Source organism: Ornithorhynchus anatinus, chromosome X1, assembly GCF_004115215.2.
Source record: "Ornithorhynchus anatinus isolate Pmale09 chromosome X1, mOrnAna1.pri.v4, whole genome shotgun sequence".
NCBI lineage: Eukaryota > Metazoa > Chordata > Mammalia > Monotremata > Ornithorhynchidae > Ornithorhynchus > Ornithorhynchus anatinus.
Window position 1 is genome coordinate 89984510 of NC_041749.1, and position 129532 is coordinate 90114041.

Here is a 129532-nt window from a genome sequence, read left to right on the forward strand (position 1 = left end):
TCTTGGGCAAGTCACTTCACTTCTCTGTGCCTCAGTTACCTCATCTGTAAAATGGAGATTAAGACTGTGAGCCCCATGTGAGTCAGGATCTGTGTCCGATCCGATTGGCTTGTATCCAACCCAGCGCTTGGTACAGTGCCTGGTACATGGTAAGTGCTTAACAAATACCACAATTATTACTATTATTACTGAGCACTGCAAACGAAGAAACAGAAGTGTTCATCGTGGAGAGTCGAGATACCCTGCCCCCAAATCTCCCTTCTGAGTGACAGATTCTAGGGTGGGATATTTCAAAGCCCCCACCAATAAGAGTTGCTGAAAAGGTCACTGGACTGATACCTCTCCGCAGCTAAACCCTCTTTTTCCCCTTTTCCCTCTGCTCCTCCACCTCTCCCTTCCCATCCCCACAGCACTGTACTCGTCCGCTCAACTGTATATATTTCCATTACCCTATTTATTTTGTTAATGAATTGTACATCGCCTTGATTCTATTTAGTTGCCATTGTTTTTACGAGATGTTCTTCCCCTTGACTCTATTTACTGCCATTGTTCTTGTCTGTCCGTCTCCCCCGATTAGACTGTAAGCCCGTCAAATGGCAGGGACTGTCTCTATCTGTTGCTGACTTGTTCATCCCAAGCGCTTAGTACAGTGCTCTGCACATAGTAAGCGCTCAATAAATACTATTGAATGAATGAATGAATGAATTAGACTCTAGAAAGCCTGCTGTCAATCACCGAGCCAGAAAGCGACATTGGAATCTGTCCCACTTGCAGAATCAGAGCTAAGTTATTTTCAGAACTGAGCTTTGCACACTGTTTCTTAGAGCAGGGTTGCTCCACCATAATTACAAACCACTGCACTACTCTGCTAAGAGAGACTTCTTTTCTCTTCCCAATTTTCTCTTTTCACCTCGAGGTTCAGCCGCCTTCCATTTCTCTACCTTATGCCTAGGGCCCCGACTCTGCCTCAGGGTTTCACTGTTTTGTCCTGTTTGGGTTTTCAGAAGATGTAAAACTGAGCAGTCACGTTGAAAGTTTCGCCCAAATCATTGGAGAGCAGATGAAGAGTTCATTCATTCATTCATTCATTCATTCATTCATTCGTATTTATGGAGCGCTTACTGTGTACAGAGCATTGTACTAAATGCTTGGAAAGTATAATTCAGCAATAGAGAGAGACAATTCCTGCCCATACTGCCTTAACATCTTGTGGTAAGTGTGGCCTAATGGATGGACTGCCACATGTCCACTGGGTGATCTTGGGCAAGTCACTTCATTTCTCTGGGCCTCGGTTACCTCGTCTGTAAAACGGGGATTAAGACTGCGAGCCCCATGCGGGACAGGGATGGTGTCCAACCTGATTTGCTTGCACCCACCCCTGCGCTTAGACCAGAGGTTGGCACACAGTAAGCGCTTAACAAACACCACTATTATTAATAGATGCTTTTTCATTCATTCATTCAATAGTATTTGAGCACTTACTATGTGCCGAGCACTGTACTAAGCGCTTGGAATGGACAATTCGGCAACAGATAGAGACCATCCCTTCCCAACGAAGGGCTCACAGTCTAATCGGGAGACGGACAGAAACAAGACAACATCATCACGATAAATAGAATCGAGGGGATGAACACCTCATTAACATAGGGTAATAAAACTCTATACAAAAGAGCATAGTGCTGAGGGGACGGGAAGGGAGACGATGGGGAGGAGCAGAGGGAAAGGGGGCTTAGCTGAGGGGCGGTGAAGGGGGGTAGGGGACTTTTGTTAGCCTATAGACTGAATCGCCAAAGGGGCAGAGGGGAGAGAAGTGGGAGGGTTTCTATGGAGATGGCCGATAGCTCATTCAAACTACTCGAGGAAATGTAACCTCCAGGCCGACTCGGGGGCCAACACACACCAGGGGAAGGGGGCCGAAGGGGGGCAGATGAGGATCACGGGGTAGAGATGTGCTTTTTCCTAAAAGGGAGGGCAGGGGGCTTTCTGGAGACCACACGGTGGCATCGGGGCGAGTGAGGTGACATCCCCCAAGGCTCTCCGGGTGGGCGAAGCCTCATGGATGCTTTTTTTTTTTTCCACGATGACTTGCAGTTGGCAGATGGTAAATTCCCGGATGTGGCCACGAGGGGGCAAGATGGCGGCTTCGTCTCCGCCCTGTCCGGCCACATCACCACAACGCACCGAGTCCGGAAAACTAGTGACCCGGAAGGGAAAAGAATTGCCGTACAAAATGGCTCAGGGGCCGCAGCCTTCCCTTACTCCCTGGGGGACGACATTTTCTAATAGCTAATCCCGCGCCCTTCGGCCTCCGAGGCCAGTCGTACCGTCCTTGGCACCAGGTCTATGGCGACTCCAAGGGGGGCGGGGGGACCCCAGACGAGGGAAGTTCTTGCCGCCCGAGGATAAAATGGCGGCTCCACAGCGGATCCGGGCTAGGTAACAGATTTCCCCCTTCGCCCACCGCCACGGCTCCTCTTTTCCCCCCGCCCCTTCGAAGCGGTGGGCCGCTAAGGGGAGAGTCTCCCCAGGGTCTGGTGCCCGGACCTTTGCTTTCAGATCTTAATCGAGTCGTCGCCGCCGCCCGCGGGGTAGTAGCCCGCTGGTAAATTAAATCAGTGTGCTGCCTCCCAAAATGACTGCCCAATTCGCTGGGGGGCCGTAGGGCGGGACTATTAAGAACAGCGCTTGGCACATAGTAAGCGCTTAACACGTACCGACATTATTACCTTCCTCTTAGTTTGGCACCTGGGCAGCATTAGCCTTGGCTTGGCCTGGAGCTAACGCCAGCGGTTTCTTGACTTGTAGAAACACCCGAATCAGAAGGTTACTGTCCGTGGCTTCAAGAAAACATGCCTCTTTTCTTAGAAAATCATCTCCGACTTAGAATTGAAATGAGCTCCCAGGGTGGGCATCGCGTCTAACCTAACAGGGCTTGATGCAGTCCCGTTGGGCCCCATGGATCATCAATAAAATGTCCATAAAGATCACAAGTGTGTAGATGGTCTATTTTCCTCATCCCAAGAACTCATGCAAGATATTTTTCTAAGCACTTCTTTCATTTGCAGGGACTCGATTTTCGGGTTTGAAAAACGAACACATTACTAAAGCCTCCATATTCTAAGAGATCGAGGTTGGGGGAAAGTAAAAAAAACAAAAAACACTTCCCCCGAATGACAGCTTAGAAATTTTTAAAAAAAAAGTCTGTTGTGGAGGATTGTTTCACATAAACAGTGAGTTCTTGATTTCGCTTTTATCTAAAAAGCAGGAATAGTGCATGTCATGAGAGATTCTGAAGTTGACAAAAATCTTTAGATAACTTAAAACATTTCCTGGCCATGTTTCCTTGCCATTCTTCTACTGTTGATGCATTTGATGGGGACAAACACCAGTAAACTGAAGGATTATAATATTTTTCATTTATATTAATACTATTACTGGTGTACAGCCCAACTCTATATTAATAATAATGGCATTTTGTTAAGCTCTTACTATGTGCGAAGCACTGTTCTAAGCGCTGGGGGGAGATGGTGATCGGGTTGTCCCACGTGGGGCTCACGGTCTTAATCCCCATTTTGCAGATGAGGTAACTGAGGCACAGAGAAGTGATTTGCCCAGAGTCATACAGCTGACAAGTGGTGGAGCGAAGATTAGAATCCATGACCTCTGACTCCAAAGCCCGTGCTCTTTCCACTGAGCCACGCTGCTTTATTTGTTGGCTTCATAGGCTCTGGGCTCCTAGCCCATCAGTGGGCTGGGATTGTCTCTATCTGTTGCCGAAGTGTACATTCCAAGTGCTTAGTTCAGTGCTCTGCACATAGTAAGCGCTCAATAAATACTATTGAAAGAATGAATGAAAGCCTATGATAATAAAATAGACACATGTTCATTAATAACAATGCAATGTATGTATGTGGAACTTTTCTTCCTAAAAATTCAATTTGCTTTGCAATACACTCTCTCAATCTGTAGGACCTTCAGTCTGGATTATCAAAACAGTTTTTAGGATTTGTTTTAAATTTGAGGCAACAACCACACAACGTTGCAACCTGACTATTGCAGCAGTCTCTTTAGACCTTTAGAAGCTCTTTAGACCACCTCTTTTTTTCCTTGTGATTTTAAAAATGTATCAATAATATCGAGAATTGTTCTCATCTCTGGTGCTTTCCACATTTCTGCAAATAGCTTCATGATTATTTCTAGTTAGAATTTCAGGAAGGTAGGTTAAGATTCTTCAGAGCCATCCTAAAATCTCTGGGTGTCCTGAGAAGACAACAAGCCAGTGGCTTGTAGATATTTTCTTGCTGTTAATTACGTTTTGAATGAACACACAACATAGTCCCGGCCTTCAGGGGGCTTACATTCCAAGGTAGCACAACACATTCAAAAATAGTACATAGATCATTACAGTTTTGCTTACCAGACAGATATCTTACTGGCCATAAAGGGAATAAGAGATTCTCTTAGGGTTGCCAAATCCATTAAGATGAGGAATGGGCCCAGTGGGAGAGGTGAAGCTATTAGCTTTCCACAGTTAGCTTGTTCTGTTGTTTGGAGCCACATGGGGGCTGAAAGTGGAACCAATGCCTCAATTTCATTTTTTGTCTTCTGCTGGCCAACCGTGGTTCCTTCCCCGACCTGGTCCTCACCCCCACCCGGCTCTGTAGCCCAGCAGTGGCTGGAGAAGGGACATACCTCATCTCCAGCCTGGCCAGGCAGACTGGAAGTTGATCTAGACATGTAACAGGTATCTGGGCTTGGGATCCGCTACACAGTTCACAGAGCCAAGTCCTCAGTCCAGAGCCAGGGCCGCTGCCCTTTGCCATCATCCAAACGGTAGTGTGGTCCAGGCTCAACTAGTCCATTCTGAGCTGGGCCCTGCAGCTGCTTCGCTTGGCTCGTATTGGTGGAAGCAGAAAACATCAGAGACAGCAGAGCAGCAGAGAGTGAGTACCTTCTCCTTTTTTTAATGGCATTTGTTAAGCACTTACTATTTGCTAGGCACTGTACTGAGTGCTGGGGTAGGTACAAGGTGATTAGGTTGGACACAGTCCCTGTTCCACTTAATAACAATAATAGTACTTGAGTGCTTTCTATGTGCCAGGCACTGTTCTAAGCACTGGGGTAGATTCTAGTTAGGTTGGACACAGTCCCTGTCCCACAGAGGGCTCACACTCTTAATCCCCATTTTAAAGATGAGGTAACTGAAGCCCAGAGAAGTGAAGTGACTTGCCCAAGGTCACACAGCAGACTTGTGGCAGAGCTGGGATTAGAACCCATGACCTCCTGACTCCCAGGACCGTGCTCTACCCACTAAGCCACACTGCTTCTCTGATAAGACTCACCGTCTTACTCTCCCTTTTACAGATGAGGTAACAGACACAGAGAGGTTAAGTGACTTGCCCAAGGTCATGCAACAGACAAGTGGCGGAGCCTGGATTGGAACCCAGATCCTTTGACTCCCGGGTCCGTGCTCTTTTCACTAGGCCACACATGCTTTCTTCCCAGTTTACCTCACTACCGTCTTCCTTTGTTCTTCTCTTCCCTTCTTTCCCTTTACTCTCTCCCTACTTCCCTGTTACCTTTTCCCCTTCTCTCTAGGTCACTTTCGGCTCTGGCCCATTCCACCTAAGGTGCCTAGGCAGTCCGATAGGTGTTTTGAGGGAAAGGCAGAAGTGTGTCTCATCCCTGGCCTGACCAAGCAGTCTAGCAGGTGGTCCAGGGGCAAGATGGAAGTTCCTCTTGCCCACAGCCCAGCCCCAGAGTCTGGCCAGAGCTCTGGCGATGAGCAGGGGGATTCCTCTCACCCCTACCAGGCTATGGAACCAGGTCAGATGCTCTCTTCCCTTCAATCCAACCCCCAAGCCCAGCTGACACTTCTCTGAGTTCCAGGATTCATTGTGGGGATTCCTTGTGTCCTCTGCACTCCACTGTTGCCAGGTCTTTTCTGCACCTCCACAGACTCTAGGGCCAGATGGGGGATAGCCAAGGACTTTTTGAGGCATCCCCCTTCCCCCTTCCCCCCCACCCCCCCCCCGCCACCTGGAAGATGGGGGGGGTGGGGAGGGGGATGGGCTCAAAACCACTATCCACGAACACCACAGCCTCTCAAAGCCCCACTCCCTCAAAGCTCCACCCCTCGTTCACCACTGCCTTCAAAATGAAAGTCCTCACCCCTGGACTCCCTCCATAGTTCCTGCTTTTTTCCCCTTCAGTCTCTGGCTCAGGGGAAAAGGGGCTTTGCTAAGAACTTCAAAAGCGGAGCAGCAAGGCCCTTGCCAGAAGACATCTCAAAGGAAGAGGATCTCAAAAGATCCTGCAAGCACCTCTCCCACTTTTTTCCCCAACATACCTCAACCATTTATTCCCTTCTAGTTGCTGTAACCATGCCCCATCCTCTAGTGCCTGTGATTGAAGGGAGTGAGGGTTTTTCTCTTCCCTGTGCAGGCTCACTTCCATCTAAGCAAGCATCCTGGTCTAAAGACCTCGTCTCCTAGGCTACTATATCAACCTCTTCGCTGATCTCCCCGCCTCCAGCCTCTCTCCTCATCAGCCTGTCCTACACTCTGCTGCCTGGATCACCTTCCTAAAAGGCGACTCAGAATGCATCACTCTCCTCCTCAAAAACCTCCAGTGACTACCCATTTCACGCTTCAAACAGAAACTCCTGACCACTGCATGCAAGGCTCTCCACCAGCTGTTTCCTTACTCTTTTGCTCTCTTCCCTTGCTACACTCCAACTAATGAAAATAATAATAATAACTGTGGTATTTGTTAAGCATCTGCTATGTGCCAGGCACTGTACTAAGCACTGGTGTAGATATAAGGTAATCGGTTGGACACAGTCCTTATCCCACATAGGGCTCGCGGTCTTTATCCCCCTTTAACCTCATCTGTAACTGAGGAGTTAAGTGCCTTGCCCAAGGTCACACAGCAAAGAAGTGGCAGAGCCCGGATTAGAACCCAGGTCCTTCTGGCTCCCAGGCCTGTGCTCTACCCACTAGGCCATTCTGCTTTCCAGCAGTGTGCTTCCAGCTCACTCTTTGCTCCTTCCAAGATAACTTCCTACCCCTACATCACTCTCAAACTCTCCCAATTCAGACCCATTATGCATGCCCTTCTCCCTGAATGAAATTCCACCCCCGCACTCCCCAGTAAATCTTCCAAACTGCGTAGTTCCCCAGTTTCAAGGCCCCTTTTTTTATGGTATTTGTTATGCGCTTACTATATGCCAGGCATTGTGCTAAGCACTGGAGTAGATACAAGCTAATCAGATTGGACACAGTCCCTGTCCCATGTGGGGCTCACAGTTCTTAGTCCCCATTTTACAGATGAGGAAAATGAGGTACAGAGAAGTTAAGTGACTTGCCCAAGATCACAGAGCAGACCAATGGTGGAGCTGGAAATAGAACACAGGTCCTTCTGGCTCCTACCTCTTCCGGGAGGCATTCCCTGACTAATCCCCATCTCCCTGTTCACTTAGATAATCTCCCACCCCCACAGCTCTTATAGTAATAATAATCATTATAGTATTTGTTAAGTGCTTACTATGTGCCAAGCATTGTTCTAAGCACTGGGGTAAATACAAGGTAATCAGATTGTCCTACGTGGGGCTCACAGTCTCAATCCCCATTTTACAGATGAAGAAAATGAAGCACAGAGAAGTGAAGTGACTTGCCCAAGGTCACACAGCAGACAAGTGGTGCGCTGCGGTTAGAGAAGCAGCGTGGCTCAGTGGAAAGAGTAAGGGCTTGGGAGTCAGAGGTCATGAGTTCGAATCCCGGCTCTGCCACTTGTCAGCTGTGTGACTGTGGGCAAGTCACTTAACTTCTCTGTGCCTCAGTTACCTCATCTGTAAAATGGGGATTAAGACTGTGAGCCTCACGTGGGACAACCTGATTACCCTGTATCTACCCCAGCGCTTAGAACAGTGCTCGGCACATAGTAAGCGCTTAACAAATACCAACATTATTAGAACCCAAGTCTTTCTGACTCCCAGGCCTGTGCTCTAACCACTATGCAATGCAGTTTCTCTGTAGTGAGCAGGAGTAATGGCAAGAGGAAGTGGTTCTGTGGGAATTTCTGGGTTTGGGGCTGCAAGCAGAACAGTTTGCAAGCCTTCCATGTGCTGGCTGGGGAAGATGCACTGTCATACAGCATTTCTTAACAACTGTCTTTCAGTTGAGAGAACATTTCTTCTCTGGTAGATTGGATATTTTGAAAGATAAAACTGAAGATGAATTTCCTTTGGGGGTGTTCTGTGTTACAAGCAGTATTTTTTCTTGCTTTCCTCATGCCCAAATTTCACTGATAGTTCATTAATGCGGCTATGTGGCCAGAAGGCATTACCTAAACATAAACATTCTCTCACCTCCTTGGCAGCGATGGTTACTTCGCTGAAGCTGAGAGATGGTAGTTCTAATCGACTCCATTTCAGTCTATTCAACTCCAGCGTCTATAGAAACAGGCCAGAAGTTAAACTCATGATCATCATCATCATCATCATTATCGTCAATTCTATTTATTGAGCACTATGTGCAGAACACTGTACTAAGCGCTTGGGGGACAGAGTTGGCAGACACGTTCCCTGCTTACAACAAGCTGATTTATTAAAATAATAACAATGATCTATTTTCACATTTATGGAAAATCAGTCTGAAGAGCTGAAAAGAAGGGTCTCTGGGATGCTCACGAGTAATGACAGACAAGGCTGGAACTCAACTGAGGAGAATTGGGAAAGGTTTGTTTGAGAAGTGAAAAGAGTCAGAAATTTGTGATTTTGTGCCTTTGACATGATCTTTAGGTTCAACAAAACATTATCACTTCATCAGATTTATCTGACTGACACTGAGAAATAGGCTAAGCCTACGAACTATATTCTGCATTGACACAGTTGAGAAATGCATCACACGTGGTGCCCAGGCACAGGAAGCAGAAGGACTGCTGGAGAATAAGTGATGGATGTTTGGAGAGAGGATGTCTCTCTAGCTACTCTCCCTAGATTAAGTCAAGGAGGACAGAGCCCCCAGTATCTGGTCAGACCTCAGGCTCTCTGAGACAAACAAGTACTGTATGCCTCAAGTTCTTCGGATGTTCTTCCCAGTTGTGTAGAAAGGGCAACAGAGGCCCAGAGAGAGGATGTGCCCTGACCGAAGTCACATGGCAAATTGGCAATAGAGCTCAAGTCCAGGGCTTTAATGCTCCTTTTTTCCCAGCTTATCATCAAACACATCTGGGAGATCTGGGGCCCCTCTGAGGTCCTGCTTACTCAAGTCCTACTAAGAACAAAACACAAGAGTCCTCCTGACTTCTAGGCCCTCCATTATTTTCCAGGATCCATTTGGCATATGACTACATTTCAGGGGCAGGCTTATTTTATATTTGCTCCACCTTCTTTCAATCCCCTCGACCAATGTCCACAAAACATCTAAGCCGGTCCATTTTGCTCTCTCCCTGTCTGCTTCTTTCCCCCCAGAATATGTCTTCCTTTTCCTGCTCCTTTTCCTCACACTCCACCCTGATTCTGGACGCCCTCCTCTCCCCGCCTCCCCCCTCCCCCAATCTCTGACAGCATTTTCCATCTCTGAAGACGCCTCAGTGAATGAGATGAGGAAAGTACCTCTCTGCCACCCCTTCCCATCCCCCTCAGGGTCCTTGAACAGCACCAGATTATCCTGGTTCTGTTCCAGTCCTCTTGGTCCTGGTTGTTCGGTGCTACTGACTCACCAGTCAGCCCCCACAGGTTCTTCCGCCTACTGCATTGTGCTGGGTGAGTCATATAGTATGTTATTTTTGGACTAAATCTCTGCCTGTGGCCTGTGGGGTATTTTTCAGGGTCCTGTTCTTATTCCAAATACAAAACCCCCAAACTGATCCCAAATTCTACTTTCTCTTCTGAGAGGGAAAGGAGCCTCATCGCAGAGACCCACTAGCAGCATATTGCGGTTCTCCAGCTATATTTGCCCCAGATCACTAGCAGACATCACTAAATTTCACCCCTTGCTTCCCAAGGAAAATCAGAACATTTCTCCTGTTTTGACATCAAGAGAAGCTGAGGTGCAGAGCAGGATGTAACAGGAAATGGCCAAGGCTATACAGTCAGGCTTGAGAATTCAAGAATACTGGTTTCCCCCTTCTCTGCTGTTCCCCAAGGTATGCCTCACCCAGAGGCATTGTTCTGACTGAGTTGTTGGATAATGAAGACAAAGGAGAAGAGGAAGTTGAGTGTCAGCTCTTTCGCTTCCCTAAGGATGTCCTTGATGAGGTTCCAAGAGTCAGTCTTCTGGGGCTGGTTTTGGCTCTCCAAAGCCCCTTTCTCCAGGGCTCTTCTGCTTCCCTGCTGTAATCATGGCGCTCCCTCTGAGGGGATGGCAGCATTTGAGCTCCTCGCTGATGCTGCACTTTGGCATTTACCCTGACCCCAGAAGGGTGTTCAGACACCTCATACCTGAATTGAGGCTCAACCTACCTGAGTCATGCCGTCGGTTAAGAAATCCACCTCCGGTCACAGGGAATCAGCTGGTCTGGAATGTAAAATGCCTCTGATGATTCTGTTTATTCCATTTGCAGAGGCAGGAGGTATCGACTCTCAGCCGGGAAGACTGGTTCCTGGTTCCGACCCTTCACCAGCCCAGCAGAGTTGTGGGATATGAGACCCGGCTGGAAGAGGGCTTCCAGAGTGAAAGATCTCCAGGTCACTGGAGGACTCCCCTCTGTCGCCTAGGCAGGAGCTTGCCTATGGATATTCTGCCTCTTGACTCAGCCCACTCAGACACCAAATGAATCTCAAGGACCTGTCTTGGAGGGGATGGTGCGATCCAGACTTGGCATCTTTACGTAGTTTTGGGGGTAGCTGGATGATCAAGGAGGCAGAAAGCCTGAATTTTGTTCCTGGCTCCGCCATTGCCTTATTATGTCTTCGTACAAATCTTCTCAACCCCGTGCCTCAATTTCCTCATCTATCGAATCATCCCACCAGCCCCCTTCTACTTCCTATTGACACAGTGAAGACCAATGAAGTAAGGGTTTCCTAGAAAGTTGCTATTTAAGTAATTACTATCGACATGGTTGGGGTGGCCTTTGGGAAAGCACGGGCCTGGGTGAGAAAGTGTCCGTCCATGGGACCTAGACTTGAGAGCATAAAGTGGGTGACTGAGGGCTAACAATGTCCCTTCCCATTGTTGCTGGTAAGCACCCACATTCAAATACCTGGGGCTTTCCTCCCTGTTTTGGGTCATCCAGCTTAACCCACCCACTTTCCTCCTGCTGGGAACTAGAGAGTAGGGTATAATTATGCCCATCATCACTGCCACAACTGGAGAGCTATGCTGTAAAAATAAACCAAACCCAAAACAAACTTCTTGGTCTTTAAATCTTTCTTCTCACTTGAGTAGCAGCAGTAATAGAAGTAGCAAGGCCCAGTGGATAAATCATGGGCCTGGGAGTCAGAAGGACCCAGGTTCTAATGCTGCCTCCGCCATGTGTCTGCTGTGTGACCTTGGGCAAGTCACTTCACTTCTCTGGGCCTCAGTTACCTCATCTGTAAAATGGGGATTAAGACTGCGAGCCCAGGTGGGATGTTGACTGTGTCTAACCTGATTAGTTGGTATCTACCCCAGTGCTTAGAACAGTGCCTGGTAAGCTCTTAACAAATACTATAAAAAAACCCGAGTCCAGATCTACAGTGGGCAGGGACACTGATTCTAGTTTAAAATTTGAACATTACTCAGCACATGTTAGAGCTTAATAACTATTAATAATAATAGTTGTGGTATTTGTTAAGTACTTACTATGCTCCAAGTACTTTGTAAGTGCTGGGCAGACACAGTCCCTCTCCCACATGGGGTTCACAATCTAAGGGGGAGGGAGAAACGGTATTGCATCCCCATTTTATAGATGAGGAAAGACTTGCCCATGGACCCACAGCAGACAAGTGGTGGGCCCAGGATTAGAACTGACGTTCTCTGACTCCCAGGTCTGCAGTCTTTCCACTTTGCCACACTGCTTCTCTATTATTTGACTAAATGGAGTAGAGGGTGGGCAAGAAGCCTGGGACCATGTGACACCCGACCCATCTCCCCATCACGACTCTGGGGGCCGGGGGGGGGGGGGGGGGGAGGAGGAGAGCCCTTCAGGAGCAGAAGGTGGGCAGGAAATATGAGGACCGTGGAGGAGGGTCTAAGCAGCCACATAGGGGGTGGTTCTGATTAGAACAGGGAGGAGCCCGTGGAGTGGGCTTATCCCATTCCAATCTCTACTATCCAAACAGGAAGAGATAAGTTAAATTTTATTTTGAATGGACTTCTGAATAGTTGAATTTTACCTCTCTAGCTTGAAGTTGGAGTTGCATTTTACCTGTCTATTCTTCCTTCTATGTCTGTTCTACCTTCTTTACATTGTGAGCCCAAGTAAATTAGTTACTTTAATTTATGGGACCCCTTCTTCTGAACCCTCGCATAAGCATTCATTCATTCAATCACATTTATTGAGTGCTTACTGTGTGCAGAGCACTGTACTAAGTGCTTGGAAAGTACAATTCGGCAACAGAGTCTATTGTGCGGGATGTGGCTAGAACTTGGAATGAGTCTGTAGGTGTAGGAGCAGAGAAGAAGGGATGGAGTCTTGAAATTTTATAGAGAGGGCAAGGGAGGATAATGGTGCTGCTTACAATGAAGGGAGAGTTATGAGTTATGAGTCTAAGAGGAAGAAGCATTCCGTTTTGACGTGTTTAAGGTGGTCATTTGGGATGTTCACTGAAGATGTCTGAATACAGAAGACATGGGACTGGAGAGAAGGTGAGAGGTCAGGGCTGGAGACTGGATTTGGGAAACAACAGCTGAGAAATGGTAATTGAACTGAGTGAGTATAGAGTGAATAGAGCAGAGGACCCAGATCTGAGCTCTGAGGGTGTTTGATAGCAAACAGGTGAAGGAAGAAAGGAGAGACAGCAGAAGTATGATCACAGAAGTAGGAGAAGCAGCAATTGGGTATGGAGTAGTTTAATCTCAAAATCGGAAGAAGTTTCAAGGAGGAGAGGCTGGCTGAAGGTATCAGAGACATCGGAGAATGTCCGAGGCAGAGGTTCAGACTATTAAGGGCCCAGATATTCATTGCACATTTTAGACACCATTCACAGCAAAACAAACTGAGTCCTTGTCCTTAAGGAGCTTAAATCTGCAAACAGGTAAGGATTTGATCTCTCAGAAAAGGGGAGATTTTGCCCATTTCCTCAGCTTTTTCTCTCTGACCAATTCGAGATTCTGGTTGAGGTCTGTCCCTCATCCTGGAAATTACTGTCCTTTTCCTTTTTCCTGCCCCTTCTTCCTTTCCTTTCTGGCATCGCACACAGTAAGCACTCAATAAATATGACTGAATGAATGAATGGGGATATGTTTAATTCAAATAAATCTCTTTAAGGTAGATACTGGTTTCAATTTTATGTAAAATACCAAGCATATCAGGTGCTCAGCAAATGTTAGATAACAATAAACACATCATCCACCAGGTATTGCTACATATCCTCAAATTACAGGTGGGGAAATGGAGGCAAGGGGAATGGAATTACAGGTCACCAGGTTACTCCGCAACTAAGGTGTGGATTTAGAAATAGGACTCGAGAGGAGTAGCCCACTATGTTGACTGTTGAGCCAGGAATAATAATAATGTTGGTATTTGTTAAGCACTTACTATGTGCAGAGCACTGTTCTAAGCGCTGGGGGAAATACAGGGTAATCAGGTTGTCCCACATGAGGCTCACAGTCTTAATCCCCATTTTACAGATGAGGTAACTGAGGCACAGAGAAGTGAAGTGACTTGCCCACAGTCACACAGCTGACAAGTGGCAGAGCCGGGAATCGAACCCATGACCTCTGACTCCCAAGCCTGTGCTCTTTCCACTGAACCACGCTCCTGGAGAGAAGGAGGGAGCTCAAAGGAGAAGACGCTGGTTGGAACCAAAAGAGAAGAGGAGACTCTTCCTTACCTGCCTCATGGATGCCCACAACAAAGAAGCAGGTCACGTAGTCAGTATCTGGATGGGGGTACAGGTGGGGTGCCAACCCCTATCCTAGGCATCCTGATGTGGGCAGGGTGGCTGGTCTTTCATTCAGCAAGAATCTCAGATTGTTAAGAAAGAAAAGGCTGAGGAACTGGGCAATGCCAGGACTAGAATGATGATATCCCAAATCCCAATTTAATATCCTTTTCCTCTGGCCTAGAACTTCCTTTAGACCAGTTGGGAAGCACACATGAGCACACCAGTACTAGCCACTCTCTCCCCAGAAGCCCTTGGGAGCAAGGTGATAAAGGTACTCATGATGCTCATCAACTGATCAACCAATCATTTTGAATGAGTGCTTACTGTGTGCAGCACACTGTACTAAGCGCTTGGTAGAGTACAATATACCAGGGTTGGTAGACGCGTTCCCTGCCCATGATGAATTTATAGTCTAGAGGGTGAGACAGACATTGATATTCATTCATTCACTCATTCAATCATATTTATTGAGTGCTTACTGTGTGCAGAGCACTGTACCAAGCGATTGGAAAGTACAATTTGGCAACAGATAGAGACAATCCCTGCCCAACAACGGGCTCACAGTCTAGAAGTGGGGAGACAGACAACAAAACAAAACAAAGCAAGTAAAAAGGCATCAGTAGCATCAATATAAATAGAATTATAGATACATACACATCATTAATCAAATAAATAGAAAAATAAATATGTACATATATACTCAAGTGCTAGGGAGTGGGGAGGGGCGGTAGAGCAGAGGGAAGGAGTCGGGGCAATGGGGAGGGGAGGCGGAGCAGAGAAAAAGGGGGGCTTAGTCTGGGAAGGCCTCCTAGAGGAGGTGAGCTTTCAGTAGGGCTTTGAAGTGGGGGAAGTGTGCTAGTTTGGCAGATGTGAGGAGGGAGGGCATTCCAGGCCAGAGGTAGGACATGGGCCAAGGGTCAACGGCGGGACAGGCGAGAAGGAGGTTCGGTGAGAAGGTTGGCAGCAGAGGAGCAGAGTATAAACTATGCGTATGTGCATTATTATCCATCATCAGTAGTATTTACTGAGCACTTAATGTGCAGAACACTGTACTAAGTGCTTGGGAGAATACAGTATGTGCTGTGGGGCTGCAGGTGGGGTGAATAAAGAGTACAAGGGTGACACAGAAGGGAGCGGGAGAAGAGGAAATATGAGGGCTTAGTGGGGGAAGGCCTCTTGTAGATGTAGTTTTAAGAAGGCTTTGAATGTGGGGAGAGTGGCGGTCTGTCAGATATAAAGGGGGAGGGCATTCCAGGCCAGAGGCGAGACGTGGACAAGTGGTCAGCAGTGAGATGGATGAGATCGAGATACAGTGAGTAGGTTGGCATTAGAGGAACGAAGTGCACGAGCTGTATGGTGGTCAAGTCTCTGGTTTGGGGTACCAGCTTCATTTATTTCATAATGTTTGCGCAGATGCACTTTCAGTTGTGGAAATGCATATGCACCTTGCAGTCAAATTCTCAAAGATGAGTGACAGTTGATGCTGCCGATCTTCCCCCTCAGCCACTGCCCCAGATGCTACTTTCACTCATCGTTACCCGGTGGTTTCCCTTGCTGTCAAATCTACATGCAAGACAGTCATGCTGGATGGAACAGCCCATGGCAGCTGTAGCCATGGTGGCATTGGCTGCCTTTCCCCACCTCTCTCCACTTTGCTGCTGCTCCGTACCTATCTGCTGTGTGACCTTGGGCAAACCACTTCACTTCTCTGGGCCTCAGTTAACTCATCTGGAAAATGGGGATTGAGACTGTAAACCCCACATGGGACAGAGACTGTGTCCAACCCGATCTGCTTGTTTCCGCCCCAGCTCTTAGTACAGTGCCTGATACATAGTAAGCGCTTAACAAATTTTACACTTATTACAAAAGATGCGGGGAGAGTGCTTCTCTTTATGCGCACATCTACTGCGAAGTGCTGAAGATCTCCCTGTGTGTATCTGCTGCTTATTTCCCCCAACTCACTCTCTCCTTCCCTCGTTCTGTGCCTGTCCTCTATTCAGTTTCCTTTTCTGCTTCTTCCCATTCTCGGGCCACTGACTCTGTCCCATGGAAGTGTTCTTCTCTCTCCTCTCCTCCCATCCTGCTTTGAGCTCCAGAAAATATGGTCCCTGGAGGAAGGAAGGACATCAGTGCAGGCCCAGCTAAACAAACTATTTAAATGTGCACCATCAAAATGGCAAATTGGTTCTAATCCACTGAATTGCTCAACTACAGATGTTGGTTTTTGGGTTTTTCATTTTTTTTTTTAACCAGTCCCTGGAAACTGAAATAAAATCACCTCTGGGTGTGTGGGGAACGGGGACGGGGGAGGAGATCAGTTTTCTGGGACATAGTATGTGCTTAATAAATACTATTATTACGCTTATCAAAAAGATGGACATTTGAGTTATCTCTGTGCTAATGCATCATCATAAAATGTGTTGAAATTGGGTTTTTCTTCTAATGAGAGACAGAGTTGGTATTTGTTAAGCGCTTACTATGTGCCGAGCACTGTTCTAAGCACTGGGGTAGACATAGGGGAATCAGGTTGTCCCACGTGGGGCTCACAGTCTTAATCCCCATTTTACAGATGAGGGAACTGAGGCACAGAGAAGTTAAGTGACTTGCCCACAGTCACACAGCCGACAAGTGGCAGAGCTGGGATTTGAACTCATGAGCCCTGACTCCAAAGCCCGTGCTCTTTCCACTGAGCCATGCTGAATGCATTTCCTGAATCTTCTTTTCACTTCTTGACTGCATTGTCTCGGCTGATTAGAGCCGTCAGCATCCCATGGCCTCGGTTAGTACACCAATGTATGTAACACTGAATAATTAAAACCAGCTGCTGCCAAGTCATCAGGCAGGAAGGGTCTGAATGAACAGGTCAGTTGCTGGGGCCAGAATTCTATCCCTAGATAATTCAGAGTTCCTTCTCTAGCCTTGTTTTTATCCCAAATGCCTCCATTTACTAATTCTTTATACTCTCTATACTTAGATTTCAAGTTCAAGCCTAGTTCTTCACGTTTCAGCTGATACCTTTCTTTCAAAAGCTTGGCATGTGTGTCTGTATGAGATGATGGTCAGAGCCCAGGGCTGGGGCTAGGGGTAGGGCCGTAGCCAGGGCCAGGTAAATGGGGTAGCTGTCCTTAGAAGACGGTAAACTAAGTGACCACCTGGGGCCCTATCCGTCAGAGGTCATGAACCAAGGAGAGAATTCAGTGTGGCAAACTCTTTACATCATCCACAAGTTCATAAAACTGGAGAAAGAACTTGAAATTGAAGCAAAATATGTTGAATTCACTGCATGGCCTAGTAGATAGAGCATGGCCCCGGGAGTCAGAAGGACCTGGGTTCTAATCCCGGTTCCACCATTTGTCTGCTGCATGATATGAGTATATATCTATAATTCTATTTATTTATATTGATGCCTGTTTACTTGTGTTGATGCCTGTCTCCCCCCTTCTAGACTGTGAGCCCGTTGTGGGCAGGGATTATCTCTATTTGTTGCTGAATTGTACTTTCCAAGTGCTTAGTACAGTAAGCGCTCAATAAATACGATTGAATGAATTGAATGAAGGAATGAATCTGGGCAAGTCACTTCTCTTGGTCTCTGTTCCCTCATCTGTAAAATGGAGATTAAGGCTGTGAGCCCCACGTGGGACATGGACTGTGTCCAACCTGATTACCTTGTATCTACCCAGTGCTTAGTACAATGCCCGGCACATAGTAAGCACTTAACAAATACCATTAAAAAAAAAAATAGGCCCCTAAGAGGCCCCAACTGACTCTCCTACGTGGAGACCAAACCATCCTAACACCCAACTGATTCCACCTCCCTAATTAATTCATTCATTCAATAGTATTTATTGAGTGCTTACTATGTGCAGAGCACTGTACTAAGCGCTTGGAATGTACAATTCGGCAACAGATAGAGACAATCCCTACCCAATGACGGCCTCACAGTCTAATCGGGGGAGACAGCAGAGCAAAACAGAACAAAACAAAAACAAGACAACATTATCCCGATAAATAGAGTCAAGGGGATATACACCTCATTAACAAAATAAATAGGGTAATAAATAATACATACAAATGAGCACAGTGCTACATGTCCCAGATACTTTGGTGTCCACAACTGAAAATGACATGAATTTTTTTTTCAAGAATATATACAGTTGTCCTCTGTATTCAAAGGTAACCCCACTGACAGTGACATTCACCTATGAGTGCACGTGTGGCTGAAAATATCACTGTGGGATACACAGCCCCAGCCACGGTGAGCATATGAAAAGGTTGTGTCCTGATGGGATGTTATATTTAAGACAAATTAATTCCATGGTCTAGCAAGATTCATTCAATAGTATTTATTGAGCGCTTACTATGTGCAGAGCACTGTACCAAGTGCATAAAATGTACAATTCGGCAACAGGTAGAGACAATCCCCGCCCAATGACGGGCTCACAGTCTAATCAAGATGTGTGCTGGTGGTGGAAGGATGAAGACTTCCTTCTGAGTTCACTTCTCCTGCTTTTTTTCATGGGAAGGATCCTTCTGAAACGGTTTCACATCCTCCCAGTACATTTCACAAAACAATAAACAATGTTGGGTGGTCCCTGGAGCCGGTACATTTGTAGAACACTCACATCACCTTAGAAGACAGAACAGTGTCAAGGAAACCTGATTCAAACAGTATTTTTCTGCAACAGTCTCACATTATCCCCCAGGGGAAATGTTTAAGGGTGAGGATTCAAGTTTCATGGCCCAGGAAGAGAGAGTTAGAGACTCTGGGTCCAGTTGGTAATGTACAGATTGAACTGTCCCCACTGTGGCATCCTGATGATAACTTCCCCTTTTTTGGCAGCCTTGACTGAGAAATGAGGGTGAGAAAGGGCCTTAGAAGCTGATTTTTCCTCTTACTGGTTAAGGAGGTGGTTCCCCTAGGCCCGAGCAAATTGTAAATATACAGAAAGTGTTGTTCAAATTGGAAGTACTGTGGAGCGATTTCCCCTCCTACATCTCCCTGGCTACCACTTCTCCTCCTCCCAGCTGACCAACTGCAGAAGTGCAGTGCCAGTGGTGGGGTTGGGAGAAGGAGGGGAGGAATTTTCACTGTTTATTTTTTAAATGGCATTTGTCACTTCAGAGGCAACTTGTGTTGTGCCTCTCCCTCCCACATAAGTACCTGCTTCCCCTTGGTTGGCGATAATGGTCCCAGCTGAACAGTGTTCGCAGTGCCTGGGGCTGGAAGGAGTGCTTGAGATCGGTCAACAGTAAGGGTGTAGTGTCTTATGGCAGTGTTACACTCTTGACATGGCTGTAGCCATCATCTCATCTCTACAAAGCAACGGTACATAATAATGATGGCATTTGTTGAGCACTTACTATATGCAAAGCACTGTTCTGATTGCTGGAGGGTTCCTGACCACTCTGGCAGAGCCAGTCTGCCCAACCTTTCCAAGGTTCTAAAAGTTCGGAAGGCAACTCGCCCTCCCTTACTGGCGTGAATTCACTCTGTGACGGCGGACAGGAGAAGGAGGTGCTGTCCCACAGGGAAGCAGCATGGCTTAGTGATTAGAGCACAGGCCTGGTAGTCAGAAGCACCTGGGTTCTGCCACTTGTCTGCTGTGTGACCTTGGGCAAGTCACTTCACTTCTCTGGGCCCCAGTTCCCACATCTGTAAAATGGGGATTAAGAACGTGAGCTCCATGGGGGACACAGACCGTGTCCAACCTGATTACCGCGTATCTACCCCAGTGCTTAGAACAGGGGCTGGAACATAGTAAGCACTTAACAAATACCATTTAAAAAAAACGTATCCCCAAGCCCCACTAGTGGGGAAGCTTCAGGCTGCACTGCTATCGCCCCAGGTCCACACCAAGCCGATTAACCCACTTCTGGGTCCTGAAGCCACTTGATGTGCCTCTTGTCTATACTGTACAGTCAAACCTTATAATTTGTAAAAGTTTCAGTCCATGCAATCAAGAAATTTGGGATGACTTCTTTAAATATTATTTGATGAAAAACCAAGTCAGTCTATAAATTGATTGACTGTCTTTGGATACTTGGACTCTTGGGTTGCTTCCCTTATTTGTGGGGATTTCATGTCTGGTTAAGTCTGTGAACCATAAAACCAGGGATCAGAGCGGTCATTAGAAATACCCAGATGTGGAGTCTTGCACAGACCAAACCCAGCTTGTGGAACCTGTGAACCTGGGGCCTGTTCAACAAATCAGACTTTCTACCGGGTTTGGATATTTTTCTGGAATTTCTGCTGCCCCCCTTTCGGGCAGGGAGGGATGTGGAAATGCCAAATGAGATCCTGCTGAACGAGAAGGAAGCTGGGGTGAACCTAGAAGTCATCTAGAGAAGTAGCGTGGCTCAATGGAAAGAGTAAGGGCTTGGGAGTCAGAGGTCATGGGCTCGAATCCCAGCTCTGCCACTTGTCAGCTGTGTGACTGTGGACAAGTCACTTAACTTCTCTGTGCCTCAGTTACCTCATCTGTAAAATGGGGATGAAGACTGTGAGCTTCACTTGGGACCACCTGATTACCCTGTATCTACCCCAGCGCTTAGAACAGTGCTCTGCACATAGTAAGCACTTAAATACCAACATTATTATTATTATCTAGTCCTCACTATGCTGCAGAGACTACAAATCCCAGCAAACCTCAAAGGCAGCCACATTTGTATAGTAGTGCTCCCCAGGCAACCATCCCCGTAAATGAGGTTGGAGCCCCTTCTGGGTTGGCCCCAGGCTCACCTTGGTTCATCCCAGACTTATTTCTAGTTCAGCTCAGATCCAAATGGGACTTGATTCTGGGGCTCTTCTAGGGCAGGAACTGACGGGCCAGGTAGGCCAGGTAAGGTCAGGCCACAGATTTCCAGCCCTCCCAGAACTTTACTTGCCCCTGGTAACTGAGGCCCAGAGAAGTGCAGTGACTTGCCCAAGGTCACACAGCAGACCTTGCCCAAGTGGCAGAGCCAGGATTAGAACCCAAGTCTTTCTGACTCCCAGACCCATGCTTTATCCACTAAGCCAAATCTCTTATGATTTGGCAGTTCGTGGCACTCTCTTGTAACACAATCCCCATGAATGGCAAGGTGTACTTACATAGTCAAAGTGAGTTTTTCCATTATCAAGTATGAAAATACTCCAAATAACCCATCTAGCCCATGTGAAGCTTCTTTGATCCAGAATTTTGGTTCTGGAGGCCCAATCGCTCCCACAAAACAAACCTGCTTAAAAATCCATTTTCTATTCCTGCTTGCAGTCATCAAGGGTTGAGTACTAAAACAAAATTGAAGTCAGTGCCAGAGAGCTCCGCGAGCAGGAGCCATGCCTTTTACTCTTATTGTACTCTCCCAAGGACCTAATTCAATGCTTTGCACATAATAGGCGCTCACAAAATACTAGTGAATTGAGAGCCAAGGAAGCTTGCTCTGTGGGCCGGGAATGTGTCTGTTTATTGTTGTATTATACTTTAAGCGCTTAATACAGTGCTCTGTACACAGTAAGCATTTAATAAATATGACAATGAATGAATGAATTCATTCATTTTGGGGTGTGGTCAGGATAGGACAGTGGGTCAGTACTTCCCTTCTCATCACTACTGGGATTACTTTTAGTTCTGGAAAAGTAGCCATGGAGGAGGAGGGAGATGGTGCCTTCAAGCCCAAAGTGGCTAGACTCCCTGTTGACTGGTGGGCTCCTCTGAGGCTTCTGGGCCCAGTTCTGCAGCCTAGTTAGTTCAATGGATAATCCAGCTCCCCTAGACATAACGACAGAAGTATCTCTGTGAGATACGAAAATGGTAGAAAGGGGTAGAAAGATACCCTGTTACAGAGCTGTTTGGTGGTGCTCTGGCTATCAATCAGTCAATCAATTGTATTTATTGAGTGCTTACTGTGTGCAGAGCACTGGACTAAGTGTTTGGGAAGGTAATAAATAATTAATAATAATTATGATATGTGTTAAGCTGTTAAGCGCTTATTATGCACCAGGCACTAAGTGCTGGGGTGTATACAAGCAAATCGGGCTGGACACAGTCCCCGTCCCGCATTCATTCATTCAATCATATTTACTGAGCGCTTACTGTGTGCAGAGCACTGTACTAAGCGCTCACAATGCACAATTCGGCAACAGATAGAGACAATCCCTGCCCAACAACGGGCTCACAGTCTAAAATGGGGAGACAACAACAAAACAAAACAAGTAGTCAGGCATCAATATCATCAAGATAAATAGAATCATAGCTCTATACACATCATTAATAAAATAAATAGAGTAATAAATAATATATACAAATATGCACAAGTGCTGTGGGGAAGGGAAGGGGGAAGAGCAGAGGGAGGGAGTAGGGGGAATGGGGAAGGGAGGAGAGGCAGAGGGAAAGGGAGGGCTCAGTCTGGGAAGGCCTCCTGGAGGAGGTGAGCTCTCAGGAAGGCTTTGGAGAAGGGAAGAGAGTTAGCTTGGCGGACATGAGGAGGGAGGGCATTCCAGGACAGTGGTAGGACGTGGGCCGGGGTCAACAGCGGGATGGGCGAGAACGAAGCACTGTGAGGAGGTGAGCGGCAGAGGAGCGGAGTGTACGGGGTGGGCTGTAGGAGGAAAGAAGGGAGGTGAGGTAGGAGGGGCAAGGGGATGGAGAGCTTTGAAGCCGAGAGTGAGTTTTTGTTTCATGCTAGACGGTTGATAAGCAACCCCTGGAGGTTTTTGAGGAGGGGAGTGACATGCCCAGACTGTTTCTGCAGAAAGATAATCTGGGCAGCGGAATGAAGTATAGACTGGAGAGGGGAGAGACAGGAGGAAGGGAGATCAGGGAGGAGGCTGATGCAATAATCCAGTTGGGATATTATGAGAGCTTGTACCAGCAAGGTAGCAGTTTGGATGGAAAGGAAAGGGCGGATATCTTGGTGATATTGTGAAGGTGAGACTGGTAGGTTTTGGTGACGGACTGGATGTGTGGGGTGAATGAGAGAGCAGAGTCAAGGATGATACCAAGGTTGCGGGCCTGTGAGACGAGAAGGATGGTCGTGCCATCCACGGTGACGGGGAAGTCAGGGAGAGGACAGGGTTTGGTAGGGAAGAGAAGGAGCTCAGTCTTGGACATGTTGCTCACAGTCTTAATCCCCATTTTATAGATGAGGTAACTGAGGCACAGAGAAGTGAAGTGAGTTGCCCAAGGCCACACAGCAGGCAAGGGGCAGAGCCAGGATTAGAACCCATGACTTTCTGACTCCCAGGCCTGTACTCTAGCCACTACGCCATGCTGCTTTCCCAACAACATAACAGCCTCTGTGCCCTTAACTGCAAAATGCCTGTTCTCCCTCCACTCAGACAGTGAACCCCATGTAGGACCTGATTATCTTATCTACCCCAACGCTTAGTACAGTAAGCACTTAACAAATACATCTATTATTATTATTATTATTATGTACTGGGGTAGACACAAGCAAATCAGGTTGAACACAGTCCCTGTCCTACATAGGGCTCTCAGTCTTACTCCTCATTTTACAGATCATTATTATTATTATTTCACTTCCCTGTTTTGGGCCTCAGTTTCCTCATGGGCAGGGAATATGTCTGCTTATTGTTTATTGTGCTCTCCCAGGCACTTAGTACAGTGCTCTGCACACAGTAAATGCTCAATAAATACGATTGAATGAATGAATAACAGAGTTAGTATTCATTCATTCAGTCAGTCATATTTATTGAGTGCTTACTGTGTGCAGAGCACTGTACTAAGCGCTTGGAGAGTAAAATTTGGCAACAAATAGAAACAATCCCTACCCAACAACGGGCTCACAGTCTAGAAGGGGGGAGACAGAAAAAAAACAAAACAAGGAGACAGGCATCAATAGCCTTCCCTGCCCACAATCTGTATATAGAGTTGCTTACTCTATTCATGTTGGGCTGGAGTTCCCGAAATGGAAAACTAGCAGTTTTCCAGTGTCAGATAGGCTGAGTGCAGTCACTGTGCTGAACTGAAACTATCTTCAACTCAGTTGTTCCAAATATTTTTATATCAAATACACGAATTTCAAAGTATCTACAGACCACAGTCAACCGACATAAATTCATCAACAGTCCAGAGAATAGCTTCAGAAAATATCAAAACATTTCAAGCAGAGCCATTTTCTTAAGGAAGCACAAGCCTTCATTTCATGGGCAAAAGAATGCATAAGAAAACTGAAGTCACGCTAGAAGTTCTCCCTGCCTAAAATAAGCCCCTTATTTATGAAGAAAAGAACTGAAGAAAATACACGGTAGTTCTGTGACATTAAATTAAACATTCAGAATAAAAGGCCAATTATTCAATGACTCAAGAGTGATTTAAAGCAAATTTCCATTTTGCTGCCAGGATCAACTATCTAGAGTCAATATAGCTTTAGGAACTATTTTCACCTCGTAAACAAAGAAGGCCCGGTGGGAGTAAAATGGGAAATTCAGGAATCCCAAAGGTAAGCTGAGATTTTTATTTCAAAATGGGCCAGACTGAAATAAATCTCCACCGACAGACCCTAAGGTAGAAAAAGAGATTGATTTAGAAGAGGGAAAAGGCCAACGGCATTCTGAAGAATGACAATTGTTACTAATTAAAAACAAAATTTGCAACATAACTGTTCAGGTTCGTTATGTTTTAAAATCTTAAAAACTTGAAAGTAATGTTTCTGAAAATGGTTATCTGGCTTATAATTGAGAAGCAGCATGGCCCAGTGGCAAGAGCATGATCTTGGGAGTCAGGGGACATGGGTTCTAATCCTGCTCTGCCACTTTTCTATTGTGTGGGCAAGTCACTTCACTTCTCTGTGCCTCAGTTACCTCATCTGGAAAATGGGGATTAAGACTGTGAGTGCCATGTGGGACACCCTGATTACCTTGTATCTACTCCAGCGCTTAGTACAGTGTTTGGCAAATACCATCATTATTATTATTAGTAGTATAAACAAATGTTAACCTTTTCTGTTACTCAGGTTGAATGTGAAACAAGTTTTTCTGTCAATTTCAGAATCAGGCTAAGCATATGCTCACTGAAAAAACACTTGAGTTTTATGACTTCTGATATAAATTACTGAATGCCTCAAGGCAAAAAGCAAAATTCAAATACTGCTCCCATCTAGACTATAAACTCCTTATAGGCAGGGAACATGTCTGCTAATTATGTTGTACTTTCCCAAGCGCTTAGTGCAGTGTTCTGCACATAGTAAGTGCTCAATAAATAATAATGATAATTGTGGTATTTGTTAAACACTTACTATGTGCCAGGCACTGTACTAAGCGCTAGGGTAGATACAAGCAAATCGGTTTGAACACAATCCCTGTCCCCCATGGGGCTCACAGTCTCAATCCCCATTTTACAGATGAAGGAACTGAGGCACAGAGAAATGAAGTGACTTACCCAAATCACAGCAGACAAGCGGTGGAGCCGGGATTTGAACTGAGCACCACCCCCTTTCCCTCTGCTCCTCCTCCCCTCCCCTCCCCCCTCCTGCTCTCTGCTCTTCCCCCTTCCCCTCAGCACCGTGCTTATTTGTATATATTAATTACCCTATTTATTTTGTTAATGAGGTGTATATCTCCATGATTCTATATATCTTGGTGATGTTGTTTTGATGATCTTGATGATGATGTTCCACTGCAGCGTGGCGCAGTGGAAAGAGCACGGGCTTTGGAGTCAGGGCTCATGAGTTTGAATCCCAGCTCTGCCACTTGTCAGCTGTGTGACTGTGGGCAAGTCACTTAACTTCTCTGTGCCTCAGTTCCCTCATCTGTAAAATGGGGATTAAGACTGTGAGCCCCACGTGGGACAACCTGATTCCCCTGTGTCTACCCCAGCGCTTAGAACAGTGCTCTGCACATAGTAAGCGCCTAATACCAACATTTTTTTGTTTTGTTTTGTTCTGTTTTGCTTTACTGTCTCCCCCGTTTAGACTGTGAGCCCGTTATTGGGCAGGGACTGTCTCTATCTGTTGCCGAATTGTCCATTCCAAGCGCTTAGTACAGTGCTCTGCACATAGTAAGCGCTCAATAAATACTATTGAATGAATGAATGACCTTCTGACTCTCAGACCTGTGCTCTATCCACTCCACCAAGCTGGTTGATCAAATACTGACAATAAATTGATATTTAGTTTTGTCTTGTCTCATAAGACTGTGAGCCTCACGTGGGACAACCTAATTACCCTGTATCTAACCCAGCACTTAGAACAGTGCTCTGCACATAGTAAACGCTTAACAAATACCAACATTATTATTCTATCAAGTCATCTCTGTGGGTATTAATGTTAATTACACTTACTAAAGAGACACATAGAAATGGTGTTCATTATGATCAGGACTATTTAACTGTAGAAATGTACATTTGACAATGTGTCAATTTCAGTGATAGTGAAATGTTATCCAGGAGTGTAAAAGTTATATAGCTCAGGTTTAATGTTAAATAAAAAGACGGTCTCAAAGTGAGTATGGGTAAGGATCCTAACCGTCCCCCTGGTATCTTTAATATTACAAAGTTAAACTAAGGTATGTCTTCCACAAAAGTAGAACTGAAAACTATTTTACAGTAACCTCTAACATCACTTTTTTAGGGTGGCAACAGTCACTTCTGTTGGCTAAGAGCTCTGCTAGCTACTCTCCCAAATAATTAAAAAGAAACAACTAGATTTATTTTTGGAAGTGGTCTTGGGAAATTTTCTATGAGCTTATTTAAGAACAAAAGAAGTATTTCAAATGGGAAGGTGGTGGGGGCGGCGGGGAAGGGCAGTAGAGTCCCCAAATCCACAGCCTTTCACTTTAAAAATATTGATGGTGCTGTGTTATAAAGGTGAACGGCTTGTTAAAAAGCTCCTTTAGATTTTCCACTCAATTTCCCGTTCTTTGATGTTCCACCTTCTCAACATTCTGTCCCATAAGTTCCAAAGAGATGGTCCGATCCTGACTGGGTCTCTGTAATTCCATATTTCTGTGTTGTAACACATGTGAATAGAAAGGAAGAAAAAAAATGACTTACCCTTTCCATGCAGGAATCCATGGAGCTCAAGTCTCTTTGGACAACACTCCTCCCTCTCCCTTATGCTAGAGGTAGATGGGACACAATGGAATAATTCAGCTCCACGATGTCATGATGGCAGCCTGACATACAACGAAGTTTTCATGTCACATCGATCTTGGCATGTGGCACAATTCCTCGATGCATTATTCATTCAATAGCGTCTCTTGAGCACTTACTATGTGCAGAACACTATGCCCACGACTTAGTGCTATAGTGTGGAGTTCAGTATGCCATACTGTAACTTGAGGATGAGGCCCAGAGATGCCACAGCACTAGTCGCAATCTCACTTCACCGTGGAAGAGATCGATAGATGTGGTGGCCTAGATCCCCAGAAATGAGTCCCTCCCTGTTGGAGGTTAAGGGGGCAGGGGGCATGTTGAAAACTGTCCATCTTTAATGAGTAGACGGGCAGCTCCTTGGGGAGTCCTTTAAAACAAAACCCTGGAACCCAAGAGAGGGCTTTATTTTATCCACGCTGGAGAAGCAGTGTGGCTCAGTGGAAAGAGCCCGGGCTTGGAAGTCAGAGGTCATGGGTTCAAATCCCAGTTCTGCCCCTTGTCAGCTGTGTTACTGTGGGCAAGTCACTTCACTTCTCTGTCCTCAGTGACCTCATCTGTCAAATGGGGATGAAGACTGGGAGCCTCACGTGGGACCTGATGACCATGTATCTACCCCAGCGCTTAGAACAGTGCTCTGCACATAGTAAGCACTTAACAAATACCAACATTATTATTATCATTTTAGAATCTGGGCTGCAGAAGGCTGAAACTTTGGACTTTCCCTTCATTGGATCCTGCGCTCCTTCTTCATTTCTCTTTCCCCCTCTCCCACTGGTGGGGGCTGCTCGGGTAGGCCTTCGAATTCCAATGAAAACGTGAAGTAGCAAAAGCGGCTTCGCTACTCCCGAGTAGGAGCGGCGGAAAGGATTCAACATGGCTCCGCCCTGCCGCCGGGAGGGCCTCCCAAGATGGCGGCAGCCGAAGAGGCCGCCATCGAAGGGCACGGGGCCGGCCACTGAGGGGGGAGGAAACCTGACGTGACGAGAGGCGAGGCCGGTCGTCAGGAGTCTCGTGACAGCTACTTCCGTTCGGGGCGGCGGCAGGGGCGGAAGTGAGAGCGAGCCCGACTGTTGGCCATAAAGCCTCAGGCGGCGGCGGGGGTGGTGGCGGTCACCACCATCATCATCGTCGTTGAGTCCAGCGCCGGGGGAGTCAGGATCCCTGCAGTGCTCGCCGGCGTCCTCGACTCGAGCGCAGCGCCCGAGAAGCTAGTGGCACCACCCGCGGTGAGCACCGGGCCCGATTACGGGCGGCGGCCGTGATGACGGCCGCCCTCCCTCCCTCCCTCCCTCCCTCTTTTCTCCGATCCTTCTTCCGCAGGGGCCTAGTGGCCGGTCCTGGCGCCGACGTTCCCGGTTCTCTGTCGAACTGGGAACCAGCCAAGGCAGGAGCGGGGGAAACGTGCCTCCGTTGGCCGTCTCCTTGTCGGCCGTCCTGCCGCTTTTTCCTCTTCCCCTCAGGCCGCAGCTGGTCAAGTCCGGCGGGAAGGGGGGTTTGGAGTGGGTGAATGGCCGGGCCAGTTGCCCTGCTTTGACCGCTGCCCCGAAGGGCGTTGAAGTGCCCCGGGGGGCGCAGTGGGAGCGTCCGGAGGCCTGGGAGTGGAGCCGTCTCGGGGAAAGGGCGGCTTGGTGGCAGCGCGTCGCTGCCAGTGCCGGCCCTCGGGTTGAAAGGGCGGCCTTCGGCCCGGTTCACTTGTCATCCCCCCCCCCCTTTCTGATTCAAGCCTTTTTGGCGAGTAGGGGGGGTTGGCGACGGCGGCTATCGGTGAAGGCGGTGTTCCAGCCTTCTAATAACTCGTTTAGAGTTGTTTAGGAATCTGTCGGAGACACCACCGTGGAGCCTGTGACTTCTGCCTGCGATCGGAAGGTATTTTCGGTAGACTCCGAGTGTAACAGATCGTATTAGCTCCTGCTTAGATGGACAAACAGGCCGAGGGTGGTAATTAGAATTCAGCTTTGGTGAGTTTCCCTGTGTCTTTCTATAGTTGGCGGGGACTCCGAACGTCAGTGTAATCCTATTAAAATCTTCCACACAAATAACTCGAGGCTGTTGCGTACAAGAGGTTCCCCATACCAACTGAGTCAAACTGAGTGAGTCAAATCACGTGCTCTGTGCTTTTCCTCAAAGCTGGGTCCATGTGAGGCATCTCAGTTCATGTAAAATTTAGGTGTTTCGATGTACATATGAATAAATCTCCGCGAAGGGGTATTGGGTGGAGGTCCAGTACCCTAATAATAATATTGGTATTCGTTAAGCGCTTACTATGTGCCGAGCACTGTTCTAAGTGCTGGGGTAGACACAGGGGAATCAGGTTGTCCCGCGGGGGGCTCACAGTCTTCATCCCCATTTTACAGATGAGGTAACTGAGGCACCGAGAAGTTAAGTGACTTGCCCAAAGTCACACTGCTGACAAGTGGCGGAGCCGGGATTCGAACCCATGACCTCTGACTCCAAAGCCCGGGCTCTTTCCACTAAGCCACGCTGCAGGCCATTCTCTTCAGGGGTTTAACTGTCTAGAGGGCCTAGTTCTATGACCTTTTAGAAGTTGACCAAACTGTAAATTCCTGTATTATTCTGTGCTAAACTCCCCTTCTCACTCCAAACTTCATGTTCTTATGTTTCATGGCCCCACTTAAAAAACCAAAAAACCCCACAAATTTAGTGTTTTTTTTTTTTTTTAAAAAAAAAAAAAGTCCTGTGGTATTCCAAGTTCAAGTTCAGCAGTTTCAAACTCTGCTGGATCCTACTTGCTTCAAACCTGTGGAAGATTTTTTTTAAGATTTTCATCCTTAATTACTTTATACGAGATCTAAGATTCTTTTTAAGCAATTTAAATCTATAAAATGCAGTTAGGATGCATATCCTGTGTTGTCTTCATTCTTAGCTAACATTGAAATAGGTGGAGTTATTAGTATCTTAAGTATTCCAAGTGTAAGCATCAGACCCTCTTTGGGGTCAGAAAGACAGAAAGCACTCTTTTTTTTTTCCCCTTGTGACTTCAGCAGCTGATTGAACACATGACTTGTTGCTTGTGGATTAATAATGTTTTTGTCTTGATGATCTGAATGTTATACTGTTAACTCCCAGGTTATTGGACAGCAACCTGTTCTGCCTGCCTTCAGAAGATTGCCTTGGGAATTTTCTGTTTCCTTTCATCAGAAGTAGGAATCAATTTTGCAGTATTGTTTCTAGCCAGGAGGCTGGGTAAAGCTGCAGGTGGATGAGGAAGATTAGTCCTTGAGTGAGAAGGCAGGGAGTAGTTCTGCAAATCAGAGGACAGTAGAAAGTGAAGTAATAATAGCTTTGGTATTTGTTAAGCACTTATGTGCCAAGCACTGTCTTAAGGGCTGGGGTGGATACAAGGTCATCAGGTTGGACGCAGTCCCTGTGCCACATGGGTCATACAGCCTTAATCCCCATTTTGCCGATGAGGTAACTGAGGCCCAGTGAAGTGACTTGTCCAAGGTCACATAGCAGACAAATGGTGGAGTGGGGATAAGAATGCAAGTTTTCTGACTCTCAAGTCTGATCTTGCCACTAAGCCATGCTGCTGGTTGGGAATGATCCCAAACCAAGGCTCAGTTGGAGCACATCCATCTCACCTTAATTTGTGTGACTAGGGAAGACCAGATACATTGGCATTAGTGTGTGCACAATGAACACCCATTTTTCCAAAGACTTGTGGTCAGAGAAGTACCAGATTCTTTCTTAAAAAACACATACAAGTCCTTTATATATACATCCTGGAGTGTATGCAGTAAGTTAGTGATACTCAAGTAAATACATCAGCTGAGAGGCATGTCTTTGGTAGGCCAAGCCACTCCCCAACCTTACCTTTACTAATAAATCTAAACAGGTAGGATACACCTGTGTAAATGCACCAGTGCATTTTGTGAGATTTGATTGTTTTGGGTGGGTGAGGTAATACAAATTTAGGATCCAATCTTATCCTTGAGAAAAATGTAGGGAGTGCAGCCAGTAATCTAGCTCTTGTGCCAAGTTACCCTGGGACTCCAGCTGTTTCTTGAAGCCTGGTTTATTTTGGAAATCTGATACTCAAGCTTCTCATTGCATAAATGGTGCTTTCTTTAAAATGAACTTACCTTATTGCTATTGATCTGTAACTGTCAAAAAGTGCACTTCTGAGTTAGCTAAATCAAAAGTGAGATGGGAATATTGGAATATTTCCCTAGCTGAGGTGACTTGAGGCAATTGCCTCCCCACAGCCCCCCCAAGAAAAATGCTACTTGTCCCACTTAAGCATCTTGGTTTGTTTTGACTTCATTTCTTAAATTAGCCTTAAATACTCAAACCCAACAGCAACAGCTCACAGCCCTTTTTCTGGTATTTAAGCACTTAGTAGATGCCAGGCACCCTAAGAGCTGGGTGGCTAGATAGAAGATAGTTGGGTTGGACACATTTCCTGTCCCACATAGGGGTCAGTCTTAATCCCCACTTCACAGTAGAGGTAACTGAGGCCCAGTGAAGTGACTTGCCCAAGGTCACATAGACAAGTGGCAGAGCTGGGATTAGAACCCAGGTCCTCTGACTCCCAGACCCATGCTCTTTTTGCTAGACCCTTCCTCATTCATTCATTCAATCGTATTTATTGAGCGCTTACTATGTGCAGAACACTGTACTAAGCACTTGGAATGTACAGTTTGGCAACAGTCCCTGCCCAACAGGCTCACGGTCTAAATTTTCCCTTTCCCCTTTCAATGCCTTAAGAATTGGGTAAGGTTTTACTAGCATGACTACTTGAGCAATGAACCAGAATACAACACTATTTCATCCATCCTACCCCTACTTATTCAGATCTGTGGCTTTTATCTGGACCGTTTTTGGCTCAGTGCACACTAACTTGCAATAAGTATGTCTACACCATTTCAGGTCAGCTTGCAGTTTGCTCAGAGATAGGAGATATCCCAAGGTGTCATAGCTGCCTGAATCAAATGTCAATTTTTTTTGATATTAGAACCCATTTAAGTACCTCTGTCATATAATCAAGATCTGGCTTTAAATGGTGTGGAGTATTGTAAACCTATCCTAATAAAAGGAATCTGCTGATAGTCTCTTCTTCCCCCACCCACCTTTCATCTGCGAATAGAGAGAGAGAGTGTGTGTGTGTAGGGTAGGACTTCTATCCTTGAGGGTAAATCACTTAGGTGTGGTCTAAGCTAGATGTTTTTCTGAATGGAGATGAGATTGTAAACTCCTTGAGGCCAAACATCGTATCTCATGATCACACGTCCCTAGTACAATGCTCTGCTCAAGAAATACTGTCGGTAATGTCAGGTGGTAATGTCAGGATTCCACCGTGACCTTAATTTATTGGATTGACACCTGAAAAACTATAGCCCTAAATTTTCTTCAGTATAATTTCTTTTTTTCCCTAATCTAAGATAGTATCAATTCCCCCAAATCCAAGAATTTATGCAACAGTAGAACTGTAACACTTAATGATAACCCACTACTGAACCCAGATCCACTCAAATGGGTTATCCTACTACTTGGCTTCTCTCAGTCTGCCTCCCCTTCCCCCCTACACCAGATCATTAATATTGCACACCTATTGTGTGCAGAACACCATACTAAGCTTGGGAGAGTATAAGAGAACTAGTAGACCTGATTTACAGTTTGGGGCGGGGGCAGGCACTAAAATTAAACAGCTTAGGAGGAAGCAATAGAGTATAAAGAGATGTACTGAAGTGGGGAGACCTCCTGGAGGTATCTTCAAAGGGGCTTTGAACATGTGGCCTGCCAGGGATGTGTAAGGGCAGGAAACATGTTCTACTCAGCAACTTTTAATACAGTATTTAACACTCAGTAGGTATTCAGTAAATACCATTAACTGTTTAATGGGAGCAAGGAGAAGATTCCTCCCTAATAAGGTACAACAGTAATTCCTTTACCCCACCCAAATCTCCAGAGCTAAACAAAATGCCCCCCTTCCTCAATGGATTTCAAAGCCAGTTATGTTTATTATCTCTTATGTAACTGCTGCTGAACGCCTAGATCCACTCTTGGGTTACTGAGTTACTGCCACTTTAATCTTTTTTTCTTTCAGTTGCAGTCTGCTGCAGTAACATTTTTGCATTGTGCTAATCTCCTCAAATACCAGCCCCCACATCTTGCTCTATTCTTGTCAGAATCTTTCTTCCCACTTCCAGTAGTGATCATAGGAAAAAGGCTGCATTGGACTGAAATCGAAGTAATGGTAGGCAGTTGTGTAAGCTCTGAATCCTAGCTAACGATTCGGCAGATGGATCTCAGTTTTCTACCCTGTAAACAATTCCTTAACCTGAAACCGGTTAACATTGTGAACTGACTTCACAGACAAATGGGACTAGGGATTTCTAAAACACCTTCCCTTTTGAGGCAGGGGTCGGAGGTGGCGGGGTGGAGGGGAGAGACTACAGGCCTTATTTGTGTTGAAAGGGCTGTGCTTATTGCAGGGGGGGAAAGGGAGGAGCTTCTGCCTGGAGTGCTGCTCTTTGCCTTGGTGATGACATCACTGCTGTAGAGATTAGTCTGCCTGATACTGCTTCCCATTTCCCCTAGTGCCAAGTATCACAAGTTCCATGGGCAAGCAGAAGCTTGGCAGCATTGCAGTAACGCAGTTAAGGGACTTGATTTGGCTCTAGGAACCCTCCAATTTAGAACTTTTCTCCAATGGTCTTGCTTGGATTAGTGTTGAGGAAAAATCTTTGGCTTGGGAAATGATGGTTTCCAAGCAACCTTCCTAGATTCCACTTGTCACTAAGTTGATTACTTGAGTGTTAACACTTGTATCTTTATCTTTTTCATTATGCAATTTAGAAGATTCTGAAAAGTTAAAGTTGGCCTAAGAACCTAGTCTAGTGCCTAGAAATCTCAAATACTTGTCCTTTCTCATCACCTGTTTTCCTCATTTATTTCACTGGGTTTTAGTATTCTCTAGACCCATTTTGCACGTTCTGTGTTCAAGAAGTGGGCACTTCAGTTTGGAGCTAACAATCCCTGCATTGTGTGATGGAGCTTCATGCCCAACCTAGCAGAGTTGCAGTGAGAATGGTTGGCTTTAAGTGTGGTGTTCATGAGCCCTGTTATTGGGTGAGCTTTTTTTGATCATTTAAGGGCCCTATCCCTGTTTAGACCAGTTGCTCTATGACTATTGGGCCCAAACCTTGGAGTTGGCTAAATTGAGAACAGCACCCGATTGATGAGTTGAGGGCCCAATGTCTAGACTCGTGTTCTGGCTGCTTATTGTAGCTTAGGCAATGTGCGGGTAGTCAAACCGGTGATGACTTTCAGCACTAATGTCAGTGAGTGTTGTTGAATCAGCCTGAAAAGAGATACGTGTACCAACTTGCACCAGAAAAACAACATATAACCAATTCTGTAGCAGCAACGGCAAATTAATCACTCCCTTTAACTTATATTTCTGGAACATAGAGCAGGTCTTAAGAAATAGACTGTTTTTAATACTCCTACCATGACAAGCTGTAATGTTTTAAGTTACCCAGAAATGGTTTCTGGACTTTGTTACATCCTTGAGCAGCACACCACGTTATGTAAGCCCTGCATCTCTCCCCTGAGGAGAGAATGATGATCAGACATTCTTCTGGCCAACCAAACTTACCGAGAGATATCGTTCGGACTCTATCATCAAAAGTTTGTAAACCTATCCTATGGCCTTTCCCATCCAAATGCTTCATTGCTGGAGTTAGCCACATTTCAGATGGCCCTCTTCCAAAGTAGCGTAATGGATCTGGTTAGTAATAAGTGGAATGGGATTGGTAAACAAAACAGTGAACTTGCCTGTTGCTTAGAGCTCACAGGGCTTATGTTTTTTGGTGGGTGTTTTTTTTTTTTTGTTAGGGTCATGCTGAACAGCCATCTAGGGATATCTCATATTAATCCCCTATTTTATGCAAGATAGCAACTTTCATAGATTGTGTAACTGGTTCACTTCTTGTCAACGGCTTAGGGCAGGATGAATGTGATATTAACCTCTTAAACTTTGATTATTTCTCTAGCTACAGTTACTCATCAGTGCTGTCTTTCTTTTTTTTTTTTTTCATATTCACTCCTGATCCCTGTACCAGAAAATTGCCCTTTACAGTAATTACAAATCAAATGGCAGAGGTGTGCCTATTAAACCCTGGTGGCAAATGGATCATGCTTTGCTCTATGAGTAGTCTGATCCAGTGACATGTGATTACTACCTCTTGTGGAATCTCTTTACTAAATAACATGATGCCTTCTGTCATTAGGTGACGAGACTTCTACAAGGGCCTCTCTGCCAATACAATTGGCAGGATGACTATGAAAAGCCAAAGGGAGTAAGCCATCTCTTTTTAAACTTGATTAGCTTTAAATGATTTCATTTTCCTTGAATTATCCAAATCGTTCATTCACTTGTATTTGAGTGTTTACTGTGTGCAGAGCACTGTACTGAGCACTTGGAAAGTACAATGCAGCTATAAGTGATATTCTCTGCCCACTTTGACATTATAATCTAGAGAGGAGGAGACAGACATCAATACAAATAAAATTACAGATATGTACCTAAGTGCTGTGGGGCTGGGAAGGGGTACGAGCAAAGGGAGCAAGTCAGGACGATGCAGAAGGGAATGGGAGATGAGGAAAAGTGAGGCTTAGTCCTCTCGAAGGCCTCTCGAAGATGTGCCTTCAATGAGGCTCTAAAGCGGGGGAGAGTCGTTGTGTCGGATTAGAGGGAGGGCGTTCCAGGCCAGAGGCAGGATGTGGGCTAAAGGTCGAATCTACATCTCCAGCCCTGTTCTCTCTCTCTCTCCCTCTCTCCAGTCTCATATCGCCTCCTGTCTTCAAGACATCTCTACTTGGATGTCCTCCTGTCACCTCAAACTTAAACATAGTCAAAACAGAGGTCCTTATCTTCCCACTCAAACCCTGTCCTCTCCCTGACTTCCCCTTCACTGTAGATGATACCACCATCCTTCCTGTCTTACAAGCCCATGACCTTGGCAATATCGACTCCACTCTGTCATTCGACCCACATATTCAGTCATCAAATCCTGTTGGTACCGCTGTCACAACATCGCTAAAATCCCTTTCCTCACCATCCAAACTGCTATCACATTAATACAATCACTCATCCTATCCCGCCTGGATTACTGCGTTAGTCTCCTTGTTGACCTCCCAGATTCCTATCATAATTATATTTAAGTGCTTACTGAGTGCCAAGCACTGTTCTCAACACTCGGGTAGGTACAAGGTAATCAGGTTGTCCCTTGTGGGGCTCAGTTTTAATCCCCATTTTACAGATGAGGTAACTGAGGCACCAAAAAGTTAAGTAGCTTGCCCAAGGTCACCCAGTAAACAAGTGGCGGAGATGGCGTTAGAACTCATGGCCTCCGACTCCCAAGACGGTGCATGCTCTTTCCACTAAGCCACGCAGATCCTGTCTCTTCCCCATTTCAGTCCATACTTAACTCAACTACCCAGATCACTTTTCTACAAAAATATTCAGGACATGTCACTCCCTCCCCCCCCCCCCCCCAAAACCCCAAGAAACTCCAGTGGTTGCTCATCCTCCTGTATCAAACTCCTCACCATTGGAATGCTTTAAAACCATCACCTTGCCCCCTCCTACCTCACCTTACTTCTCTCCTTCTACAAGCTACCCGGCACACTTTGCTCCTCTAGTGCTAACTTCACTGTGCCTCCATCTCTCCTGCCTCACTGCCGACCCCTAATCCATGTCCTGCCTCTGGCTTGGAATGCCTTCCCTCCTCTAATCCGACAAACACTCTCCCCTGCTTCAGAGCCTTATTGAAGGCACATCTCCAAGAGGCCTTTCCAGACTAAGCCCCACATTTCCTCATCTCTCACTCCCTTTTGCTCCCTTTGTTCTCCCCCCTCACAGCACTTATGTACTTATGTAATTTTATTTATTTTTATTGATGCCTGTCTCCTCTCTCTTCTCTTCCCTGCCCTCGGCTGTAAACTCATTGTGGGCAGGGAATGTCACTGGTTATTGTTGTACTTTCCCAAGCATTTTCGTACAATGCCCTGCACACAGTAAACGCTCAAGATTGAGACAGGTGAGATCGAGGCACAGTGAGGTTAGCATTCATTCAGTTATATTTGAGTGCTTACTGTGTGCAGAGCACTGTACTAAGTGCTTGGAGAGTACAATTTGGCAACAGAGAGACAGTCCCTACCCAACAATGGGTTCATAGTCTAGAAGGTGGAGACAGACAACAAAACAAGTAGACAGGCATCAATACCATCAAAATAGAGCCATAGATAAATGCACATCATTAATAAAATAGAGCAATAAATATGTACAAATACATACAAGTGCTGTGGGGAGGGGAAGGGGGTAGAGCAGAGGGAGGGAGTGGGAGCAATGGGGAGGGGAGGAGGGGCAGAGGGAAAGGGAAGGCTCAGTCTGGGAAGGCCTCCTGGAGGAGGTGAGCTCTCAGTAGGGCTTTGAAGAGAGGAAGAGAGTTAGTTTGAATGTGAGGAGAGAGACATTCCAGGTAGGACGGATGTGGGCCAGGGGTCGACAGCGGGACAGGCGAGAATGAGGCACAATGAGGAGGTTAGTGGCAGAAGAGCGGAGTGTGGGCTGGGCTGTAGGAGGAGAGAAGGGAGGTGAGGTAGGAGGGGGCAAGGTGATGGAGAGCTCTGAAGCCAATAGTGAGGAGTTTTTGCTTCATGTGAAGGTTGATAGGCAACCACTGGAGGTTTTTGAACAGGGGAGTGACATGCCCAGAGCGTTTCTGCAGAAAGATAATCCGGGCAGCAGAGTGAAGTATAGACTGAAGCGGGGAGAGAAGAGGACAGGAAATCAGAAAGGCTGATGCAGTAGTCCATTTGGGATATTTTGAGAGATTGTACCAGCAATGTAGCAGTTTGGATGGAGAGGAAAGGGCGGATCTTGGCGATATTGTGAAGGTGAGACCGGCAGGTTTTGGTGTTGGATTTGATGTGTGGGGTGAATGAGAGACCAGAGTCAAGGATGACACAGAGGTTGTGGGCTTGTGAGATGGGAAGGGTGGTAGTGCCGTCTACGGTGATGAGAAAGGGAGAGGACAGGATTTGGGAGGGAAAATAAGGAGCTCAGTCTTGGACATGTTGAGTTTTAGTTGGTGGGCAGACATCCAGGTGGAGATGTCCCTAGATGAGCAAAGTGTGTGGACTGGATTGTAAGAGAGAAGTGAGTTGAAGTAGGAGGGGGCAAGATGATGGAGTGCTTTAAAACCAATGGTGAGGAGTTTTTGTTTGATACAGAGGTGGATGGGCAACCACTGGAGTCTCAGAGGAGGGTGTCATATCCTGAAGGTTTTTGTAGAAAAATGATCTGGGCAGCAGAGTGCATTATGGACTAGAATGGGAGAGAGACAGGAGGCTGTCCTTGCCTTTGCTTGGCGTCCCATCTTAGCATCACTTCTGGTGTGCCTTTTTCAGACCTCCTCACTTCATATTAAGCTTTGCCAATTAAAATTGGCCAACACTAGTTGGAATCAGAGGAAAGCAGTGCACTCTTGGCTTAAGGTAGTATCTTACCTTGTTTGTCAGCTCTGCTGGCTGGTGTCCGACTTCTTCTTGTTATCTATGGAAACTCTCCTTTAAGCTCTGTGTGGACGAGTGGCTTTTTGGAAGTGGATTTGAGCTCTCCCTCTGGAGTTTCAGGGGATTTGAGGAGGTCACAGCCTGATGACTTGCTCTTCAACTTGTAGTACTATAAAGCACCTGGAACAGATATTAAGCTAGTGACTTACAGTCCCTTATCTCCTTTATATTGTCTTTCTGTTAAATGTGGGCCTTATGGTAGAGCCTCAGTGCTTGGCACATAAGAGCTCAATTGTAGTTGGCTAGAACACTCCTAGGCATGTGAAGATATATAGGGCACTTGTGTAACTGCCTGCCATTTCTCTTTCTTGTCCCTATTTAGTGAGGCCTGAGCCAAGCTCCTGTAGCTGTCTCGAACTGAAGACATAAGTCCTTGTAGGGCACCGAAACACACTCGATATACAGCAATGAAAAGCATTTTTCTCTTGCATACTTTTCACTAGGCTGGTCCAACACTTTAAAGCTTAATTAAAAAAATATATATATCTAGGGAGATACCTCAGCTCCTGAAGAAATTCTGAAGTACCAAATTTTGAGAAAAAAATCTAGCATTGAGTGGGGGGGGGGGGGGATTTTTGTCATCTGTAGCTTGAAGGGGTAAGAAAACTGGAGCACTATCTGAAGTCTCTTTACTAATTAAGCCTCACTTCTACAACTGATTTTCCCTAAATGTGCACATATGCACACAAACTGCCGGTGATTTTGTCCTTCAGCTCAGTGTTGTAAATCCTTCTCCATGCCTTTAGCTTCTGTTCTACTAGGTCTTGTAAGTTGTTATATATGAGGCTTATGATCTCAATTCTCTAGGTAATTCCAACAAAGCCCAAATTCTCTTGCCTAACAGAATTGCTAGTAGCAATCTGGGCTGATTTTCTTTTTTTTTTTTTAAATGGGCTTGATTTTATTTTTTTTTTTTAATCATATCACTAAAACTGGTATGGGCCATGGAGAATCTTTAAGCAATGTCTCTAGGTGTTGACATAAGCAATCTATGATGTAGGAACTGCTTTTTGAAAGGCTGTGTATCTGACTGCCCGATCAGAAATCCAATCTCTCTCCAGAATAGCGTAAAAACAATTTGACTAACAGGAGCTGCTTTTGCAGTCAGCTCCAGACAGCTCCAGATTTTACCATCTTTCATGAGCTGCTAGCAGGTAATAAAATTAACTGGTTCTATTAGCTCACTTATTTTTTCCAGTCCACCACTTGGTGGAGGCAAAATGTATTTTGAAGCAAGCAACCATTGGGCGGTGTGGGGGGTAATTGGGGGGTAATTGGAAAGTCATCCACTTAAGAGTTGATCTCTCCAGTACTTGGTGACGGTGAGCCCCGTCTAAGCAAAGCATGCTACATTTTGCCACAAACTGCTGTTTTATGTAGAATGAGGAATTGAGGAATGTTCTTCTGAAAACATAGAACTGTTTTGTGTTCACAGTATCAGAATGGGCTCCTGAACAGGTTTTTCCATAGTGTGCGGTTATGCAAGAATGTAACATTGAGTTGTAAGAATTCAGTGTATTAAGCAGTTGGTAATATCATCAATGGTATTTGAGTGCTTACTGTGTGCAGAGCACTATACTAAGCACTTAAGAGAGTACAGTACAACAGAGTTGGTAAATATGCCCTTGCCCACATTGAATTTACAGTCTAGAAGAAAAGACAAAAAGTCTGATCCCGGCCCTTGAGGAGCTTGCAATCTATTGGAACTAGTTCTGACAGTGTCTTTTGAGCCACTTGGCAGTTTAAAATCTTGCTAGTCACCATTTTAGTGGCTGAGCATTTTACTGGAACTTCCAACCTGTAACATAGTTGAATAAAGACCTGGAAGAATCAAGGGAGACTAATGGGGAGACAAAGAGAGGGATGTTAGCAATTAAGAGGTATGGGCAAGGAATTTGTAATATTTCCTGACTAGAAAACCACCTACCTATACCATTATTTCTCTAAAAGTGAAACAAGAGCAGGACATCACCCCCCACAGGAAAGGGTGTAAGGGCATCTTTGTATGTCCCCTAAAACTCCTGAGCTTTCCAGTGAAATGGGGGTGGGGGGGGCCTGACCCTGGCCCTTGATTTAGTGGTGATCCAGGGACATTTTAGCCTGTGTAGCCCTGGTACTGTGGCACCTCTGGACTTGCTCCATAGCAGCTAGAAGAGTTGGCTTCTTGCCCTTGGGGATATGTTGTGGGGTTGGAGACTACCCTTCCCACCCACTAGCTTTAGGCAGAAGGAATAGGGGAAGGGAAAATGAGGTGAAGGATCCGGCAAACTACAGTGGGCCACAGCTTCCCGCCATCTTCCTCCCTAGCAATCTCACCTCCATTATAACTTGAACTCTGCTGTTTAATCATGGCCTTGTCTTTCCCTGTCTCCTTGCCTCTTAATTGCTAACATCCCTCTCTTTCTGTCTCCCCATAGTCTCCCTCATTCTTCCAGATTACTGCCCATCTCACCCCAACTCCTTCTGCATCACTTCTCCCCACCCCGAGATCATATAAAGCATTTTGAGGTTACCTCCCTCACTGCCTCATTCTTGGGTTTTCCACTCCAGCCTTTTTGCTTACTCCTTTCACTTACAAACCTACCAACCCGCGCCCCCCCCCCCCCCCCAAGCTGCATGGCACAGTGGAAAGAGCACAGGCTTTGGAGTCAGGGCTCATGAGTTCGAATCCCAGCTCTGCAACTTGTCAGCTGTGTGACTGTGGGCAAGTCATTTAACTTCTCTGTGCCTCAGTTCCCTCATCTGTAAAATGGGGATTAAGACTGTGAGCCCCACGTGGGACAACCTGATTCCCCTGTGTTTACCCCAGTGCTTAGAACAGTGCTCTGCACATAGTAAGCGCTTAACAAATGCCAACATTATTATTAGTAAATACCCTCTGAGTGGCTTTTCCTAATTAATTTCTCTTCTCCTCAGGTTATGTACCCTTCTAACCACCAACTTGTTTATTTGTAGCCACCTGAAACACTTCTGGACATATCGTCTTACCCTGTTACTTAAGTGCTGGTCTATATATCCACTCTTCCTTCTTCCCTGTATCTGCAAATTATTTTTGTCTCCCCTCTAGATTGTAAGTTTCTGGCGGGCAGAGGATCATGCCTCATCTCTATTGCATACTCTCCCAAGAGCCTAATACAGGGCTCTGTACAGCAGCAGGTACCGAACAAATACTGATTGATACCCCTAGACCAAACCCACTCTCTTTCCATTATCACTTCAGCCCAATATTACAACAATATTTTAATTCAAAGACATAAACCTTATCTACAAAGGTAAATGGGTTTTAGTGGATATATAACTTTCTTAATCCAGAGCAACAAGGGACAAATCTGCAAGATTAGCCCCCACACAGAAAAAGGGAAACAGACGTATCACCAGTGTTTGTTTTCCCTCTCATTCATTCATTCAATTGTATTTATTGAGCACTTACTGTGTGCAGAGCACTGTACTAAGTGCTTGGAAAGTACAATTCTGCAACGGAGACAATCCCTACCCAACAATGGGCTCAGTCTAGAAGCAGGGAGACAGAAAAAACAAGTAAACAAGCATCAAGAGCAACAATATAAATAGAATTATATATATATTCACACCATTAATAAAATATGCACATATGTATCCAAGTGTTGTGGGGCGGGGAGGTGGGGTAGAGCAGAGGGAGGGAGTCGGGGTGATGGGGAGGAGGAGCAGAGGAAAAGGGGGACTTAATCTGGGATTCAGTCTTCCATTCAGCCTGGACAGATGGTCACTTGATCTGCCCTGAGTCATATCTGCACCTAGTCTTGCTGACCTGATTCAAGGGTGCTTTTCTGCTCTCTCCTTTTCTCCCCGACTCTTTCCTCTTCTGTTTCAACACTAGTGGATGTAAAGGTGGGAAGAATTCCAGGAAGAAACTGGGACAAGTGTTCAGGTCCTCAGGACAGAAATGCATGGAATGCCTCCGGAGAAGTTCTCTAATAAAGTAGTAATCCACTCTCCTGTTCTGGTTGCATAACTTAATGACTTACAAAGCTTCAAGGTCTTTCTGGGTCCAGCTCCTCAGTGCGACAAGTTAGAAATAGGAATGTAGAAATTGCAAAATTCATTTTGCAACACATTTCTCTTAGAAAAGGAAGGGGGGTGGGAGGAAGTCTGGAAAAGGAAGCGTCAATCCAGATGACCAGGGTTAGCCCCTCCAGAACAGAAGACAATTCTGCAGGGTCTAGCCGTGACTGAAAACAGAGCTGTCGTAGAGGGGTTGCAGGCATGGACAGGGATGTCGAGATGCCAGTCTGGTATGTTCACCCTTTCAGTGTTCCCCCTCTTCCCTTCGCTAGATTGTAAACCCCTTGTGGGCTGTAACTATCTCCAATTTGTCACTTTGTGTATTTCCAAATGCCTGGTGGGGGGGGGGGGTATCTATTATCTAGGTAATGGGTCACTTGAAAGGGGCACCTTATTAATATTGAGTTCCTAGTCTACAACTAGATACTCAGTATTGGTAAGGTGCCTCTCTTTCAAGTGAACTGACTTTGCCTTGGTAAACTCAGCTAAAATTGGCATTTCTAGCAGGAAATACTCCTGTCCTAAAGCAACTATCTGCTGGAAGTCTTTACCGCAACTAAATTCAAAACATTTGGTATTTGTCATTGAAATGTCACTTTAAAAGGCTAATCTTTAGCATTTCTCAAGCTGTAAGTAGCTAGATGTTGCAGCATTTCCCTCAGTGCCAAGGGGTGACTACTTCCAGCTAGATCTTTCCTATCAAAAACTAAAATGGGGGGGGAAATCAGTTATCTCAACTCATTTGGATCCCTGGTCTTCCTAAAGTCACCTCCTCGAGGAGCCATTCCCTGATGAAATTCTCACCGGTTGTGTATTTGGAGGCCTTTCAGGCTGTCCAGTAAACCACCCCTCCACCACCCCCATCGATTTGGCTTACAGTGTAGCAGGGGGTGGGAACAAGGGTCAGCAAGTAGGCTGACATTTAGAAGAGCAAAGCATGTGAGGTGAGCTCTAGTGGGAAGAGTTTGGTGACAGTGCAGGTTGGAGTGTCCAGTCTTACCCTTACACCTTCCATAGCACCTAATCAAAGGCAGCTTCAGTGGAGAGGGGTTTTTAGTTGTCCTGAAAAATCCTGCCCCCTCCCAAAAAAGGGGAGGCCATAACTTTCTTTCCTTCCCCCCTCATTGGAGAGCAGAAGAGGGCAACCAGGTTCAGAGTCAGGGGAATCCCTTCAGACAAACTTTTGAGAAGGAGGGATGTGGTCTGACAGAAGTCATCTTTCTGAAGTAGCAGTGTAGGAGATGCCATCGGCTGAGACTAGGCAGGCTCTTTAAAGCAACACCGATTGATTCCAGGGATGTGTCAGAAAGCTAAAGGGTCAGCAGAATTTGGGGATAAACAGTGTGCCTTGCTGTATGTGGGATAAAGGGAGGATGATGGCGGTAACAGGAAAGCTACAGACAAGATACCTAGAAGACATTTGGCCTCCTGGAGTCAGTCAGTGCACACTGACTAGTGAGGTAATGTCTAGATATGACCCTACCTCATCCAATGTGTTGATAATTATCAATGGTATTGAGCACTTACTCTGCAGAACACTGTACTAAGTGCTTGAGAGAATATAATAGCAGTTGGTAGACATATGTTCCCTGCCCATAACCTTACAGTCTAGAGGGGGAGACAGACACTTAGAGATATGGAACCTAAACTCTTTCAGTGGCATACCTCTGTTTATCCATGATCAAAATCCTGTTTAAAGACTCTTTCCACTTAACTTAATGGGTGAAAGCCCCCTTGATGCCATCTAAAGGATTATCATTTAATCAACATGACTGAACTTTCTGAAACCAACTAAACCCTTCTTGGAAAAATACAACGGGTGGATAAACTGATCTGGAGATATGGTGGCTTGACTCCATTTCAGGTCTGGAAGTGTCCTGCCAAAACCCAGGACCAGTTAAAGGTGCCTTGCCACCCTAGGGAGGCAGAAGCTAACGTGCCTGATAGAGCACACATCTTTCCTGGAGACTCCATCACAAATGTCAGATTTTTTTAAAATCAAATTCCATGGTATAATCTATGCCAGGATTTCCAAGGTTGAGAGCCTAAGAATTTAAGTATATGACTTATTCAAGAGAAGCAGCATGGCTGAGTGGATAAAGCACAGGACTGGGAGTCAAAAGAACCTGGGTTCTAATCCCAGCTCTGCCATGTCTGCTGTGTGACCTTGGGTAAGTTACTTAACTTCTCTGTGCCTGTTTCCGCACCTGTAAAATGTGAAAGAGTGTGAGTCCTGTGTGGGACAGGGATTGGGTCCAAGCTGACTAACCTGTATCTACCTTAGCGCTTAGAACTGTGCTCGATACATAATAGGGGCTTAACAAGTACCATTTTTTAATTATTATTCATAAAGGCCCGTGGTATTGGACATTTCATGAATTTGAAGGAGTTGGCTGCTTTCTCCTCCCTCTTCTTCCTGCCCCCACACCCAACTTACTCAGCCACTAACAAACTCAGAGAAGTGATTGCTAGATTTTTCCAAGTATCCCTGCCTTAATCTAAACATGGTTACTGGAGCCAGAGTCTGCTGACTAGTATATGCCCCACCTGCAGTGTATCACTGGTCTCCGGCTTACTGATGTAATAATAATCGCTTACGATGCGCAGGGTACTGGGGTGAATACAAGCAAATCAACTTGGACAGAGTCCCTGTCCCATATGGGGCTCACACTCTTCATCCCTATTTTACAAATGAGGTGACTGAGGCACAGGGCAGTGACTTGCCCAGGGTCACACAGCAGACAAGTGGTAGAGCTGGGGTTAGAACCCAGGAACTTCTAACTCCCAGGGCTGTGCTCTATCCACTGGGACACGCTGCTTCTCTAGGAAGAGATCTAGGAGTCAGTGGAAAAATGGGCTGGGCCACCCCATCCTCAACCGATGTTCTTTGGCCTTTTGAAGATAAAGGCCCTTGACAAGTACAATAGCACTATTGGGCATGTACTTGTGGTAAACTCAACACCATGTACTTCCAGTGGCACTACTGGAAAGAAGCAAAAATTTGCAGGCCCAAGAGGCAAGCATGCATGCTGTGCTTCACTTGACCATAATCAAGTGAAGCAAGTGCTTCCAGGGAGGTGTGGTTAATCTGAAAGTGTCTGCTCAGAAGGAGAACCTGTAGCAGTGGGGACCTGGAAGGGGTATGCAGTGATTCAGGAGTACCCCCACACCCCCAAGACACAGGTTTAGGGGTTTGAGCAGACTTCCATATGGTGCTGCATAATGTTGATATTTGTTAAGCGCTTACTATGTGCCGAGCACTGTTCTAAGCGCTGGGGTAGACACGGGAATCAGGTTGTCCCACGTGGGGCTCACAGTCTTCATCCCCATTTTACAGATGAGGTAACTGAGGCACCGAGAAGTTAAGTGACTTGCCCAAAGTCACACAGCTGATAAGTGACTGAGCTGGGATTCGAACCCATGACCTGACTCCAAAGCCCATGCTCTTTCCACTGAGCCACGCTGCTTCTCATATGCTGCATGCGTATAGAATGGGAGGATGCAGCTAAACCAAAGGTTGGATATGGTTTCCCATTCACTGGGTGGAGGGCTCTACCGATCCTCTGAAGCTTCTAGAGCTGGGCTTGGAGTTTCCTCTTCTGCCCCCTCCAAGCCCAGCTTGATTGTGGAGATCAGGTTAATAATAGTCCCGAGGAAGCTAAGAAACTGGGTTGGGCCTACAGGAAGCACTAGAGGAACCTGATAGCAACTCACTGAGCTGTAATTTAAGATTGTAAACAGTCTCAATCTTGGCCCTTGGACGATCTCACCCATCAGTAGGCCTCCTTCGCTACCTCCAGGCCCAACTCCTGCTTCACGTCCACGTTGTTGAGCTTCCTTTTTGGAGCTTAGCTTTAGCAGCAAGTTGGGGCTCGTCTTGAAAGTGGTGACTTGGAACATGTGCAAAATGCATGACTCTCCTCTCCATACCTACAGCCAAATTCAGGGGTTCGATTGCCAGCTTCAGCATTATTTTAGAAGGTGCCATGGGATGTCAGTCAGATCCTTCAAGGCAGACATCATATCTAACACTTTTTTTTTTGTACTCCCCTGAATGCTTAATACACTGGCTCTATACCCAATGAATTGACTTGCTGTAAAGTCAAGGACATCAACTTTGAGGGGAAGGGGGAAGTAACAGGCAAGTGAAGACTGACACTTTCCTTGGCTGTAATGTCACAGCGACCTAATTGTATTGAGCGCTTACTGTGTGCAGAGCACTGTACTGAGAATATAATAATGTTAATAATGTTGGTATTTAAGCGCTTACTATGTGCAGAGCACTGTTCTAAGCGCTGGGGGAGACACAGGGGAATCAGGTTGTCCCACATGAGGCTCACAGTCTTAATCCCCATTTTACAGATGAGGTAACTGAGGCCCAGAGAAGTTAAGTGACTTGCCCACAGTCACACAGCTGACAAGTGGCAGAGCTGGGATTCAAACTCATGACCTCTGACTCCAAAGCCCATGCTCTTTCCACTGAGCCACGCTGCTCCCTGCCCACAATGAGCTTACAATCTAGAGTCTACAGTGTCTGCCCCATCCAACACTCCTGGCTCGTCAAAATTCTGGTATCGTTTACTATTCTCAAGCATGAATCTCTTGTGCTCTTCTAATACCTCCACACCCCATAAGCACAATGTTAACCTCCATCATCAATGGTATTTGAGTGCTTACTGTGTGCAGAGCACTGTCCTTAGCATTAAGTACCATACAACAGTTGGCAGGCGCATTCCCTACCCTCAGTGAGCTTACAGTCTATGGGATCTAACTCTGTTTCCTGAACAAAATAGAGTTAGATCCCATAGACTGTAAGCTCTGTTTTGTTCACGATAATTGAATTGGGCCCAATCTCTCTAACCCTTGGAAAGCTTGCAGCTGTGTCCAAAGAACTCTTGCTACCAAATCTGATCACATCCAATTACACTTCCCATTGTAGTAGACTTTGGAAAGGCCATTTCGGTAGACTTCACGTAGGCATTTGATAATTTCATACTCCTCTTTACAAGCACAGAGGTTAAGGTTTGCTTAGTTGAGCTTTGAAAACAAACCTCTTCATTCTTCAGTCTTCTTTGTTTCATCCTATTGTCAACCTTTCTCTCTGTGAAGAGGGTTTAAAGGTGCAGTCCACCATTTTGATTTCATCTCCGCATTACCATTTGTTAGCTCTGATCATAAACTGTTTTAATTGCTTTTTCTGGGTGCATAGTCCCAGGTGTGGGAAGCAAAGTAATCATATGCACAGGCAGGCTTCTAACTTAGGGGGTCCAACCTACTTCTGATTCATTGGCTGTAAAATGCATTTGTGCTATTGCTAATAAAGCGTTTATGTTGTAGAGCTGAAACATGTAAATTTGACTGCCTGTTTATTGTTCAGGAAGGGAAATCATTTAGGTGTGTAGTTAGTGGCCTAATCAAGTAACTGCCCCAAATTCTGATGACATAATTTTTTTTCCTATCTGGTAGCATGAAAGCTGAGGGATGTTTTTCCGTGTTTTTTGTTTTTCTTCAGTCTTTAAGTGTTGCTATGACAGTGGGGCCTACCAGGAGTGTGTATCCGTGCAGATGCATTTTTACAAGGCAGGGCCATTGTTTTCCTAATGAGGAGCTACTCAGACCTAATGAAGCCTAATTAATCTGCCACAGGCAGGCCCTAATAAACCCTTAATCAGAATGCAATTGGCAATTTTAGAACAACTTAACTCTCTCATGCCCAGTTTCTTAAAAGTTTTTATAAGTGTGGCCTCTTATACAGCCGGAGTGGTCCTTTTTGGGCAGCTCCCATACCTAAATGCCTGCTGTCATCTCCACGCTAGAGGCCCTATGGTAAAACTGTGGGTGTGATGACCACAGTGTGGGTTAGGTCTGCGTACCCGAAGAGGATCTCGGGGCTTAAAGGAGGGTGGCATACCATGTATTCATTCATTCAATAGTATTTATTGAGCGCTTACTATGTGCAGAGCACTGTACTAAGTGCTTGGAATGAACAAGTCGGCAACAGAGACAGTCCCTGCCATTTGACGGGCTTACAGTCTAATCGGGGGAGATGGACAGACAAGAACAATGGCAATAAATAGAGTCAAGGGGAAGAACATCTCGTAAAAACAATGGCAACTAAATAGAATCAAGGCGATGTACAATTCATTAACAAAATAAATAGGGTAATGGAAATATATACAGTTGAGCGGACGAGTACAGTGCTGTGGGGATGGGAAGGGAGAGGTGGAGGAGCAGAGGGAAAAGGGGAAAAAGAGGGTTTAGCTGCGGAGAGGTAAAAGGGGGGGGTGGCAGAGGGAGTAGAGGGAGAAAAGGAGCTCAGTCTGGGAACGCCTCTTGGAGGAGGTGATTTTTAAGTAGGGTTTTGAAGAGGGGAAGAGAATCAGTTTGGCGGAGGTGAGGAGGGAGGGCGTTCCGGGACCGCGGGAGGACGTGACCCGGGGGTCGACGGCGGGATAGGGGAGACCGAGGGACGGCGAGGAGGTGGGCGGCGGAGGAGCGGAGCGTGCGGGGTGGGCGGTAGAAAGAGAGAAGGGAGGAGAGGTAGGAAGGGGTGAGGTGATGGAGAGCCTCGAAGCCTAGAGTGAGGAGTTTTTGTTTGGAGCGGAGGTCGATAGGCAACCACTGGAGTTGTTTAAGAAGGGGAGTGACATGCCCAGATCGTTTCTGCAAGAAGATGAGCCGGGCAGCGGAGTGAAGAATAGACTGGAGCGGGGCGAGAGAGGAGGAAGGGAGGTCAGAGAGAAGGCTGACACAGTAGTCTAGCCGGGATATAACGAGAGCCCGTAGCAGTAAGGTAGCCGTTTGGGTGGAGAGGAAAGGGCGGATCTTGGCGATATTGTAGAGGTGAAACTGGCAGGTCTTGGTAATAGGATGTGTGGGGTGAACGAGAGAGACGAGTCAAGGATGACACCGAGGCTGCGGGCCTGAGAGACGGGAAGGATGGTCGTGCCATCCACGGTGATAGAGAAGTCTGGGAGAGGACCGGGTACTAGCGGAAGGAACGGCGCTCAGGGTACACAAAGATATGGCAGTACTGCAGTGTGCCCAACCTACATGTACCAATGTGATGAATAGGTCTGTCACTTCCCCACCACCCCCTTAGTCCTTGTGGGTGTGGGAGGATGGTCTTTAAGATGAGTCCAAAATATTGTACTGGTGCAGGCCTACTCCACAGACGGTAAGCTCCCTGTGAACAGGGAATGTAATAATAATAGTGGTGGTAAGCACTTGCTGTGTCCCAGGCATTATATTGAGCACTGAGTGGGCATATAAGCAAATCAGGTTGGACATAGTCCCTGGCCCACATGAGGTTCATAGTCTTAATCCCCATTTTACAGATGAGGTAACTGAGGCACAGTGAAGTGACTTGCCCAGGGTCACACAGCAGACCCCAACTCTGTTTTACTCCCAAATTTTTTGTATAAGTAAATTTCACTCATAGGAACCTGTTAGTGCTTTTGGCTTTTTTTTTTTTAAATTTGATTTCTCTGAAGCAGATATCCTCTAAGATGGTACCTGTCATCTTCAGTCTAAGCTTTCTGCACATAATTTGGGTTTAAGGGGATTCTCTATACCCCAAATTCCACTGTTAAAGAATATGTTGGGCATAGCCTGTGAGTGCAGGCTTCAAGAAACTCAGTGGAGCCATGACATAGAGGCTGTTCATGGCCAGGAGAACCGAAGACTGGCGTCAGAGCAGACTTGTTCCTTGTAGAACCCTGCGTAGGCAACAGCAGGTCACTTGAAACTGGGCCACAGTCTGATGTGGAACTTGGTAACGTTGGTAACCTGCATCTGTTTAATATTCTGTCCAAGAGGATTACACTTTCCAGCAGTGTTTCCGTGCACAATGAACTACTAAGTATGCATGAAGGTACCTCTAAAAGCATGCAAAGTGAGTACAGGGTCAGACCGAACCAAGCAGAAGAAAACCAGGTGTTGATTTTGGCTTTGGCTGTACTGGGTCAGATGGGGCTAGGTCCTGGCATCTGGGTTCAAGCAGGGAGCTATTCAGTTCACTGCCTATTACCCCTTCAAAACTCAAGCAATGGCTGAACAGACCACATGTGCCTGACTCTCCTGTCCTGAGAGCCAAGACAACTGAATCTGTTAAACCCCTGGCCCTTAAAGGAAGGAAAGAATCTCAACCCTAGGAAAGCTCTCCTACAACTGAAAATCAACACTACTGGTGGTGAGATTGTGTATCAAACCATTACTGAGGGACGCTTACACCCTGTGGCCAAGGGCATAATAGACTACTTCATCTGGCCCCTAGCCATTAGGGGTGGGTATTGCTCCTGAAGCTCTGAAAGAGATCAGGCTAGATTAGCAGTTTCCAGGGATTCTAGAGTTGGGAGAAGTGGGAAGTAGAACCTCCTATCAATGGATGTACTTTCTTGCAGTAGTGCAGAGTGGCTTCTATTGAGCCACCCTCACACTTCTGTGTCTGTCTTCCTCCCTCCCTGACCATTCCCAGCAAAATACATTACAAGAAGTCTAGTAAGGATAGTGGGTTCAGCCTGTACTCACAGAACAATATCTTTTTGAGCAGTCTGTCTCTCTGTCTGTCAGTCTTTTTTTCCAAAAAGCAGTGGATACCTCTCTACTGTAAGCCATCATTGAGTATGGCACACAGTGTCTTGTACCTCTGGACAATTAGGAGCCAGAAAATGCCAGGCAATATACCTGGCTTATCAGGAGTGAGTGCAGTGTCCCCAGAGGCTCACTTCTACCTTAGGGTAGATATGGAAAGCTCAATATCAGCAGTGGTGTAACTGATCCACCATGAAGGCAGGGATGATGTCTATTTAGGTCATACTGTCCCAAATGCTTAGTCCTCTGCACAGAGTAAACACTCATTGCTGTGACCTCTATACACCTGGCCAGCCTGCATGGTCCAAGTGCCATCCTTTCTGCATGACTGTTCCCCCTCAGAGTGCAACATGGACATTCTAGTTGTCGCTAGAAAAGGAGGGAGGGAAGAGCAAAATGCAGAGACCACACAAATCTGCTTCATGTTAGCCAGAATGCTAGGGTCAGGGAAGTCCCACTTCCTCAGGAGTCTCCCCCCCCCCCCCCCCCTCCAGTAGAGGGACATGGTAGTTGGAGGTTTAGAAACAATCCAACAGATAGAGATTGCTTGTCCTGCTCTCTGTCTCACTTGAACTAACCCCATGTAATCACCCCAGTGCATAAAGCCTCCACAGTGTACTGTGCTTCTAATAACTTTCTCTTTAGTTGGCCTTAGTATTTTTGAAGAGGACGTTGCTTGGCGGAAGCCTACTCATGGGTGAGTGGTTGAAAAGGCTGATGTGAGATGAAAAGTTCCACCCCCCCCCCCCATATCAGCACAACAGCAGACAGTTTTTGTGGCCTTGTTTTGTGTTGTACAGTGCTTTGTGCATAGTAAGTACTTGATAAATAGCATTTGACAGGACACTTTTTTTTGAAGCCAACTGAAGATACTCCACATCTGACTTCCTTAGTCCAAGTATGGATAACCAAAGAGGCAAGAGATTCCTCTCTTGGGCTCAGATTAAGATAGTTCACTTTAAGGAGCATTTGGTCTAGCAGAATTAGTTAACTAGTTAAATTTTTCATTGCTTCGTGCTGAAATCTCCCATTCAAATGTGTGGAACAAATTTTCCATACTCTGTTTAGAAAAACCCTTCTAATGAGGGCAAAGAAAATCCTTAATCTTAAACCCCAGTTATTGCTTTCTTAAATGTTGCAGGCTAATGTGACCTGTCAAGTCAGTGCAATCTTAAAGACTTTTTCTTAGATAAGCATTATGTTGGTATAAGTTTCTTAATGCTCTTTAATTTGGATAACAGCAATATTTCACTGGTGTTTGAGCAGCCTAGGACTCTGTGCATTTGGAAAGACAAATCTGGTTCTGTAGCAGATCTTTCCCAGCAGCCCCCTTGTTCAGAAAAAAGTGTCATGTCAAGAGCAACAATATTGATTGAGCACCTGCCATGTGTGGAGCACAGTGTTGATCCTGCCATCCCTGGAGGTGCTTGGTCAAATGAAGGAAGATAATAATAATAATAATGGCATTTGTGTTTACTAGGTGCATACAAGGTAATCAGATTGTCCTATGTGGGGCTCAGTCTTAATCCCCATTTTACAGATGAGGGAATTTGAGGCACAGAGAAGTTGAGTTACTTGCCCAAGGTCACATAGACAAGAGCTGGAGCCTGGATTAGAACCCACGTCCTCTGACTCCCAAGCCCGTGCTCTTTCCACTAAGCCATGCTGCTTCTTTAACGCAACACAAATGGAATCTGCAGTCATTAAGAGTAGATATGAATAATGAACGATGTTAAGGAGTGTTGAGATGGCATGGCCAGGGAAGTTGGCTGGAAAGAGGATTAATCAGGTAATGCCTTTGGAGGAGGTGACCCTTTTTAGGAAGTGAGGGATGTGGCTTGAACACCTTCATCAGGATGTAGGGTAGGTTTGAGCAGTGGACTGGAGGTGGAGTGAAGGAACCATTAAGTAGTAAGAGAAGACAGCAAAAGGGCGGGCCCATTGGAGGGCCTTGAAGCCAATTGGAGTCTCTGTCCTCCTGAGGGAATCTGCAGATTAGTGCCGTGTTGAGATGCTAGCTTTTATTTGCCTTTGGCTTACAACATTCTTGCTGCTACCAAACTATGCAAATTTGAAACCCAAGTAAGGCTAGTTCCACTTAGCTGTAGCCTAAATCCTTTTCATAAGAAAGCATACAAAATCCTGGCAGCAGTATACCAAAAGCGGAATTAATAAAAGCTCTCAATGACCCTCAGGCATTCAGAGCAAGCTTCCTACTTTATATATTTTTTTAAAAACAAAAAACACTGCCTCTGGGTTTGTCTTCAGTCTTAGATATATAAGCTCCTTCAGGTTCGTGACTAATGAAGCAAACAAGTCACCAGGACCAGATGGCATCTCCCTCTGGCTTCCTATGAAACTCAGGAAGTTGCCAAACTCCTGGGAACAGTGCTACTGGCAGATTACCAATAGATAACTACCATCTTTAAGAGAGGTCCAAGAGCAGGTCCTGGGGATTGTAGACCAGGGAGGCTTCACTGTTATACCAGATAAATCAGTTTTATCTCTAATCAAGCGTAGGACTGTCGTGCTTAAAACACAACCTTTTGGGGAAATCATGCTTCCCTAATCAGGGATTCTTTTGAAGGGGCCAATAAGCATGTGGATAGAAGGACAGCAGTGACTGGCATATACTGCTGTTGCCCTCCTGCCCCCCAACCCTCCCAAGACATGATGATGATGATATTTAAGCACTTACTATGTGCCAAGCGCTGTTCTAAGTACTGGGGGAGAAAAAAGGTAATCAAGTTGTCTCACATGGGGCTCACAGTCTTAATCCCCATTTTACAGATGAGGTACCTGAGGCACAGAGAAGTGGCTTGTCCAGAGTCACACAGCCGACAAGTGGCAGATCTAGGATTAGAACCCATGACCTCTGACTCCCAAGCCCATGCTCTTTCTACAAAGTCATGCTGCTGCTTGCAGACACCTGACAAGGGTCCCCAAGGTTGGGGGGCGGGGCGGGGTTGGCATATATACACCTCCATATATAAATAAAACAAGCAGCATAGAGAACATGGACTTGGCTTCTAATCCTGGCTCTGACCTTGGGCAAGTCATTTAACTTCTTAATGCTTCCTCAGTCTGTAAAATGGGGATTAAATCTTATTTCTTTCAAACTGCGAGCTCCATGTGGGACAGGGACTGTCAAACCCGATTATCTTGGATCCACTCCAGTGCTCAGTACAGTGCTTGGCACACAGTAAGTGCTTAAGTATTATAATTTTGGGATTGGGGTAATGAGTTGCAACCTGGCTAAAAGAAAACCAAAGATGGGGTAAATGGTCCTTTCTCTAGGAAGGAAGTATGAAAACTCATGGACAGGGAATGTCTGCTGTTTTCTCCCAAGAGCTTATTGGCAGTAGGCAGCAACTTGAGTTCATCAGGACTCCAAACCTGTCTTGTAGGACTAATGCAGGCAGTCAACTTCCCAGAGGTTTGGGCACACTGTGTACCTGGGAGTAGAACTTATTATTTCAACTGTCAATTGTTGAGGATAGACCTGCCTGGTACACTGCCACTAAAAGGAAGGCAAAAGCTTCAAATGGGAAGAGACAAAAGAAACAGTGCTAAGCACAGTAAATACTAGGCACAACACAGGGGCCAGAATTTGTGCAGAACGTGGCTGCGCTAGTGAGTCCTGGCTTGGTCTTCTCACCCATACGCATGCTTATAGGTGAACACGATCAGTGGTGCCTTCAAATACAAGTGTACACATGCATTCTAGATAGCTTGCTAGCATTCCACTACTAGGAGCAAGCATTGTAATAATGATGATGGTATTTGTTAAAAGCACTTACTTGGAGAGATTTTCACGAGCCTGCAAAACATCCCCGAGCCCCCCCCTCTCGTGTCATAGCTGATGTACCCTCCGGCATGGCATTCTTATTCAGTTACTTGACTTAAAATAACCTACTTGTCAGTGTTGTGGGCTCATAATAATCTTCATTGGCAGTATAATTGCATGTCAACCTCCATCCCGTGCCATGTAGATTAAGCTCGTGGGCAGGGAACATGTCTAACAATTTTATGTTGTACTTTCCCGTGCACTTATGCTCTGCACATAGAAAGCACACAATAAATATGATTGAGCTCTGTCCAGCCAGTTAGGTCAGGAAGAAGGGAAACGGCCTGTTTATTGGTGGAGCACTGTGTTGCCTAAGGGCAGGAAAGAGAAACACTGGACAGGAAAATTCCAGCCACCATTTTAAGCAGAGGATTCCAGGGTCTCCTGCTGAAAAACCTAGGAGATGTGAGATGCTTGCCTTTTCAGATAGGATGCTTCCCTGTTGGGGCAGTAGCCCTCCCCTGTCCTTTCCTTAAAGACCCATGGGTCATGTGTTCTGGCCTGTAGAGGGTCTGTGTGAATAGTGGACTAATTCAGGACTTGTTGCCCAATTTCAGTATTACCATTGTGCAAAGATTCAGAGCAATTCAAATTGCTCTGAACAACCCTCTAGACAATAAGATCGTTATTAGCAGGGATCGAGTTTGCAAATTCTGCTGCGTTATGCCCTCACAAGTGCTTAGTACAATGCCCTGCTCATAGTAAGCACTCAAATACCATTTATTTAAAGATACCAAATCTCACATCTATAAGTGTGGTTGGCAGGAAAGGGGAGAGTAATTAACAAGTCTTAATCCATTGCATCAGTGTCTAGCCTTGGGCATGGGCAAACTTTTATTGTCTTCTATCAAGATGGGTGGAAAAAAACAGGAAGTCCATCAGTGTAAGCCACATTTTGGTGTAGCTCTTTCTATAGTACAGCTGTGAAAAGTGAAGTGCTCTCTTGCCCAGCAGACACCTAAAAATTCCTTACCTTTGTTGGCTTTACTCCCAGGAAGTGTTTTAGAGGAAGAATGAAGTGGTGCTTTCCCCTTAAGTGGGAGAGGGAAGCAGTTTGGATGTAAATGCCTGCCTCTAATCTCCTTCAGTAATTCTCGAGTGTCTACTAAGTGCAGGCCACTAAGTGCTTGGGAGAGTGCAATAGGGAACATGATCCCTTCCCAACAAGGTGCTTACAGTCTTGTTCTAAAACAGAGCTATGTTCCCAGTGCCAAGGCCTGCTCACCAAATCTAACCCTGCTGCTCCCAGATCTGGTGAAATTATGCTTTCAAGCCACCCAAATGAAGAGCCCAACATTCTTTCAAAAGGCCAAGGCTTTCTCTCTTCTCTCCACCCCCCAGTCCACTCTGCTGCTGCTTAGTTGTAGGGATTTTTGCATTCCCCCCCAACCCCCTGCTTCCTCTTCATCCCCTTTGCTAAAGGACTCACAACCTCCTATAGACCTCTTGCATATATCCTACCCTATTAAGTACTGATTTGTGTATGTACTCTGTCTTCCCCTCTCCTCTTAATTGTCACCCCTGAGCGTGCGCACACACACCAGGTCATAAACTCCTTAAAAGTAGGAATCATACCTACTGATGGTGGTCTTTTCTTCCAAGCAGATGATACAATATTTTGTCCACAGGTGGTCAAATGATCAGGCCTGGTGGATTCAGTGGTTGGGACTCAGGAGTTCTAATTAAGATCTCTCCTTGCATGAGACCACACACAGAACTGCAAACCCTGGTGACCAGGCATGAGAACTATGTGGAATTTGTGCTTACTTGATGAAAGAGACGTCAGAGCAATATCCTAGGCAGCTTGACGTCTTCTGTACTTGTAAAACTGTAGAAGGATCACCGATGTTGCAAGTTAAACTGTAAAAAAAATCTTTGAAGCCAGAACCAGATCTTTAACTCTGCAATCAATCAATGGTATTTGAGCACTTACCATGGGCAGAGCACTCTACTAAGCACTTGGGAAAGCACAACAGAGTTGTTAGATGCATTCACTGTCCATAAAGAGCTGACAGTCTACAGTTTGCGGTCTTTAAAAATCACAAACTGTTACCTCCTCTTCCCCTCCTTCCCCCAAAAAGCTTTTGGATGCTGGGAAAACTCAGGAACACTAGGTAAACCGACAGACAAGAATTTGTAGGGATCCTCAAGTGTTTTGCCGCTCCAGCAATGACCTTTATGCTGCTTCTCCTCCTCTCTTCTTCCCCCAGCTTCATTAGCTCTACTCAGTTTGCTAGGGGTTGTCTTATCTTATGCCGTCAAGTCGTCTTCGACCCATAGCGACGCCATGGACACCTCTCCCAGAATGCCCCACTTCCATCTGCAGTCCTTCTGGTAGTATATCCGTAGTGTTTTCTTGGTAAAAAGAAGTGGTTTACCATTGCCTCCTTCCGTGCAGTCAACACATCTCCACCCTCTACTCTCTCCCATGCCGCTGCTGCTCAGCACAGGTGAGTTTTGACTTGTAGCAGATTGCCTTCCACTCACAAGCCACTGGTCAAGCTAGGAATGGAATGGGTATGCCTCTACTTGACTCTCCCTCCTGGAGTCGAGACTGGTAGAGTACTGGAAACTCTCCAGGTGTGATCCTGAGAAGGGGTGGCTAGGGGTTATATCTGCTCAATCAGTGTTCACCCTACTGCCCGCCGGCGGGGAGGGGGGGGATATGAGATAAGGTCCTATTAAAAACAGAACGTAGGTGTGCAATGGCTCTTTAAGGGTTTTATCTGACTTCTGCCCTTGAACTTCTTCAGTAAGCTCTTCCTAACTGCTATGGTTGATTTGCTGTAGACTTCACCCAACTTATCAAGACCTTCACTGTCTCTAAACTTTAGAATAATAGCTAGGTGTAGTTATTTCTAAATGCAATAAATTTGTATTTTTCTGTGGGGACTTCTGGAGTGTGGAGAAGGAACTTGGCACTTCCTCAAATAACTGGCACCCATGGTCACTTTCTGCCTACCTTCTTGTCATCTGTCTCCTCACATCATAGAGCTTGCCGGTCCAAAACTTAATATCCAGATCTTGGAGTCAGAAATGTGAGCAGGGTGCCTTAATGTATATGCCAAAAGTAACTGAAGTATTGAATGTTCTTTTAATCATCTGTGGACACTAGAGTAATATTAGTGAAGAAATACTACTCATTGGTATTTGTGTGCTTGAGATTGTACAATATAACAGAGGTGGTAGACACGTTCCCTGCCCCCAACAAGCTTATAGTCTAGAGGATCTTGGATAAAGTATAACTCTCAACTGCTTTCAACCCCAACTTAAACATTTATCTCATTCTTTCTACCTCCATTCCCCCCTGCCCCCAAAACTTCTTAAAAACCTGAACTCTGCAAATAAAGATGTTGCTGCTTTCTAATCCCCTGAAATGCCCAAAAAGCAGATAATTAAAGCTTCAAAACTTTCCAGTGTCCATCTCCGGTACCAAAACTCATAGAAACCCAAATCTCTGGCAGTGGTTAACTATCTTGCAGTCTCTCCCAGCTGATAATGTGAGCTGTTGCTTATGCTGAGTAACCTCTTCAAAAGTGGGGTAAGGCAAGAAGGGGCTTTTTTCCAGTCATAGCCAACCCTTACACTTAATGTTTACCACGCTTTACTGAGTAAAGAAAACAGTTTGAGTACACCATTACAAGTACAGCCTTCAGCTTGGGCAAGTCCTTGACTTTTGGGGGGGGGGTGTGGAAGCTAATGCAGTAAACTTGTGCCTTCAACCCCCTCACCATGCAGTAAGTGGAATTCCTCAAGGGCAAGTGAGTAGAAAAGTACTGATTCAAGCTTTAAATGGATCATTTTACAGAGTTGTGACCTGAAGCAGAGGGCTGTGAAGTAGCCTAACTGGAATGGCTTGATTACTGTCTGGAGACTGAAAATGGAGTGTAGGACTGGTGTAACTCTCTGCTCTGGATGTAGAATGGGTGGTTTTTTGGGTTGTTTTAAGCCTTTTAATCACAAAACCCCAAACACCTGTAGAAATACACAATTCTAGCTGTTTTTACTAACTTAACCCTGACTGCTCATAGCATCTTATTCCTTGACCAGGCTTTCTGTTCAGCTTCAAGAAGAGCCTTGCCTCCTAAACAATGACCAAGAATCAAATTTCAGTAACCCATTAACCTAGGCTTTTCAGAAATATTACATTAGTGGGGGAATTCTTGCTTCAGATGCTACTGATGAAGTGAATATGGTCTCACTTAAAACAAGGTTTTAGCAAGTTTTTATTGTAGATAATCTCACTGTTCTGTGACATCCTCTCTGTAGATGTGTCTTGCAGGAACTGAACTACCTTTTTGGAAGGTTTCAGGTTAATATTGGTTTTGGGGACACTTACTGGGATTCTTAAATTGCTGTTCATCTCTGCTGCTGAGGGATTAAAAAAGCAAGAGCTACAAGTTGTCACTGGTGTATGCACACCATTTTCTTCTGACTCTTTTACCCATAGAGAGCACAGTGCAATAAGGACTTTCTTTATGTCTGCCATTGTGTTCTAGCGAACATGGGTTATGATCTGACTCTACGGATCTTGTAGTTTGCTGAGTCAAGGAGGAAGATTTGTCCTGACCAACCATATTCTAACTCTGTTGTGGCCCCCAAAAGCCTTAACTTTTGCGATTTCACTCTACCACCTCACTGCAATCTTATTTTGCCTGCTAGTACTCAAGCACTTTTTAAAAGGTACCATGATCTGAATGAGGGAAGTTGTGATCCATCACCTTAATGGAGTGGTCAATTACTGATTAATGGCATTCCTTGTGAGCATTGTAACTAGGTTTTTAAATTCAGTCTAAGTGATTTATGTCCCAAATAGCTAACCTCAAATTGGCTTCTTGAAGGATCAGAACTGGGTGATCTTAGGCTCGCTGTCAATTTGGACTTTGTCCAAGTCCTGACCACCTCCCACCTACCTACTATAGCATTCATGTACAGTCTGTCTACACCCTGTTCTCCCTCTAGGCACAACTGGCCTGTTCCTGATCATAGACTTTACACTCTCAGTCTATCCTCCCTAAGAGCTACATATTTGACAGGATAGCTGTCACTCTTCCACATCTGCATTCCTCCTAGACCCTCAATACTTGGTCAGTAGTGAACACTCCCTACCCCCCTCTTTTCCTCTAGTTGTTGTCTTATGCTGTCGAGTCATGTCCAACCCGTAGCGATGCCATGGACACTTCTCTCCCAGAACGCCCCACCTCCATCTGCAGTCGTTCTGGTAGTGAATCCATAGTATTTTCTTGGTAAAAATATGGAACTGGTTTACCACTGCCTCCCTCTGTGCAGTAAACTCGAGTCTCCACCCTCAACTCTCTCCCATGCTGCTGCTGCCCAGCACAGGTGAGTTTTGACTTGTAGCAGATTGCCTTCCACTTGCTAGCCACAGCCCAAGCTAGGAATGGAATGGGTATGCCTCTGCTTGACTCTCCCTCCTGTAGTCTAGACTAGAGTACTAGAAACTCTCCAGGTGTGACCCTGAGAGGTTTCCTCTAGTACCTAGTTTAAACCCCACTTCCAATATGAAATTGGACAGGGTCCCTCCAATGGTTACCCATTCTTCATCGAACTGAAATCCCTTATATTTGGCTTTAAGGATCTCTGTCACCTTTCTCCCTCCTACTTATCTAATCTCTCCCATTACATCTTGGTTCTTCAAGCTAATTTACTTTGCCTTCTACCACTTAAGTGCTACAGGATGGGAGGTGAGAGTAATCTTATACTTTGTTACAAAGAGGAGATACACTCTAATAGTAATAATGTAAGCTCCCTGAGAGAAAGGATCGTGTGTATTAATGCTAATGTGCCCAAATACTATTGCTTGATTCCAAGTGAACACTTCTCAACTTTCCTGAGCCCAGAATATTTGGCCAAAAACTCTGAAGCAGAGTTTAATTGGGGCCTCTTCCAGGTATAACAAACAAGGTTTTGGGGGACGGGGGGAGAACGGGATGGGTAAAGTAACGAATTTAAGCCCCAGACCAGCTTGAGGCATGAGTACAAGGAGCTTAAATCCTCCTAGAGCTTAATATGGTGCACCCTGTACATAATCAGTAAATAAGCTGTGATCCTTCTATTCAATTCTGCCAGAACTATGGGCATCTGTCTGACAAGCCTGCCAGGATCTAGGATGCCAAGGTGTCAAAATGGCTTGTGCATGCCATACTAACTTCTTAATAGTCACCATGTTTAACACAGGAGTAGTCCTGCAGCATAAGATAACTCACTGTATGGTGATCCAAAGTGTGTGGGAGGCGGGAGAGTGTTCTTGGCAATCACATTGATTTTAATAGGTTGGAAAATGGTCAAAAATGATTGAATTTGCTACAAATTCCAAAGCTGTGATTTTGCTTCTCGCTAGCCAAATGCTTTACACCCTTGTCACTCATGGTTTTTACTGTTAAATTGAGGAGTTGCCAAAAGAGTCCCCTATGGTACCATAAGTGAGGCAGGGAAGCTTAGCCATATCAAGCCTTGACCTACACCACATACATGCACACAACATTCTTCCCTCACAGTCTACTTGTGGATGGTATTAAACCAGAACCCTCCTTGATTCTCTGTTTCCGAACTGTAATGAACATGGGGTTAGCAGATGTGGGTGCGCTTAAATTCTCTCAGACCTTTTTTCCTGTACTCTGGCCAGAACCTAGCTTAGATTCCAACTTTTGATCACTGGCCTGTACCCAAGCCATAGAGCCTCTCCTTTTATGGGTAGAGAGACTGTCTCAAAGGTATTAAGGATCGCTTAGGTGAAGCGACTGCAGTGACACTAAAATCAAGCCTACGCTCACATTTGCATCTTCCTGTATCAGAACTCTCACCAGTTTGCTGTTGCTGCTTTAGGTCTTTCCTAACACCTACTACTGTCAAGCAACTGATATGACATTTAGGTTAGAACTGTAAGTCTCAGTCCTGATTGCTCCATCTCTATTTCCTGGTCACGGGTGTTTGGCATCTTCCTCTCCATACTGTTTATACAACAGATCATGAACACAGCTGGTTCTAGGTTCTCCTTATTCAATTGTATTCATTGAGTGCTTACTGTGTGCAGAGCACTGTACTAAACGCTTGGAATATACAATATGGCAACAGATAATCCCTGCCCACCAACGGGCTCACTCCTGAGTCACGGCACAGAGCATTAAATCTCTCCCAAAAAACAAAGATCGTAGCCATATACTAAACTGTTCTGGCCACAGACCGTACCTGATTATTTATGTATTTTTTGAAAATTTCCTACCACTTATCCAGCAGTGTTCCAGTGGGCAAATGGGAACCAAGAGTGTAAAGAGTCTGGTGCAAAAACTCAAGCACATATTCTGTTGGCAATAAATAGGCCATAACTTTCCCATCTTAATTTCTGGTACCTGAGCAATTCTTAAGTAAATGGCAAGGGGCCAGACAAGGTGCATTAGTGTCCATATCCTAAAGTGGGCTAGTGTGGCACTCATGTACCCACATGAGATGCAGTGCCCCCTGAACCAAAGAACAACTTGGCCACTAATGACGAGCAAGTCCCAGACCTAGTCTCTGCACTGTGATAACGACATCTCTCCACTACCATATATACACACATATGTATGCCTCCTCCCCAGCTTTGGCATCAGTTGAATGAGCAGGTAATCTTGCTTAATCTTGTCACTCTGTGGTTCCCGCTGAAATGGAACCTTTTTGCCAAGGTGGCATGACCTCACCTGTACAAGACTCAATGTAACTGTCCTCTTTTAGGCAAGTTGTGCATCTTGCTATCCTAGTAATGTAACCAGAGTCCTAAGTTGCATAAATAGCCAAACTCTAACCAGTAGACCATGGGTTCTTCCTGGGAATTGTTTTCTTAAAACATGAGGTGGTAGTTCACTGGAACCCAATCATCCATCCAAAAGACTTTAAGTCCTAACGGCTGATGCTTCCAACACTTCTAAGTTAACACCCTGTTCTGGCTGAGTGGCATTAGCCTCTTTTTGTATAACCCAAATTCCACTTATTGCCTACAGAAGAACAATGCTTCATCCAAGGTAAAATAGTAATGTTAGGCCTCCCTGGTAACTCCACCTGGCAATCAAGTGTGCAGCTCTCCTCATGCACCCTTTCCCCCCCGTATATTTGTGGTTTTTTGTTGGATTTTTTTTCTTTTATTTGTAAACTGTACATGGCAGTGGTCTCCTTCCAGACCTCCTCTCTGCCCTCCCATCCTAGTCCTGTCAAGGGGAAGCTGTAGCCAGAGAAGAAGCTGTCCTTGGCTACATACTAGGATACTTAAACTTAGAAAAGCACTGTTGGGCAGTGGGGAGGAACGTGTGTGTGTTGTGGGTAGGAAGGGGGAGATAGGCAAACAAGACATAGGTCAGGGAGTTTAAAAGAGAAATCCCCATTCCCCCCAAAGCAGGCTCATGGGTTGGGGGGAAAAGGGGTTTAAAACTTTTTAGGAAGAGATAATAATACACATTGTACTAGACTAATGCCAATATCATTACTGCTTTCAGTCAATAGTCTTTATTGAGCACCTCTGTAAAGCACTAAGTTCTAGGTGCTTGGAGAATAGTTACTGGACACAATCTCTGCCCTCAATGAACTTCATTGAGTAGACTAATTGAAAATGATTAATTTAGCTATTACTCATCTGATTAGAGTGGCCTGAGTAACTTGAGTAAAAATAGGCACCTGACCATGGGTCATATGCCATTCTTATGAGACAGTTGGTTCCTACAAACTGCATCTTTAAGTCAAAGTGTAAGTCTGAGGATTGCCTGTAGTAGAAATGAAGATCTAGGGAGTGTGGTTTTTGGTTTTTTTTTCTTCTGTGGTGACAGGATCCTGGTTTTTGAGTTGGCTGTGAAAACTTCAGCTTGAGTTGGCTGTGAAAGCTTGCTATACTTTGTGCTGTAGCTAATGTAGGTACTCTGCTGTTGGGCCCTGTGGCCCAAATTGGACATTTTGATTCCTTGCCAGTTAAGTGTTCACTTAATGCTATATTGCTGACTCTTAGAAATTATTTCTTACTAAACATTGCATGGGGAAAGCTAGACAAACTATAGTGTGTAGGTAGCTTTGCTGGCAGAAACTTCATCTGTAAACAGACCAAACTTAATGGCAGGTCAACTTCAGCCTCTTCAGGTCCCTTTTTTTGGTACTAAGTGCCTGGCACATAGTAAGCACTGAACAAATATTAAAAAAAAAAAAAAAAAAGCACTGGGGTAGATTCAAGCTAATCAGGTTGGACAGTCGGGTCCCAAAGGGAACTCACGGTCTTAATCCCTGCTTTACAGGTGAGGTAACTGAGGTCCAGAGAATTGAAGCGACTTGCCCAGGGTCGCAAAGCAGGCTTGTGCTCTATCCGTTAAGCCCCACTGCTTGTCTACCTGGCTTCTCCCCTCCGACCACTGTATATACCTTCACCAGGGCACAAAGATGATGGCAACTGGGGTAACAAAGGAAGAGACACTAGTACCACTTACATGGGTTCCTTTAGCTGCCTCTATAGCCTACTGCTTGTCAGGATGTAATTCAGCATTTCAGTTTTGTTCAGGAGTATCTAGGGTATTAAGGCTCTTTGTGTGTTTCCTCCCTGTTGGCACTGCTGTCTGAGGGTGGGAAGAGGAAACAGACAAAAGCCAAATTGGTCAACCTTGCAAGAAGAGGTGTGAATAAGAGGACAGTTGGGGGATGCTATAAGGAATAGCAGAAATCACTCTTGGGTAATCTAGGAGTTTAAATTCTCCATGCTGTCTCCTGTTACCATAGATAATTGAGTTAGCTGCCTTCAAAACATTTCTGCTTCACAGTTCAGGGGTAGAATTGGCCAGCTTCTAAATAAGAAATCCTAAAGGCTTCTAAAGATGAAGTCCAAATGGAATGAAACATGTACCCTACTTGCCAAATTGGTAAAGTATATGAACACAGCTTGCAGGTAGTGTTGATCACATTTATTTGGCACTTACTGTATGCAGAGTACTGTACTAAGCACCTGAGAGTAAAACAGAGTTGGTAGACACAGTCCCTGCCCACAACGAGCTTACAGTCTAGAGAGGGGGAGACAGACATTAAATTATGGATATGTATGAAAGTGCTGTGGGGCTGGTGAATAAAGAGAGCAAATCAGGGTGATGTAGAAGGGAGTGGAAGAAAAGGAAATGAGAGCTTAGGTAAGGCCTCTTGGAATTGTGCAATAGGGGCTTTGAAGGTGGGGAGAGTAATTGTTGGATATGAGGATATGAAGTGGGAGGAGTTTTTCAGGCAAGAGGCAGGACGTAGGTGAGCAGTCCATGATGAGGTAATATGTAGAAGTATGCTATTCACTTTTATATCCTGTCACACATATCTTAGCTTACACTTCAAGCCATGATCAGAAACTTAAATTCAGTAGGAGGAGAAGTTCACCGCTTCCTAAATTAAGTCTTTAAAGTTGCAATTAGTTGACCATCAGGTCAAGGGTTTATTCCTCCATTCTATTTTAAATTCTTCAGGCTTCCCTCCAGTTTTGACTTGTTTGCAGTACTACAGGAATAGTATTTTAAACAGAACATCATCCTGCCCAAATCTCATCTGTTTACAAGATCTGAGACCATCACTGAGGTGATGGAAGAATTGTCTGTCAAGAGCTCTCTTTCTAGGGGGGAAAAGAGGGGAGGGGGAAACCCTTAACTCTCTGGGCAAGAACCACCTTTGATAATGTTGAGAGACTGTAGTAATTGTGCCCCCCTCTTTTAAAAAGCAATTCAGAGTACTAATAAGTGCCCTAGCTCATCCAGTGGGGAATGCTGACTTTGTGATCATTTTTCTGTACCGTCCTAACTCTAATCTGGCTCCTCTTTCATATGTTACTCCTGAGACCCTGTACCAGTGTTGGCTTTGAATTCAGCAACATCAATCCTTGTCTCTAAGACTCATAGAAACTGGAACAGTTGCCCAAGGTGGAAGGGCAAGCCGACTTGACTTTTCAGCCATATATACCAGGGACACAAGTGTAAATGAAGGCCCGGTGAGCTGTGACTTGGCTGAAAGACGGTCAGCTTTAGAAATTCACTGCATTAGGCTCTGACAGTTCCATTAAAATGCAGTCACCTTAACTGTCCACCATAAAATTGTGTATGGCTCATAACTTACCAAGTAAAACTAAGGCCAGATACATGGACTCTAAGTCAACAGTGTTGACAATTCAGCACTTGAACCATAAAGAGTGGTTTACTAATGCCACCTTGAATATGAATCGCATGGCTTTCTCATTGATCTCCTTTTGTTATCCTCACCTCTGTGGGGTAGGAAGAAACCAAAATTATTCTCCCCCCCCTTTTTTTTCCTTAGATCTAACCACACAGTGGTGTGTGAAGTGCCTTGTCCAAGATGACAGAGCCAAGATTCCCAAGCCAGTACCACTTGCACCAGACTACACCACCACCCACAATTAGTTATTCCGTGACTCAAGCTTGCATCAGATATTTAAAGCTAAACTAGGCTGTTTTGATCTTGTTGAGGGTGCTGCCTGATGCATAATCAGAAACTGCTTGCATTCTTTCCACTTGGAAGCAGTCTTTGTAGGAGTTCTGCTCTGTCAAATGGTTCTAACAACCAAAACTGTTTACAGATTAAAATGGTCTGGGGGGGAAAAAGAGATGTTCTCAAAACAGTAGACCTCCCAAAAGATGGAGCACAGAACAACTTTCTGCAGAATTGTCTCACCCAATGCAAAGGAGAACTCTAATTCCAGAGTCAACTCTCCACATAGTGTTTATAGAGGAGTTTGGATTTCCAACTTCTGCTTTGGCTTACTCTCTGACTTCCCTGCCTCCTGTCTCTCTCCTTCCAAGTGCTTGGCTCTGCTGCCTGGATAATTTTTTCTTCTTTCTGGGAAACTCTTCAGTCCCTATCTCTCCACTCAGAATCACTGCTCATTCACCTCCTCATCAAGCAGAACCTCTTTGTCATTGACTTTAAGGGCACTTGATCACTTCTCTCCCTCCTACCTTTGCTGATCTCCTGCAGCCCAGCCCACACACTTCACTCTTCTAATGCCAGCCTACTCAACCTCAATCCCTCACCCACATCCTCCTCCTGGCCTGAAACTCCCTCCACCTCCATTTCTACCAGACCACCACTCTTCCCATACGTCTTCCTAAAGTCACTCTTCAAGAGATTTTTTTCCCCTAAACCTCATTTCGCCTACCCCTCCACCTCCCTTGTCATCTAGCATTTGGGTGTGTACTCTCTAAGGCATATGATATTTGCCCCGCAGCACTGTCATTGAAACATGCCAAGAAAGCAGCCTGAGGTAGCAGTTCCCCCTGCGACCTCATCAGAAGCTTCCAGACTGAGTGCTCCACTCTTTTTGGGCCCAGTAGTCCTCTGGCCGCTGGGGTTGCCCACAGGAGACTTGCCCTGGGACTCTTGGCCAGGCTGTTCCACTCACCCTTGATATAAACTATCACTTTCAGTGGCCAGGGGCAGCTAAAGTGTTATTAGATCTATGGTAACTCAGTCTGCAATAAAAAACCAATCTCCATTAAAACTTTAACAGATAACTCAGTGGGTTCCTTAAGGTTGAAATGAGCACTCACCTGCCTAATTTACTTGTACATGTTCCCCTGAAGCAGGCCTCTTGTCTCCCACACTCTCCCCACCTATATGTGTGGGAGGAACCTTTGATCCCAGGAAATTCCACATTTGAGAGGGAAGGGTGCAACTCCTTGCCGCCGCCCCCCCCCCCCCCCCCCCCCGTCTTCCCCGTCTTCCCCGTCTTCCCCGTCTTCCCCGTCTTCCCCGTCTTCCCCGTCTTCCCCGTCTTCCCCGTCTTCCCCGTCTTCCCCGTCTTCCCCGTCTTCCCCGTCTTCCCCGTCTTCCCCGTCTTCCCCGTCTTCCCCGTCTTCCCCGTCCCTCCATCTGGGTGCATGCAAGACTGTCAGGAGCTGCCCTGAGGAGCCTGCTTTGTATTCTCCTGTGCAGTATCATTTGTTTGGAGAAGTATTTAAAGAAAGGGCTCTGGGAGCATGAATCAGTTGAGAGCCAGAGCTGATTATTCCAGTCCTGAGACCTTGTATTGGCCACAGGCTTAAGTGACTTTCTCCTTGTCCACTTTGTGATGTACTCAAACAGTTCTGTGTGGTGCCACGCAATCAGTGAGAGACCCCCTAGTGCTTGGAGAATGTTGGGCTTATGGTCATGATATCTGCCTCTACTGTGTTACCCACCTGTTCAGGAGCATTGTGCTTCAGTGGTGTCTAAGCCCACAAGTTTAGCTTTTTGTTTTTTGTTGGGGGGGCAGAGGGGAAAGAGAGGAGGGGCTGGACTTCTATCTGAAAAATGTTGTGCAAATCAGTGAACCAAGTCCTAAATAGAAGGAAAAATGCAGATTGTGTTTGGAACTACTCTCCTACCCCCTTCCTGTTTTATGGAAAACTGGGTTTGCACCTCCAGATCAGTGGCAGGGCCAAACTAACCAGCACATGGTGTCCTGTGGTGAGTACAGACAAGTGCTTTGAATTTGGTGCTGCCCAATACAAAAGGGAAAACAAATGAGGAGCAAGGAAACAAAAACAAGAAAAATCCACCTTTCTCTGACAGTCCTTTTGCCGGTCCACTCCCCATATCTAGTTTAGCAGGAACAAAAGCATTGTATTTTTAGACCCCCAAAGGGTCAGTACAGTTTGTTCTCGTAATGCCAGAATTCTGTTCTTGCGAAACCCCTCTGGCATTTACCACAAACGGTTCCTCCCAGCACCATGGCACATCATCCAAAAAGCCTCATGTAGTTGGGAGAAATATCGCCTAACAATGTTTTGGCTGAACCATGTAGCAAAAATGTGTTGTTGGTAGAACTGGGGATACTAGATTGCATCAAGAAGCAGCATGGCCTAGTGGAAAGAGCACAGGCTTGGGAGTAAGAGAACCTACCTCCTAATTCAAATTCTGTCTCTAAACTGTAAGTTCATTGTGGGCAGGGAATGTCTGTTACATTGTACTCTTCCCAAGCGCTTAATACAGTGCTCTGCACACCACACTCAGATATGATTGTTTGCTAAACTTCTGTGCTTCAGTTGTTCAGTTCTCCCTCCTACTTAGATTGTGAGCCCCATGTGGGAGAGGAACTATGTCCAACCTAATTTTCTTGTACCTACCCCAGCACTTAAAACAGTGTTTGACACAAGCACTTAAACAGTATTTTTTTTTTAAAAGAAAAACTTCCAGAACACCAGTGTGTATCTGCACCATTCCCTGGGCTTTGTGAATTTTGGTTCATGGATTCATCTGTTGCTGAGACTCAAATCTACCTCTCCAGCCCTCACCTCCTGCATCCCCACATCTCCTCCTCCTCCAGGACCATTCCATTTGGAAGTGCTGCCAGAACTACTACTCCTTTTCACCATAAAGGCCTCCTCCTCCTCCCTCAGGTCCTCCATTCGGTTATCCTCAGCACCCCACTCTCTCGACTCTCATATTCAATCTTTAATAAATCCTGCCAGTTCTGCTACCACCTCAGTCTAAACTTCTCCTATGGCAGCTAAACTCTTATCAACCTCTTCACTGGTCTTCCTGTCCCCAGCCTCCACCCTCTAAGATGTGCTTCATCTTCTTGAAGCATTGCATATCTCCACCCATCTCAAAATATTCCTGTGCCTGTGTCTTTCCTGTTCCCCTCCAAGCAAAATCTCCCTGCGAGTCTCTCCTTTGGCCAACTTTCCCCATTTTGCTTGTCTGCTGTCTTTCCCCTCTACTCCCCCCTCATTCTCCATCCCTTTTTAGCTGTACCTTTCTGTAATGGTATTTAAACATTTAATATGTGCCAGGCACTGTTCTAAGTGCTGGAGTAGATACAAGCTCATCAGGTTGGACACAGTCCATGACCGACCCACACAGGGCTCCCAGTCTTTATTTTCACTTTACAGCTGAGGGAACTGAGGCACAAAAGTTAGGTGAGTTGCCCAAGGTCATACAGCAGACGAGTGGTGGAGCCAGGTCCCTCTGACTCCCGGGTTCTTGCTCTATCCATTCAGCCATGCTGAATCTGTTCCCTTGCTTAATATATTCCCTTGGGCTGCAACACAACCCACCCACCTGACAGATCAAAGATCTAAATTCTCACCTTCTCTGTTGTCCACATCAGCCCCACTAACACTACATTTATACCCTCCCCCAAGCACTTAAGTATAGATTTATAATCAATTGCACAGTCAGTTATTCAGATTACTCTCTTCATAGGTATTTCTGACCATCATCCCCCTTAAGATATAAGCTCCTTGTGGGCAGGAAACAAGTCAATTCCATGTTTCTGTTGCAATTTCCAAAATACTTGGTGTAGTGCATTGGACTTGGCAGACTCTGAAATACCACCATTACTAAGTCCGAAACCACCCTGTAAAACTAAGGAAACTGTGCCCATTCCCAGCCGGCTTCGTCTATTGCATAGCCTTAATCTGTTCTGTGCCCTGCACCTCACATCATCTCATTTGTCTCTGACATAAGGTAGACCTTTGTGACGGTGTAGGGAAGCTCCGTTTGACTTGCATCTGTCCCAGTGTCTGTTGGGGTGGAACTGGGCTAGCAGTGATGAATGCTGCCTGTCGTGGTGGGATGACAACTAATCAAAGAGAATCGTTTGAATTGCCTCCCTTTGGAAATACTTTATTACATGTCAGGGAGGAGGCAAGAGGAACAGGAGCACGGTCAGAAGGAAATGGGGAAAGAGACACTGAGCATTGCTCAAAAGATTAAAGCTGTCATTCTCTAGGGAGTATCAGAAACAGAAGGCAAACTGTTTAAATGGGATCTCATAGGTAATTTGCTCTTAAGTGTGGCAAGTGAATGGAGGGCCCGGATCAAAGCAGCATGGTCTGACTGCAGCTATTGCCAGAAGCTTATGCGCCCTTGAATCCTTTTGGCTTTTGTGGGGATGGGCAGGGGAGGAGCAAATACCAGTTCATATTTGCTATTGGAGCCTTATTTCCACCTCACTCCCCAAAGGGAGAGCCACAGCAAACAGGTAGGCAGCCCCAGCAAAACTTGTTTGTGGCTTTGAGAAAGTGTAAAGAGGTTTGTGCCATAAGCATCTCTTCCTGGAGCTATGGCTGTGCCACCCTCTTGCCCCCCCTCCCCCCCCCCAAAAAAACACCCACAAAATCCCATAGCTGTGGCAAAGTTTTGGATCTCAGGATCATCTCCCTGTCTCAGCTGTGAGGTTACTCTTGTTACACCTAGGGAGCAGACACAACCCTTCCAGCTAATGCCCAGTCTCTCTGCCTAGAATCCAGCTTAGGCTCAGTGGCAGTACCAAGCTCAGAACTGCCTGTGTGCCCCTACCCCAGGCCACCTCAAACAGTTATGGTGGCTGCTAAGGCTAGCCCCTGCAGCACCCCCACACAAGTGTGTAAATGCCACACACAGTGAGGCAGCATGGGCTAATGGAAAGAGCATAAGATGAAATTGTGATTTGGGTTCCAGTCGTGGCTCCACCACTGCCCTGTTGCTAAGTGCTCAACTTTTTTTTCCTGTTTCCTCATCTGTGAAATTGGGGATAAGATGCTTTCCCTCCCTCCTTCCCTCCCTCCCTCTTAAACTGTGAGTCCTGTGTGGGACAGGGACTGTCGGATCTGATCTGATGCTTGGCACATGGCACTTAATAAATTATGAAATGCACAGAGTTCCCCTCTGTTCACTGGGACAACAGGCCCAGATCGCTCCACCCTGGAACTAAGTCAAACCTGGCTGAGGCTTTCAGGCTGAGTGTGGCTCCCTCATTGTGGCCCTGGCCTAAGGCTCCTGTCTCCTCCTTCGTTTGTTCTCTCTCCAGTGCTTAGCCTCCCTCCTAGCAGATCAGAGGCGATCCTGTGCTCAAACCTACCGCTCCGCCATTTGGAAGTAATCAGCACCTGTTCTTACGATGACTGTTCTACAGATCACCAAAGGATAGAGCAGGGGGGAGAGTAGAGAAGTGATCTGGCCCTATCCCATGATGGCAGCTATCCCTTCCTAGTGACCAAGATGTTCACTTAGCTGAAACGTTCAACATCTAGAAGAACTTCAACAAAACTGAAGACTTAAAGTATCCTTTATTAGATCTTGAATGTGGCATAAGTGTGTCATACCCAAGGGAGCTGTCCCTGCAAAAAAAGAAAAAAAAGCAGCATGATGCAGTGGATAGAGCACAGGCCTGGGAGTCAAAAGGTCATGGGTTCTAATCCCGGCTCTGCCACTTGTCTGCTGTGCAACCTTGGGCAAGTCACTTCCCTGGGCCTCCGTTACCTCATCTGTAAAATGGGGTTTGAGACGGTGAGCCCCACATGGGACAACCCGATTTGCCTGTACCCACCCTGGCGCTTAGAACAGTGCCTGGCACATAGTAAGCACTTAACAAATACTGTCAGAAGTAGTGTTTTTGGTTTTTTTTAAGCTGTGGATCTTGGCACTAGATAAGATCATGTTAGTTTATGGTAATAAGGTGAAAATTGCCCACAGGACTTGGAGAGTGAGGCTGTGGGGGACCTGATTTGGATTGAGAGCTGAAGAAAGGGAAGTTCCTAAAAAAAAAAACCTGTAGAGCACAACCCTGGGAGTCTAAGGGACTTTGGTTCTAATCCTCGTTCTGCCAATTGCTTTGCTGTGTATTTTTGGGCAAGCATTGAGCCTCCATTTCCTCAACTTTAAAATGAAGATGGCTGTTCTCCAACCTGTGTAGACTGAGCACCCCATGTGGAACAGGGGCTGTCTCTCTTACTTCACTTGGACCTACCCCAGTGCTTAGAATAGGGTTTGACACATAGTAAGTGGCTAACAAATAGCATACGTGTTTTCCTGTCGGGGTTATCTGAACTCTGGCAGCTCAAGTGAGGGTATGCTGGGCTCTTGCAGAGGCACTGCCCAAGCCAGAATTCGGATATCCAGAAAGATCAGGCAGGGCTGACTGGGTGACTGTTTAGGATCTTAGGAAAGACTCCATATAGCTTGATGTTGACCTCTGGGGAAACTGGGATAAAAGGAACCAGGGCTTTTGGGGCATCCTCTTAGTGGTATTTATTGGGCATTTATGCTTGGAGAAAGTACAGTATAGTAGAGTTGGTGGACATGATCCCTGCCCACAGGGAACTTACAGGCTGCAGGGCGGGAGGTGGACATTAAAATAAATTACAGGTAAGGGAAATAGAGTATAAGGATTATGGGCATAAGTGCTGGGGGATGGGGTGAATATCAAAGTGCTTAAGGGGTACATAGGCAATGTAGAGGAGGGCAATTGAGAGCTTAAATCAGGGAAGACCTCCCAAAGATATGACCTTTTTACTAAGGTTTTTAAGGGGGGGAGTGTGGTGGCCTTTGACATAAAGCGAGAGGGAATTCCAGGTTAGAGGAAGGAGACTGGCAAGGGGTTGGCAGTGGAATAGATGAAGCTGAGGTACAGAGAGTAGGCTGGTGTTTAATAAAAGTAGTGAAGTGTGCAGGTTGGGCTGCAATAGATCAGTGAGGCAAGCTATTGATTGTCATATTTATTGAGTGCTTACTGTGTGCAGAGCACTACTAAAGTGCTTGTGAGTCCAATACAATGGTAAATAGCAGACACATTCCCTGTCCACAATGAGCTTATAGTCTAGAAGGAGAGATCTGATTGAGCACCTTAAAGCTGATGTCAGGGAGCTTCCACCCTATGTGGAGGGGAATGAGCAACCATTGGAGGTGTTCGGGAGTGGGGAGATGTGGACTGGCTTATCAAAAAAAATCTAGACAGCAGAGTAAAGTATGGACTGGAGAAGGGAGAGACAGAAGCCGATGCAGGAAATAAGTGGTTGGATCAGCATGGTAGCGGTTTGGATGGAGAGGAAAGGGCGGTAACTGACTCTAAAGTTAGCTAGGTAGATCTTTCCTGTAGGATTATTCCTATCTTGTTTCTCTTTCTCTCCCCCTGCACCCCCTAGCTATATGTTGTAGCAGAAATACCCCACTATAAGAGAAGCAGCAATTTTGATTCTATTTTTACCACCTTTTTGCTGGGCTCCTACAGAAGGCAGCTCCAGGGAACCAATCAAAGAGGAGTATGAGTTAAAATTGCTATCCCTGTCGTCCCCCCCACCCCCCTCCCCCACCCCAATCACAACCAGAATTATCTTCCCAGGACAAGCAAGGGAGGGTGCCTGCACTCTGCACCCTGAGGCAAACCAGAAAGACTGAGCCTAGTAGAACATTTATTTAGAGAGATTCTGTCTAGAGATAGAGGTTTCCTCAGTCTTTAGGCAGCCAACCGGAGGCTGGATTCTACTTTTTACAGCAAAACAAAGGGATCTGGGAGAGGGGCCAAAGATGTTAACCCTCCCTTCCCAGGCATTTGTCAATCATATTTGAGTGTTTACTATGTGCAGAGCATTGTACTAAGCGCTTGGGAGAGTACAATGTAACAGGCACATTCCCACCCACATGAGCTTACAATCTAGAGGACTCTTGTTGTCTGTTGCAAACAAAGATGTTACTAGTCTTATCACTTTGGGTTAGTGATACTAAAACCATGATATTCTAATGTAAATTTAAGCCACTCAATCTCCTATCTTCACTCCTCTACAGTCCAGCCTACTTACTTCACTCCTCTATTGGTAACCAATTTGCTCTGCCTCACTCATCTCTCAAACTCTTGCTCACTCCCTCCTCCTTCACACCCAGCAAACTACTACTATGGTTATCTTCATGACCCTTTTGAAATCTCATCTGTGGGAGGCCTTCCCTGATTTTTCATTTTTTTGCTCACCCCCGCCCCCATTCAGTGATACATAATGTTTTGTTTTCCCTCTACTGAATCTGTCTTCCCTCCCCACTTCCCAGACTGTAAGAGCCGTAGTCAGCAATTGTGTGTGAAATATTGTACTCTCCCAAGCACTTAGTAGTGCTCTGCTCAAATTCTGTGATTGATTTGTAGGTATAAAGCCATATTTACCATTATTCCTAGGTATGACACAACTCTAAACACAAGGTTAAGAACCATCTTGTAAATGGCTTATTAGTTAAAAACTTCCTCCTCAATGTTGGGCTTTTCTAGTAAGCATTCTCAGGATCTCTCTCCTTCCCCACCTTCTGCTGGCTCTCTGAGCAAAGAGTGGTAAGCTCATTCTGTGGGTCCCCTTCATATGTTGAATATGAGGTTGATGGTTGAACAACTCTCTCTGTGTTCTAGTTTGAAAGATGACCTCCAGAAAGAAAGTTTTGCTGAAAGTTATCATCCTGGGAGATTCTGGGTAAGTGATGGATGATCTCAGGTAGCTTTGGTGAACTGTAACAGCCAGCTTTCATGGTCAAAGTTCTCTTCCAGCCAGCTAGTTTAACTTTAGGGGGTAATGGGTCAGACACTGGATCAGTTATGCTCCTTCTTTGGGGTCTATCATGCTCTGCCCTGATTGATCATATGATCTACACTGCAAGTAGGTGGCCCCCTAGTTTTCCTGCGAAACATAAGGGAGGCACAGCTACTCCTAAGGAGTCTGGAAGGTCCCTAGCCTTGATGTTGCTCCTAGTTAGATTAGAGCACTGTTAAGGGACATAAAGTGACTCAAGGCCAGGCCTGGCCATCAGGATGTCAGCTCTATAAGTGTCCATCTCTTTAGAGCTTGCAGGGGTTGAAGGGGCAGTTGTAGACCTGTTGGAAATGATCATTTTGAATATCTTTTCCATAGAGCATCAGGCCCCATGAACAAATGTACAAGTATTCTCCGTCCTTGACAGACTTGTAAACTAGTCCTTAGCTTTTCCCCATCTTTTGGTCACTTGACTCATTAGCCCTTCCGCTGGGCAGAGTAAACAGGAAGAGAACTCAAATCTGACAGTCTTACAGCTCTGCTATAAAAGGTTTGAAGGGAAAAAGACAAGCTACTGACTAAAACAAAGTGCTTGGGGTTCTCTGTATACTTCATTTAGTAGTGAGCCTTCTCAAGCTGTAGAAATAAACCATGATCAGTTAGGAAGGGGTACATCTCTGAGGCTGGCAAGTAGCTCACTCTGTGCTGTAGATGCCTCCTGGATTCTCTGGGGTTATAGTGATTACTTTATTAAGTTTAAAAGATTATCTATGATGGCAGCAATGATTACTATCCTAGTGTAAGGTTAAGTCGTCACTAAATAGAGGGAAGTGAGGACTTAATCTGTTAAAAAAAAAAAAAATCCTATCAAGTAGATGCCAACAACAATTCTTCTTACAGGACAAATGTGGTGTCAAGACTTCATCCTCCAGATTTGAAGCTGGCTCAACCCCTATGAAAAGTACTTTTTATGCTTAGAAAGTATGCATTTCTTTGCCTAGTGAATTGACCAGCTCAAGGAAGGAAAGATTCCACCAAATGGCAACAGGGATCCCCTTGGACCCGATTATTAGATTACCACCTGGCTTTGGTGGTAAGTAGGGACCAGAGCTGGCTTCAAGGGAATGGCTAGTGAGGTGAGATGCTCACCTGGGTGAGCAACTGCCCGAGTCTCCTGTCACAACTTGACAAGGAAATAGCACATCCCAGCTCTGGGTTAAAAGTGATCAGTCCTGGAAAACAAGTAGCTTCTTGCATGCAATGGTTTAATCTCTTGGCTCCTCACTTATCGTTTTCCTCCACCAAACAGGGTGGGGAAGACATCACTCATGAACCAGTATGTGAACAAGAAATTCAGTAACCAATACAAGGCCACAATAGGAGCAGACTTCCTGACGAAGGAGGTGATGGTGGATGACAGACTAGTTACGATGCAGGTAAGGAGGCCTCATGCCCTGCTGATAATGCAGTTCTGAAATGCACTTGTTGTACCAGTTACTCATGAGTGGGGAAATCAGAATCCTATCTGGGGGGAACGGGGCCAATTGGTGTGTCTCTCTTTGGGGGGTTTGGAATTGGAGAGAGAGTGGAAGGAGTAAGTAGGCCTCTCTTCCTGCCTCAGGTTGAGCTAGCCCAGGGTCTTGACATGTTTGGCAATAATAATAATTATATTGCTGCACTTACCATGGGCAGAGTACTGGAGTAGATCTAAGGCTAAAATATTTCTTGTCCCAATGGGGCTCCCAGTGTAGTCTCCCCATTTTGCATACTGGGGGAAAAGGGAGACTTGAAGAGGCTAATTGACATGTCCAAGGTCACCTGGTAGGCCAATGGTGGAGTTGGAACTAGATCCTGTGTCTCCTGCCTTCAAGCTCCATCACCTCTCCTGATATACCTTAGGGCAGTCCTAGGGGTTTGAATCAAGCCTGGGCCATCCTCAGGGAACCTCTGTTCCTGGCCCAGAGAAAGGTTGGGGAGAAGGGAGAGTGGGACAGCTGGCCCTAGAAGGCAGAAATTCTCTGGAGCCAACTGGCAGCAGGTCTTGCCAAGCTCTGGTAAAAACTAAACTTGCTTACTGTTTGGGTGGTCTTCTGATTGGTGTATTCCAGACCTCCATATTAGCCATGTAGCACAGTCCCATGCTTATTAGGTCAGAAGCATAATCTTAATACCCCACTTCTCCCTAGTAGCCAAGCCAATTATTTGGCATTTTATGTCAGCTGTTAAAGCCACCACCTGAAGGGGTGCTTTCCCCCTCTTTGGTGGGTGCAGGGAGTTGCCGTTAATCTTGCTCTTGAGTTGTGCTATCACTCTGTAAAATAGGTCTTGTGGCCTGAAAACTGAACAAATGGGGGCGGGGTCTGACTGGCAGAAGGAGCAGGCCCAGCAGCTGGGAGAGAATCCTGCGGGGGCTGGTAGCCTACTTGTAGGGTGAATGGGCCACAGGAGGATAGAGCAAAGAAGAGCTGCTTGCCTCTAACAGCAGTAGTCCAAAACAGGCAGGCAGCATTTTAGACAATGTGGTGGGAGTGGTGCTCCTCCCTTCTACCTGATCATTTTACTCACCAGGCCTGCCTCTGAGTCAGAAGAGAGCAGACAGTGCTTAGGCAAGCGTTGCTCTTGGCAATGAAGGAGCATCCCTGTGTATATCCATCTCTTTCTAAAATATCCCGCTAAAATTCCAGGATTGACCCTGTGTGGGGAGTAGCCTAAAGGATAGTGTGTACCAAACTGTTCCATTGCAAAACCTATTTGATGATTAGACTAGGGACTTGGATGGTGAGGGGTGTTTGGGAGGGGGGTATGTGTGGGTTTGGAGGGGGTAGAGGGTTGGGAGTGATTAGGTCTACTTGCTAAGTTTTTCACCAAGTGCTTTCCCTGGCCAGTTACAGCAATCCCTTCTGCTCATCTGAGACTACTTGTAAATTAAGTGAAAAGGTCATTCTCATCAATAAAACAATGACTGTAAACAGCATAACTGCTGCTTCCCTACCCAGCTGTGCATGATGGCTTCTTCAAATAAAACTTTCCTACCCCTTGCTGACTGCTGCTCTATCCCGTCCTACTACTGGCTGTCTCTCCCATTCTGAACTACTTAAAGGTTCTGAACTAATGTTCATTTTCTCTTCCTTCCTCTCCTCTCTCTTCCTTCCATTTTAGCAGGAGTGGCTCAAAATGAGCCCCTCTATTTCTTGGTCCTGAAGTCCTGACTCCCAGGAGTCACACCAACTTCTTGTCTGGTCAAGAACTGAAGCTGGAAGCAGGACACCGGTACTCCCTCTAGACCTCTTGCATGATGCAACTAATCTTTTTCCCACAGATCTGGGACACAGCAGGGCAGGAACGGTTTCAGTCCCTTGGTGTGGCCTTCTACAGAGGAGCAGATTGCTGCGTTCTGGTCTTTGATGTGACTGCCCCCAACACATTCAAAACCCTGGACAGCTGGAGGGATGAATTTCTCATTCAAGCCAGTCCCAGGGATCCTGAAAACTTTCCCTTCGTCGTGCTGGGAAACAAGATTGACCTAGAAAACAGACAAGTAAGTTTTCTGCCAGGGGCAGCCCCTCCACTGACACCTGGCAAAATCCCAGGTCTTTCCAATCTTCCAGAACCCACTGTATGAGGCTCCGTATGCCAACCAGAGTTTGGTGCTTGCCATCAGGGCAGAGCTATCTGAGGGTCTTAAGTCTGGTTTAAGCAGGCCGCCAGCAGTTCATCAACTGCAGCTTGCTTTACCTTAGACTTGGCAAAAGTCGCCTTCTCTGGTCAAGGACCTCTAAAGGTATAAATACCAGGTTCTGCAGTGTTTTAGGTGACCTGGTCTCAAGGAAACGTAGGGGGAATGGGTACAGTGCTTATGTCCTCTGGATTATATAGCGGTCTAGTTTTACCCAACTGCAGGGCTTTTAGCATGGGCCTCCAGGGAAGAATGTGCCTTTGTTTTAACCTGAGGATGAAAGGCCTTTTTTTTTTTTTTCCTCTTCCTCTTTACAAAACTTTACCTATGTAAATCTAGAGAGACCAACTTGCCTGGTGGTAAGGTGTCAACTCCTCATGCAAAACACCTTTGCTAAAATTAGACCTTGTCATGTCCTTTCTCCTTCTGCAGCCTACCTTTTGGGGTTAGACTTAAGGTGATGAATGAATACAATTAGTGGTAGGCTCCAAACTTTTCCTGCCTTTACTCGATCACTGACTTGAGTGTACTCTTTCCTGTCTCTCCTAACTTGGCAGCCACCAATGTTGCAGGACTCCTTTCTGAGGTACTGTGACCTCAGAAGAAAGGGATAGAAAAGGGAGATGTCCAGAGGCTTCCCTTTCCTGCTGGAGGGTGGGGCTGAAAGTAGCCAGGTAGTCTGCAGAGCCAAAAGCCCAGACTACTTTAACCTGGGAATGGAGTGTGCACTATGCTCTGCCAACAGGATAGTGCTTAGAGCTGGAAACTTGCACCCCGCGTGTAGCTGTAGAAACTGCCAGGTTAATGGCTGACAACTGACTTTCTGTAGTCCGTGGAGCGGAGGGTTAGTCTAGAAAAGCAGTAGCTTAGAGGGCACTGTCTGGTTATTTGGTAATGGATGGGGACGTGGGTTGGGGATCTGGGGCGCTCGGCATCAGATGCTTAAAGTCTCTGGAAAGGTGGCTGTATATTGGGGAAGCCTTCCACTGAAGAGCTCCATAATAATAATGCTGGTATTTGTTAAGTGCTTACTATGTGCAGAGCACTGTTCTAAGCGCTGGGGGGGATATAGGGTCATCAGGTTGTCCCACGTGAGGCTTCACAGTTAATCCCCATTTTACAGATGAGGGAACTGAGGCACAGAGAAGTGAAGTGCCTTGCCCACAGTCACACAGCTGCCAAATGGCAGAGCTGGGATTCAAACTCATGACTTCTGACTCCCAAGCCCGGGCTCTTTCCACTGGACACACTGCCCCAGCCGCTAGCAGGAGCTGACCGTTTAGGGCTGCACGCTTGCTCTGTGAGTTCCGATCACCAGTTTTTCGATCCTGACCCCTCTTCTCCCCCCCCCCCCCCCCCACCTCCTCCATCTTCAGGTTGCCACAAAACGAGCACAGGCCTGGTGCTACAGCAAAAATAACATCCCCTACTTTGAGACCAGTGCCAAGGAAGCCATCAATGTGGAACAGGCTTTCCAGACAATTGCACGAAATGCACTTAAACAGGTAGGTTTGGGGGGGCTGTCTGGCTCCCTCTACTGGCTGCCGGTCGAAGTCCCGCCTGCGGCCTGTCATGCCACTTAACTCCGGGCTTCTGTCCGGACAGGAAACCCTGGCTCTCTGTTTATCTGAGGAGACTGCTTCTGTCCTCCAATCTCTTTCTCTGCCAGAGCTTCACACCTCTTGATTTGTTAACAGTCCAGATCCCCACTCCTGCTTCTGCTGGAGCAGTCGGCCTGGGTGATTAAGGGCCCTCAGCTTTCAGAGAAAGTACAAGCAGCCATGACATTTGGGGGCTTCTCTTTGGGGGAAACGACCATCTGCTCTACGTCAGACTAGTCCTCTAGACCGTGAGCTCGTTGTGGGCAGGAATGTTCCTGTTGTTATATCGTACTCCCCCAAGCGCTTAGTACGGTGCTCTGCACACAGTCAGCGCTCGAATACGATTGACTGAATAAGGGGGTTCCTAGGTGAGAATGATCTGTTTCTCACCTAAATGACAACCTAAGGCTCCCCATTAGAGAGAAGCTGCTTTTTTATTGTGAAAATAAGAATTGAAGCTTCTAGTCATGTGATTGAAGACTTCAGTAACAGGCAAAGCCTCCAGCATTCACTTTCCTGTTGCTGGTTACCTAGCTGTTCACAGAAAACTCTTTCTCTCCGTATCTGTCCGATTCGGGAGTATAGCAGCCGTGAACGGGGGAAGCTGGGTTCACCCACAGTAACGGGGGTGCCGTAGATACTGCCTGAAAGATGCCAACTATCAGGCAGGGGAAAGCAGATCTGAAAGCATCGACAGAGGAGTAGTGCTCAGGGTTATGGGTGTAGGCAAGAAGAGTGTCGGGTGCAAGAAATCTTCCTAGTGCCTCCACCAAGGCTCTAGTCCCTGTGGATGTTGGCCCTAGCCCAAGTTCTCAAGTGCCCGCCTGAGTAGAGGAAAGACTTCCATGCTCCCAAAGGAGCCACCTACTTTCTAAACCTGGAGTTAACATCTCTCTCTTTCTCCCACCTAGGAAACAGAGGTGGAGCTGTACAACGAATTCCCTGAACCCATCAAACTAGACAAGAACGACCGAGCAAAGGCCTCTGCAGAGAGCTGCAGCTGCTGAAGGGACTGGTGGGGTAGAGCACGAGTCCTTCACAAACCAATATCACACTTAGGCCTTCAAACACAAGCCCTCCCCTCTCCCCTTTTCAAAACAAAAGTAATCAATTGTCCCATTTCCAGCTGCCAAAACACCTTTCTCCTCCTCCCATCCCCCCACCCCTCCCCCTGCCCCAACCCCTCCCCTACCAAGTCTGCCACGAGCAAAGAAGCCCATTCTTGTAACACAGCTCCATCAGTGTCCTGTCCCAATCATCGTCACATCAAACCTTTTTGTGTGGTAGCAGGACTGTTTGAAAACAGTTCTGAAGTAGATTTGGCATTGGAAGCTAATTTCACTTGTCCAGTGGAGAGAAACTCTTTACAGTTAATCTGTAACTAGTTATCTGGTTTGGGTTTTTTTTTTGTTTTTTTAAAACTGTCTTGTGGCTTTTTTCTATCCCTTGTGAAGGCTTCAACTGGGAAGGCTGGCTACCCATAGTTCATTGCAAGCTCACACCCAGTCCAACTAGGTTGAGTTTTGTATGTATCTGTTAATGCTTATTACTTTTAACTAATCAGATCTTTTTACAGTATCCATTTATTATGTAATGCTTCTTAGGAAAGAATCTTATAGTACATGTTAATATATGCAACCAATTAAAATGTATAAATTAGTGTAAGAAATTCTTGGATTACATGTGTAAAGTCCTGAAACGCAGGTGTTTAGAATGAGGGGAGACCCCTGTTCTGGGTTGCAGCGTGCTAAGCCACACAGAATTCTGCAATCCAGTTAGAGGCAGTATTCTGTACAGTAGGAATGACTTATGTAAGCCTTTTTACTGAAGAGTTGAGAGCCAAAAAGCTTTCTTCATCTCCTGGAAAAATCAAGTTCCCATCTGTACCTAAATAATCAGATGATTTGCATAATATATTGATGTGTGCAATGGATTATTGGAGGCTATTTGCAGATATTAAAATTAACATTCCCTCCTCTTCCAACCCTTAAACTTCCAACTGTTAAATCAGCATTCTACAAAGAACCAAAAGGAAAATCTACAGATGTTTTAGTGATTTCTTTTTTTTTCTTTTTTTTTTTTTTAAACCTTTGTTCTAGAAGGCGCTCCTTTACCTTCCGGGTTGTGATATTTTCTTAGGCTAGAACTCTTCCTCTTCCCACTCCATCCCCTAATATCCCAATATTAGCAACCATGAATCTGTTTCTTCAACATGAAAACCTAGCTGTCTTACTCCCCTCCCTAGTATCTGTCCCTGCGTTGTAGCTTGCTTAAATGGAGCACTTCTCCCTATTTTCCAGAGGCCTGTGGGCTGAGTTCTTCTGTAAAGAGATGAACATGATGCCAATAAAATTTAACAAGAACAAAGATCATCCTGTTTCTCCCTGTCTCTTCTTTTAGTCTTCCCCCTCCCCCACACCCTTCTACCCTGAAACATTTCAGCTAACTTGTTCAAGTCAACTGGCAAACAGATTAACCAGGGGTGTGTGCCTGGAGTTGGACCTGTTGCTTTGAGGCAGAGTCTCTTCACTACCACCCTGTGCCTCCCACCCACCAGGAAAACCTCAGTTGCTAATGTGTAGCATGTGTGGTGATGGAGCCTCCCATCAAATGATGGATGAGCCCATCGTGGGAGCAAGCACAAAGGAACTGGTTAGTGAGTGGTTTGCACAGCACCACTCACACACTCTTCCCTGCCAGTATGGTTCCTCCTGGGGCACTGATGGCAACCAGTGAGTAGGCGGGCAGGGGCACAGCACTCTGCAAAGGGCACATAAAGGTCTCTTTAAGTGCAGGACCCACTTATGGGCAAACAGCTGCCTCGTGCTGATGCCGTGCTGCAGTCTGTGACCCACCAGGCCGTTGCCACGGTAGCGGCTGCAGTCTTTGCTGCTCGTGTTGGCCAGCTATCTCTGCTGTGCTTGTCCACCTCGTGGAATTTCCTAGGTGGTCCTCTGGTCAGAAACCTTCACCACTGATGCAGTTCTGGTGCTCTTTCCACTGGACCAACAAATGATACTGACCAGCTGTCAGTAATCCAAGATGGAGCAGGTGCCTTGCCTAATCTCTCTCTCTCACTCTTTCACTCACACACACACACACACACGCACACACAGCATTGGTGGGTTTTCTAGCCTGTTAATGCTGATGGTGGGATCTGTCTTCCATCTGAGAGGAAGACCACCTCAATGCAAGCAAGGCCATCTGGCATAGATTGGGTCCATTTGGCATAGGATTCTGCCAAGCAGCAAGATGTTTAGGGGAGCCATGTGACGGTTGCTGTCCTTGACATCCCTCCTTATTAGGGATTGGCCACCTAACATCCTGAATTCTCTTCCTCTAACTCAGGGACTATATATTTACATGAATTTAGCCAAACTCCTCTTTAAACCTGCTGTTGTTTTGGGGCTGCATAATTCCTGTAGTAATGTTTCTTAAGTTTACCACCCATTCTGTAAAGAAGTATCAACTCACCTTCAAGCCTTAATGGGTGGTGCGCCCTCATCCCCCCCTCAAGCTGGAATACGACCTTTTCACAACCTTCATGACTACAGATTTGTACCCCTTTCAGCCTGTATCTTTCTGGAGTCATAAATCTCAAGTGTCTGTTCATCACAAATCTATTCCATTTCCTTGGTCAACAGGGCTGGACCTTCTGGACCTTCTCCAGCTCCATGTCTTTTCTGAGCTATATGCAACAGTCCAGATGGTGTGACTTCACTTTTAAGTAGTGACCATACTGGGCCTTGTATCATGGCCAGCACTTGCATGGTTTCTTAAGCCATGGCTGCCCAGGTGCTGGCTTTTTTTTTGTCTTTTTTTTTTTTATAAAAGCACAGTGATATTTTTCTAAACTGAGTGGATTTTTTTTCCCTCCCCACCACCAGGTGCAGGTGCAAACATGCTTCTTTTTCAGGTCTTTCACTCAACTTTATGATGGCTTCTTGAAGGTTTTTCCCATCTCCATCGGCACTTAACCACCCAAAGGAGCTTAGTATCACCAGTGCCATCTCTCCACTCCCTCCGTTCCCTTGGAGAATTGCATCTCTACCTCAGGGGGATCAGAGTGCTGTCTTTCATCCTGAAATGGTGACAGCAAGGGTCCATCCATCCTCCGCAAAACACACTGTAGACAGCTGGAGTGTGAGGACCACTTTGCATCCAGCTGCAACTCATTTCTCCTGCGGTTCTCACTGAACCTGGGTCATTCCTTGACCAGCAGCGTGGCTCTTGGTACTCAAATGGTAACTGCCAGCTAGTTGAAAGATGCCTGGAGTAAGCTCAAAACTGAGTGAAAGTTCTGCTCTTTTAAATCAAGTTCTTCAGAGTATTCTTAAGCCTGCTGCTGAAATAAAGCTCTAACATTTTGTTCCTTCTCCCAAAGCGGTGAAGGCAAAGAAAAGGCACTGCTTAACTGTGCTTATAGCTGAAGGTGGGCTCTAAGCTGCTGTTGGTTTTTGTCATATTGAGAGTGGTTTGGGGTAAGTCCGTTGGCATGGACCCCAATGAGCTCTTTTTCCCCTCTTATTCTGCTAGCTCAGGCATTTGCTTCCTTTTGGGGTGGTCTGCAGGGTTGTGGGGTCGGGGGAGCGAATTCTGGAAAGGGCAGGGATTGTGTGCCAGGGCAATCCCTAGGGAAGGGCAGAGCTGGGAGCAACTCTCCAAATGTAGAATAGGTGGCAGGGAGAGGTGTTATAGCGGAACTATACTGATGCCATAATTCCACCATGAAATGACTTGTTGCCCCGAAAACCGGTAGCTCCCACATCATGTTATGCAGCAGGAGGGCTTATAAGAGGTAACAGCCCCATGCACCCGCTCCTCCCCCCCCCAACACTGGACCCCTTCTGCATCAGGGCCAACAGGTTTTTAGCTCCTTGTGTGCCCTGGTCAACCATGTTATTTTCTCCATCTCCCTATATAACCACAGCTGGCCCCAGCCCACTTGCTCACCAGTGGAGTCAGACCCCAAGGCAATTGCCTTTAATAGCCCCATCCTAGGGAAGACATGGGTGCTACACTCCTAAACAGAAGCACAGTTGCTATTTGAGTTGGAACTGTCCATCTCATTCCCTCTGCCCCCACCTTTTTCCATGCCAACCCTGCTGTCTTGAGCAGAGGCAGGGCAGACAGGAGGATAGCAGAGGAGGAGAAAGGGGAAGCCTGTCCCATGGGTCCTAGGAGTAGCTGTTTTTTAAAAAAATAAAACACAGCATGGCATCAATATTCATTCATTCATTCAATAGTATTTATTGAGCGCTTACTATGTGCAGAGCACTGTACTAAGCGCTTGGGATGAACAAGTCGGCAACAGATAGAGACAGTCCCTGCCGTTTGACGGGCTTACGGTCTAATCGGGGGAGATGGACAGACAAGAACAATGGCAATAAATAGAGTCAAGGGGAAGAACATCTCGTAAAAACAATGGCAACTAAATAGAATCAAGGTGATGTACAATTCATTAACAAAATAAATAGGGTAATGGAAATATATACAGTTGAGCGGACGAGTACAGTGCTGTGGGGATGGGAAGGGAGAGGTGGAGGAGCAGAGGGAAAAGGGGAAAAACATCAATACAAGTGCCATGTTCACACTTGTGTCTTCTTAAAATGAATACCTGCCAGGGGTTTGGTGATGCTTGTTCTAACTCATCTGTTGACTTCTTCAAACAGATAATGCTGCTTATGATGGTGAGAAGGGGGTGAGGTGTTGATTCTGGCATGAAGCAGCCTTTCTTCCCTCTTCTACCGCACTGATATTCCAGTCCCCAATTGGAGAGCAGGTGAAATTGTGTAAAACTGTGCCAAACTGTCCTCTCCCCTTCTCCTGCCTTGGATGGCATTGTATTGCTAGCTGCTTCAGAGATCGTCTCTGCTCCTGTTTGAGGTCTTAAGTGATAAGAGTAGGTCCGTGGGTGGGGATGGGTAGGTAAGGGTAGGATGGTAATAGGTATGTCAAACCCTGCTTACTCAAGTTCTCTGGCTAGCGAGTCATGGAAGTGTCTTCCCCGGCTCCAGCAAATTACCTGTGGGGATGTTGGGGGAGGTGGCAGAGCTGGCTTTGAACATCCGGCTGCTCCCTGCCCTGTCCCATGTGACATCACTCTATCTCGTGCAAGCAGGTGACAAGGACAGCATTTTGCAAGAGAGTATTTCTCGGTTGCTGCCGCCCGCTGCCTGCCACTGGCCGCCCCTTAACCGAGCACCCCAGACGGTTCAGATCTGAGACCCTTGATTTCCACTCCACTGATGGATCTCTTCTATCCTGCTGCCGTGTTTGTGAAGGGCAGTGGAACCTCCATCTTAGAGTGGTCCAGCTTTAGACTCCTAGATTCTGACCTGCCAAACATTCTGTGCATCCCCATTAGAGTGCTCTTGTTCCAGGGGAGGTCCCTGTCCCTGCTCCCTCACCAGCCAGACTTCAGCCGGCTCCCCTCATGCCGCCTGCCTTCCCTGCTCTCCCAGGGTCTTCTTTCTTGCTGCTATTTCTCCTCCTTTCCTCTCCCTCCTCCCCACATTGCTACGGCTCCTACCCTAGCCTCTGCCCCTCCAACCAATCCTGCCCGGGAAACATCTTCTGCTCTAGATGGTGTTGATTTTCCAAGGCCCGTTTTCAGGTTAGATTGAAGGGTGATAATGATCCCCTTCCAACTCTTCCAAAATTACCCTTGTTACCTCTTAGTAGCTGCCCTTTCCCCTCGTCCTAGCAAGCCCGGGAGAAACTTCTGCTGTGTTTGTACTTTTTCATTAAATATATCTCTTCCCTCTGGGCAGGATGGGATGCTTATTATTTCAGGCCAGTCTCTCTACCTTTTGTCTCACCAGGCCACATACAATCTCTTAGTGGTTGCTAAGGGCTGCAGGTAGTAATGCATTTGCAAAATGCTAAAGGACGGCAGGGAGTTGTTTTGGCAGCTATTGTGGGAGAATAGCTTAAGGGAATGGATGGTGGGTGACTCGAGTTCCATTCCCAGCTATCCTATCTGTAATTTAGACAGCCCCTGCATCTCCGCCTGGTTTTCCTAACCTATCCAGTGAGGGCCCAGGATAACCAACTCCATATCTGCGAAGTTATTTGTGCTCTTTGGCTTAGGGGTTGGAATGTGCTAGGGGTGGTGGTGGTGTGCAGTGGATTTTAAAGGCATGCAGTAGAAACAGCATGACCCAACATGTCGCATGGTGACGTCACCCCTCCCCCTAACAAAAACTCCAAATCTAGCCTACAAGAGACGTTTTCCCGGATTCTCTGTGGCACCCATTAGAAGGGAACAAAAATAGGACATCGGAAGCTTTAAAGGCCATTATCTTTGTGGCTGATCAGTAGATGATGGGCAGCCGCTGCTGGTGTTCTATTTTCATTCTCTACTAATTTTCCCCCCATTGTCTCCACTTTTCCCCTATTTCCCCCTAACCCCGTTGCAGCTCTGCAGTGGCCTTGAGGCTGCAGTGTACCTGGTTCCCCTTGCCCCCGGGCATCAACCCCTTACCCTGGGTCCCTGCTCATGCACAAAACTGTGTTAACCCAGCATGACTTGGAGCTGTATTTCTAAGCCGTGACTTGAACATCGCGCACGACAAGATAGCGTTAGAGCCATCATAAAGGCTCATATAGTGCGGCACGAGATTCAGCGGCATACGTGCCCCGCCTCATTCCAAAGAAAGTAAGCACAGTGAACGCACGTTATAATAAAATCGATGGGCATTTGATTTTATGGTGTTAGTGGCACCTTTTTAAGATTTCCGGTTGGTCATCCACTCTGTGACCTGCCTACCCTGATCGGATGCTTCAGCCTGGGTGGCCCTGGAGATTGGTGGCTTAGTGGATAGAGCACGGGCCTGGGAGTCAGAAGGACCTGGGTTCTACTCCCGGCTCCGCCACGGGTCTGCTGGGTGTCTTTGGGCAAGTCACAACTTCTCTGGGCCTCTGTTACCTCATCTTTAAAATGGGGATTAAGAGTGTGAGCCCCATGTTGGACAGAGATTGTGTCCAATCTGATTAACTTGTATCTACTCTGGCACTTAGAACAGTGCTTGGCACATAGTAAGTGCTTAACAAATATTATTATTATTATTTGAACCCTGGGGCTGGTTACAAATTTTTTTGTTCATCGCGTCAACTAATTGAGCCTCCAAGAAACAGCCTCTGGGCAGCCACCTGCTCCACACGAACTGTGGCCTAGGTAAAGGAGCCTAGTCCTTTAAAAGGAGGCCCGTCTCACCAGCACAATGTCTTTTGTCTGACCTCGGGCAGGGGTGACCTGCCTTTTGGTAAACTCTGCCTAAGTCACCCCACTGCCAGTTGAAGGTCACTTTTGTAACATTGGCTGAGGGGACAACCAACCAAGTGGTCCCTCTAGTGCTGGGTCACTATACCCCCACCGCTCTTCTGGGCAGTCAGGGGAGTGCTGGTGGGGAGGGGATGGGAGCCGGGAAACTCCAGATCCAATCCGTTCCCCGATCCTGACCCAATCTGTCAGTCAGTGGTATTGATTGAGTGTTTACTGTGGGTAGGGCACTGTACTAAGCAGTTCGGGGAGTACAATAGAGTTGGTAGACAAGATCTCTGCCCTCAGGAAGCTTTCAGTCTAAGAGAGGAGACAAATGTAAAACTTATTACAGGAGGGAGAAAGCAATAGAATGTAAATATAGGTACATAGTTGCTGCATAGTTTGTAGGGGCACGACCTAGTGGAAAGAGCTTGGGCCTTGGGAGTCCCGGCTCTGCCACTCACCTGCTGTTGGACCTTGGACGAGCTGGTTAACTTCCCTGGGCCTCAGTTTCCTCATCCGTAAAATGAGGATTCGCTTTCTGTTCTCCCCGCGAGACTGTGAGCCTCATTTGGGACAGAGACGGTCTGATCTCATCGTATTATATCTTACCCAAAGGTTAGCGTGGTGCTTGGCACATAGAAAGCGCTTAAACAAATGCCACGATTAAGGGCTTACGGGATGGGGAAGTACTGACGTGGCAGTTAATAATAATAATAATGTTGGTATTTGTTAAGCGCATACTATGTGCCGACCACTGTTCTAAGCGCTGGGGTAGACATAGGGGAATCAGGTTGTCCCACGTGGGGCTCACAGTCTTAATCCCCATTTTACAGATGAGGGAACTGAGGCACAGAGAAGTTAAGTGACTTGCCCACAGTCACACAGCCGACAAGTGGCAGAGTGGGATTCGAACTCATGAGCCCTGACTCCAAAGCCCGTGCTCTTGCAGGGGGAAGATAAAGGGTGGGGAGTGGAGAGAGAAATCAGGGAAAGCTACCTGGAGGAGATGTGATTTCACAAGGGACTTGAAGATAGAAGGGGAGCACAATAATAATGGTATTTATTAAGCATTTACTATGTGCCAGGCAGTGATCTGCTGGATGTGAAGGGGTCGGGGAGGAAGATACTGAGTAACAACAGTTGAAGGCTACTCTAGGTGTTGGGGCACTAGATTTGGGAGTCGGAGGTCGTGGGTTCTAATCCCGGCTCTGCCACTTGTCAGCTGGGTGCCTTTGGGCAAGTCACTTCACTTCTCTGTGCCTCAGTTCCCTCATCTGTAAAATGGGGATGAAGACTGTGAGCCTCATGTGGGATATCCTGATGACCTTGTATCTACCCAGTGCTTAGAACAGTGGTCGGCACATAGTAAGCGCTTAACAAATACCCAAATTATCATTATTATTTGACCTCCGCACAAGGAGTCCCCGCCTCTGCTCCTGCTCTGGAGGCTTTGGGATGGAGAACAGGGAACCAAAGGTCGAGGAGGGTGGGAGTTCAGAGGGACGCTGGGGGAAACTGACCCAGCTCTGTGCTCCTCCTGCTCCGGGAGCAAAAGAGTCCAGAGGGGAAGCCGACCCCATGACTTTTTCGGCCCCTTTGGACAAAGTGACCCTCACCTTGTTGCAGTCCCTCTATTTTGCAGTCCCTTCTAAAGATGGCTTGCGGCTTCTGCAGATCCACTTGTTTCGTGGATCCTGTTTTCCTGTTTTCATTGTTTGGACAGGGAGGGGAAGGCAGTTCAGTTGGAGAAGCCTTGGTTTTGGAAATGTGCGGTCTTTGTGTGCGCCCGCAGGTGTACTGTCAGAGAGGGTCACAGGAGGCCACATGGCTGAGAGCCTGGGCTTTTCTTGGTCAGGGTCATAGTCTGCTCAATTGAGCATGGGAGAAAAGTTCCCAGGAAGAGTGGTTGAATGGAATATGCAAAATCCAAGAATCCCAGAACTGGTCCAAGCCTCCTGCTTCCAGGTTCTTATTCTCAAATTGGGAGCCCCTTGAGGGCCAGGGACCGTGTCGAATTTTCACATGTGTATTTTTTTCCCAGCGCTTAGTACAGCGCACTAAACACAGAAAGTGCTTAATAAATACCACTACTACTCTTACGATTAGGTGCATGTATGCCTAAATGTATGCCTTTTCTTTTTTTTTTTTTTTTAAAGCTCTCCAGGGATGAGGATTCCTCAAGCTCAGAAACCAAATCCAGTTTGTGACCACCCTATCAGTTAAAAGTCCCACTCTAACCCAGCTCTCGCTGAAATTTCGGTCCATTGCCTTCTGGCAGGAGGCGGGGAAAAACACTCGGGCTTCCAAACATCAGCTTTTGTCGCGCCCCCATCCTGACTAGAGATATCCCGAGTTGCTTTCAGACCCAAAGGAAACTGGATATAGGGTTGAAGAGGACACAAGAAAGTTTGGAGGGGAAAGAGCCCGCTGAGCGAGAACATTAATGAATCATTAAATACTGGGGATGTGTTTATTTCCCAAAGTTCCCAAGTTGAGAGCAGAGATGCTTAGCATAAACTTTGTTGGATGATTTAGGACCAGGATCACAAGCCAGTTTGTCCCAGTTGTCAGTGGCCAGTCATCACCAACAGTATTTACTGGGTGCCTATTATGTGCAAGAATACTGCAATAGGCACTTAAAGACTGTTGGGGAGATGCGATCCCTGACCTTGAGTAACTCTCAGTCTAGTAAGACAAGCAGCATGGCCTAGTAAGAAGCTGCTGGGCCTACTGGAAAGAGCACGGGCCAGGGAGTCAGAGGACCTGGGTTCTAATCTGACCTCCGCCACTTGCCTGCTGCATGGCTTTGGGCCAGTCACTTCACTTCTCTGGGGCTCAGTTTTGTCATCTGTAAAATGGGAATTCGTTGTCTGTTCCCCCCCGCCCCCAGTTTAGGCTGTGAACCTCATGTGGGGCAGGGACTGTGACCAACCTGATTATTTTGTATCCACCCCAATGCCCAGTACAGTGCTTGGCCCACAGTTAGGTCCTTAATGAATTCTGTTATTATTATTGTTATTATTATCATTGTTATTGAGAACACTTAAAATAATGAACATGCATTAATGAGAGTGAAAATAGTTAACTGTTTTTTTATCCACTTGTGTTTATTTTCAAGTACCAAAAGGCGATACAGGCGGTCCTCGACTTACAACATTTTGAGTCACGACGAATGGCACTTACAAGACGTTTCTAAATTTACCCCCTGTTTCAGCTTTACCACACGTCGGTTTCGACTTTACAACACTAGCCTCCTTTCTGGCACTAGCTCCGCCTACAGTACAGTTCTTTATCCGAGGTAAGATGAACGCGTCGGCCCTCCCTGGTGACTCCCAACTCGCGATCGGCTAACCCGCCCCCTTTACCCTCCCCTCCATTCCTCTTTAAACAATTTTCTCCTTCCCTTAATTGTTTTCCTGTGACCCTGTGGCTCTCATGTTCCTCCCCATACCCCCAAATCTGCCAACTCCATCCCGGCGGTCCCCTTTCACTCCTGTGGCTCCTGTGCGAACACTTCCCCACCCCCCGACCTCCATATCCCCAAATCTGCCATTCTCATACTGGCAGCTCCTGAGTGGCTTCCCCTTTCCCTGCCCAGTGCTGCTTTTTGCAAAATAATAATAACAATAATAATAATTGTGTTTGTTAAGCGCTTACTCTGTGCCAAGCACCGAACTAAGTACTGGGATAAGTACAAGTTAATCAGGTCGGACACAGTTCCTGTCACAGTATAAGAGGGAGAACAGATGCCGAACCCCATTTTAAAAGAGGTGAGGAAACAACCACAGAGAAGTGATTTGACTTGCCCAAGGTCACACAGCAGAATAGTGGGGGAGCCAGAATTAGAGCCCAGGTCTCCTGACTTCCAGGTCTGTGCTCTTTCCACTAGGTCATGCTTTTATTCAATTTTTTTTTTTAACAGCCAAATACGTGCTTGTTTCGTGCTCGGGCTGGCTCCTTCCCTGACTGTAGCTACCCCAACCCAGACTGTCACAGAGCCTTAGAACTGGGCCAGATCAGCCCTTGTAGGAGGCCTGGGAGGGGGCTTTCCCCCTTTCCCCTCTTCTCTGCTTGCAGCTCCACGTCCTTCCCCTGCACCCTTGTTGGTCCAGTCTGGTCCCCGTGACTGTGGTGGGTCCTAGGGAAGAGGGGGTGCTAAAATTGGGAAAGAGGCCAGCCCAACCCTGAAAGAAGTTTTCTGAAAAAATGCAAAAAGCGACACCGGGTCGGGAAGGAGAAGGGTGAGCCGCAGGAGGGCCGCAGGGATGGGATGGACGAATTCAGGTGTGCACAGAGAGGGAGGGCGCACGCACAGAAGCCCCGGGAAAATGGGGAAAGAATTTCAAGAGCCGCAGAGAAGGGAAACAGGGAGGAAAGTTTAAAGAGGGCAGGGGGTTGGGCGGAGCAGGGTGAGCTTACCTGATGGCCAGGTGGAGTCGCCAGGGAGGGCCGTCATGTCCATTTTACTGTTGACGAAGTAAAAATTGGCTCCCCTATCATGGAAACTCTCCGACTCGATGAAAATGCATGAATGTAGCAACATTACTAATCCATAATTGAATACATAATTCTGGATAATTTTGATAAATGCAGGGAATCCAACCTTGGTTCCGGAACTAACCCCTCCACTTATAACATGGTTCCTATGAGAAAACTGGCTCAGTGACTTACAATGTTTCAACTGAAGAAGCCGTTTTCAGGAATGCATTGCATCTGCATGTTCAAGGATTGCCTGCCTATCCATGAGTACTGAGGTAGTACCGAATAATAGTAATAATAATCATTGTGGTATTTGTTAAGCGCTTACCACACGCCAGGCACTGTACTAAGCGCTGGGGTGGATACAAGCAAATTGGGCTGGACGCAGTCCCTGTCCCTTGTGGGACTCTGTCTCAATCCCCATTTTACAGATGAGATTACTGAGGCACAGAGAAGTGAAGTGACTTGTCCAAGGTAACACAAGAGACAAATGGCAGAGCCAGGATTAGGATCTATGTCCTTCTGACTCCCGGCCCCATTCTCTTCCAACTACCGGCACCCAACCTGTCTCTTCTGACAGGGTGGCACATTGTATCCACACTGGCTCCCTCTGGCAGACTAACGTTCCCTAATACCCTAAGGACGTTCTGGGCAAAGCGGGAGTGAACCGAGTGTACTTCCGAACCGGACCTTGCTCATGACTCTCCCAACCTCTGATTCGGTGTGCACCCCACCTGTCCCTACCTGCAAACTGCCTACCCTGTCCACCTCACCATATCACATCCTCCCCTTTCTTCAAAACCCTTCTAAAAAGCCACCTCCTCCAGGAGGTCGTCCCTGATTCCTTGTCCAGCTTCCTGGTCACACCATCCCATCAGTCACCTCAGCACTCATGTATTTATATTTATTTGTCCACTTGGGTTTTTACCCTTTTGATCTACTGTTCTCTCTCTTTTTCCTAAGGTGTATTTGACCACCTCTTGTTCCCGCCCGTCTCTCCTATTAGACTATGATTGCAGCCTTTACTTCCCAAGCTTTTATGTTCCCAAGCTCCTGGTTCAGGCTTCGGCACACAGGAGGTACTCAGCCCTCTTGCTGCTGCTGCTAAGGGGGCTGATGGGAAGTCATATCCAGGAAGGCATGGGGCATAGATCGGGGAATACTTCCTGGAGGAGGTGACTTTTCAGGAGAGCTTGGGAGAGAGGTCTCGAACCCCCTCACACTCCCCCCCCCCACCCCCCAGCAGCCCCTGCTTCCGGCCTCTGTAAAGGGAGATTTGGTAAACAAAAAAGGATAACTTGAGTGGGTGAGCGGGGGTTCTGGAAAGAGAATCTAGCTCCAAGCACCCCACTCCGGTGGACACCCAGCAGCGATCAGGGTGCCTTGGCAGTCCAGGGAGAGAGAGCCTTACCCTGGGGAAACTGAAAGGCTGCTCTCTTGAGAGGGTTGCTAATAGGCTTGGAGGGCTCAAACCTCAGGCCTGCTGTGTCCCAGGAAGCCATTTAGTCTCCTGGGTACCAAGCTCTTCTGGCTTCCTTGCCTCAAGGACCCCGGGGAGGGGGTGAGGGGCGCCTTCCCGGAGGCCCGCGCCCTCCCTGATTTCCTCTCTCGAAGCTGCTGCCAATCTCCCCCCTCCCCCCCACCCCCAACGGCCGCCGCTCTAAAGAAGTGCCAGGGCGCTAAGCAGCCTCATGCATATTCAAGAGGGACTGTTATTGGTTCCATGGAGACAGTGATGTCATCAGGTGAGGGGGAGGGGAACGCAGGTGGTCCAACCCTTTATCTGGTCGCTGCTCTCTCCTGCTCCGGTATGAAAGAGCGGGGCCAAACGGGGAAGGCGGGGTCGGGGGGTGGGGGGGGTGTCAGACTCCAGACACACATGGTTTGGGCTATGCAGCGTGAACAAAAGGCCCCGTCGATACCGGCCACTCCTTGTCTCCGCAACGGATCCCGCCTGGGATGAGGCCAGGGTGGTGGAGACAGCCAAAGTTTGGTCCAGAGGGGATTGCAGCCCCCACCTTTGTCTCGGTCTGGGGTATGTCAGGACCGAGTAGGGTTTCTCTCTCTCTGAGAAACGGGGACAAGCAGGCCCAGAGATGAGCAGTGACGTGCCCCGTCGCCTAAGACGGCAATTGGATTGGCCCAGAGGCAAGTTGGAGGGGGAAGGATAGCCTATAGAGTCCAGGGGCTCCATGCCAGAGGCATCCCATTCCGCACCCTGATGTGATTTCTGCCAATATACCAGGCCCCTTTGCCCTCGAGTATAATAATAATAATAATGTTGGTATTTGTTAATCGCTTACCATGTGCAGAGCACTGTTCTAAGCGCTGGGATAGATACAGGGTAATCAGGTTGTCCCACGTGAGGCTCACAGTCTTCATCCCCATTTTACAGATGAGGTAACTGAGGCCCAGAGAAGTGAAGTGACTTGCCCACAGTCACACAGCTGACAAGTGGCAGAGCTGGGATTCGAACCCATGACCTCTGACTCCCAAGCCCGTGCTATTTGCACTGAGCCATGCTGCTTCTCTAAGAGTGTAAGCATGAGTCCGGGCTCCAGGACCCCTCCTCAGTCTTAGCCAACCGAGGGGCCTTGAGTTGGTCCGAAGGGTCTCCCCTTGCTATAAGGTGGGATGGCTCACCCTTCTTGTGAAATTCACCTTCCGGCTCCTAAACCGAGTTCTGATCTACACTCTGCTCTCCACGAGACTCTTCTTGCGGGTCGGGCACGTGTCGTTTTGTTATTCTGTACTTCCCAACTGCCTAGTACAGTCCACCGCACCAAGTGGGCACTGGGTAAATGCTGCTGCTTCTACTACTACAAGAAAATGGGCTCCTTTATATCGACAGCCATCCCGTCTGACAGGTTGTCTGGGCCTGGGAGACCAGGATCTATGCCAAACCACCTTGCCCCGCTTTGCTGACCTCCCGTGGGACCTCCTCTAAGGAGAACTGCCTCACAAATGGATGGCTCTTGAAAGGAAATGAGGCCCCCCCCAAACCCCCAATCCTTTTTCTTGGTTTCCTCCACTCACTTTAATCAAAAATTGACAGAACATTTTTGAAAGGGGGAGCTAGAGAGTACAGAGATGATGATCTCATTGTTAATTGAATGAGCTAAATTGTCTAATGAAGAAATGTATCTAATGATGTTTTGTGTTCTCCCTACTATGTAGAACCATTCCCAAGACAGGGGATCTACTCTGTGGAATTCCTTTTGATCCTTGCTCATCTTAGCTGTCCAGGCCTTCCCACTCTAGCCCCTGGTGTGATAAACCTTATTCTAGGAAAAAAAAATTGGAGTGGGAATATTTTTCACAAGCCTGAAACCTTTTGATGAAGATGGAGCCTTACGCCCACCCCGGTATGGATTTTTCCAAATGGGGCATTCATATAAAAACCAATTCAAATCCCTCATTAACCTCTTCACCCAAGAAGAGGACCCAGAGAGGCTGTGGGGACAACATATCCCTCCTACGCTGCTGAGGCATTGTGGGTCCGAAAGCTTATCAGACTGACAGTAAGGGGGAAGGGAGTGATTTCTTTTTTAACAAGTATCATGGCACACCAAAATAGTAGAGGAGTGGCCAGGGAGAGAAAAGACAAGATCACCCTTAGCTCTTTTGAGGGTGGGGGGAGAGAGAGAGAGATGGGGGGGAGAGGATGGAAAGGGAGGAGGGAAGGTTAATGTTTAATATTCCTATTTAGCATCTCTTACAGATCCTTCTGAGGCACAAAGATGGGGGGAGAAACTTGGCCCTCAGGTACCCAGGGAATCAGTGGTGAAGTTGGACAGCGGAATTCCAGGATGTTGTCCCTTTGTTCCCTGCTCCAAATAGTAAACTGCAGTTCTTCACTTCCCTAATGACTGCTCACAAATAAATATTTAGCTCAATCTCTGCCTTGTTGTTCAGCGTAATCTCCACCCTTATGCTTGTGATGACAAACTATTCAAGGTGAGAATAAGGAGGTAAGTGTGTGTGTGTGTGTGTGTTTGCATTTAAAGGAGAGTCAGGAAACTCACCAACGACCTGATTAATTTGTGTCTTCCCCCAGTGCTTAGAACATTTGGACATATAGTTAAATGCTTTTAACACATACCATAATAATAGCAGTAACAGGCCCAGTTAAGTGGCTTTCTCCTTTGTGATGACCCATGCTCCTGTCCCATGCTTTTCACTAGTAACTGTTAGTGGTGCTCTACCCTCTTCTCTGACCACACCAGAGAGTACTCAGAGACCCAGAAGGAGCAGAAGTTGGAGTCGGTGCCAGGCATCCTCTGGGCTCCTCTTTTGCCTCAGCCACGTCACCCTCCCACCCTGGCCTCACCTCAACCCTCCTACCTTGGCCTCGTTTAGTTCTTCCTGCTCTGCCCAGTTGGGGGTTCACCTTCCCTGAACCTCTTAGCTGGGCAACAGAAACTGCCTCCATCCCATTTCTCCTGGGTCTCTGAGTCTCTTCCCGTCTCCCATTTCATCCCTAATCCTCCTGCTTTTGTTAACCGGTGACTCACGCAGCACCCCATTCGCCTTTCCCTCGCCTCACTCTATTACCTCTATTCTCAGACAGCCCAATTTTCCTCCTCTGGCATTCACTCGCTGGCCGGTCTCACTCTCCCTGTCATGTCTGCTCCTTCCTGGAAGCAGTCTCAATTCCTCTCCCTCACTACCACTTCCTCTCATTTCCTCCTACTCCATAACTGTCTGGGCTCTCTTCTTCCCTGAATTCCCGCTCTGGAACACCCTTTACTCTCCTTGCTCTCGACAAAGTTGTGCTGCCCGGTACCGCTCAGACCCCCGAGCCTCCTTCCAGGCCTAGGGTCCGCATGGGCCCCAGCCCCGCAGTGGACGGTACCCCTTCGGGACCCGTGATCTGGGAAACGACAAGAATGTAACCCAGCCGTTAGGATCCACAGAAGGGAAGATTCATTGTACCCTGCCGGGGATGCCTCTCTGGGGAGAGAGATGGCCAGGGGAGGGGGCGGGGGAAGCGCTCAGGGAACAGATCGGTGGATTCACAGAGGGAGAGCAGGCCCTGCCTCCTTCGTCCCATCGGGAGAAGATTCTTTGTGACAAGCTTCAGAAAGGAAGCAGCAATCAAGGGGGAATGCAGCTGCTCCCCATAACTGGTTGGAGCCAGACCCTTTTTTCTCCCCTCCCCCTTCTCTTGGAGGGAGATGTTAAGTGCTAGACGCGGAGGGGGGGAGAGCAGAGGAATGGGGCACGGGGAAGGAGGACAGGCGATTTTGTCCATGTTCGCAGCGACCACGAGTTGAAGATGGGCGAAAGATAAGCGCCTCGCCTTTAGCCGCCTCTCTCGCTGCGACGGTGTAAAACTACAGCTCCAGAGTGAGTCATAAAGCAGTTAGCCCCTGCCGGGGGGGTCCCCACAAGGCAGAGAGGGATGGGGGCGTGAAGCTTAACTGACAAGGACCCCCCCTCCCCCCTCCAGGACTGAACCTGTTCCAGGCGGGGTGCGGGGCGTGGAGGGAAAATTATTGCTTTTCATTCCAAGGCACTGAATAGGCATCATTCCCCCCTTGAAATCTACGATAAAATCCCCTCCCTCCCCCCCCCGAAATCCGCGCCCTTTTCTCCGCACCCCCCTTCTCTGCCACCTCCTCCCCCCACCAGATCATCCTCCATTCCTGTAGATCAGCGCTCTGCCCTCAGGCGATCGTTCCCCACCCGCCCCCCCATCTCCACCACCGTAAAAAAGCAAAATACAAACCAGAAACACCCCCCCCCATAACCCAAACCTCGCCACCACCTCCCCCTCCCCCCCAGTTCTGGAGGGGATATCTTCTTCCCTAAGGCAAATCATCTCTCCCTCGCCTCATCCCGAAGAGCACCGCCCCCTCTCCAGGTGCCTTTGGAACTGGTTCTCCTTTGGGTTTGTAAAAAGCCCGCCAACCCCTGTTCCCCTCCCCACACCCCCCGCCCCCTAACATCCGAACCCCATGTTTTCTTACCAAACCCGATTCTCTCCGGGGAGAACTCAACCTGAGCAGAAGCTTGCCCAGTCCTCCCCTCCCCCCAGCCCAGCAGCCAGCCGTTCCCCTCCCAAACATCACGGGGAGGGAAAAAATGCCACCTCCACCCGTCGTCCGTCCCCAGACGGAGTTGCTCTTCTCACAAAATGTCACCCTTAATCTTGGGGTGCGCTGGGCCCTTTCTTTCATGCACATTCGGGAAGGGGCGGGGGGGAGGGGCCGAAAAGAGAAATGCTGCATTCGAAGCAGACAACTTACAACGTAGACGAGGATTTAGGGGGTTTAGTGGGGGATCCCCGAGTTTCGGGGACGAGGGGTCCAGCTCTCTCGGCACCCGTAATTCCGTATTGGGGTAACGGGGGAGGTGAGGGGGGAGGGGGAGCGAGAACCTGGAGGGGAGTGGAGGGGGTAAGCGTAAGGAAGACAATAAAGGGCTCTGAGGGAGGCGGCTGCCCCCCACCACACGCACACACCCTCCCGAGTGGCGCGGGGTCCCCTAAGCCCTAATGCCTCTTCGGAACCCCCGGATCCTCTCTGGATCAGGCTTGGACCCCCCTGGAAGTTTCTCTTGCAGAGTTAACAATGTTGCTCCGGCCGACCACGTGAGGGCGTGCACTGTGTTAGTTACAACAAATTAAAGTCGGGGCATTGCCCCCGGCGGAGCCCCCCGTGGCCCCGCGAGGGCTCAGATCCCAGCACCACACTCTTGTCTTTCGGGGACCCGCCTCGGGGCCGAGGGTCGGCACCCCGGGGGGGCGATAATGGCCCCCAAAGAGGGCGCCCCCCTCCTCTCCCGCTCCCCGAGCCTAGGGTGCACCCTTCTATTTCCCTTTCCGAGCTCCTTCTCGTTCTCGGCTGGCCCCGATAGGGTGCCGGGGGGTTGGGCACCGTCCAGGGAAGGGGGCTGCGGCAATCCCGGAGCCGAAGAGGCTCCGGAGCGGGAAATAAAGGGCCGGGAAGGGGCTCGAAGAAGCACAAGTTGGTGCTGGCCCCGGCCCAGGCTGTTGTTGTTCTCAACGTGGTCCGTCTCCAAGCCATATAAGAGGCGTGCGGCGGCCCGCCCAGCCAGATCGCATCGCGGCGGCCAAGGAGGGGCGCAGGCGCTAGCGGCTCGGTTCCGGCACCCCCGCTCCCACCTACCTACCTACCCGCCCACCCAGCCAGCCACCTACCCCCCGCCCCCAGCCACCTACCCCCACCCCCCACACACACCCATCCAGCCACCTACCCAGCCCCCGCCCGGCCTCAGCGCTGCCGCACCCGAACCCCTTCGCCACCATGTCCGTCGAGCTGGAAGAGGCGCTGCCCCTCACCCCGGCCGAAGAGGCGCCCGATACCCCCGAGAAGAAACCCGCTTCCAAGAAGGCCAAGGCGGGGGGCGGCTCTTCCCTGTCGCCCTCCAAGAAGAAGAAGAACAACAAGAAGAAGAACCAGCCGGGCAAATACAGCCAGCTGGTCGTGGAGACCATCCGCAAGCTGGGTGAGCGCAACGGCTCCTCCCTGGCCAAAATCTACAACGAGGCCAAGAAGGTGGCCTGGTTCGATCAGCAGAACGGGCGGACCTACCTGAAGTACTCCATCAAGGCGCTGGTCCAGAACGACACTCTCCTGCAGGTGAAGGGAACCGGGGCGAACGGCTCCTTTAAGCTCAACAAGAAGAAACTGGAAGGGGGCGGCGGCGGCGGCGGCGGCGGCGGAACCAGCGACAGGAAGAGTTCCGCTTCTTCCTCATCCCACAGAGCCAAAAAGGCCACTCCGTCCACTTCCTCGGCTGCTCGGCGCGCCGACAAAAAGCCCGTCAAGGGCAAGAAGCCCGAGAAGAGGTCTCACAAGAAAGGCGCCGGCGGCAAGAAGGATAAAGGCAAGGCCAAGAAGGCGGCAAAGAAGGCGACCGCCTCCGGGGGCAAGAAGGTGAAGAAGTCGGTCAAGCCCAGTGTCCCCAAGGTGCCCAAGGGCAGGAAGTGAGGTCGCCGTCGCCCCCAGTTCCCGGGGCCACCTTCTTAGTTGGGTGGGGGAGGGGCGGGGGAGGAGTGGGAGGGGGGCGGCGGCGGGATGGCTCGCCCTTCCCCTCACCCTTTACCGATCCCCATGGCGGCAGCGGCCGTCACCAAACCGCCGAGCCCTTCCACTCTTGTGAACTCTACTAGGCGAGGTGCCCGGGGACCGCGGGGGTGGGGTTGGGGGTGGGAGGGGGGGAAGAGAGGCAGAGACGCTGCCGCAGGCTCTGCTTTTACTCGCGCGTTCTCGTGTCGTGTTCTATCCGCTGCCTGTACGGTAAAATCGTTATTTTTATAGCGATCGGTTCGTTGTCCTTCCTTCCCTCCCCCCCTCCCCCGCCCCCGACCCTCTATTTTTTTACCCTCCGTGTAAGTTTTGTACTGTTTACCCAGCAGACCTAGCCCTGGCTCGGGACCCACACCAGGTCTGAGCCCCGGGACCTAGAGGGGGTATGTGGGGAGGTGGGTCGTGGCCCTTTATTTCCTCTTTCCCCTCCCCCTTATTGTAGCTCTTTTTTTTTTTTGGGGGGGGGGTGTTTGTTTGTTTGTTTGCTTTAGAATTTTGAAAGAGCCCCGGCGACGCCCTTATTGGCTCTCGCCATTGGCAACGAGACCGTCCCCATAGCGACGGGACTTTAAGCGCCAATGGCTTGAGCCGACGCCCGCTCGGGGAGCTGGGGAGGGAGCAGCTGGCGTCGCTGGTTGGCTATGAGTCTCCTGGCGCGCTGGGGAGGGGGCGGGGGGGAAGGGGGTGGGAGGACGGGGAGGTTGGGGGTGGGAGGACGGGGAGGTTGGGGGTGGGAGGACGGGGAGGTTGGGGGTGGGAGGGGGGAGCGAGTGGCGACTCCGGAGCGGGCGAGGGGCACGCCCCCCTCCCTAGGGCTCCAGTCTCCAGCACCGCGGCGAGGCCGGGGGGTCATCGGGACTAATGAGCCCCACGTGCGGGAGGGAACTTTTCTGCCTTTTGTGCGTAGCGTACAATCGCTCGGGGCCCGGCCTTCCGGGGTCCTTCCCGAACTTAGTGTTCAGCTCTGTTCTCGGCGCTTTCACTTGTCTTCGTTGGCCTTTTTTTTTTTTCTTTTTTTTTTTTCGCTCAATAAATTGTTTTAAAACCTGTGGATTTACTCTTTCTGGGTTGACAGCAGGGCACCACCACACGGGACAGAACACATCCGAGTAGGGAAACGTTACTGCCCCCTTGGTCTTTAAACGAGGGTGGCGAGAAGCACATCACCTCTCTCCCGTACGGTGAGAGCTCCCATCGGATGCTCAGCGCCTCCCCTCTCCCCTCACTCAATCTAGTCCCCAACCGTGGGACTTCCCCAAGTGCCATTCCTCTCCCGCCCCTCAGGATGAGAGGTGATAGTACCCCACCCTCACTGCGGCATTTCAACAGGATAACTCCTCCCGTTCCACGTCCCACCCCCACCTTCCCCGCCATTCCTGTTGAGAGCCAGGGCCGGGATGTGCAGCTGAGTCTCCGGCCCACCCACAACCCCTGACCTTGTTTAAATGCTCCAACAGGTGCCACGATACTTATGAGCCTCCCGGTGGCCAGGATTACAAACCCCTCTCTCCCCTCCTCTGTTATGCAGTCGTGCCTGGCCTGAGACTTGGACCCCGAGTGAAGCAAACCCCCCACAAAGGGTACAGAGCTGGAAAGTCTTTGGACCTATGCAGTTTAAGGTTTGGGGATTTGGGGGCCACGAGCCTGATCCCTCCTCTCCCACCTAGGCTCCAAACCAGGTTCTTACTTTTAAAGAGGGTTTAAGCAGCAATTGGAGAGGTGGGTTTCCCCACACCAGTTGAATTTAGTGAACAGATATCCCACCTTGACTACTGCGTCTGCCTCCTTAATGATCCTCCCTGCCCCCATCTCTCCCTTCCAGTCTATGCTTCATTCTCCTGTCTGGATCATTTTTCTTAAAAAAAAAAAAAAACAAAAACAAAAAAAACATTCAGTCCACATCTTCCCCACTCCTCAAAAGCCTCCAATAGTTGCCCGTCCACCTCTGCGTCAAAAACTCCTCACTGTCGGCTTTAAACCACTCGTCACCTCTCCCCCGCTGCCTACCGTGCCTCACTGATTTCCTACTAACAAACCGGCCCGCACGCTTTGCTCCTTTACCTCTAGCAAGTACTCGCTGTACCTCGATGTCGTCTGTCTTGCTCCTGACCCCTTGCCCACATCCTCTATCTAGCCTGGAACTCCTCCCCACTTTATAGATGACAGACTGCCACTCTCCCCCCGCCCCAAGCCTTATTGAAAGCACATCTTGTCCAAGAGGCCTTCCCGCCTAAGCCCTCATTTCTCCTTCTCCCTTCTGCATTGCCCTAACACATGGGTCTGTACCCTTTAGGACTCGACGTTCCTCCCACCCTCAGCCCCCACAACGTTTAGGTACATGTCCATAATTTACTATCCATCTCCCCCCTAGACTGAGCTCCTCGTGGGCAAGGAACACGGCTACCGAATCCATGATATTCTCCCAAGTGCTCTGCGCACAGCGCTCGATAAATACCACTGATTGATTGATTGATTGATTGAATAGAGGGAAATTCCCCAGCCGGCACCCACTGCTGCAAGAATGGCAGCTATTTCACCTTAAATACTAGCTAGGATTTGAAGCTGCGATTCGAAGCTTTCCCCCATATTCCCTCTCTCCAGCAACATCCCAGCTCCCCGCTCTGTCCCCTAACACGCAGTGTAAAACGAGGAGAGTGCTGCTTCCAGTCAGGGCCAGACCAGACACCAATCAGCCTTTGCACTTCAGCCTCATCCTCCTTCACCTAGTCCCCTCCATCCTTTGTGTGATTTGCTTGGGAGGGGTGAAGGCAGGTTGGGGAGGAAAGAGGAGAGATATCAACGGGCCGGAGCTGGGACCTTGAACTTGGCAAGCCTCAGGCTCCCACAACAGTTAGGGGTTGAGTCAACAGTTGGGTTATTTTTCGAGGTGCGGGCTGGAGGATGAGAGTATCGGGCAGACTTTAGGTTTTGCTTTCAGCACCATCAGAGCAGCCAGACTGACAGGAGCCGGAAATGGGGAGGTGTGTTGGGGGGGGGGGAGGGCGGGGATTGAAGAAGTGCTTTATGCTCTTCTCTCTCCTTTCCTCTCCCCATCCTCCTACAACATACACACACCCCGCAGAAGGGGCATGGACCTGCTTTATCTAGGCCCCTTTCTCCTCCTTCTCTTTCCTCCCCCACCCCCATGATGGAGGGGACTGGGTGAGGGAAGATGAGGCTAAAGTACAAAACCGGATTGGGGTCTGATCTGGCCCTGACTAGAGGCACCACTCTCTTCAGCTGCATGTCCTCAGGGCCTCACCAACTCCCTTCCTGCCAGCGGAGGTGCCGTTCATTCATTCAGTCGTATTTATTGAGCGCTTACTTTGTGCAGACTACTGTACTAAGCTCTTGGAAAGTACAACTCGGCAATGGATAGAGACAATTCCTCCCCCACAACGGGCTCACAGTCTAGAAGAATGATGGTATTCGTTAAGCACTTACTACATGCCAAGCACTGCTGGAGTAGATACAAGGTAATCAGGTTGGCCCACATGGGGCTCACAGCCTCGACACCCCCCCCACCCTTTTACAGATGAGGTAACAGGCACAGAGAAATTAAGTGGCTTGCCCAAGGTCACACAGCAGACAAGTGGCAGATCTGGGATTAGAACCCACGACCTTTGACTCCCAAGCCTGGGCTCTTTCCTCTAAACTACGCTGCTCCATCACGGCCTCATCCTGCACAGTCGACTGAACAGCCCGTGGAGAGAGCCCAGCCCAGTTCCTTCCTCCACCTCAGGCCGCTCCTTCAAGGTGGACCAGAGATCCTCCTAACTAAATAATAACTGTGGTATTCGTTAAGCGCTTACTATATGCCAAGCACTGTACTAGGCACTGGGGTAGATACGAGCAAATCGGGTTGGATACAGTTCCTGTCCCACATGGGCTCCCTGTTTCAATCCCCATTTTACAGATAAAGGAGCTGAGGCACAGAGAAGTGAAGCGACTTACCCAAGGTCACGCAGCAGACAAGTGGCAGAGGCAGTATTCCAAAGCCCAGAAGATGACAAGCTCTTCTGGAGGAGGATGCACCTCCCTGCTGTGAACCAAGAGTCCTCCACAAGTCATCTTCCTCCTCAGAGGGCTGCACTGGGAACCTTATTTAGCTCTGCAAAGGGCCACAGGGGCAGTGGGAGCAGAAGGAGCCAAACCTAATGATTGCTCAGCCTGGACAAATGGAGCCCTCACCAGGAAAGGCACTGGATTCAACACCCAAGCTCCCCTCCTGTGGCATGTTTCCCCCGCAACCCTCCTGCAGATGAGCCTCTTCCTAACCCTTCCAAAACCTGTGGCTTTGGCAGCATTTAGCCCCACATGATTCAACTTCTGGCCAATGCGATACCAGTCCCACCCTTGTCAAAACCCCAGGTCAAGCATCAGTGGTGGCCTTTTGGGGATAAGGAATCCCTGATTCTGGGGTAAGTGGGGACAAAGAGGCAAAAGTGTAGACACAGCTAGGGAGGTCGGAGCTCAGAGAAGCAGCGTGGCTCAGTGGCAAGAGCCCGGGCTTGGGAGTCAGAGGTCATGGGTTCGAATTCCGGCTCTGCCACTTGGCAGCTGTGTGACTGTGGGCAAGTCACTTAATGATAATGTTGGTATTTGTTAAGCGCTTACTATGTGCAGAGCACTGTTCTAAGAGCTGGGGTAGGTACAGGGTAATCAGGTTGTCCCACGTGAGGCTCACAATCTTAACCCCCATTTTACAGATGAGGTGACTGAGGCACAGAGAAGTGAAGTGACTTGCCCACGGTCACACAGCTGACAAGTGGCAGAGCCGGGATTCAAACCCATGACCTCTGACTCCCAAGCCCGGGCTCTTTCCACTGAGCCTCGCTGCTTCTCTAACTTCTCTGTGCCTCAGTTTCCTCATCTGCAAAATGGAGATGAAGACTGTGACCTTGTATCTACCCCAGCGCTTAGAACAGTGCTCTGCCCATAGTAAATGCTTAACAAATACCAACGTTATTATTATTAATGCAGGAAATGATGGACTCTTCCCCTACCCCCACACACAGAGTGTGTGATAAGATCCAAGCATTTGATCAGGAGCCCACTCTCTCCCTCCTTTAATGGGGCTGGGAGGAAATCGAGAAGCAGGGTGGCCCAGTGGATTGAGCACAGGCTCGGGGGTGGGGGTCAGAAGGATCTGAGTTCTAATTCTGACTCTGCCACTTATCTGCTGTGTGACCTTAGGTAAGTCACTTAACTTCTCTGTGCCTCAGTTACCTCATCTATAAAATGGATATTAGCACTGTGAGCCTCACGTGGGTCATGGATGGTATCCAAAGTAATTAGCTTGTATCTACTCCAATACAGTACAGTGCCTGGCACACAATAACAATAATAATAATGGTGGTATTCATTAAGCACTTACTATGTGTCAAGCACTGTTCTAAGTGCCGGGGCAGATAAAAACTAAATGGGTCAGACACAGTCCCTATCCCACATGGGGCTCACAGTCTTCATCCCCATTTTACAGATGAGGGAACTGAGGCACAGGAAAGTGAAGTGATTTTCCCAAGGTCACACAGCAGACAAGTGGTGGAGTCAGGATTAGAACCCAGGTCCTTCTGACTCCCAGGCCCGTGCCCTATCCACTAGTCCATACTGCTTCTCATAATGAGTTATTTAACAAATTCCATAATAAAGAAAGAAATTTCACCAGCTTCTCAGCAATACCAGTTGACCTCTCTACCTCCAGATCCATGCCAGTGGATTACTGAGGCGGGGATAACTGGACTTCTGGGGCAGGTAAACTCCTTGTGGGCAGGGAGCATGTCTACCTTCTCTATTGTAGCGTACTCTCCCGCATGCTTAGAACAGGGCTCTGCAATCAATAAAATCTATTGAACACTTACTGTGTGCAGAGCACTGTAATAAGTGCTTGGGAGAGTACAATGCGACAGAGTCAGTAGACACATTCCCTGCCCACGACATGCTCCCAGTAATAATGATAATAATGTTGGTATTTGTTAAGTGCTTACTATGTGCCAAGCACTGTTCTAAGCGCTGGGGTAGATACAAGGTAATCAGATTGTCGCACGTAGGGCTCACAGTCTTAGTCCCCATTTTACAGGTGAGGTAACTGAGGCACAGAGAAGTGAAGTGACTTGCCCAAGGTCACACAGCTGACAAGCAGCAGAGCTGGGATTAGAACCCATGACCTCTGATTCCCAAGCCCGGGCTCTTTCCACTGATCCACGCTGCTTTTAGGGGGTAGGACACCCTGTATTATAGCAAGTGATGACGAGCTTAAATGAAAGCACATCGAGGCTCGCTGACTGGCCCCAGCACTTGCAGCTCAAACTGTTCATCTTATTTTATCCTTTGTCCTTTCAACCAAAAGCAGACATCCAAGCATTTAAAGTAGGTGAGAATATATTGGTGAGTGGGGAGGGAAAAGAGGGGGCGGACAAATTTGGCTTAATGGTTAACTGGGATATTTGTACATTTGTCAAAAATTGCCCAGGGCAGTTTACCAGAAAAAGAAAAAAATCCAGGATCACCCTGCTAATCTACTTAGACGGTGAGGCCCCAGTGAGAATAGGGACTGTGTCCAACCTATCTTGCCTACCCCAGTGCTCCATGTGGTGCTCATCACATTGTAAGTACTCAACAGATATCACAGAGACTATTAAACTGGACTGTACGGTTGTATGGTCAGCTCCTACACCTCACCTTTAACCGTACTCTCCCCTTGGAACCAAGATGGAAACCAATGCTTCAGAAAATTGTGGAAGCTACTAGACTTCACCCTTCCCCCACTCTCACGATCCATATCAGGATGGTCAAGGCTCTTGAACCGAAGAGCCGCAAACCGAAAACATAATGTAACCGAGAACCTGCAACAACTGGAACAAGAAGTCGGCAATCCCAGGGTGGATGGCCCTGAGAGGTTGCGGGGGAGAGGGGAGGGGCGGCAGCAGCCAGCAAGAGCCAGCTGGGGCGGGAGGTGGGGGAGGATTTCCCGGCCGGGGCCCAGAAGATGCAGCCGGTCATCCCTGAATTTTGCTCACAGCTAACAGCGGTACCTTCAGAAGTGGGCCGCCCCCCCCTCGCCGTCCCACCCCCAACAGGGCCCTGGGGCCGCTAGCGTGAGGGAGAAGATGCGCTTTGGTGATTTTTTCCAGCGGGTGAGAGAAAGCTCCTACCCTCTGAAAGTTCTGCCCCTCAGCCTGGCGGCCTGGTGGGTGGGGGATGTCTGCCACTGGCTCCATGCCATCCAAGGGGATGGCGCCCTACAGTGCTGCCAGTTGACCAATAAGCTCTCCAGGTGACAGTAGATGTTGGTATTTGTTAAGCGCTTACTATGTGCAGAGCACTGTTCTAAGCGCTGGAGTAAACACAGGGGAATCAGGTTGTCCCAGGTGGGGCTCACAGTCAATCCCCATTTTACAGATGAGGGAACTGAGGCACAGAGAAGTTAAGTGACTTGCCCACAGTCACACAGCTGACAAGTGGCAGAGCTGGGATTCGAACTCATGAGCCCTGACTCCAAAGCCCGTGCTCTTTCCACTGTGCCACGCTGCTTGTCGACCCATCAATTGAGAGTATTTATTGAGCACCTTCTGTGCCCAGAGCCCTGGGCTAATCACTTAGGAGAGTGCGATAGCTTGGGAGTCAGAGGTCATGGGTTCTAATCCCAGCTCCGCCGCTTGCCAGCTGTGTGACTTTGGGCAAGTCCCTTCACTTCTCTGTGCCTCAGTTACCTCATCTGTAAAATGGGGATTAAAACTGTGAACCCCACATAGGACAACCTGATCACCTTGTATCCCCCCAGCGCTTAGAACAGTGCTTTGTACATAGTAAGTGCTTAACAAATATCACCATTATTATTATTATTATTATTATCAGTACACGTGATTTTTACACGTGTTCTGATAAAAGACTAGAAGTTATTTGATCACCATCTATCTTCTGAGGTATTTCATACTTCTTCTCCCAAGATTCTTACCAGGTAGAGTGGAACGAATAAGTAGCTTCACTTCATGCCTACCATTTTTGCCCGGAAGACCTCCGAATCGACTGATCCAGCCCCGACCTATCTCCTCTGCAGTCTTGCATTTCCTCCTGCCTTCAAGACCTCTCTACTTCGATCAATCAATCAATGTATTTATTGAGCGCTTACGGTGTAAAGCACTGTACTAAGAGTTTAGGAGATTAACCCTAGAACAGAGTTGGTAGACATATTTCCTGCCCACAAGGAGCTTACAGTCTAGAGGGGGGGAGAGAGACATTAAAATCGATTACGGATATGTATACAAGTACTGTGGGTTGAATGAAGGGTGCGGATCCAAGTGAGAGGGTGATGTAGAGGGGAGAGAGAGTAGGGGAAATGAGGGTTTAGTTGGGAAAGACCTCCTGGAGGACATGTGATTTTAATGACTTTGAAGGTGGGGAGAGTGATAATAATAATAATGATGTTGGTATTTGTTAAGCGCTTACTATGTGCCGAGCACTGTTCTAAGCGCTGGGGTAGACACGGGAATCAGCTTGTCCCACGTGGGGCTCACAGTCAATCCCCATTTTGCAGATGAGGGAACTGAGGCACAGAGAAGTTAAGTGACTTGCCCACAGTCACACAGCTGACAAGTGGCAGAGCTGGGATTCGAACTCATGAGCCCTGACTCCAAAGCCCGTGCTCTTTCCAATGAGCCACGCTGGAGAGTGGTGGTCCATCAGGTATGGATGGGGAGGGAGTTCCAGGTCAGGGGCAGGAGGTGGGCGAGGAGCCAGCCCTGAGGCAGATGAGATCAAGGTACAGTGAGTAGGTTGATGTTAGAGGAGCAAAGCAAACACGCTGGATCGTAGTAAGAAATCAGCCAGGTGAGGTAGATGGGGGCAAGGTGATCGAGTGCTTTAAAGCCAATGGTAAGGAGTTTCTGTTCGATGTGGAGGTGGATGGGCAACCACTGAAGGTTTCTGAGGAATGGGGAAGCATAGACTAAAACCTTTTTTGGAAAAATGATTCGGGCCAGCAGAGTGAGGTATGGTCTGGAGGGGGGAGAGACAGGAGGCAAGGGAGTTCAGTGAGGAGGCTGATGCCGTAGTCGAGGCAAGAAAGGATAGGTGCATGGTTCAGCATAGTAGCAGTTTGGATGGAGAGGAAAGGGCAGATTTCAGCTATGTCGTGAAGGTTGCACCAACAGGATTTGGTGACAGATTGAATACGTGGATTGAACGAGTGAGATGAGTCGAGGATAACACCAAAGTTTCAGGTTGTGAGACAGGGAGGATTGGCGGTGGTGATGATAAATGTCCCACCGACACCTCAAACATGTCCAAAACAGAACTCCTCATATTCCCATGCAAACCCTGTCCTCCCCGTGACTTTCCCATCCCTGTAGATAACACCACCATTCCTACTGAATCACAACCACACAACTTTGGAATTATCCTCTCCTCATTTTTCCCCTTCAACCTGCTTCTTCAGTGTGTCATCAAATCCTGTCAGTTCTACTTTCACAACATCTCTAGAATCTGCCCTTCCCTTCCATTCAAACTGTTGTGCTGCTCGGCGCACTAATCACTTCCCTCTTTGATTACTGCATCAACCTCTCACTTACCTTCCTGTGACTCATTTCTCCTCTCTACCGACTATACTTCACTCTGCTGTCCAGATCATTTTTGTGCAAAACAGGTCAGTCCACGTCTCCCCACTCCTCAAGGACCTCCAGTGGCTGCTCCCTCCGCATCAATCAGCATCTCCTCATCACCGGCTCTAAGGCACTCAATCAGTTCTCTGCCGCCTACCTATCCCCACTCATCTCCCACTACAATCCAACCCCCACGCCTCGCTCCTCTAACAGCAACCTACTTGATGAACCTCAATCTCGACTCTCTCGCCATCAACCTCTTGCCCACACCCCACCTCTTGCCTGGAACTCCCTCCCTCTTCATATCTGACAGGCCACTACTCTCCCCATCTTTAAAACCCCACTAAAATCATATCGGTCTGTCAATCGACGATATTTATTGAGGGCTTCCTGTATGCAGAGCGCTGTGCTAAGCACTTGGGAGAGTACATTATAACAAGAGTTGGTAGACACGTTCCCCGCCCATAACAAGCTTACAGTCTAGAGGGGGAACAGACATTTATATGAATAAATCATATCTCCTTCAAGAAGCTTTCCCTAACCACTCATCATCTCCCTACCCTATTCCCCCTCCTTTCCATGTCATCTATGCACTTGGGTCTAGGCCCCCTAAGCACTCTGATACCCCATTCCCTGCTTGGGAATGTCCAATACACCAGAGTTGATAGACACGTTCCCTGCCCACGACAAGCTTTACAGTCTAGAGGGGGGAGACAGACATTAATAGAAATCAATCATTTACAATATATGCCACAGACATGTACATAAATACATATCTATACATCTACAATCTCCTTCAAATGGTAAGCTCCTCGTGTGCAGGGATCGTGTCTACCAACTGTATTGTAAAATTAAAAAATATATATTGGTATTTGTTAAGGGCTTACTATGTGCCAAGGACTGTTCTAAGCACTGGGGTAGATACAAGGTCATCAGTTTGTCCCACGTAGGGCTCACAGTCTTCATCCCCATTTTACAGATGAGATAACAGGCACAGAGAAGCTAAGTGACTTGCCCAAGGTCACACAGCTGACAAGCGGCGGAGCCGGGATTAGAGCCACTGACTCCCAAGCCTGGGCCCTTGTCACTGAGCCACGCTGCTCCTCTACTCTCCCAAGTGTACAGTACAGTGCTCTATACACAGTAAGTGCTCAGTAAATGCCATCGATTGATGGCTTCTCCATTTCCTCTGCCTCTGAAGTGCTGTTTAGAGTTTTGCACACTGATTTCTTGCTGAAGTTATCATAAGAAGCAAGCTCTGACTCTCATCTCACAGACCTTTACTCTAGACCCGACCTGTTAAATGCGTGGCCTGCCTGCAGTCCACCAAGCCCAGCATCTTCTCCTGCTTGGACCAAGGAGCCAGGTTCCTGCAGCTACAATCCAGAGGGGTGGCTGGATATGGGGGTGGAACGTGGGGGAGAGCAGGAGTGAGGGAGATGAGAGAGAGAGACCCTCTTTTCTCTCTCTCTCTCTCTCCCTCCATCTTTTTCTATCCACCTAGTCTTGGAGCAATGTCCCTGTCCTCATAAAAGTCCCACCCACTAAAACTGTCAGCAAAATAACAATAATCGTGGTATTGGTTAAAGCGCGTACTATTTGCCAGGCACTGTACTAAGCACCAGGGTAGATATAAAGTAATCGCGTCAGACACAGTCTCTGTCCCACATGGGGCTCACAGACTTCATCGCCATTTTACAGAGGGGGTAAATGAGGCAGGGAGAAATTAAGTGGCTTGTCCAAGGTCACACAGCAGACAAGTGGTAGAGCCAGGATTAGAACCCAGGTCCTCTGACTCCCAGGCCTGTGCTCTTTCCACTAGGCCACAGAAATTGAGATTAGAAAAGGAAATTGGTGACTAGACCTATTTCATAATGTCTAAGGTTGTTGGGGATTTACAGAGACTTTATAACCTCCTTGAGAGCAAGAATCATGTCTACTGAATCTTCTGTATTCTCTCAAATACTTAGTACATTGCTCTGCATATAGTAATGTTGGTATTTGTTAAGCGCTTACTATGTGCAGAGCACTGTTCTAAGCGCTGGGGTAGATACAGGGTAATCAGGTTGTCCCACGTGAGGCTCACAGTTGATCCCCATTTTACAGATGAGGTAACTGAGGCACAGAGCAGTTAAGTGACTTGCCCACAGTCACACAGCTGACAAGTGGCAGAGCCGGGAGTATATAGTAGGTGCTTAGTAAATGTCTTGATTGAATGATTGATAATGTGCAGCTTTTTAAATGGGCAGCCCACACACAAGCTGTCCAGTCTCAGGAACAGGTTGGACAGGCCTGGCCTAGACCGCGTTGTCTGAACAGTATCTCCTAATCTAATCTTGGTTTTTTTGCTTAGCAGCACGGCTTAGTGGGTAGAGCACGGGCCTGGGAGTCAGAAGGACCTGGGTTCTAATCCACTTGTCTGCTGTGTGACCTTGGGCAAATGACTTGGGCGGGGATTGTCTCTCTCTCTCTGTTGACGACTTGTTCATTCCAAGCGCTTAGTACAGTGCTCTGCACATAGTAAGCGCTCAATAAATACTATTGAATGAATGAATGACTTTACTTCTCTGGGCCTCGATTACCTCCTCTGTAAAATGAGGATTAAGAGTGTGAGCCCCACGTGCATCATGGACTCTGTCCAACCTGATTACACTCTATCTACCCCAGTGCTTAGAACAGCGCTTGGCACATAATGAGTGCTTAAAAAAATCATCATTATTATTATCATACAGTAAGTGCTCAGTTGGCTCAGTGAAAAGAGCCCAGGCTTGGGAGTCAGAGGTCATGGGTTCTAATCCCGGCTCCGCCGCTTGTCAGCTGTATGACTTTGGGCAAGTCACTTCACTTCTCTGTACCTCAGTTACCTCATCTGTAAAATGGGGATTAAGATCGTGAGCCCCATGTGGGACAACCTGATTACCTTCTCACTCTAGGCTTCAAGGCTCTCCATCACCTTGCCCCCTCCTACCTCTCCTCCCTTCTCTCTTTCCACTGCCCACCCTGCATGCTCCGCTCCTCTGCCGCCCACCTCCTCACCGTCCCCCATTCTCACCTATCCCACCGTTGACCCCTGGGCCACATCCTCCCGCGGTCCTGAAATGTCCTCCCTCCTCACCGCCGCCAAACTAATTCTCTTCCCCTCTTCAAAACCCTACTTACAGCTCACCTCTTCCAAGAGGCCTTCCCAGACTGAGCTCCCCTTCTCCCTCTACCGCCCCCCTTCACCTCTCCGCAGCTAAACCCTCTTTTCCCCCCATTTCCCTCTGCTCCTCCCCCTCTCCCTTGCCATCCCCTCAGCACTGTACTCATCTGCTCTACTGTATATATTTTCATTACCCTATTTATTTTGTTAATGAAATGTACATCTCCTTGATTCTATTTATTTGTTATTGTTTTAATGAGATGCTCATCCCCTTGATTCTATTTATTGCTATTGTTCTTGTCTGTCCATCTCCCCCAGTTAGACTGTAAGCCCGTCAAAGGGCAGGGACTGTCTCTATCTGTTACCGATTTGTCCATTCCAAGCGCTTAGTACAGTGCTCTGCACATAGTAAGCACTCAATAAATACTATTGAATGAATGAATGAATTACCTTGTACCCCCCCAGTGCTTAGAACAGTGCTTGGCACATAGCGCTTAACAAATGCAATCATTATTATTATTATTATTATTACTATTATTACCATCATTGATTGATTTCCCCACAGAGAGGCATTTGATAGGTTCAGGAGGAATTTTGGTAAAATCAGGAATGGCCTAGAAGGAGAGTTCAAAAGCTCAAAAAAGGTTTAGGTGGATGATAGGGGAAAAAAGTTAGAGATGTTTTAATAATAATAATGATGGTATTTGTTAAGCACTCACTATGTGCAGAGCACTGTTCTAAGTGCTGGGGGAGATACAGGGTAATCAGGTTGTCCTATGTGAGGCTCACAGTTAATCCCCATTTTACAGATGAGGTAACTGAGGCACAGAGAAGTGAAGTGACTTGCCCACAGTCACACAGCTGACAAGTGGCAGAGCCGGGATTCAAACCTATGACCTCTGACTCCCAAGCCCGGGCTCTTTCCACTGAGCCAAGCTGCTTCTCTAACTGGTTTTAAGTGGCCCATCATTTGCCCTGAGGAAAGACATAAGGGGGAGGAAGAGCAACCCACACTCCTTTCTCCCCAAGCCTCCTCCTGTGCCACTGTTGGAGACAGAACATTGGTCTGACCCAGTACAGGCCGTTCTTGTGCTTATGACACAATTAATTCCTGAAAAATTTCATCTAAATTGAAACATCATAAATCAGAAACAATTTTCTCTTGGGAACAAGGTTACAAGTGGGACATAGTATCTGAATCAAGGTCAGGTACCCTGTCTTTATCGGAATTACCCAGAACGGTATACTAAATCAATTATAGATGAGGGTTATAACTCCATCGATGTATTTCTATGGAATCAGAGAGGTTCTATTTTAGACAGCTGACTTCTACTTCACGGGAAGTAAAGCAGGTGTGTCCACTCTCCCTGTTAACTCTGCTCCCCCCAACGCCCCCATCCTTTTGAAACTTTCCTCCCTTTTTCAATCTCCAGCACAGTGTTTAAATTGTTTCTCCATCACTCCCATGCATCTCCCCTCACTTCTACCCGCTGAGCCAGAGATTTAAGATGAAAGAAGCTGTGTAGTCAAAACAGAGCGTCAATATAGAAATGTTGAGAAGTAGCATGGCCTAGTGGAAAATGCACGATCCTGGGAGTCAGAGGACCCAGGTTCTACTCCCGGCTCTGCCACTTGCCTGCTGTGTGATCATGGGTGAGTTGCTTCACTTCTCTGTGCTTCACTTGCTTCATCCGTTAAATGGGGATGCAATACCTGTTCCCTCCCTCTCTCCCTGAAGACTCATGTGGGCCGGGGGCTGAGTCTGACCTGATTATCTTATATCTACCCCAGTACTAAGTACAATGCTTTGCACAGAGTCAGACAGATATCACATTTGTTATTACTCAAATGTTGTAAGCTTCACTGTCACTAACTCAAAAAGTCTGAAGTCGAGGACTGCCTGTGTGGCGTTTGTGTTCTTGAGGTAGGAGATTTAATTTTTGCTTCTTTCTACAGTTGCTTCAGCTCCTGGTTGGCAAGGAATGTATCTACCAACTCTACTATTTTGTTTTTTTCCCCCCAACTGCTCAGTACAGTGCTCTACACACAGCAAGTGCTTATAAAAATACAACTGATTGATTCAGGACTTCATGACTCATTGTTATAGCATAGGGTGAAAGGGAAAGACTGAATAGTGCATTACAGCTGGGGTCTTTGGGTGGGGCGGGGTGGAGGTCCTTGGTTGTAGCCAAGGCTGAGAATGCTTTTGCTAACAAGGTGCCAGGTTGAATTTCTTCATTAGAAAGATGGAAAGAATTGGAGGAGCAAAGGAGGAGGGAGGAAAGTGTTGATTCATTTAACCTGGTACACTCAGGCCAGCCTTTCTCACTGCCACTGCAGGCAGCCATAAGCTTGACCCTCCCTTCTCTGCTGGCATATTTTGAAGAACCGCCAGAGTCTGCCGTTTCTCAGCGGGAGAGTGCATAGGTAAGGTAGTGTGGGATATTAATGTGAAGTCAGGAGAAATTTAGGTTAAAGTGGAATTGCTGTTTAATCCTCTCTCCAAGGGAGCAAAAAAGAGTTAGGAGTTCTTTTCTACCCTTAAGATAGTGGAGATGAGAAAACCCCTGGCATGTTCCTGACTAGGGGAAATAGAAAGAAAGGGAGGGGCCTGTTCAATCCCAACTTTATCTCCCTCACCCCAGTCTTTCTCTTCCCACCAAGGCCCCCATGCCTCTGGAGGACCTTCCTCCAAGCCCCAACATCTCTCTGGAAAGCCTAGCAAATGGCTAAGTGAGCAGTGTTCTTCTCCTTTTAAGAGGGGCTCTAGTCAGGGACCTAAAAAGGCAGCATGGCCTATTGGATAGGGTAGGGGCCTGGGAGTCAGAAGGACCTGGATTCTAATCCCAACTCTGCCATGTGTCTGCTGTGTGTGACCTTGGGCAAGTCATTTAACTTCTCTGGGCCTCAGTTACCTCATCTGAAAAATGGGATTAGAGAACGGAAGCCCTATGTGGGACAGGAACGGTTTCCACCCCAATTATTTTGTATCTACCCCGGTGCTTAGTATAGTGCCTAGCACACAGTAAGCACTTAAATACCACAGTTATGATTATCATTCAGCTTACATCTCCCTTCTCCCAAGTACCTCAGATGGTTGACCATATCTCTCTGCATCAAGTAGAAACTTCTCTCCATCAGCTTTAAGGTCATCAATCTGCTCTCTCCCCTCCCACAACCCAGCTCACAAGCTTTGGTCCTCTAACACCAATCTACTCATTGTCCCTTGCTCTTGCTTCACCTGCCATCAACCCCTTGCTCATATCCTCCCTCTACCTACATATCTGACAGACCAGTATTCTGTCCATCTTCAAAGTCTTACTGAAATCGTATCTCCTTCAGAAAGCCTTCTTGGACTAAGCCCTCAACCACCCCCCCCCTTTCCCCCCTCCCTGCTGCTTCTCTCATGCATTTAGTCCCACACTCTAAGCACTTAGGTACTCCCCACCCCCACAGCCCTTATGTACATGTCCTTATACTCGTGGTTTCCCTTACCTATAATTTAACATTTGTCTCCCCCATTAAACTAAGCTCCTTAAGGGCAGGAATCCAGTCTACCAACTGTATTGTACTCTCCCAAGTACTTTGTACAAAGTAAGCACTCAGTAAGTACCATTGATTATCAGCCAGTTCATTACTTCCAAACACATCCCATCCACTGACCCCTGATCAACCAGGCACTGTTTGGCTTTTTACTTTTTGAATTAGAGGGAGGAAAAACTGCACACTTCACTCTAATGCCAACCTACTTACCGTAACTCAACCTTGTCTTTGCCCCCAGACCCCTCATTCTCATCCTCCCCCTGGGCTGCAACACCCTCCCTCTTTATATATGACAGACCACCACTCTCCCCACCTTCAAAACCTTATTGAAATCACATGACCTAAGAGACCCTCCCCTGGTTGCTCTCCCTTCTGTATCACCTATGTGCTTGGTGCCCCTTGAGCACTTTGATTTGCAGCTCTACCCCACAGGATTTATACATATAGCCCTACACTCAGCCATTTTCCCTACCTGTAATTTATTTTACTGTCCTTCTCCTCTAGACTGTAAGATCTTTATGGGCAGGGATTACAACTACCATTTCTGTCACGTTGTACTCTCCCAAGCACTCAGTACAGTGCTCTGCATACAGTAAGCACTCGATTGATTGCAGCCTCCCAAACTCTCTCACCCATGGGTTGGAAGGGGTCAGGGCTCCTATTGGGAACTGCTTTTAAAATGGGCCACTCTGCTGCTTTAACTGTGGAAGGGACAGACTCTTTCCTCCCTTTGATCTGAAGGGGATAACCGTCCCTATTAGCCCGAGTAGGGACTTGATGCCTCACTGAGCAGCCTGAGACCATCCCTCCTTCCTCTGCCTTTGAAGCACAGTTAAGCGCTCTGCACACTGACTTCTTGCTGGAGTTGTCATAAGAACCCAGCTCACTGCCCTTTTCCTCTAGGGCTGCTCACCTCCCCCCGCCCCCCGCTTCTTTCCCTCTGCTCCCCAACACCCCCCTTCTTTCTCTCTGCTCCCCACCATGCAGAGACACAGTTCACATAGTTAAGACTACTGATTGGTTGAAGCAGTTTAATCAGATTTTAGGAACATCAATTTGTCTCCAACAATCACAGGGTCATCTCAAAAGGCACAGGCCACCAAAAAGAAGGACAAAACATCAACCACAGGAAGATAGCATGAGAAGGTGCCTCTTGTCAAATTCAGCATACTGGAGGAAGGTAGCCTCATCTGGCTCCCCTGAAGGCGATGACATCCTGGCAGGTGGAATCTAATTTGGAGACGTGGCCGTCCATTCGGACGGGGACCTGGTGGGAGAGGGTTAAGGCAGTCATAGACCCGGAGTCTCCCAAGCCCCCGCTTCCCCAACTAGACTGTGAGCTCCTTGACGGCAGGGGTCAGACTTACCGACTCTATTGTGTGGCACTCTCCCAAGCCCCTAGTACAGTGCTCTGCCCACATTAAGCACTCATGCCACCGAGTGATTGCTCTCCAGGTCTTCTGACAACTTCACGATGGGCCAAACCCAAGAAATACTATTTTGCCCATCACCAGGTTAGCTGGTTGGACATGTGCAGCTCTGAAACCGACACAGCTACCCACTGCCTTGCTCTTGAGAAGGGTGACCAAGTTCTCCTGCCCGAGATCCTGACTCCTTGAAGGTTTTCACCAAGGCAAGGATCTGCCTAAACTCCCTGGGATTTTTTCCAGAGAAGAGCCCCAAGGATCCAATCTGAGGTCATCACAGTGACACACACCCAGTTGGCACTTCATTTCAAAACCCAAGTGATAAATTTAGAACACCTCCTGGTGTGTTTTAAAGCGCAACTCTATTCCAACAGATTAAATAAAATAAGAGAGTCAAGTCTCCGCCTCAAGAACTGTTCTCCTGGAACAGAGGGAAAGAAAACAACAACAAAAAATAGGTGACGGTGGAGGGGGAGGAAGGGAGATATTGGGTAGGAAACCACCAGTGTTAGACTTTAAGGGGGTTACCATCATTCTTGCTGGGGTTCACACCTCATCCCCCATTCTAGGAGTCCGTTACACCCCTAAACCATCTCTTGGAGAGATGAGAGAAAGACCCCGAGAAGATTAAGCAAGAAGCGGGGGTGGGGGGAAAGGAGTTAAACATCTTGGCATCACTGAACTAATGTGCCTCTCCAGATCTGAGCTGCTCCCAGGTAATCAGAGCCCCATCTCACAGGCTCACGCCTTCAACCTTCGGGCGGTGAAAGCCATACTCCCAGTTCTAGGGCTAAGCAGTGTCAACGGTCTATTTCTTCCGTTGCCCCACCCCGACTCCCTAGCCCCTCGGCCCGGAGACGTTACAGAGGTGGAGGGCGGGATGTCGGTTAGAAAGAAGGGGGGGCGGGGGAGCAGCGTTTGCATCTCCTAAACGCCCCTCGCAGTGGGAGGGTTGCTCTAGGTCCCACCAAGTGCCCACCCCCACCCCCACCCCCCGCCATCGTACAGGGGCTCCCCTAAGCAGACACACCACGGGCTTGTCGGGTCCAGACAGGACCCTCCCCATCCCCCTCCCCCTCCCTTCCCCCCTGTGGGGGGGGGTATACGGCAAGGCAGAACGGGGGCCATTTCCTTCGGGCCGCTCAGGCCCCTGGGCCTCGAAGGGGCAAAGGAAACCCTAGGCTGCAAGGAGGGGGCCGGGGGCTGATGGGGCCGGCCCGCCTCTCGGCCGAGCCAGGGGCTCCGGATCCAGACTCGCTGGGTCCAGGCCCCGGGCGGGCCGGGCCGGCGGCTCACTTCTTGGAGCCCAGGTTCTTCTTGGGCAGCAGCACGGCCTGGATGTTGGGCAGGACGCCGCCCTGCGCGATGGTCACACCGCCCAGCAGCTTGTTGAGCTCCTCGTCGTTGCGGATGGCCAACTGCAGGTGGCGGGGGATGATGCGCGTCTTCTTGTTGTCCCGGGCTGCGTTGCCCGCCAGCTCCAGGATCTCGGCCGACAGGTACTCCAGCACCGCGGCCAAGTAGACGGGGGCGCCGGCGCCCACCCGCTCCGCGTAGTTGCCCTTGCGCAGCAGGCGGTGCACCCGGCCCACGGGAAACTGCAAGCCAGCCCGGGAGGAGCGGGATTTGGCCTTGGCCCGGATCTTACTGCCAGCTTTCCCTCGGCCGGACATCATGAGGGCGGGAGAAGGACAGCGCCGCGAAGGATCTGGAGAGAAACCAACCTGGAGAGGAGAGAAGGGAGAGAGAAAGAGAAGGCGGGCAGTGGGCAGACTGTCGGGCTCGGCGGCGAGCCGCGGCAGGAGGCACAGAGCGAGCCGACGGCGACCCCTCGGGCCGGCCCCCCTACCTGGCCCGGAGCCAACCGCCTCGACCTGCCGCCCAACTGCAAAGACCGGTTTGGCGCTCCGCGACCGGCGAATATAAATAATAGCCTAGCAACCGCTCACTTCCCATTGGCCGGCCCGAAAACGGAGCCGCGCTCCGATTGGTGAGTATTCCGATCCTTGATTTGCATAGACCCTTCAGCGCTCCCGCTTGGGCTCGGGCGGGGAGCGAATGAGCGCGCCTCCCCTTCCCCTCCTGCTCGGCAGCCGGGCGCCCCGGCGCCCCGCGGGCTTGCCGCTCGTTGACCCCACGAAGGTGGGATGGACCCCCGGCGGCGAGGTAGAGCGAGGGCTCTCTCCGGCCGCCGCAGATAAAGCTCTGGCCTCGCCCGGGCCCGTGCGCTCCCATCCCGCCATCTCCTTCCAAAGCCCGGGAGGGGCCTCTTTCAAACCTCTCCCTTTCCTACCCTGGGGGGGGGGGGCGGGGGGGGGGAAGGCTTCTGCCGCTCTCCTCTTCCCCATATCACCCCCGTTAGGCGGGGAGAGTCCGTGTCCACACCGCAGCCACGGAGGCTAGCTCTCTTTCAGTCTTCTCGGTCAGGGGTTTCATTCCGGCTACCGTTCTTTCTCCAGGGTGGGCCGATCGCTCTCTTTCGTGGCAATAGCTCTTCAGCGGACCATCCTCCCCGAGCAGAGCGCTAGCCGCTTCGGGGGAAGGCGTCTTAACAGATTCCTCCATTCAATCGTATTTATCGAGGGTTTACTCTGTGCAGAGCACTGGACTAAGCGCTTGGAACGGACAATTCGGCAACAGATAGAGACGGTCCCTGCCCAGTGACGGGCTCGCAGTCTAAGGGCCAAGGGGCTGAGCCGGCAGGTCTGGGAGTCAGAGCCCGGAACGAGCAGCCTCGGTTCCCACTTCCCGGGGAAGCGGCCCCCATCGTCTCCGTTTCACTCCCTCTGTCCACGCAGAGGGTTCTGCCGAGCCGCCCAGGAAGGAACACTGTGGGGGTTAGACATTTACGGCCGTTAAGCCCTCTGCAACTGAATGTCTACGGCAAATTTGATTTACAAAATAGGGGGCGATTTCTTCGAGAACGAACTGCTGGAGATTGGCCCTTCTGGTTAGCGAAACAATTGGAAATCGATTCTCTCCGTATCTGACTCGCTCCCATTCCACAAGCGCCATGTCTACCAATGGCCTCTAGGTGGCGCCCTCAGCCACTTCTGGGCGACACCAATCAATCGATGGATCAGTGTCACTTACTGAACATTTACTAGGGGCAGAGCACTGTACTAAGCGCTTGGGACAATACAATAGAATTAGTTGGTAGGCAAGAATCCGGGCCACAAGGAGCTTCGAGACTAGAGGGGAAGACAGACAAAACCCGGGCTTCGGAGTCAGAGGTCATGAGTTCGACTCCCTGCTCTGCCACTTGTCAGCTGTGTGACTGTGGGCATGTCACTTAACTTCTCTGTGCCTCAGTTCCCTCATCTGTAAAATGAGGATTAAAAGTGTGTGAGCCCCACTTGGGACAACCTGATTACCCTGTATCTCCCCCAGGGCTTAGAACAGTGCTCGGCACCTAGCAAGCGCTTAACAAATACCAACATTATTATAAATGATAGATAGGGGAACTGGTAGAGTTTTAGTGTGTTCACATTAAGTACTATGGGGCTGGGGCGAGTAAATAATAATAATAATAATGGTGGCATTTGTTAAGCGCTTACTATGTGCTGATCACTGTTCTAAGCTCTGGGGTAGATACAAGGTAATCAGATTGTCCCACGTGGGGCTCACGGTCTTAATCTCCATTTGACAGATGAGGTAATTGAGGGACAGGGAAGTTAAGTGACTTGCCCAAAGTCACACAGCAGACAAGTGGCAGAGCCGGAATTAGAACCCACGACTTCTGACTCCCAAGCCCGTGCTCTTTCCACTAAGCACTTCTCTAGTAAAATGCTTAAGGGGTACATAGCCAAGCGCATAGGCGACGCAGAGTCCCCTGTCTCCCGGGGTAGGGGAAATGAGTGCTTAGACAGGGAAGGCCCCTTGGAGGGGATGTGATTTTAGGAGGGTTTTGAAGGTTGGGAGAGTGGTGGACTCAGATTCGAAGGGGGAGGGAGTTGCAGGCCAGAAGAAGGACACTGGTGAGGGGTTGGTGGTGAGATAGAAGAGATCGAGGTACAGAAAGTAGGTTGGTTTTAGAGGAGCGGAGTGTGCTGGCTGGGTTGCAGTAGAAGATCAGCGAGGTAAGGTAGGAAGGGAGAGCTGATTGAGTGCCGATGGTAAAGTTTTTCTGGTTGATGTGGAGGTAGACGGGCAACCACTGGAGGTTTTTTGAGCAGTGAGGAGATGTAGACTGAACAATTTTCCAGAAAAATGATCCGGGCAGCAGAGTGAACTACGAACTGGAGGGAGGAGAGGTAGGAGACAGTTAGTGAGGAGGCTGACGCGGTAGTCAGAGTGGAATATAAATGCTTGGATCAGCATGGTAGCAGTTTGGATGGAGAGGAAATCAATCAATCAGCTGTATTTCTTGAACACTAACTGTGTGCAGAGCATTGTACTAAGTGCTTGGGAGAGTGCAGTATAAGGGAGCTGGTAGACATATTCCCTGCCCACAATGAGCTCACAGTCTAGAGGGGGAGACAGATATTAATATAAAGAAATAAATTACGGGTATTCATTCATTCAATCGTATTTATTAAGTGCCTACTGTGTGTGGAGCACTGTACTGAATGTTTGGGAAGGTACAATATAGCAATAGTGACTATCCCTGCCCACAATGAGCTCACAGTCTGGGGGAGCAGGGGAGACAGACACCGATACAAATAGACAGATATCAAATAAATAAATAAAATTACAAATATATTCATAAGTGCTGTGGGGGCGGTGGTGAGAAAGCAAAGGGAGCAAGTACAAAGGGATATGTATATAATTGCGGTGGGGCCGAGGGAGGGGTGAATAAAGGGAGTTAAATCAGGGCGATGAAGAAGGGAGTGGGAATAAAGGGAAGGTGGGCTTAGTCAGGAAAGACCTCTTGGAGGAGATGTGCCTTCAATAAGGCTTCGAAGGTGGAGAGAGTAATTAACTGTCAGATATGAAAAGGGAGGGCATTCCGGACCAGAGGCAGGACAGGGACGAGAGATCGGCGGTGAGATAGATGAGATCTGGGAACAGTGAGTAGATTGGCATTATGGCTTAGTGGAAAGAGCCTGGGCTTGGGAGTCCATGAGTTCTAATGCCGGCTCTGCCACTTGCCAGCTATGTGACTTTGGGCAAGTCACTTAAATTCTCTGTGCCTCAGTTACCTCATCTGTCAAATGGGGATTAAGATTGTAAGCCCCACGTGGGACAACCTAATTACCTTGTATCTACCCTGGTGCTTAGAACAGTGCTTGGCACATAGTAGGCGCTTAACAAATACCATTATTATTGTTATTAATAATAATAATAATAATGTTGGTATTTGTTAAGCGCTTACTATGTGCAGAGCACTGTTCTAAGCGCTGGGGTAAACACAGGGGAATCAGGTTGTCCCACGTGGGGCTCACAGTCTTAATCCCCATTTTACAGATGAGGGAACTGAGGCACAGAGAAGTTAAGTGACTTGCCCACAGTCACACAGCTGACAAGTGGCAGAGCTGGGATTTGAACTCATGAGCCCTGACTCCAAAGCCCGTGCTCTTTCCACTGCGCCACGCTGCTCCTCTACAAGTGTGCAGGCTGGGTTTTAATAGGAAAGCAGTGTGCTGAGGTGGAAGAGGCAAGGTCATTGAGTGCTTTAAAGTGTGATGCAGAGGTGGATGGGCAACCACTGGAGGTTCTTGAGGAGTGGGGAAACATGACTGAATGCTTTTGTAGAGTGAAGTATGGACTGGAGTGGGAAGAGACAGGAGGCAGGGAGGTCAGCAAGGAGGCTGATAAAGTAATCAAGGCGGATAGGATAAGTGGTAGCAGTTTGGATGGAGAGGAAAGGGCAGATTTTAGCAAAGGTTGTGAAGGTTGAACCGACAGGATTTAACGATATAGTGAATATGGGGGTTGAATGAGAGGGATGAGTCAAGGATAATGCCAAAGTTACAGGCTTGTGAGGCAGGAAGGATGGTTGTGCTATCTACAGTGATGGGAAAATCAGGGGGAGTACAGAATTTGGGTGGGAAGATAAGGAGTTCTGTTTGGGACATGTTTGAAGTGTTAGTGGGACATCCATGTAGAGATGTCTTGAAGGCAGGAGGAAATGCGAGACTGCAGAGAGAGGGAGAGATGAGGGCTGGAGATGTAGACTTGGGAATAAACCACATAAAAGTGGTAGTTGAAGTCAATGGGAGTGAATGAGTTTTCAAGGGAGTGGGTGTAAATGGAGAATAGAAGGGGACCCAGAACTGAACCTTGAGAGACTCCCACAGTTAAAGAATGGAAGGCAGAGGAGGAGCCCACAAAAGAGACTGAGAATAAAGGAAAGGCTGGATTCTAGAGATGCTGTGAAGGACCGACGGGATTTGTGACACATTGAATATGTCAGTTGAGGCAAGTCAAATGATGCCCTTGAAATCGTTAACAGATTGAGGGCGAGGGGAATGCCAAGGTTACAGGCTTGTGATCTAGGGAGGCTGGTGGTGGTGTCTTACAGTGATAGGAAGGTCGGAGGACTGACAGGGTTTGGGTGGGAAGATGAGTTCTGTTTGGGATATGTTGAGTTTGAGGTGTCAGGGGGACATCCAAGTACAGGTGTTCTGAAGGCAGGAGAAAATCAGAGACTGCAGAGAAGAGTGGCCAGGGCTGGAGATAATAATAATAATAGTATTTGTTATGCGCTTTCTATGTGCCAGGCACTGTTCTAAGCACTGGAGTAGATACAAGATAATTGGGTTGGACACAGTCCCTGTCCCACATAGGGCTCACAGTCTTAATCCCCATTTTACAGATGAAAGAACTGAGGCACAAAGTGAAGTGACTTGGCCAAGGTCACACAGCACACAAGCGGCAGATTCGGGATTAGAACCCATGACCTTCTGACTCCCAGGCCTGTGCTCTAGCCACTAGGCCACGCTGCCTAGATTTGGGAATGATCCACATAGAGATGGTAGTTGAAGCTGTGGGAGTGAATGAGTTCTCCAAGGGAGTGGGTGTAGATGGAGAATAGAAGGGGACCCAGAACTGAGCCTTGAGGGACTGTCCCCCACAGAGGGTGGGAGGCAGAGGAGAAGTCTGTTGAAGAGACCAAGGAGCAGCCAGAGAGATAGGAGGAGAACCAGGAGAGGAAGGTGTCTGTGAGGTCAAGGTTAGATAACATTTCCAGGAGAAGGGGGTGGTCCCCAGTGTCAAAGGCAGCAGAAGGGTGGAGGATTAGGATGGAGAAGAGACTACTTGTTTTGCTTCGTTGTTGTCGGTCTCCCCCGTTTAGACTGTGAGCCCGTTGTTGGGCAGGGATCGTCTCTATCTGTTGCCCAATTGTACATTCCAAGCGCTTAGTACAGTGCTCTGCACATAGTAAGCACTCAATAAATACGACTGAATGAATGAAAAGAGATCGTTAGATCTGTCAAGGGGGAGGTCATTGGCACTTTAGAGAGGACAGTTTCCGTGGAGTGAAAGGTTGGACACAGTCCAACTTGACTATCTTGTACTTACCCCATTGCTTAGTGCAGTGCCTTGCACATAGTAATTGCTTAACAAATGCCATAAAAGGGAGGGGGCAGAAGCCAAATTGCAGGGGATGGAGAACTGGAGAAGTGGAAGCAGCAACGACTTATTCCCTATTGGTGCCCTGTGGTATATACAGCTGTCCTTGGATTCAGTAATGACTCCGATAACAGTGAAATACTATTCATGTGTGGTGTGGTTGATAAGACCAATATGCGACTAACAATCCATTCCACATTGTGCACATAAAGATAGTCCTTGGCTGCATTATTGCATTTGAATCTGCCCTGGAATCACTATCTTCTTACTGTTCTCCTACTGTTGCCTCCCTGTAATGATTTCAAGGCCACATCATTTGAGGGTGTCCTTCACTGAGTCGTAACAGTATCTGTCTTGCTGGAAGCCCTTTCTCCTTCCAACCCGGGTATGGGAAAGGCTGCGAGGCTGCAATCCATCAATTGATCGTTGGTATTTCATTTATTCAATCGTATTTATTGAGCGCTTATTGTGTGCAGAGCCTCATGCTAAGGGCTTGGGAGGGTGCAGTGCAATAGAAGCGGTGGTCATGATCCCTGTCCTTGAGGAGCTTACAGTCTATGGTGAGGAGGCAGACAAAATAAATTTCAGGTAGGGGATGCAACAGGGGGTAAGGCTAAGGACATAGAAGTGTTCTGGGGGTAATAATACTAATAATTGTGGTATTTGTTGAGCACTTACTGTATGCCAGGCCCTGTATTAAGCGCTGGGGTGGATACGAGCAAATCAGGTTGGACACAGTCCCTGTCCCACATTGATCCCCATTTTACAGAGGAGGTAACTGAGGCACAGAGAAGTGAAGTGACTTGCCCAAGGTCACACAGCAGGCAAGTGGCAGAACTGGGTGAGGTGAGCACCAAAGTGCTAAAGGAATGTGAACTGAGTGCTTAGGTGATGCGGTGGGGAGGGAGAATAGGGCTAGAAGGAGTACACCAAGCAAGCCCTTACTTTTTGGGGCAGCCCTGGCTGTTCTGAACTTTGCTGCTAGTCCCTAAGCTAATTGACAGCCTTGACTATTGCCTCGGTCTCCCCGCTGACCTCCTGTCTTTTCTCGCTCCAATCCATACTTCACTCTACTGCCTGGATCATTCTTCTAAGCATGGCTTAGTGGAAAGAGCACGGGCTTGGGAGTCAGAGGATGTGGGTTCTAATCCTGGCTCTGCCACTTGTCTGCTGTGTGACCGTGGGCAAAGTCATTTAACTTCTCTATGCCTCAGTTACATCGTCTGTAAAACGGGGATTAAGATTGTGAGCCCTATGTGAGCCAATCTGATTACTTGGTATCTACCCCAGCGTTTAGAACAGTGCTTGGCACATAGTATGCATTTAACAAATACCATAATCATTCTAAAAAACTGTTCAGTTCACATGGCCCCACTCCTCAAGAACATCTAATGGCTGTCCATCCACCTTTGTAACAAATAGAAATTCCTTAACATTGGCTTTAAAGCACTCCATCAGCTCACCCCATCCTACCATTCATTCATTCAATCGTATTTATTGAGCACTTACTGTGTGCAGAGCACTGTACTAAGCACCAGCATGGCTTGGTGGAAAGAGAATGGGCCCAGGGGCCAGAGGGCCTGGGTTCTAATTCCATCTCCACCACTTTGTCTGCTGTGTGACCATGGCAAGTCACTTAACTTCTCTGTGCCTCCATTTCCTCTTCTGTAAAATGGGGTTTAAGACTGTGAGCCCCATATGGAACAGGGATTGTGTCCACCCCAATTATCTTGTATCTACCCCAGCGCTTAGTACAATGCCTGGGACATAATAAGTGCTTAACAAATACCACTATTATCATCACAGCCCAACCCGCACACTTCCACCCCTGTAGTGCGTTTATTGTCCCCTGAACTCATCTGTCTCGTTGCTGATCACTTTCCCGTCCTCTCCATGGTGTGGAACTCCCTCCCCCTCCATATATGCCAGACCACCACTCTCCCCACCTTCAAAGCATTTGTTAAAGTTACATCTCCTTCAAGAGGCCTTCCCAGATTAAAGTCTCCCTTCTGCATTGTCTGAGCACCTGGATCTGTGACCTTTAGACATTTAATATTTGCCCCGCCTCCAACCCCACAACACCTATGTACAGATCTTTAAATGATAGAAATTTTTTTATATCATGTGTCCCTCTGAACCATAAGGTCGTTGTGGGCAGGAAACGTGTTCACTAATTCCATTCTGTTGTACTCTCCCGCGAGTTTAGTAAAGTGCTCTGTACATAGTAAGTGCTCAAATACCATTGATTGATTGAATTCCTTTTTCCCCCGCTTCAAAGCCTTATCTCCTCCAAGAGGCCTTCCTCGATAGCCCTCATGTCCCCTACTCCCTCTCCCTTCTGCATCACCAGTGCACTTAGATCTGCACCCTAAGTACTTGATACCCCACGGCACAGGTGTACATATCTGTAATTTATTTTAATGCCTGCCTCCCCCCCTCTATCTAGACTGCAAGCTCCAACTCTACCAACTCTGTTATATTGTACTCTCCCAAGAACTTAGTACAGTGCTCGACACACACTAAGCACTCAAATACCATGGATTGATTGATAGTAATTGGTTTCCTTTCACCAGTTGCTCCTTAAATGACTTTGCTTGCTTAATTTGCATTAACTCCAATCTCAAGTGTTGGATAGTGTTAGGGGTTCAGGACCCCTGTCAGGGCCGGTCCAGCGTTAGGGACCTCAGACAAAACAGGTCTGGGAATTCCACTTTTTGATTTACTCTTAACCCTGCAATGGCATACTTTCTCAGCCAGAGAGT

At 47.7% G+C, this 129532-nt stretch overlaps 3 protein-coding genes, 3 long non-coding RNA genes and 2 other non-coding genes across 8 annotated transcripts; 4 read left to right on the forward strand and 4 right to left on the reverse strand.

The window, feature by feature from the left end:
• Window positions 1-2163: 2163 nt before the first annotated feature.
• LOC114806534 lies at window positions 2164-2987 on the forward strand. Its single transcript, XR_003754574.2, has 2 exons — window positions 2164-2436; window positions 2806-2987. It is a non-coding gene; the product is annotated as an uncharacterized LOC114806534 (long non-coding RNA).
• A 25215-nt stretch (window positions 2988-28202) lies between these two features.
• Window positions 28203-83111, forward strand: RAB7A (RAB7A, member RAS oncogene family). The gene is made up of 6 exons (XM_029051481.1): window positions 28203-28349; window positions 75345-75405; window positions 76772-76898; window positions 78782-79000; window positions 80515-80643; window positions 81651-83111. Exons 2-6 carry the CDS (start codon window positions 75353-75355, stop codon window positions 81744-81746), a joined length of 624 nt encoding a protein of 207 aa, XP_028907314.1. The 5' UTR covers window positions 28203-28349; window positions 75345-75352; the 3' UTR covers window positions 81747-83111.
• Window positions 57668-57805, reverse strand: LOC114806899. Its single transcript, XR_003754953.1, has one exon. It is a non-coding gene; the product is annotated as a small nucleolar RNA SNORA7 (small nucleolar RNA).
• On the reverse strand, window positions 60561-60695 carry LOC114807212. Its single transcript, XR_003755264.1, has one exon. It is a non-coding gene; the product is annotated as a small nucleolar RNA SNORA7 (small nucleolar RNA).
• A 3153-nt stretch (window positions 83112-86264) lies between the features above and the next one.
• On the forward strand, window positions 86265-97389 carry LOC103168812. Its single transcript, XR_003754571.1, has 3 exons — window positions 86265-88399; window positions 92127-92306; window positions 97197-97389. It is a non-coding gene; the product is annotated as an uncharacterized LOC103168812 (long non-coding RNA).
• LOC120638046 lies at window positions 92894-93834 on the reverse strand. Its single transcript, XR_005659501.1, has 2 exons — window positions 93428-93834; window positions 92894-93146 (listed from the first exon to the last, which is right to left on the reverse strand). It is a non-coding gene; the product is annotated as an uncharacterized LOC120638046 (long non-coding RNA).
• Window positions 97390-100554: 3165 nt separating the features above from the next.
• LOC100081423 (histone H1.10) lies at window positions 100555-101778 on the forward strand. The gene has a single exon (XM_001512176.5). The coding sequence runs from the start codon at window positions 100759-100761 to the stop codon at window positions 101443-101445; it is 687 nt and encodes a 228-aa protein (XP_001512226.2). The 5' UTR covers window positions 100555-100758; the 3' UTR covers window positions 101446-101778.
• A 17066-nt stretch (window positions 101779-118844) lies between these two features.
• Window positions 118845-121187, reverse strand: LOC100088430 (late histone H2A.2.2-like). Its single transcript, XM_007663507.3, has 3 exons — window positions 121105-121187; window positions 120552-120979; window positions 118845-119095 (listed from the first exon to the last, which is right to left on the reverse strand). The coding sequence occupies exons 2-3, from the start codon at window positions 120929-120931 to the stop codon at window positions 119059-119061; spliced, it is 417 nt and encodes a 138-aa protein (XP_007661697.1). The 5' UTR covers window positions 120932-120979; window positions 121105-121187; the 3' UTR covers window positions 118845-119058.
• Window positions 121188-129532: the final 8345 nt, after the last annotated feature.

Coding starts and splice junctions, on each gene's coding strand:
- LOC100088430 (XM_007663507.3), bottom strand. CDS start 120,931: ATGATGTCCGGCCGAGGGAAAGCTGGCAGTAAGATCCGGGCCAAGGCC. Junction 119,096..120,551: donor AAGAACCTGGGCTCCAAGAA/GTGAGCCGCCGG, acceptor CTCTCCCACCAG/GTCCCCGTCCGAATGGACGG.
- RAB7A (XM_029051481.1), top strand. CDS start 75,353: ATGACCTCCAGAAAGAAAGTTTTGCTGAAAGTTATCATCCTGGGAGAT. Junction 75,406..76,771: donor ATCATCCTGGGAGATTCTGG/GTAAGTGATGGA, acceptor TCCACCAAACAG/GGTGGGGAAGACATCACTCA. Junction 76,899..78,781: donor ACAGACTAGTTACGATGCAG/GTAAGGAGGCCT, acceptor TTTTTCCCACAG/ATCTGGGACACAGCAGGGCA.
- LOC100081423 (XM_001512176.5), top strand. CDS start 100,759: ATGTCCGTCGAGCTGGAAGAGGCGCTGCCCCTCACCCCGGCCGAAGAG.